At 32.8% G+C, this 140,377-nt stretch overlaps 15 protein-coding genes and 1 pseudogene across 16 annotated transcripts; 11 read left to right on the top strand and 5 right to left on the bottom strand.

Moving 5' to 3' along the window:
• The first annotated feature begins 16,140 nt into the window (after window positions 1-16,140).
• Window positions 16,141-18,760, top strand: LOC124923984 (sodium/calcium exchanger NCL2-like). Its single transcript, XM_047463998.1, has 6 exons — window positions 16,141-16,599; window positions 16,671-16,838; window positions 16,911-17,095; window positions 17,162-17,307; window positions 17,387-18,035; window positions 18,110-18,760. The coding sequence occupies exons 1-6, from the start codon at window positions 16,176-16,178 to the stop codon at window positions 18,644-18,646; spliced, it is 2,109 nt and encodes a 702-aa protein (XP_047319954.1). The 5' UTR covers window positions 16,141-16,175; the 3' UTR covers window positions 18,647-18,760.
• Window positions 18,761-20,370: 1,610 nt separating this feature from the next.
• On the top strand, window positions 20,371-21,562 carry LOC124923985 (probable protein phosphatase 2C 39). Its single transcript, XM_047463999.1, has 5 exons — window positions 20,371-20,413; window positions 20,489-20,725; window positions 20,819-21,095; window positions 21,157-21,311; window positions 21,397-21,562. The coding sequence occupies exons 1-5, from the start codon at window positions 20,396-20,398 to the stop codon at window positions 21,535-21,537; spliced, it is 828 nt and encodes a 275-aa protein (XP_047319955.1). The 5' UTR covers window positions 20,371-20,395; the 3' UTR covers window positions 21,538-21,562.
• A 116-nt stretch (window positions 21,563-21,678) lies between these two features.
• Window positions 21,679-25,102, bottom strand: LOC124923983 (phytosulfokine receptor 2). The gene has a single exon (XM_047463997.1). It carries the CDS (start codon window positions 24,853-24,855, stop codon window positions 21,751-21,753), a length of 3,105 nt encoding a protein of 1,034 aa, XP_047319953.1. The 5' UTR covers window positions 24,856-25,102; the 3' UTR covers window positions 21,679-21,750.
• Window positions 25,103-30,162: 5,060 nt separating this feature from the next.
• On the top strand, window positions 30,163-32,210 carry LOC124925546 (protein DETOXIFICATION 18-like). Its single transcript, XM_047465580.1, has 6 exons — window positions 30,163-30,477; window positions 30,582-31,126; window positions 31,207-31,293; window positions 31,358-31,653; window positions 31,718-31,836; window positions 31,921-32,210. Exons 1-6 carry the CDS (start codon window positions 30,196-30,198, stop codon window positions 32,053-32,055), a joined length of 1,464 nt encoding a protein of 487 aa, XP_047321536.1. The 5' UTR covers window positions 30,163-30,195; the 3' UTR covers window positions 32,056-32,210.
• An 8-nt stretch (window positions 32,211-32,218) lies between these two features.
• Window positions 32,219-34,438, bottom strand: LOC124925548 (putative RNA-binding protein YlmH). Its single transcript, XM_047465583.1, has 10 exons — window positions 34,135-34,438; window positions 33,888-33,994; window positions 33,680-33,811; window positions 33,513-33,586; window positions 33,318-33,423; window positions 33,078-33,146; window positions 32,944-33,008; window positions 32,755-32,853; window positions 32,537-32,636; window positions 32,219-32,464 (listed from the first exon to the last, which is right to left on the bottom strand). Exons 1-10 carry the CDS (start codon window positions 34,316-34,318, stop codon window positions 32,402-32,404), a joined length of 999 nt encoding a protein of 332 aa, XP_047321539.1. The 5' UTR covers window positions 34,319-34,438; the 3' UTR covers window positions 32,219-32,401.
• Window positions 34,439-36,023: 1,585 nt separating this feature from the next.
• On the top strand, window positions 36,024-37,704 carry LOC124925547 (beta-glucuronosyltransferase GlcAT14B-like). Its single transcript, XM_047465582.1, has 3 exons — window positions 36,024-36,684; window positions 36,789-36,864; window positions 36,940-37,704. Exons 1-3 carry the CDS (start codon window positions 36,099-36,101, stop codon window positions 37,559-37,561), a joined length of 1,284 nt encoding a protein of 427 aa, XP_047321538.1. The 5' UTR covers window positions 36,024-36,098; the 3' UTR covers window positions 37,562-37,704.
• A 3,087-nt stretch (window positions 37,705-40,791) lies between these two features.
• LOC124927005 (probable hexosyltransferase MUCI70) lies at window positions 40,792-43,869 on the top strand. The gene is made up of 10 exons (XM_047467340.1): window positions 40,792-40,901; window positions 41,086-41,415; window positions 41,508-41,732; window positions 41,808-42,021; window positions 42,114-42,223; window positions 42,370-42,569; window positions 42,762-42,865; window positions 42,956-43,143; window positions 43,218-43,417; window positions 43,503-43,869. The coding sequence occupies exons 2-10, from the start codon at window positions 41,163-41,165 to the stop codon at window positions 43,701-43,703; spliced, it is 1,695 nt and encodes a 564-aa protein (XP_047323296.1). The 5' UTR covers window positions 40,792-40,901; window positions 41,086-41,162; the 3' UTR covers window positions 43,704-43,869.
• A 3,172-nt stretch (window positions 43,870-47,041) lies between these two features.
• Window positions 47,042-48,280, top strand: LOC124928122 (thioredoxin M4, chloroplastic). Its single transcript, XM_047468651.1, has 2 exons — window positions 47,042-47,361; window positions 47,807-48,280. Exons 1-2 carry the CDS (start codon window positions 47,118-47,120, stop codon window positions 48,118-48,120), a joined length of 558 nt encoding a protein of 185 aa, XP_047324607.1. The 5' UTR covers window positions 47,042-47,117; the 3' UTR covers window positions 48,121-48,280.
• Window positions 48,281-50,152: 1,872 nt separating this feature from the next.
• LOC124925672 (choline transporter protein 1) lies at window positions 50,153-53,241 on the top strand. The gene is made up of 9 exons (XM_047465744.1): window positions 50,153-50,410; window positions 50,508-50,866; window positions 50,941-51,086; window positions 51,165-51,348; window positions 51,422-51,495; window positions 51,586-52,056; window positions 52,141-52,401; window positions 52,491-52,718; window positions 52,799-53,241. The coding sequence occupies exons 1-9, from the start codon at window positions 50,238-50,240 to the stop codon at window positions 52,988-52,990; spliced, it is 2,088 nt and encodes a 695-aa protein (XP_047321700.1). The 5' UTR covers window positions 50,153-50,237; the 3' UTR covers window positions 52,991-53,241.
• Window positions 53,242-56,262: 3,021 nt separating this feature from the next.
• LOC124924834 (ethylene-responsive transcription factor ERF107-like) lies at window positions 56,263-57,045 on the bottom strand. Its single transcript, XM_047464823.1, has one exon. The coding sequence runs from the start codon at window positions 57,043-57,045 to the stop codon at window positions 56,263-56,265; it is 783 nt and encodes a 260-aa protein (XP_047320779.1).
• Window positions 57,046-62,107: 5,062 nt separating this feature from the next.
• LOC124924833 (protein FAR1-RELATED SEQUENCE 5-like) lies at window positions 62,108-63,115 on the top strand. The gene has a single exon (XM_047464822.1). It carries the CDS (start codon window positions 62,108-62,110, stop codon window positions 63,113-63,115), a length of 1,008 nt encoding a protein of 335 aa, XP_047320778.1.
• A 3,970-nt stretch (window positions 63,116-67,085) lies between these two features.
• LOC124924832 lies at window positions 67,086-67,942 on the bottom strand (annotated as a pseudogene).
• Window positions 67,943-69,511: 1,569 nt separating this feature from the next.
• Window positions 69,512-71,821, top strand: LOC124925755 (exonuclease DPD1, chloroplastic/mitochondrial). Its single transcript, XM_047465837.1, has 4 exons — window positions 69,512-69,724; window positions 70,264-70,860; window positions 71,005-71,210; window positions 71,314-71,821. Exons 2-4 carry the CDS (start codon window positions 70,280-70,282, stop codon window positions 71,556-71,558), a joined length of 1,032 nt encoding a protein of 343 aa, XP_047321793.1. The 5' UTR covers window positions 69,512-69,724; window positions 70,264-70,279; the 3' UTR covers window positions 71,559-71,821.
• A 4,629-nt stretch (window positions 71,822-76,450) lies between these two features.
• On the top strand, window positions 76,451-79,068 carry LOC124927160 (protein DEHYDRATION-INDUCED 19 homolog 3). Its single transcript, XM_047467521.1, has 5 exons — window positions 76,451-76,756; window positions 76,883-77,022; window positions 77,360-77,437; window positions 77,570-77,829; window positions 78,705-79,068. Exons 1-5 carry the CDS (start codon window positions 76,681-76,683, stop codon window positions 78,820-78,822), a joined length of 672 nt encoding a protein of 223 aa, XP_047323477.1. The 5' UTR covers window positions 76,451-76,680; the 3' UTR covers window positions 78,823-79,068.
• Window positions 79,069-80,034: 966 nt separating this feature from the next.
• LOC124924066 lies at window positions 80,035-84,082 on the bottom strand. 2 transcript variants are annotated; one of them, XM_047464114.1, is made up of 4 exons: window positions 83,839-84,082; window positions 82,150-83,401; window positions 81,099-82,071; window positions 80,035-80,551 (listed from the first exon to the last, which is right to left on the bottom strand). In XM_047464114.1, exons 2-4 carry the CDS (start codon window positions 83,314-83,316, stop codon window positions 80,298-80,300), a joined length of 2,394 nt encoding a protein of 797 aa, XP_047320070.1. In that variant the 5' UTR covers window positions 83,317-83,401; window positions 83,839-84,082; the 3' UTR covers window positions 80,035-80,297. The 2 variants fall into 2 exon arrangements, with proteins under 2 accessions (XP_047320070.1, XP_047320071.1); XM_047464115.1 differs by having other exon boundaries at window positions 82,150-83,316.
• Window positions 84,083-116,129: 32,047 nt separating this feature from the next.
• LOC124924831 (kinesin-like protein KIN-14F) lies at window positions 116,130-122,740 on the top strand. The gene is made up of 21 exons (XM_047464820.1): window positions 116,130-116,278; window positions 116,443-116,609; window positions 116,689-116,832; window positions 116,899-117,156; window positions 117,254-117,325; window positions 117,543-117,611; window positions 117,921-118,007; window positions 118,209-118,346; window positions 118,484-118,567; window positions 118,623-118,778; window positions 118,861-118,942; window positions 119,006-119,101; window positions 119,167-119,343; window positions 119,428-119,534; window positions 119,646-119,824; window positions 119,903-120,064; window positions 120,190-120,443; window positions 120,534-120,703; window positions 120,872-121,054; window positions 122,054-122,415; window positions 122,611-122,740. The coding sequence occupies exons 1-21, from the start codon at window positions 116,170-116,172 to the stop codon at window positions 122,726-122,728; spliced, it is 3,174 nt and encodes a 1,057-aa protein (XP_047320776.1). The 5' UTR covers window positions 116,130-116,169; the 3' UTR covers window positions 122,729-122,740.
• The last annotated feature ends 17,637 nt before the right edge of the window (window positions 122,741-140,377 follow it).

Genomic DNA, 140,377 nt, shown 5'->3' with positions numbered 1-140,377 from the left:
TAACGCGCGCCTCAACGTTGTTAGCCTAGACGCAACAGAATGTCCAAACGCCAATGGAACACGGACGGAGCTTCCCACGTTCGATTTTTTGCCCAAATCGACGTCATTTCTCTTGGTTTGTCTAATTCCTTGCAACGACGAAATGATAAGAACAATTCTCATCATTAATTTATTTCTAAGATGGAACTTCGTCTTTAGTCCACTAAAACGGCTGATTCAAATGCTGAAATGATCACCCTACCACGGTGATGATTTCTCCTACGATCATAGGCTTCATCATGGCCTGATCGGGCAAGTTGGATGAAGAACGGACAAAACGTCATTGATGATTTTTTATTGAAATTTGATCCACTTGCTTAATGACCCGACCTTGGGAGGCTATACATAGTCTTCTCTAGGTAAACCAAAGGAAAAAAATCCGCTCTCAATCCCTCAATCACTCCTGAACACAACTCCATCATTAAAGCTCTTCAAGTTTTTCTGAAATTTTGAAAATTTCGTGTAATGCTGTAAGACTTTAATTCAGGCATCAAGGAAGCTTCTCTAAGAGTTAATGAGTGTTCTCTACCTCCAAAAGCTTCCAATAACATTGTAATACGAGTTACCAATTTGAATTGAAATTTTATGTTTTACTTTTTTCTGTTTTATATACAGCATGAATATCTGATTTCTTGATTGGAAAACGATCCTATGATCATTTATAAGTTTTCTGTAGAAACAAAACCGAATCAATCAACTTAAAATAGAAACCCCAAATTTGATTTAAAATTTTTTCAAAATCAGGTTTTTGTTCTTTAGTAATTATTAAATAACATTAACCCAGAAAGTTGTCTAGCATGTTTCTAAAAATGTTGGGAATATATTTGAACAAATTCCAAGTCATTCCGATCATGTTTGATAAAAAACTAAATTATTTTTATAAAAATAAAAATTCTAGTTCTTGAATTTTTTAAAACGAACCACTAGGGTTCATATTTTGGTTTCATTCAACCATATGAAGCATAAAAAAGCTTTTGGTAAATTCTTTACGCTTCATTAAAACTTAAAAATTAATAACCCTTTTCTTTCCTCACAACTATTTAGGTTGAATGGAACATCATCCCAATCGAATGACACCTCAGGATGATGCTATAAATGATCATTGTGATCATATGAAGCTTCACATGCCCATGAATTAATGAATTAAGGCCCCAGTAAAAAACATCAAACCTACAGTTTGATGTTCTTGACGACCGAGGAGGGTTAACACAATGTTAATCCGGGACTGAGAGCCCATCGCACCCAAGACCAAAAAAAGATAGCACAAGATTAACCCAAGACTGAGGGTTTTTTACACCCAAGACTGAGAAAATCTAGCCTAGAGCTAGCCTAGGATCTAAGAATTCCTTGAACCTAGGTCCTTGAACCTAGGACCGATGAATTTTTGCACCCGACCAAGGATCTTCGCACCCTGCTAAGGACTCCTGCACCAATACCAAGGATTCCCACACCCGACCGAGGACTCTCGAACCTAGAACCGATGATTCCCGCACCCGCCCGAGCACTCCTACATAAGACCAATGATTCCCGCACCCGACCGAGGACTCTCGCACTTAGAACCAATGATCCCGCACCCGCCCGAGAGTCTTCTATAGCTCGATCGAGAGTTCCTACACCTCGACCTGCCCAAGACCGAAGGAAATCACACATAGGACCGAGAGGACCAGTCTTAGGGCCTGTTTGGTTTGGATTTTAAATTTTCAAAGTTATTTTTATGATTTTGAAACCCAAACTATTTTCTAAAAATCTGGAAAAATAAAAAATAATTTTAGAATATTTTCATAAAAAATATTTTGACAAGATCCTATTTGAGATTTATTTTAATATCATAATACCCAAAACTGATATCTTCCGGCTACTTTCCTCACTAATCATTGAGACGAGCCTTATATACTAGCATTTAAATATTGTTTTTACAATTTTAAATACAATAAAAACATGTGCATGTCTAGGATATGAAGAATAATTAGTTAAATAAAACGTAATAAAACCAGTTTTTAAAAGTCAAGACTTTATAAAATAAAGACCGTTTGTAAACGGGTACGGAAAATATAGCGTGAAAACTTTTTCCTGAGTATCACCAAATATTGAACCAAAAAGAGACTCTAGTCAAAAATACGTTTGTAGACATATAATTTTATTAATTTTAAAAAATCAATTGGCGACTTTTATCAAATAAATAATCTTCTAAATTAATTATTTTTAATTAATTTAAATACATATTTTTTAATCAAATTAAAATTTAATTATTTTAAATCTAAAAAAAATATTTGAAATTTGATCAAAATTAATTATTGTCATAATTAATTTTTTAACAGAACATATTGCTATAAAATTTTTAAATATAATGTTTTATTAAAAAGATTTTGACACGTAAATTGATGTTGAAATCACTCGAACCTTAAATTTTCTTCGTGATAAGAGTTTTTCGGGTTACACTACTAAAATGTTTGAACCAACCTATTCATTTTGTTTTAATATTTTTTTTAAAATGTAATTATTATGATTAATTGATATCATGGGTTTATATCTTTATTATTTTATTAAATTATGACATACTTAATATTTTATATATTTAAAAAAATTATAATAATATTTTATAATTTTAATTAAATAAATACAGTAAAAAAATGATATTGAAATATTAATAATAATTTTGCTAAAAAGTAATAGTAATAATTTCTCTCTAATTAATTCAAATATTATCAATAAAAATGATTACATATTTTTAACCAAACATTATATTTCTATAAATTATATTTATTTTAATTCTCATATTTATCAATTATATTCCTTTCTCATTCTCATATTTATCAATTATATTCATATTCTTATTCCCTTATTTGAATAGCCCACTAGATGTATTTATATTTATAAAATTCTTTTACATTGTTTAATAAAGGTTATCGATTTACGCCGTAAAATGTTATTTTAAGTGAAATGTTTTTTAGTAACAAAATTAAGTCCATTTTTTATTAAATCGCTCTAAATTAAATGACTATTCAATCTACAGTACTACTTAAACAAACTACACGTGTTAACCAATTAATATTTTTCATCTTCGAGTTATAACTCAAATGTCTCTCTCTAACCTTATAACTAAGGTTAGAATAAATTAGCGTATGTTGTGTTTTGTTTAAATTTAAATTTAGCTCTCTAGTAAGTCAGATTTGACCATATATCAAACGGATAGATTGTATAATATATTTGATATGTTTGATAATATTTTAGATAATCCGATCAAATACTTTTAATAATTCACATTTGATACGTTTTAAAGTATTTTTAAACAATTTTTAACATCTTTTATTAAACAAAGACAAAAATATTAAATTGTATATTGTAACTTTAATTAATTTTGAGTGCAGATGAAATTAGTTTGATATATAAGCATAATATGATAGAATGACTAATCAGTATCATAATCATGAGTATAGACTATAATTATAACGCAGTGGAAGTGTACCTAAAGATGATCTCATTGTAGATCCGGATTGATCTGTTCTTGAAAGGAACGGCTAAGTCTTTCAAGACTAAGTATTATCCGTTCTCCTCTGATATTGACGGGTGAAATCAAAGGACAAGAAAACGGAGGAGAGTTGAGAGAGAGAAGGCGTGAGAGTTCTTCTTTGAATCTCTCTCTCTTGTTTCTTAAATAATATTTGTCTCAGGGACCTAACCCTAATTGAAGCCCATATATTGTTAAAACCCACAATATAAGAAGGCCCACCATATTATTAATACTTGTTTTGTCACGTCACCAAATAAACATACTAAATGGGTATCTACAATTATTCATTTCATAATCATTAAGCCCATGACTTTAATCTAATAATATGTTCTACATATATATTTAAATCCAAAATCCAACAATTTCCCACTGGATTTAATATGTATCCGAATGAATACATTATTCTTCAAGAGCTCAATTTATCAGTCAATAAAAATAAAAGGCTTATATAACAATCTGGTCCATCAATCATAGCAATATAGACTAAAGAAGCAATCGTCATATTTATGGCTAAACTAACAATGACCATTGATACTACTGCAATCAAACGACATAGATCAATTATGAAACATGTAGAGAGAAAATCACATTAATGTGACTTGAATATGTCAATTTTCTCTGGTCCAAACTTAATGAGATCGTTATCTTTGAATATAATGTATGCAAAAGTGTCAAAAATAAACTTTATTTCTGATCAGAAAAGTGCTTTAGAAAACATCGCGCAATTGACAAAAAATTAATTGTAGCATACTCTCCCACTATAATGAAGCTTCCTTAAATTGTAACACACTCATACGTGCAGTATGCCCGTAAAATACCATAAGTGTTACACCTTTAGTTAGGGGGTCTGCTAACATAGATTTTGTTCCTAAATGCTAGATGCAAAACTGACCACTTTGTACTATTTCTTTCACACGTAGGAACTTAATGTCAATATGCTTTGACTTCGACGAGCTCCTATTGTTATTGGAAAACAAAACAGCTGAATTATTGTCACAAAAAATCTTAATAGGTTTTCGACCCCCGGAATAATGCGCAGCCTTGTGACAAAATTCTTTAACCAAATTCCCTGATGTGATGCTTCAAAACATGCCACAAATTCAGTCTCCATAGTAGAGTTGGTAACAAGTGTCTGTTTGGCACTACGCCAAGAAATGGCTCCTCCAGCCAATGTATAAACGCAGCCAGATGTAGATCTCTTATTGTTTGGGCAACCCGCAAAATCGGAGTCAGAATACCCAACGATCTCTAAATGGTCTGACCTCCTATATGTGAGCATATAATTCTTTGTTTTCTTTAGGTATCTCATCACCCTTTTAGCTGCTTTCAAGTGATCCATTCCAGTATTATTGAGATATCTGCCTAACACACCAACTATGAACGCAATATCCGGACGCGTACATACTTGTGCATATATAAGACTTCCAACTGCAGAAACATATAGAATCTTTTTCATTTCCTGGATGTCTAAACTTGATTTTGGACATTGATTTAAACTGAATTTGTCTTCTTTGGCAACTAGGGTATTTCCTGGTTTGCAATTCTGCATGCCAAATCGTTCAAACACTTTATCGATATAGCTCCTTTGAGATAACCCAAGAATATACTAAGATCTTTCACGGTATATTTGGATCCCTAATACAAAAGATGCTTCACCAAGATCTTTCATTTCAAAGTTATTCGAAAAAAATTTCTTAGTTTCGTGCAATAAGCTCATATCGTTTGTGGCAAGCAGAATGTCATCCACATACAAAACCAAAAAAATAAATTTACTCCCACTAAACTTTTGATAAACACAATCATCAACTACATTCATTTCAAAACCGTATGAAAGAATTATTTGATGAAATTTGTGATATCACTAGCGAGACGCTTGTTTTAGTCCATAAATAGATTTTCTTAATTTACAAACCATTTGTTTCGGGTCATCGACCTCAAAACTTTCAGGTTGTACCATATAGATTGTTTCATCAATGTCACCATTCAGAAACGTTGTCTTTACATCCATCTGATGAAGCTCCAAATCAAAATGTGCCATTAAAGCCATGATTGTCCTAAAAGAGTCTTTCGAAGAAACTGGAGAGAAAGTCTATTTATAGTCAATTCCCTTTTTCTGAGTATAACCTTTAGCTACAAGACGTGCTTTATACCTCTCCACATTTCCATTAGCATCCTGTTTGGTTTTAAAAATCCATTTACAACCTACGGGTTTTGCACCTTCTTGCAATAGGACAAGTTCCCAAACCTTATTGTCTTGCATTGATTTATACTCATCACCCATTGCTTCGATCCATTTATCCGAATTAGGACCCTTCATAGAATGACAAAATTTGATAGGATCATCCTCAGTCATGCCACCATTGTCCTTATTTTCTTGAAGAAATGTCACATAATCATTCGGAATGGCATTTCTCCGTTCTTTAGTGGATCTACGTAATAACGTTGGCTCTTGAACAATATGTTCTTGAGTTTCTTGAGTTTGTTCTTCAGCTACAATTTGGTGTTCCCGTTCAATTTGAATGGGTTCCTCAATTGTATCTTGAAACTGTATGGGAGTCGGAATGACTAATCCTTCTTGAGGTGTCAGGTCAATCACTTTGGTGATTTCTTGATCCTCTAAAGAAAAGTCTAAAATTGTATTTCTACCCCCAAACTCAACATTATCAAAGAACGTGGCAGTACCCGTCTCAAAAATATTTTTGATGTGGGATCATAAAACTTATACCCCTTTGACCGTTCCGAGTAACCAATAAAGTGACTACTCACCACACGAGATGCTAGCTTTGGTTCATATGGCATATAACGCATTGCCTCAGCTGGACATCCCCGCACCCTAAAATGACGTAAGCTGGGTTTACGCCCAGTTCAAAGTTCATAAGGTGTTTTGATTGTCGCCTTAGTCGGTACTCGATTAAGAATGTAGACTACAGTTTTTAATGCTTCCCCCCAAAAAGATTTTGACAAAGTAGTTTGACATATCATACTTCCCCTCATAATTTGTTTATTATTTAAATATTTGTAATAATGTGAGTGTTTATATTTTTTGTTAACTTCGGGATCTGGTTCTTTGATATCTGCTAACTATCTAGTCCCTATTTTATCGGGGGACAACTTTAAGAACTGGAAAGAATCCATTTTGATTCATTTGGATTGTATGGATCTGGACTTAGCATTAAGGATAGACCAACCCGCTCCTCTTACGGATGTATTGTACTCCCTTATGTTCCCCTTCCCGAGATACCTCATAGTAATGAGTGACTTAAGAAAAGTACTCATTTCCGCCTTATCGCTTTTAGTAAAGCGTTTTTCTATCTCGATGAGAAATTCTTCAGCCTTAGTGTTATCATTAGATATCGTACCCCGAAATATTTCTAGAATGCTTTTCTTTATGATCATTAGACTTAAAAGATTAGACCTTTCCCACTTCTCAAACATCTGCCTTTGATCAGCAGTGCTTACATCCGTAAGAGGAGCGAGTTGGTCCATCCTTAATGCTAAGTCCAGATCCATACAGCCCAAATGAATCAAAATGGATTCTTTCCAGTTCTTAAAGTTGTCCCCCGATAAAATGGGGGCTGGATAGTTAGCAGATATCAAAGAACCAGATCCTAAAGTTAACAAAAAAAATATAAACACTCACATTATTACAAATATTTAAATAATAAACAAATTATGGTTAACTCCATCGCAAGATACCAAACACAGCATTAAAACCAAATCTTTTGATAATAATTTTAATTGTAAGCGGTACTCTTGTTGCAATAATAAAATCTTGATAATAAATTCTATAAAACTAATAAATTTATCTTTAGATAAAAGTATAATCCACATGAAAACTTTATAATTGTCACAGATTTATTACCACGAGTATGTTTATATTTCTGCCAAGTATTGATCAACCTTTGGGTTAATCAATTAAACGCATGAAATAAAAAAAAAATTATACAACCATCCTTAAGAATTTAAATAAAACAATTACGAAATATAGGTCACTTTGGTGACATCTGAAGATGAAATTATTTTATTTAAATGGAATAAATATTAGATTATTAATATTATTATCTAATTTAATAAAACAGATTCACATTCTAATAATTCATTCAGATTCTAATAATTCATTTCTTAGCCTTAGCCGTTAATATTATTTAATATAATATAATTTTTTTATTAATAATGATAAAAAAATAAATATTATATTATCAATTCTATCGATTCCTTTTATTTATTTTATTTTCTAGAGAATATTATTTCCTTATTTATCTTGTAATTTAATAGTAATGATAATAAAAATAAAATAATATATTTTATTTATTATTAATTAAAAAATAAATAAATAAACCAAATTCAAATACGATCATTATAAAAACTAGCATAATTTCCGTGCAATACAAACAGACAAATTTATAAAAAAAAAGTCAAAATTTCTATAGTAAAATAATTTAATCACACTGTATACTATATTAACGGTTTTCATATTGTGTGTATATATTCTTTCACATTTCCATTTTTATTAATATTTTGTGAAGTTATCTAATATCAAATTTATTATAATTTTTCTTTATAGATTTTTTTTTTAAATACAACTAAAATAAAATAATACAATTATGGTCATTTATTCAAAAATTTAGTTTTTTTGTTTTATTAATTTAATTAAAAAAAAATTTAACGTGAATTATCACACTATCTTAAATTGGCGAAAATAATATTTGAGGAAAATATGTTTGTATTTTTTTTTCTCTTTTGTACATAATTATTTCAGCTTCATTATATCTTCTCAAAAATTTAAAAAAACAGTTTATTATAAATTAAAAGTCAAAATATTAATTAAAATATATGTGAAATGTCTATTAAAAAAATAATATTAAACCATCTTTTTTATGTCAACACCATAAAACTCGCTCTTGTTTCAAAACTATATATATATATATATATAAATAAATGTTATTATATATATAATTTTATTTTGGTTAAACAATATCATTAATTATTATTTTTAAAAAAAAATAATTCAATTTTATAATATTTTGTATAAAAATATATATTTATAATAATATTATAAATTAAATTAATAAATATTTATCAATTGTTTAAAACATATCAAAATATAGAGTTAAATATATTTTGTATTATTATATATATATATATATAATATATTTATCATATTTTTGTATTATATATATATATAAATAATTAAAATATTAATATTATTCATTTACAATTTTATTTATAGTTTTTTTATAAAATATCTTATTAGGTTTTGTTATAGAAAAAAAATTAATAATAAAAAAAATCTAAATCTTTGGAGAAAGAGAATTATCGGGTTCCTCTTGATTTCAAATCATCGTCTTCTTTTGCTTCCCATTTTTTTTCAAATCAAGATCGATTTTTTTCTTCTAGGTCTCTCTTACGTCGTCGTCGCCCTCCTTTGTCGCGTCGTCGTTGCCCACCTCCACTTCTCGTGCTACTCATACCTAAAGAGAAATAAGAGTCAGTTTAAGAAATACCTAGACCTAAGAAGAAAGGAGAGACGAATTTGATGAGAAATTCATATAAAATCATCGTCTTGATTTCAAATCATCGTCTTCTTTTGCTTCCTATTTTTCTTCAAATCAAGATCGATTTTTTTCTTCTAGGTCTCTCTTACGTCGTCGTCGCCCTCCTTCGTCGCGTCGTCGTTGCCCACCTCCACTTCTCGTGCTACTTATATCTAAGGAGAAATGGGAGTCAATTTAAGAAATACCTAGACCTAAGAAGAAAGGAGAGACAAATTTGATGAGAAATTCATATAGAATGTGTACAAAAAAATTATTTTCTTTTCTAAATCTACGGAGACAGAGAATACTCGTCTTCCTCTTGATTTCGAATCTTCGTCTTCATTCGCTTCTCATTTTTTTCAAATCAAGATCGAATATTTTCCTCTATGTCTCTCTTGCGTCATCGTCGCCCTCCTCCGTTGCATCATCGTCACTCTTCTCCATCACGTCGGCGTCGCCCTCCTCCTCTTCTCATGCTACATATACCTAAAGAGAAAAGAGTGTCGATTTAAGAAAGACTTAAATCTAAGGAGAAAGGAGAGACAAATGTAACGCGAAAATTTGATAAACCGTGAGAATTTGATTAGAAAATCATATAAAATGTGTAAAAATAAAAAAATTAATTAATTTTAAATTTTTTTTAAAAAATATCAGAATCCACGGAGGTAGAGAAATCCTCGATTTCCTTTTAATTTCGAATCCTCGTATTCATTCGCTTCCCGTTTTTCTTCAAATTAAGATTAAATATTTTTCTCTAGTCTTTCTTCCGTTGTCGACACCCACCTCCTAAGGAGAAAAGAGAGATAATTGTACTGCGAGAATTTGATGAGAAATTCATATAAAATGTGTAAAATTTTGGTAAATATCACCCTAAATTTTTTGTTTTAAATATTATTATATATATTATCTTCGTTTACGTAGGGACTCAAACATGCCATCTTACCCTTACTTTTGGTCTTCCCCATCAATCACAAATTCACATACGCATTTACGTAGGGACTCACACATGCCATCTTACCCTTAATTTTGGTCTTCCCCATCAATCACAAATTCACATACGCATTTACGTAGTGACTCACACATGCCATCCACATAGACCACAAATTCACCCACTCATACCCGCATTTACGTAGGGACTCACACATGGCATCTTACCCTTACTTTTGGCCTTCCCCATCAATCACAAATTCACATACGCATTTACGTAGGGACTCACACATGCCATCCAAATAGACCACAAATTCACCCACTCATACCCACTACGTAGGGACTCACACATGCCATCCATATCGACCACAAATTCACCCACTCATACCCACATGCACAATCATTTATAAATTCGCGTTAATTGAGACTCGAACTCTGGTCTCTAATATGAAATGTGAACACTTTAACCATTAGACCACTTGTGTTTTTTGAATTTAATTTAAAATTTTATGTATGTATAAATATTTAATCCTTGTTAATTAATAATAGATAAAATATATAATGAATAAAAGAAAATTAATTAATTAGTTAATTATATAAATAATAAATATGTGAACAGTTTAACCATTACCACTTGTATTTTTTAAATTGAATTTAAAATTTTATGTATGTATAAATATTTAATTCTTGTTAATTAATAATAGATAAAATATATAATAAATAAAAGAAAATTAATTAATTAAGTATATAAATAATAAATATGCATAGAATGATAATAGGAAGAAAAACAAATATATTTATATAAAATTAATGATAAAATATACTATATATATAGATTTAGGAGAGAGAAACACTTAATATTAATTTTTTAATAAATTAAAATATTTATAATTTTTATTTTATGAAAAAAATTATAAAAATGGTGTATAAGAATATATATATATATATATATATATATAAATGAGGAAAAAAATAAAAAATAAATTAATTATTAGTGTTACAAAACGGAAATTAATTAGGAAGGTATATTATGAATATGAGAGAGAAATGAATATAAAAGTAAAATTTGTAATTTTATTTTAAGTTTAATAAATTATTTAAACGTTATTATATATTATATATAGTATTATTATGGATATTTCAAATATATATATATAATATTAAATATAAGTTTATATAAAATTAATGAAGAAAAATAATATGTATAATTAGGAAAGAAAATTAGTAAAATAAAATAAAAATTAATTAGAAAAGATAAATTAATAATTATGGTATGAGAGATAAATTAGTAATTATGAATAGGTAATTAGGAAGATATGTGGTGAGAACGTGAATATCACCCTACATTTTATTTCTTAAGCATTATTAGATATATATAGATTATCGATTCATAAATAGGATAGTTGTGATACCAACTGATAGAATGATTAATCAGTATCCTAATCATGAATATAGACTATAATTATAACGCAGCGGAAGAGTACCTGGAGATGATCTCATTGTAGATCCGGATTGATCTGTTCTTGAAAGGAACGGCTAGGTTTTCAAAGACTAAATATTATCCGTTCTCCTCTGATATTGACGAGGAAAATCAAAGGACAAGAAAACGGAGGAGAGTTGAGAGAGAAGGCGTGAGAGTTCTTCTTTAAATCTCTCTCTCTCTCGTCTCTTAAATAATATTTGTCTCAAGGACCTAACCCTAGTTGAAGGCCATATATTGTTAAAGCCCACAATATAAAAAGACCCACCATATTATTAATACTTGTTTTGTCACATCACCAAATAAACAAATACTAAATGGATATTTACAATTATTCATTTCATAATCATTAAGCCCATGACTTTAATCTAATAATATGTTCTACCTATATATTTAAATTCAAAATCCAACATAATATATCCGTTTTTACCATTAAAATTCTATATCTCAAAGATTTGATGTATTAATGTTCGGACGGATTTGGACGTTCATTATATTCCACTAAAATTTTATTGTATTATGCAATTTTTTATTAGAAACGGCCATTTTTTTTATATATATCTCAAATAAGATAAGATAGTAATAAAGAGAAAAAAAGTAATTGTTCATTTTTAAATTGGTTACACGAGATTCATGCATACTTTGCACTAAAATATTTACTAGGCAGAAACTTTATATTGAACCTATGGTTGATTTTCATTAATTATTTATTTTGTTAAAAGAACTATTTCTTTATTTCAAAATATAAAAAAAGTCCTTACAAAACCCAAACTGTCTAATTAAAGTATATTACTTTCATACACCAACTAATTGCATGAATTTGATTTACATTTAGATTAAAACGTCCTATTATTAATGATCAACAAAATGGGCTACCTCAATTAATTTCTTACTTTTTGAAAAGTTTTCTTCCCTCGAATAGTGACAATAACTCACCGGCCACTTTTTTGGAAAATAATTTAATCAATTTTCTTAAATATTCAAAAAAAAAAATTATAGTAAATTTTAAGCGCAACCAAACAAAACATAAAATTAAAAATAATTATAAAAGACAATTAAAGAAGAAAACAAAAACCGTAAATCAGATACCAAAAAATCAAAAGGACGATAAATTCTTCGAAGGGATGAACTTTTCGGAACAAAATATTAGATGTTGTCATAATAATATAATAATGACATTATGAATAATATAATCGAACCAAAATAATAGTTAAAATTAACTATTCCTATTTAGTGAGTCCACTGTAAGATAATTAATTTAATCTAATTTTTAATTAAAAAATATATAAAATTAAGACCAACTAACTAGTATTTTGAATTTTTTATATTAAATTAAGCTTCAACTTTAAATTGAAATAATTACAAGTTTAGCCATTTGAATTTCTTTGTAAAAGGACACATCCATATTCTTATTTTAGTGTAATATTTTTATTTTTTAATTAATTTATCATATTTTTAACAAAAAAAAAAGTTAACTAGGTCAAGTCTTACCTGACAAAAACTAATATTCAAACCTTGTTTTATGAAAATGATTCAAATTCAATTTTCAAATAACAATTTAACTTTAAATATTGAAAATAAAATTTGTTCTCTTAATTTTTATTCAATAAAGAAGAAAACAAACTTGTCAATAATTGTCCAACAATATATATATATTATAATATAAAAGAAGGACCAACTTTATTAGGCAAAAAGAAAAGTATATTTTGTCCTTGACATATAACTTTCCTGGTCTTCTTAAAGTCTTTATAGTCCCCCTGGGCAGCAATAATGCTACATGCATTATGTAATATATGTGATCAATTGTTTAAAATTAGTGATCAAAATATGACTTACAAAAACACCAAAGAAATTACAAGATAAAACTAAAAACAAAGGGTGTGGGGAATACAAAAATGTCAGGCTTATTTTCAGGTCTGAAAAATAAAATGAGAAACAAAAACTGATAAAATCTCAATTATAATAATACAAGTAACAGTTTTCATGAATTAATTATATAAATAGTATAAATTAATACAACTTATATATAATTTTATTTTATACAAGTAATAGTTTTTAATATATAAATATTTATAATAATGTATAAATTTTAATTAATATAAAAATAATATTTAATTATATAAGTTGAAGTACGAGGAATCATATATAAAATAATGTTAATATTATTTATTTTAAAACTATATTTATATGAAAATTATATATTATTTTTTATTAATTTTAATATAATTAATAATATAAATTATTTATAAAATAAAATAAAAATAATAATTTATATAAATATATATAAGGATAAAATAGTCTTTATATTTCTTAATTTAAAATTAATTTTAAACTATTACAAAAAATTTATAAAAAAATATAAATTATTATTTAAAAAACAAACTAAAATAGTTAGATTTGATTCAGTTATTTAAATAAATAACTTGATATATTGATTATTTTTCCAAAACGGTTATAAATATTAATATTCTATAATCGTTCTATTATCTAATTGATAATTTGTTTTTGACAATGATTTTGAGTTTTATTTTTACTTTTATGTTTTTTTATTTATATTTTCATCAAATTAGGATGAAATTCTAAATTAAAATTTTATATTTTCTTTATTTATATAGTTACTTATCACTTATTTAAAACCTAATTAATTTAATTTATCATATTTTCTTAACCTAATTTTTCTTTAACTATATAATTTTAAATTTATAAATTTGTTTTTTAAATTGAGTATTTTCATCACTTTTTAAATTTCGTATATTTATTTTATTTTAGTGAGGATATTCGTGGAATGATTCGATTAAAATGTTCACTTATTACCCGCAATAGTGTAATACTTATAATCTTTACCGCTAAGAAAAAAAATTCTTAGAATCGCCCTTACCCGGACTTTTTCAATTTCCGATATGGGTTTACTGTACATAGTTGCAGATGACAAGGGTAAAATAGTGAAATAAGTGGGAAAATGAAAAATGATTATGTACTTTGTTTAAATGCTTAAAATTAAAATATATATAGAGAGATAATTCTTAATGCAGAAGAGATATAGTTAAAAATTTAGTAAAATAAATTATACTTAGATAAATTTTGAAGCACAGTTGAAATCATGGTTATATATAGTTTCTTGGTATGGTTAATACGGTAAAGTTTGTTTTGATCTTATGAACTCTAGTGAGGCATTAATATCTTGATTCCTCTTAAACTTAGTAACTTTGTTTGGATAAATTGTGTTGTATTCAATTGTTTAATAAAAATATACCAATATGAAAATAGAATCAATCACTCATAACTCCACTCATAAAGTAGAGTACATTAATTCATGTAGTCATTGTCACACATGAACTTTACAAAAAAAAATAATCGCTCATAATTATTTTTTTCCATAAATATATATGTCTATATATTTCACCAGCTAAGATAAATCATATTTTTGTTGAGTTTAATTCTTCTAAATATTTTATTTTATATAATATACTTTTTTAAGAATTAAACTTTATATATATATAACAAAAGAACATATCTTATTTAAGATATGTTTGATAACTCTGAAATTAGCATTAGGATTGGAGGGTCGAATTCTAATTCTTAGGTTTATATACTTTTAATATTAAGAATTGGAATTAAAATTTAAATTTAAATTTCAATAAAATTAAATCTAGTATAATTTTATAATTCTCAATTCCATTCTTTTTAAGTTAAAATTTAAATTTCATTTTTTTAATGTTTTTTCAAATAAAATAACTTATTATTTTCTCAATTAAAACACACGATGTAAATTTTTAATCGATAATATTTTTCTTAAAATTTAGTATGTTAAAATATCGAATCTCTTCTTTTTTAATTTAGTAAGTTAATCTTTTGAAATATATATATATATATAAATATATATATATATTTATTTAAGAACTAATGTCGAACTAATGTTTTGTTTAATATATGAAGTTAACATGTTCAATCAATATTATTTTAATAAAAATTAAAACTTAAAAAAATTCAATAATTGAGTGGGGAGTCTAGGGGAATTGGAGCAAATGACCCTACAAATGGGGTGAATAACCAAAAGGGCGGGCCCATAATTTAAATAGCGCTGGTGACCCTCTTTTTTTTTAATGACAATTATACCCTTGCGTAACGCAACTCCAGTTGCGTGACGCAACCAAAATTTTTTTTTTAATTTTTTTTTCGTCTCGCGGTTGCGTGACGCAACTAGGGTTGCGTGAAGCAACTGGGATTGCGTGACGCAACTGGGGCATTTTCGTCCAAAAAATTTCATAATTAAAATTTTTTGAAAAATAAAAAAATAAAAAATTGCGTCACGCAACCTGAGAATGCGTGACGCAATAGGGATATTTTCGTCAGAAAAAAAAAGAGGTCACCAGCGGCGCTATTTAATTTATTCACTCTCACCAAAAGCAATTCATCCTGTTTTTAGGATCATTTGTTCAAATTTCCCGATTGATTGAGTTATAGTTCAAATTCCAATTCCACTCTCACTCCTACCATCCAAATCGTTTAAAATATTTACTTGAAATTTTAATATAATCTGAATTTTTTTTAAAGTAAACTCGTAGATAAATTTGATGTACAAATATGATTAACTTATTAAAAAGAAAAGTATGAGTAACAGGATATTCCCTTGATATAAATATGGTCTTTATAGTAGTCTATGCAGCACTAATTTTGTAGAAATATGGAAGGTAAAACAAGATGTTTAGTTCTTCTGTTCTTGGTTAGGGTGTTGACGGTTGTATCCACGGTCGAGGCGATAAGGGGAGGTTTAATTAGAGGCGGGCAGTCTTCATTTGGTGATGACGAGTTTATCTCGGATGGAGTGGTGGTGAAGGATGAACAGAAGCAGCCGTGGACGCCGGAGTTAATCCTTAGTTCTGATCTTTCTGGTCATGAATGCGTGCAGTTCTATGGCTTCCTCCCCTGCTCTTATACTCCGACAGGCCACTTATTTCTTGTTGTGGTCTATGAATATCTCTTGTTCCACGCAGAATCTTACGTTGCAAATGGTGGTAAGAGAATCTTCAAGCTTCAGGGTCCCGGTTTCTTGGGCACCAGCGCTTTCCAAGTCTTAGGATTCTTACCAGAGGCCATAATACTCCTTGGTTTGTATGATTACATTTCTTTTTACTTTTATGCAAATGAACAAATGTCTTTAGATAATATTAACGTGCAGCATCTGGGCTCCTGGAGGATAAGGAAGTTGCCAAAGAGTATGTTTTAACTGGTGTTGGTTTACTGGCTGGATCGACCACTCTTCTTCTTACTCTTCTTTGGGGAACTTGTATTCTCATTGCGGCTCAAGATTTTCCTTCTTCTACAAATCCCACAAACTTTCTCACAGGTTTAATTAATTCATGGCCTTTCTCATCTTAAACGTTAATGGTCTGATTCAATGTTGTTGTTGTTGGTCCAGGTCGTGGTATAACAACGGATTCTGAGACTAAACACATGGCTAGAATCATGGTCCTCTCATTGATACCTTTTGTTCTGTTTCAAATTCCAGAATCTATGCATTTATCTGCGTTTGGAGATCGGATAGTCATCTTAATCACTCTTATCTTATCCGTTCTGTTTCTGCTTGCCTATTTCCTTTACCAGGTGCATTCCTTGCTTGCTTAATTTCATGTCATAGTGAAATGTTTTTAATATGATTTGTTCTTCTAGTTCTTTGAACCGTGGATCCAAAAAAGGACATTGGAATTCCTAAAGCACGAGTACTTTGTAGTAGATGTTCTTCGGCATGTGCAGAGACATGTCAGCAGTAAGATCCTCACCGAAGATGGAACACCAAACACGCCGGCTATAAAAAGGCAGAGCATTTAGTCTATCATCTAATTGATCCAGTTGAATTGAGTTGAGCTTATGTGCTGTTTTTTTTTTTTTTTTCAGGATGTTTAAACAAATAGATGAAGATGAGAGCAATTCCATCTCACTCCCTGAACCTAAGGTAAAATTCGAAGATTTGAGCGAGTACTGCAATGTGTCTGAGAAAATCATGAACGAATTAGACCTTGATGGCGACAAATTGATTACAAAGGAAGAATTTGTCGACGGAGTTTCAAAATGGCTAAGCAAGGCAAAACAGGCTGGGGATAGGAAACACCACACTATTGAAGAATTCAAATGTATATACGAGATAATACAACCTCATTTGGAGAAGAAAATGAAAGAAAATAAATTGGAGAAACAATTGTTATCTGAAATTTTATTAAGCATTCATGATTCTCAAATTGAGAAGCTTTTACTTCAAGATAGAACCCCAGATGAAGAAGCTATCAAGAGGTTGTTTTTCTCGTCTGATGTTAACAAAGATGGTTGTTTATCCGAGGAGGAGGTAAAAGAAATTGTCATGAAATTCAATTGCTGCAACATGCCAATGGACGTAGACAAATTAATTGAGAAGATTATGGAGAAGCTTGACATGAATCGCGACAGAGTGATAACACTAGACGAGTTCATCCATGGAATGTCGAAACTGCTTCGTTACTCGGACAGCATCAGTGGTACAGATTCCGTATCTGAGGATGACCGCCAACAAGTAAGTTTAGAAACAGACCAGTTCATAAAATTATTCATTAAATTTAATTGTGCATGGATTGTAATTGCATGCAGAGAGAATGGGAAGTGACGGACATGTTGGTGGAAGACAGTAAGGTGGACAGGTCTTTGTGGGCGTGGGGGAAAGCGATAGCGATTTTAGCGATTGGGATAGGAATGTTAGCGATTCTAGCAGAACCGCTAATAAAAAGCGTGGAGATGTTATCACGGTCAGCTAATGTACCGTCTTTCATGGTTGCTTTCATACTAGTACCGGCAGCTATGAATGCTCGGGCAGTGATAGGGGCAATCAGGACTATAAGTAAGAAGAAGGAAAGAACAACTTCTCTAACGTTTTCGGGGATTTATGGTCAAGTGTTGATGAGCAACACTCTTGGGTTCTCGGTTCTTTTAGCGTTGGTTTACTTTCGGGGTTTGAGTTGGAACTTCACTGCTGAAATCCTGGCTGTGTTGATTGTTTGTGCTATTGTGGGAATCTCGGCTAGTTTCACCACCAAATTTCCTGTTTGGGTGTCAATTGTTGCATACTTGTTGTATCCATGTTCATTGTTCTTTGTCTATCTTCTTGATGATGTCTTCAAATGGTCTTAGTTAAGAAGATGGATATTTGTCTATCATTATCATTTTCTAAGTGTGGTGTGGACTATCTTTTGTTAAAAATAATGGATCATCAATTTTAATAAACTTGTTATTTACATTCCTTTATTAATTTTATTATTAATTTAGGAGAACTCTCCCGCTTTTCTAACAGGTGACATATATTGTAATTAATTTTAAATATTTGTTTGGTTAATCTCTTTAAAATTATAAACTTTAAATGAAATATTGTTTATTTATTTAGAGTTCTTCGAACTCTCATTTTGTAAGGACAAAGAAGATTATGAATATCTTCATCTATTGAAATGGTGTCGTAGATTTGTATTTGAGCTAGATAATCTTTGGACATCAATTATCAAAAGTAATTATGGTCAAAAATTTGAATATTTGTGTAATTGGTTCACCAAATAGACAAAATTGTCTAATCATTCAACAAATTTTTGAAAAAGAGTTTACTTTTATGTGGAAGAGCTTTCATGAAGAGTTCAAATTTATTGTGGGATGAACATTCGATCAATTTTTTTAACAATATTTGGTGTTACTATATATGGAATGTTACAGTTAATAACACGTTTCATTATCGGTCAAGTAATTTCGCTAGTAGAATCAGATAGATAATAAGATTAAATATTATAGAAAATTATTATCATAATATAGTTTTGAATTTTGATTCTCGTAAGACAGTTGCAACTGTCTGAGTTTAACAAACATTATGCATTAACAAACATTGATAGTTTTCATTTTGAGTTGATACATTTTTTTTTTTTTTGTTAAACTAGTTACATATGATTTTTTTGTTGGAAGAAGTTTTATAAATTAAAGATTCGAGATCTTATTTTTTTAATGGAACTTTATTCCCAATAAAATTCATACGAATAATATTTGCATGATAACATTTGTGTTATGACAAGTGGTATATGTACTAAGAAGGTTGAATCAATGTCTTACCTATTCTTGTATTGTCGAGGATAGTAACGGATCCAACAATTTAAGTTGAGATGAACTTAATTTTTTTTTTGAGAAAATTATGAATGAAACTGTAGTTCTACATATATGTTTTACTTGCTTTTGAAATTAAAAAAAAAATAAATAGTTAATTAAATTTAAAAAAAAAATACTGAGTTATGTAAATTTTTAGCGTAAAATTTTATTTTTATTTTTTTCAGAGTGGTCATACTTAACCTAGATTCGCCTCCGATCGGGGTGACTGAAATTAATTGAGTGATGTCCAATTCTTTGAATAATTTCTGAAAGTTTTGATTGAGACGACTCATATTGTAGACTTATATATTCGGATAACAATCTCGATTATTATTTTTTATGGACTATCTTTTTAAAATAAAAATATCGTCGAGTTTGGAACGATCATATTGTACGATTTATATCATTAATAATGTTATTATTATGATATTTTTCAACATTTGTTACGAAAAACGGGTGCAGTTTGTCGCGGAGTGAATCGCCGTTCTAACAAATTTATGAAGTTCAAACGTCTTATAAGTTTGCGATAATATATAAAAATTTAGTATATGAATAAAAATCCAAAATTGAAGATGTGATCGTTAGGATAAGCATATACATAGCAGTGAATTTCGTGACACTTGTCTTTCCCCTGTCTCCCCCACGTAAACACGTCACTCTAATATATCTATCTTCTCCACCGCGCCCATTACTATATATATAATCTCGGTCCATAACCACCACCATTTCTTCCATCACCGGTAAAGAAAATTAATCATCAACATGCAGTCCCATTCAACGGTAAGACATAGATTTTTGGCTATTTGAATCTCCAATTAATTAACTAATGAATCTGAATCTGCTTTAAAATGTAAGGTAAATGCATCCGAAACGGAGACAGGTAAAGGTAAAAGTAAGATGTCAGATCAGATCAGCCATGGCTACGCTTTGGTGAAGGGTAAAGCAAGCCACCCCATGGAAGATTACTTTGTGGCTGAATTTAAACAAGTTGACGAAAATGAACTTGGTTTATTCGCCATCTTTGATGGTCATTTAAGCCAAGAGGTTCCTGATTACCTCCGTTCTCACCTCTTCAACAACATCCTCAATGAGGTAAATCCAAAATCATGTCTGTTTTGTTTTTGTTTTTGTTTTTGTTTTTTATGTTTGTGGGTAATGATGATGATGATGGATAATGAATGACAGCCTAATTTCTGGACTGACCCAGAAAGTGCAATGAAAAGGGCTTACAGAATCACTGATAGTACAATCTTGGATAAAGCTGCTGATTTGGGTATAGGTGGATCATGTGCTGTTACTGTCATTTTGGTGAATGGTAAGAAACTGTTAGTAGCCAATCTTGGCGATTCTCGTGCTGTGATTTCCAGAAAAGGGGTCGCTAAACAACTCTCTATTGATCATGAACCGAGCACGGAAAGAGCACAGATTGAAGATCGAGGCGGTTTTGTGTTATCCTTTCCAGGTACTATATATTAACTGACAATCCATTTCATTAGCTTTCTAATTAATATGATTTTGATCAGGAGATTGTCCTCGCGTTGATGGAGAGTTGGCTGTTTCAAGAGCTTTTGGCGACAAGAGCTTGAAGGATCATCTTAGTGCTGAACCAGACATAGCTGTTGAGAATGTGGATGATGATTTGGAGTTCATTATCCTTGCTAGTGATGGCATTTGGAAGGTTGGTTGGTTGGTTTCTTTTCTTATCTTTATCAACTCATTCTCATAAATTCGCTTTAATCTTTGTTTGTAAATAATCAAATCAGGTGATGTCAAACCAAGAGGCTGTCGACTGTATTAAGGATATAAAAGATCCAAAATCTGCTGCCAAGCGACTTAACGAAGAGGCGCTTGTTCGGAAGAGTTCCGATGACATTTCCTCCATTGTCGTGAGGCTGCACAAGTGATCTTGTGTGTGTTCTTGAGGGGCTTATTTCTTTCCTTTTTTTTCAGTAATGTAATGTCTCATAAGCTCCTTGTTATGTTTGTTTGTTTATGTTCCAATTAAAAAATATATGTAAGAAACAAAGACACTATATTTTAATATATGTAAGAAACAAAGACACTATAATGTTATTATATATGTTACAGTTTTTTTTTCTCCAAATGAACTAATCTAATTAGTCTTCAATCTGCAAGCTGGAAACCTCGTCCAGCCAAGAAACCACTTGATCGATAGTAGGCCTTCGTTTCGGGTCTCGATCCAAACATTTACATGCAATCCCAAACACTTCCAGAATCTGCTTCTTATCGCGGTTCTTGGTCCATATCGAACTGTCAAACACTTCCTCCTCCCTCTTATCCAACTTCATCTGAAACGCCCATGACACCAAATCCCGACAGTTCTTCCCCTTACCAACTTCCACAGGCCGCCTCCCACTCACAAGCTCCATCACCACCACCCCGAAGCTGTAAACATCTCCTCTGAAAGTAGCCGTTGGTGCCTGACCGTATTCAGGTGGAATGTACCCTAATGTCCCTACTAAATCTGTCGTCACATGGGTGGCATAAGGGCAAACCAGTCTAGCAAGTCCAAAATCCGCCAAATGAGCTTCGAACTTGTCGTCTAGAAGGATGTTGCTCGTTTTAACGTCTCTATGGATAATGTTGTGTTCCTTATGTAAGTAAGCCAATCCTCGAGCAGAACCTTGAGCTATTTGGAGCCGAGTTTCCCAAGTTAGGAGAGAATTTTCATCAACAGCCTCGTGTAGCCAATAGTCGAGGCTTCCGTTCTCCATATACGAGTAGATCAACAGCCTGTCGTCTCCGTATTGACAATAACCCTGAAGTGAAACCAGGTTTCTATGTTGAGCTCTCGAGAGGGCTTCGACTTCGGCTTGGAATTCTCGTTCCATCTGCCCACAATCCCCCGAGAGCCTCTTGACAGCCACTTTCAATCCGTTTGGAAGATTCGCTTTGTACACGAGGCCGAATCCTCCGCACCCTATTATATTAGCCTGGCTGAAATTGTTTGTAGATTTCAACAAGTCCGGAATCGTGAGATCGCTCGTTGGGCTATTGAAAAGCACAAGCTTCGAGTTCATTGTCGATTGCCTGTCTGTTTCCTCTTCAAAATCATCACCAATCGGATCACCAGCCACATTATTCTTTCTCCTCATGCTAAACAACAAGGCAGACAGCAAAAGTGCAATCCCGATCCCCGCCCCGATTGATATTCCGAAAATACTCCCTCTTCGATTATTATTCTCCGGTTTTGGTTTAGACGGTCTCACACCTCTAAGACAAGGAAAATCCATTGTCCCACATAGTCCTGGATTACCCTCGAAGCTAGAGGATGGGAAGCTCGAGAATTGGTTCCCGGTTGGGATTTCACCACTAAGATTGTTATCCGCCACATTAAACATCGACAAGAACGTGAGCTTGCTAAACGATGCCGGTATAGAACCTTCAAGCCCGTTATTCGACAAATCCAGAACTTCAAGATTTTCCATATCTGATATAGAGCTAGGGATGGTGCCCCCGATATGGTTCCAGCTAAGATCCAACACATGGAGCTGTTTCAACCGTCCAATGACTTCAGGAATCGTCCCGTTTATTCTGTTGTTGTTCAAATAGATCGACGGAGGGAAGCTCGAGGCCTGATTGTACTGCAAAGCGCTACCAGTTTGGTTCCTTTTGACGTACAGAGGAATACCCGTGGCACTAGAAAGAGTCGATAAACTGCTGTTGGAAGAAACCAGGCTTTTGAGCTCAGTCAAACGAATTGGGATTGTTCCGGTTAGGGAGTTGTTTGAGAAGTCCAAATAGAATAAACTATCCATATCCCCGATCCAAGAAGGGATGCTACCGTTCAAACGATTCCATGAAAGGTCAAGGACCTGTAGTTTATGGCAGCTAGATAACCAAACAGGTATATGGCCATAAAGACCGCAATTCCCCATAGCTAAAACTATCAAGCTTTTGAACCCATCCATACTATTCGGGATTTCTTCACCGTGGAAGTTCCTAGTGAGAATTAGAGTGGTGAGGTTCCTACAATGTCGTAATACAGACAATGCCCCGGTTAAATTGACAAAACTATTGTTCGATAACGAAAGAAAGAACAACGATGAGAGATTTGCATAGGAATCGGGTATGGGTCCTGTTAGTTCGTTCTTGGCCAAACTCAACACCCTCAATTCGCGACAATTCGACAGGGAATCGGGCAAGGGACCTGATAAACGGTTGGAGGCAACATCAAGAGTAGAGAGATGGGTCAATTTAGAGAAATTGATATGGATTTCACCCATTAGAGAATTATTCCTAAGGTCCAAGGTTATCAACTTGGAGCAAAGGCTAAGACTGGAAGGCAAAAACCCGGAAAACATATTTGAATGAGCAGTGAGATGTTCTAATCTAGTTAAGTTTCCAAACACGTCAGGAAGAAGACCTGAAAAATGGTTTCCATGAATGGCAAATGTTTTAAGACTGGAAAGCTTACTTAGCCTCTGGTTTATCCCGCCGGAGAAGTTGTTACAGGAGATGGAGAATTGCTGTAATCGCGAAACTGAAAACAGTGAATCTGGAATAAAGCCTGATAAGACATTGGAATCCATATGCAGTTGTTCCAACGTGGAGTTACAATTCTCCAGCCCGTTTAACTCGCCGGTAAGATGATTCATCGACAAATCAAGAACACGGATTGTCTTGCCGCAGAGCAGGGGATTAAACCTTCCTGTCACCAAATTATTGCTCATATTGAACGCAATCAAATTCGGGTACCCCCCAAATCCCGACATATCATCACTGAACGAATTGCTCGAAATGTTGAAGCTTCGAATGGAGTTTAAACCGGCGAGAGACCTCCAGATGGGTCCTGTTAACGTGTTGTGGCTGAAATCAAGAATTCTCAGATGGGTCAAGTTGGAAATCTCCGGTGGCAATTCCCCTTTGAGTTGGTTCAGAGAGAGATCAAGAAACTTCAGTCGATGAAGACGACCCAAAGAGGGTGAAATCAAGCCTGTTAAGCCTTTCCCAGACAGATTCAAGATGGAAACTCTTCTAATTTTACCGAAACGCTCACATTCAACTCCTTCCCATTGACAACAAAGGGATTCATTTGACCATGATGAAATAAAAGACCCATTTGTTAGATTTGCTGCAAATCCCCGTAGAGCCTGTAAGTCATTGTGATCACAAGCTTGGGTAGAGATTCCGAGAACAAAATAAGAACAAGTAATAATGAAGATAAAGCAAGCCCATTTGGGCAAAGTCACGGCCACCATTCCTAGCTATGCTGCAGGGAAGCAGTGACACTAGTGATCATATAAGGAAGAAGCTGAAAACAAGGACGAAGAGACAAAAGAAACCCTAAAACGGGGACGTGTGGAGGAAGAAATAATGGTGGATGGGGGGGTTTTCAACGCCTTTTTCATCATCACTTGGAAACGAAGCAAGCTGTGAAGTTGAAAACAAAAAGAAGCGTGCCAGCCGCTGCTTTAAATTTCTGCAACTTGAAACCTAGACAGACGTCATTACTAAGCAAAGAAAGGAAAGCGGTAAAACAGTCGGCCACAGAATCTAGAATAGAAATGGGAAAAGAGCTGTGAGATTATTTGAAATGAAGAAAAGGGAAATGAAACTAGTGTTTAATTTATTAATAGTTTGATAGAGAAAGTAGTTGAGAGTTCATTTAACACCTCACAGAGAATAAAGACAAGAAAGAGCTGACCTTTTTTTGATTTGAGTATGACACTACATTACTCTTTACTCTTTCACCCCGGACATTACGTGATTTAGATACATGTCTTTATGTTATATACTAAATATGTATAATATATATATTTATCCGATATTTCATCTCGGATTTTTATTATCAGAATAATATTTTCAACGGTTAGTGATCATTTGTTATTCATTCCTTTTGATTGTCTTGGTGATCATTTTTAAGTCTGTGTTTTATCATTTTTAACAACAAATGAGATGAAGTTATCGTAATTTGTAGTTGTTTTTCATTTTTACAATAACGACATATTTTTCATTCAGAGGCCCTCTTATAGTTATCCTCTCATTATTTTTTGGATTTTTTATTTTTTGAACATATATGTAGAATGTCAGTAATCACTTGACAGGACATTTTTCGGTGTTATTTACCAACTATTGGTTGTTGGGTGTGAATGTGATTGGAGTTTTGCTCAGTCCTCTTGTTTATCGATTCCGTTACACCACTATCTCACACAAATGAGACAACCCTCTCACTAGCATTCAACATCACAAAAGAGCTTAAACATCTCTACCACTCACCAAGAGAGTAATATTTATTTATATTATTAGGTCAAGTCCATTAAATGAGTTACTAGAGATTGGGCCACAATGTTGGGCCAACCAATACCCAACATTGGTCAATGACAAAATTCATTGCCACTAAGTATATATTTGGTAGAGATTAATTCGACATCATTTGATTGGTTTGTTCGCTTGTTCTACCTCATTATTCATAATTACATATTTTTGGAGTCACCCTCAATAAATTAAAAAATTGTTCGATCTTTGTCATTAGATACAACAACGAAAGGGGGTTGAATGTTGTTATGTTAATCTTGAATTTCAATTCGGTTTTAATCATGTTAGGGACTTAAAACCTGTTTCTATTCTTCATAAATTATTGCAAACTCTTGAACAGTTTCAAGTGCGGAATGCTTGCTAGATTTGAAGTTTTTTTAATGCAATAAGATAAGATGCGAAAAGTAAGGAACACGAGAGTTTTATGGATGTTCGGAGATAAAACTTCTACGTCACCCCTTTTTTTGTTTTCAGAAGGATTCCACTAAAAGATTTTGGTTTATATAGAGCATATACAAACCCAGTCAGAAACTCAAGTCTTAACAAATGCCTGTTCTGAACTTCTAGCACTCTCTCGGTTAAATAGACAGCTTTTTGTTATTGAGAATCCAGGATCCGCTGTATCGGAACTACAGTGATCCGATGTTGAAAAGTAGGCAACGGTCGGTCGAATACTTGAACTCTTGGTGGTGATTATAACCAACTCTACTGGTGAGTTGTGCAGATAAATAGTTTGTTCGCGCATTTTTCGAGTTGTACCTGAAATAATAAAACTTAAATTATTATAAGTGTGCAGATAAGTAGTCTGCGCGATCTTTATTATATGAATGAACACTTAACCACTACACCACTTATGATGTTGATTTTTTTATATGTATTTATATAATTGATATAACTAACAATTATATATAATTAAACTTTGTTTTATTCATTCATTATCAAAACCATTTCATCAATCATCAAAATCAAAATCAAGAATGTTAATTATCCTAAATCAATTAAGACCTTAATCTAACCAAAATTTTATAAGTTTGTAAAAAATTTGGTAAAATTATATATTATATATAAGTTTTAAATTGATTTGATTATTAAAAGATCATTTTGTATTTAAAATTTAATAAAAATAAATAAATATTATTTTAATATTTAGTTAATGAAATTAGTGATTTAATTATTAATATAATGTTGATGCAATATAAAAGGAATTTATAAAATAAAATCAAAAAAAAAATCAAAAAAAAAATCAAAAAAAAAATATTGCATAAAAAACCCAGATCAAACAAGACATTAGTATAGAAGTAAAAGTTAGATTAAAAGTCCAATTTTAAACAAGATAAAAATGGTACATAGTTGATAAATGTTCAGTAATATTTGTCTAAATAACATCAAAATATATATATGCATGTGATTGAAAGTTAGTTTAAAAATTAATTCCAAAAGTCCAAGATTTGAGTGTGACAAACAAGCTAGGCAATTTACTCTAATTAAGAAGAAAAGAAAAGAAAAGTTTGATCCTTTATTTTTCTTTTGTGAGCCTCACTCAGTCACTAACTCAATCTTACATGATTAAAGTTACATAGAAAAAGCTAATTGTGTAGGGGAATATTGGACCATTCATCATGATCAATTGGATCCCAAAAATGTCAATATATAACAATTTCAAACATCCACTTTGGACCTCATTATAGTTTCAAATGGCTACATAGGTTTATTAATTAGACTTAGGCCCCCCTATATCTAATTGATACGATTTTGCATCATGGTGTTTGCAATGCTAACTTTATTATTAAACCGCGTCAATTGAGAATTTTGTTATTATAAGTTATATTATATATATATGTCAATATTTTTGTTCATAATTTGTCTACATTAAGAGGTTTGAAAGTCAGTCAGACTCAAGTGTTAATGTATAAATTTCACTATATAATAATTTTGTGTTATAAATTAAAAAATATTTTTCTCCAAGTTCAAACAATAGCAGCCAAACATATTTGAAAACATTTAATATATAAAAGTTTTGGATAAAAGAAAAAAGAGAGTGTCTAAATTTAATGATTAAAAAATCAAACATACATTTATAGCCTTTCTCAGTTTAATCTCAACTCCTATACATAAACCAAAAAATATATAATTCGTTTTGAGACATTTAGAATCTCAATTTAATTTTACAATTTTAGAAAAGTCTAATAAGTTTAATTTCTTTATAAAAGATAAAAATTTTACGAGTTTATACATAATTTCGATTTACGATTTTAAAAGGTTGAACATGAAAAAGAATTAAATTTAAATTTATAAATTAATGTAACTAATTTTATAAATATTATTTTTCTATTTATTATAATATTTTAATTAATTTTATACTTAATTATATATATATATATATATATATATATATATATATATATATATATATATATATATATATATATTGAACTATGCGAATTTTAAATAAATTTTTAAAAAGAAATTGATAAAAAAATAATCAATTCTCATTAAATTAAATAAAAATTATATATATGGACAATTAATTTATAAATAATAAAAAATAATATCTAAAATTCTCATTTTTTTAGGGTAACGATTTAGAGTAATTTATATATATATATATATATATATATATATATATATATATATATATATATATATATATATATATATATATATATATATATATATATATATATATATATATATATATATATATATATATATATATATATGTCAAATTACAAAACACACTTCAACTTTAAAGCCCATCATATCCATGAGTCCCACTATGTTTATTTTGTATTTCAACTATATGCATGCTCTTTGAGGGAATTTCCAGAAATTTATCTACATGAAATTCAGTAATACTCTTTTTTTTTAATTATTTATCAATAATTCAAATAAGGAGTTACAATAAAAAAAATATATTGTAAAATAACGTCAACAAAATAAAACAACTGAATAAAATATAGGTGTTAAAGAAATGAACATATTTCTCGTCAATAAAATTTTAAGAAAAGAGAAACAACAATCTTGTATATTTCGAAATCCAAAGATTGTAACAATATGTGATAAGAAAACGAAAAAACTAAATAGTTATGAAAAGGCTATCAAAATCGAGAGTTTACGTAAAATCTTTGACTATTTGTAAGCTCGTAAAATTTAGAATTTATTTGCATTGTATGGGATTAATTTTAAAAAAAAATAATAGTTATATATTATTATTATTTATATATATAATTAAATATTTTATACTTAGCCAATTTAAAAAAATTATATATTTAAATATAAAATTAATTAAAAAATAATAATAATAAAATAATATTATAAAAAAATTATAGTTACAAAATTCATTATATTAATTAATTAATTTAAATAAATTATTATTTTATTTTTAAATATAAAATTATTTTTAAAATATAAAATCGTAAAATCGAATTATCGTAAATTTAAAATTGTGAGAGTTTACCTATTTAAGACTCACTAACCTCTTTTAAAATCGTAAAATCGTAAGATTTAAAAATAACTCGAGATTTTAACTTTCTTAGTTACGAAAACTCTTTACAAAATTGTCATAAAATTGATAAGACCCACAATGTTTATTTTTTATATATTGAAAAAGCCTAGTACAACTGATATTGCCTAAACTTTTACTAGTTAAGTGGGCCTTGTGTGGTAAGGAGCCATTGCCCTGGGCCCCTGGCTCTACCATTAATATGAATGCCAACACTAATTTGATTCAAAATTTTCATTTAACCCTTTAAGATATATTTGATTTATTTAAATTGCTAATTTTTTAAAAATTGATGTATCAAGGGAAGCTATGTTTTATTATAAAGTTGAATCAAACTAGTCACAATATAAGGATCTACTTTGTAGTATTGTTTTTACGTGCACGATGCAATGATGAATATATAAGCAAACTAATTTAGACAAAAAAAAAAAAAACTTTAAAAAATTAAATAATAAATACTTACAACATTTTAAGTTAAAATAAAAATCATGGTTATATATAATATCTGTAACATTTTAAGATAATCTGTTGTTAATATATTGATAACTTTAAAAAAATAATGAAGTTGAACTGAGTCAAAAATATACAAATAAAGTCACGATTCGCATGAAAGTCGTTCCATCAATTTAATTTAAATATTAGGTAATGAGCATTTAATGTTCCAAAATTTCAAATCTTTTATATTATTTTTTTACTATTGATTGTCGACCCATAATATATGTAATCTAATTAATACACGTCTCCCCATTACAGATTACAGAGATCTAGAGAAGAAGAAGAGATGGGTGGGCTTGTTCATGATCATGCAGCTGATAATCCTCTGCTTGAGGAAGATCAAGAACCACTTCATCATGATCAGAACCAGAAATGGATCGAGAAGCTTCTAGACACAGAGGAAGCAAAGAGACAACTCTTGTTTGCCTTGCCCATGATTATCACCAATCTCTCCTACTATTTGATCCCTCTTGTCTCTGTCATGTTCGCCGGTCACCTCGGAGAACTACAACTCGCCGCCGCCAATCTCGCCAACTCTTGGGCAACCGTCACCGGCTTCGCCTTCATGGTTTCTCTCTTTCTTTCCATTTTCTCTATATAATTCAGTCTTTGTTTGATATGATATAGATATGATGAGGGTAAAAGAAAAATGGTCAATTTTGGCAATTGAAGGTTGGTTTAAGTGGAGCATTGGAGACATTATGTGGACAAGGATATGGCGCCAAGTTATACAACATGATGGGCATATATCTACAAGCCTCATTTCTCATATCCTTCTTCTTCTCCTCCCTTGTTACCATTCTCTGGTTCTATACCCAACCCATCCTAATCTTCCTTGGCCAAGACCCGAATCTCTCCAAACAGGCTGCTCTGTTCATCTCATTCTTGACGCCTGGTCTTTTCGCTTACGGATTCCTTCAAAACATTCTCAGATTTCTTCAAACTCAGAGTGTTGTCTTCCCTCTTGTTCTCTTTTCAGTCCTACCATTACTGGCCCATATTGGAATTGCCTATTTTCTTGTTCATTGTACTCCAATGGGTTTCCAGGGGGCGGCGCTGGCAGCATCCATTTCAATGTGGATAGCACTTTTCATGCTAGGTTCATACGTCCTCTGCTCGAAACGATTCGTCAAGACTTGGAATGGGTTTTCATTGCAATCGTTTGGCCATGTTGTATCTAATCTTAAGCTCGCTTTGCCCTCTGCTGCAATGGTGTGGTACGTATTAATGTATAATGTATCATGTATGTACACTACACGCCCATGTTGTATCTAATCTCTAAATGATATTTATCCAGCTTGGAATATTGGGCTTTTGAGTTGCTGGTGCTTTTGGCTGGATTGATGCGTAATTCTGAAATCACAACATCCTTGATTGGAATGTGGTTAGTTTATTAATATTTGCTTCTTTCATTCTGATCTTTAAACGATACTAACAAAGCATTTCAGTGTGAATACAGAAGCTATTGCGTACATGACAACTTACGGTTTAAGTGCTGCTGCGAGTACGAGGGTTTCGAATGAATTGGGAGCGGGTAACCCAGATGGAGCCAGGCACGCCATGGGTGTCACTCTAAAGCTTTCTTTGATTCTGGCTTTGGTTGTAAATCTTGGTTTAGGATTTGGGCATGATTTGTGGGCAGGCTTATTTAGTGACAGTTCAACAGTCATATGGAACTTTGCTACAATGATACCTTTCCTTTTAACTTCCATTTTACTTGACTCAATTCAGGGTGTTTTATCAGGTACACAGCTCTACTACTTTAACTCTGTTTCGACTTCTGATTAATGAAATATGAATATGTATAGGGGTGGCAAGAGGATGTGGGTGGCAGCATTCGGCTGTTTTGGTCAATTTGGCAACTTTTTATTTCGTTGGCATGCCAATAGCCATCCTTCTCGCTTTCAAGGCTAAACTATTCGCAAAGGTCGTGTACCTCATCCATCATCATCAATTTTGTGTATAGTATTATTGTTTTTCATGACTTTGTTTTTGGTTTTGGACAAACCAGGGGCTATGGTTGGGCTTAATATGCGGTCTAGGCTGTCAGACAGCGGCTCTACTGCTGCTTACATGCAAGGGAAAATGGAGGCGGGTGGAGCTACCAAAAAGTCGTGGACAAAATGAGAGCCCTTTTCTTGCATGATGAGTTCAAATGGAATATCCTATTGTTTACAAATGGGTTGTATTCATACACATAATTACAATGATGCAAGGAAATCATTAGCTTTGAAATAAACATCAGACTTTCCTATCAAGACTCAAAACCTTGCATTTGAGTTTTAACCCCATATTGCATGACGTTTATAGGAGTTCTAAAGATGAGATTGTCTCCTAGATATACACAATACTCTTGGGCCCGAGATGTTTTGTTACAAACTGGGATCATGTGTTTGATAACAAAAACTATGACAGTGATGAAATTAGGGTTTCTTTTGGCTTGTCAAATACAAAACAGGGGAAGGGAATGATTCAGATACATACTCAGATTGCTATAGATATCTGATCAGCTCAACTGAAAATTTCCCCTTCTTCGTAGGGTTGATTTCTCCAATCTGAAATAATAAAATATAAGATTCTACAACAAAGTCTGAACAACACTATAATATACAAAGAATCTACATCACCTTCAGCCTTCCTTCCCCACTCATTGAGATCATATCTCCACTCTTAACCAGTGTATTGCTCTTACTCACTGTTCCCCAATTTATTCGAACATCTCCATTACTAATAATATGAACAATACCGTCCCGTTATGAACAAAGCATACTAAATACGTCTATGAATATCTAAAATTCAAAAACCAACTAATTTGAAATTCATTTCAAACAAAGAGAATTATTACCTTATTAAATCGCCTAGCTTGGTGCGAGATATTTTGTATCCAGCGCTAGCTACAGCATCAACCCTCAGTGATGCTTCTATGGTTTTGAAAATTTTGGTCCTGAAGGGAGTAGATTGACGAAAGAATAATTTTTTTTGATAATATTGTAATCAGGACATGATCTAAAGAAAATAATGACAGATTCAGTACTTGGGCGGTTCATATTCCAAGGCGAGCAATGGTATCTTTTTACATGTAACTGAAACATTACCGACCTGCCGAAAGAAATAAGTGAATATGAAAGTACTAACAGAAGTAAAACCTATAAGAAGAATCATTGCTACCTTGCCTAAAGCTGTCAAGATGAACTCCACAAGTTCTGGAACAATAAGAAATTGGGCACCTTTTTCTCCCTGGAGAGCAGCAGCAAAAGAACGTCTATCATTCTTTTCAAAGTAAATTTTTTTATCGAAGTCAATACGAAATGCATTCACAAGATCTCAATGGAATGTGTATTTTCATGCTATTTGACAAGATATTGAAGCCAGATCATGGTGAAACAAGAAACAAATTTGAGATGGTACCTGCAAGAGTATATCACCCAACTTCTCCCTTGCAATCCCTGTACCAAGAATTGAACCGAGGAAGTCGCCATGAGAACATGGTTGAAACCCGAAATTTCCTGAAATACTGGTAAGTGTAATCACATAACAAAATTATTCCCCAAATCAATCCCTTTAACACTCTCTAAGAAACTATAGGTATAATGCAAAACCCACCTCACAGCTGCAACAATATCAGGCTCAGAAGTCAAAACTTCAGGATGCCCAACTGAAAGCCGACAGCGCTCTGCCTATGATGTTGAAAGCTACACGATGAATCAACGTTGGATGAATAATAAATTGTTCACTGTCCAACTGAAACATAAGAAACTGTGTAATCTAACCTGAGGGTATCCTCCTTGTGCAACTGTTTTGACGTCTACTAACTTCTCCAACATCAAAACAGAGTCTTTAAGAACAGGTGGCGTGAGAAAATCAGATGTAAGAATCTCCCTCCTAGATGAAGCCCTTCTAGCCTGAAGAAAGATAAAGAGAAATGAGGTTTCTTTTGTAAAGTTTGATCGTTCATGTGTAATAAGAAGAAATCTCAACCATTTCAAGGACGTGCTTCACTTCTTCACTGGCATTCTTCTCCCCACTCATTTTAACCAACCCACCAATATCACCCTTTAAAGCGTGCGCTAGTTGACACAAGCCAGCTGCAACACCAAATAAGTATGAACAAACGTCTCGAATACAGCTTGCTATTTTAAAAATCTGAACAGCAGTTCCATAAAAGCAATAACTTTCATCCCTCAAGAACTGCCTAGAGTAAAAATCTACAAGAAATTCGCAGTACCTGGTCGGGAAGCGGAAGGAGAAGCGAGTGGAAGAAAGCGAGTGAATTTATTGAAGCAGATGGCACGAAATGAAGAAGAAGGAGAGGGAGGAAGAAACGCCTGAAAAAGTGATCTTTGAAGGATCGATGACGACCCCAAGTAGTTGCCGGCGACGGCCATTGCAGACGTGCGTCCAGCGCACATGGTGCCGATCGATTGGTAACTGAAGAAATCAAACCTCACTCTCTGTGTGGTGGACTGAAGAACGCAATTTGGATTGGTTTACAGTTGTGTGGGTGGGTTCATCGAAACCAATTTAGGTCAGTAAAACTATTTCTTTTATAATAAATCATATTTAAAATAAAATCAAGTATATAACTCCTAATTAAGTCTTTTTTTTCCTATGTGATTTGAAATTGATATTTTATTTATGTATATTTTATTTATTTATTTCAAGATCTCAAACTTCTATTTTCATTATCTATATCTATTATTGGTTTGATTCAGTCATTTATATCAGATTTTTTTTAAAATATTTAAACAAAATTAAATTAATTAATATTAATATAATAATAATTTTAAACAAATATTTTTATATTAAACAAAAACCTACAAAGTGAATTGTATTTGTAAAATTTATTTAAATACTAACTTTCTTTATACTATAAATTTTGATTAAAATTGTTAACTGAGATTTCAGAACTATTTTTTCAAATTTAATAATTTGGCAAGTTATATGAAAGGAGGATTTTGACTATCAATTTTTTTAAATTTTGTTGTCGAAGGGCTGCAAATATGCTCACGAACCGCTTGGTTAAAGCTCGATTTAAGTTGGACTTTAACCAAGTTCGAGTCGAGCTCGAGTCGACTCGTTTAATATTTTAGTCGAACTTGAGCTCATGTAAAATACTTACTCGAAAACTTGTCTTTTAATAATATATATTTTTTAATATTAAAACATAAAATTGAAAATAAATATTTTTTCTACACAAATATTTGAAAATTAATTTTATTAAGTTTTCGAGTCGAGTCGAACTTGTAAAAAAATAGTCGAGTCGAGCTTGATCTCAAATTTATAAACTCATTCGAGCTCGAGTTAGAGTTGAACTAAAAAATACTTAATCGAGTCAAACTTAAACCGGTTTGAGCTTGATTTGACTAATTTACAATCTTATTTAATAGTTAAAGTAATGATATAAATTTTTTTATTTATTTATAAATATTATATAAATGATAAGTTATCCGAATTTAAAACTATTAACAAGATAATGATTAATGAATCTCAAGTTAGAAAAAATAGATAATTAACTCAAAATTAAGGTTGCACAAATAATAAGAATTGTAAAGTCAATTTTTACTTAAAACATCTTAAAAACTAATCTCAACCCAAAAAATCACACAAATCAATAAACGGTAATTAAGATGAAATTGAATAAAATAAAATAAAATCATATTTGGAGGTTATTAAAATGGAATAAAAATAAATAAAGAACGGTTTAAGTTTCAAATATAGAGAGAAAATATGTGAAAAGAGAGAAAAGTGGATCAAAGAGAGCAACAAATCTCTTGATTGTATGATTATGAGTTCCACAAAAACAGCAACGGCCCCAAATTCCCATGAGAGAAAGTCTCGCATAATCTGCATTTCCCATTTTTGCCAAACCTAAAAAACTTAAGTCTTTTGTTTCTCTCTTCATTTTCTATACGAGTCTCTCTGCTTTCTCACTCCTCTTTCTGCGCCCAACACTATCAACAACAACATCTTCCCCAATTCCATGGTATGGGTTTGAATTTGTCTTATCCTCTTTGTTTTATGTTTAATCCTTACATAAAAAACATCTCCCTGTTTTCGATCCTTTTGATGTTCAGTTACTCATTATTCTCTTGTTTTTGTCTCCAGCTGAATCTACCCTCTTCTTCTTGGAGAGATTGAAATGTGAAGAGAAAAAAAGGAAACATTTCTCAAGAGTATTATACAACAACAATGGGGTCATCTGTGACAGTAGAAAAGAAATGGGTATTTCCCCTTGTCATAACATCTCTAATGTGCATTTTCCTCGTTGTAACCTCATTCAACATGGGTCTTGTTTCTTCCATGAGAACCATTAATTCAATCATCTCTATTTTTCCATCTCATATTTCTGTTTTAGAAGAACAAGACAAACTCCCCCCTCTTCCTCCTCCTTCTCCTCCACCTCCACCGCCTCCTCCTGCAGCTCCTCCCCTTCCCCGTTTTGCTTACCTGGTTTCCGGTTCAAAGGGTGATTTGGAAAAGCTATGGAGAACTCTTAGAGCTCTTTATCATCCTAACAATTACTATGTCGTTCATTTGGACCTTGAATCAACTGTTGATGAAAGAATTGAACTTGAATCCAGAGTTGAGAAAGATCCGGTTTTTGCGAAAGTTGGAAACGTTTACATGAATTCAAAAGCCAACATGGTTACTTATAGAGGACCTACTATGGTTGCTAATACTCTTCATGCTTGTGCCATTCTTCTAAAGAGAAGTAAAGATTGGGATTGGTTCATCAACCTAAGTGCTTCGGATTATCCCTTAGTCACACAAGACGGCATGCCTCTGTTTCTCTCTGTTTCTTACCATCTTATGTTCTTCTTCATTTAGTCTAATTCAGTTTGTTGTTATTGTTCTTGTTTTTGTTTTTGTTGTCTTCAGATCTTATTTACACTTTCTCCAACTTAAGTCGAGACCTGAATTTCATCGAATATACAAGCGATCTTGGATGGAAAGCGTGAGTGTTGTTAGAATCCCTTCTATCTTTTTCCAAAGCATGATTGATTAATAATTTACAATGTATCTCTTGCAGGGATTACAGAGGCAAGCCATTGATAGTTGATCCGGGGCTATACGACACGAAAAAACAAGATATATTTTGGGTGAATCCTAAAAGAACATTACCAACTGCTTTCAAACTGTTTACAGGTTCGGCTTGGATGATCCTATCGCGGGCGTTTGTCGAATATTTGATATGGGGTTGGGACAATCTTCCTAGAACACTACTCATGTACTACACGAATTTTTTGTCGTCTCCTGAGGGATACTTTCAGACAGTTATATGTAACGCGCCTGAGTTTGCTCACACGGTGGTTAACCACGATATGCACTTCATTACTTGGGACAATCCTCCTACACAACATCCTCGTGTACTTTCATTGAATGACACAGACTGGATTTTATCAAGTGGGGCTGCATTTGCGCGAAAATTTAAACAGGATACTCCAATATTGGATAAGATTGATAAGGAATTGCTTAAAAGGAGAAATGGAAGTTTCACACCTGGTGCTTGGTGTGCTGGGAAACCGAAATGCTCGAGAGTGGTAGTAGGGACGAGTATAGAGGTTAAACCGGGTAAAGGAGCTTCTAAGCTTCGTCGATTGATTAATAGGTTGATTTTGTCGCCCAAATTTGCACAAAACCAATGTAGGTAGTAGTAGTTAAGTTATTTGTTGAGTTTAATTGCAATCATCCTCAATCATTTTGCCTAGGGTTTATGAGTTTAATTACTGAGAATAGACAAATTATTAACATTTTGTTTAGTGGTTCGTTTTAGTATAAACTCTTGTTATATATTGCAATTTCATTTTGACAAGTGAATTGGTTGATGAATCCTTAATATAGTTGTTGTAAGATTGTTCTTGGATAGGGATCTGAAAAAAAATAATTATTGATTGGCATGATCTCAAATGAATATTCATTTATTAAATTTTCATTACAAAATTTATATTTCCAATTGGGTTATATATAATGGTGTTTAAAATTTAAACTGACTAGAATCATTCATGTCAATAAATATTTTTTTTATTTCTCTATTTCTTAATTAAATTTGTTTCCCTTACCATATATATATATTATATACTATTTTTCATCATTAATTTTATATAAATACATTTTATCTTTTATTATTCATTTATATATATATATATAATATTTTCTTTTTAATATAAATAATTTATTAATTAATATAAAAAAAACTATTAATTAATATAAAAATTAAGTAATTGATAATAATATTAAATACAGAATATATTTACGTACACAAAATAATAAAATTATTTTAATAATCTCCAATAGTCTAACATTTAAAATATTCACATTTCATGCTTAAAATTAGGGTTTATAAAACATTCAAATTTAAATTTTTAAAAATGCATTCTTGACTATAATATATAGTTGCACAACTTTTAAATAAAGGATCTGGAAGTGTGAGGTCAAAATTACTGGTTGGTTTGGCGGGCATTTGAAAGTGTGAGGTCACGAGATGGAGATTGGGTGGTGGGTGGTTTGTCGAGTGTGAGGTCAGAATTAGTGGTTTGTTTAGAGATTATTTAAAAGTGTGAGGTCACGAGATGGAGGTCGGGTGGTGGATGGTTTGTTGGCCGAAGGGATAAAAAATCATATGAAAAGTATAAGTCTTAAGATGAGAGGGTCAATTGGGTGTCAATGAGTGGTTTGTCGAGTGTGAGGTCAGAATTAGTGGTTGGTTTGGCGAGCATTTGAAAGTGTGAGGTCACGAGAAGGAGGTCGGGTGGTGGGTGATTTGTCGGCCGATGGGATAAAGAGGCATATGAAAAAACATTTGAAAGTGTGAGGTCACGAGATGGAGGTCGGGTGGTGGGTGGTTTGTCGGTCGATGGGATAAAGAGACATATGAAAAAACATTTAAAAGTGTGAAGTCACGAGATGGAGGTCGGGTGGTGGGTGGTTTGTCAGCCGATGGGATAAAGAAGTATATGAAAAAGTATGAGTCACAAGATAATGGTCAATTGAGAGTTAGTGGATGGTTTGTCGAGTGTGGGGTCAGAATTAGTGGTTGGTTTGGCGAATATTTGAAAGTGTGAGTTCACGAGATGGAGGTCGGGTGGTGGGTGGTTTATCGACTAAGGGGATAAAGAGACATATGATTTTTTTTTAAATGTGAGGTCACGAGATGGAGGTCATGTGGTGGGTGATTTGTCGGTCGAGGGGATAAAGAAGCATATGAAAAAATATGAGTCACAAGATGGAGGTCAATTGGGGGTTAGTGGTGGTTTGTTGAGTGTGAGGTCGGATTTAGTGATTGGTTTGTCGAGCATTTGAAAGTGTGAGGTCACGAGATGGAGGTCGGGTGGTGGTTTATCGGCCAATGAGATAAAGAGGCATATAAAAAAGTATGAGTCACAAGATAATGGTCAATTGGGGGTTAATAGTTGGTTTGACGTTGGACAAGAGGTCTATGATTAATTGAGATGGCTGTTGATTTGTTGAAGTGGAAAGTAAAAAAGAGGTCGACTAAGATTAGTGAGTGGTTTATCAAGGGATAAAAAGGTATATGAAAAAATGTGAGTAACAAGATTATGACAAGTAAGTGGTTTGCTAAGGGGATAAAAAGGCATATGAGAGGATAAAGATAGATGAAAAAGTGTGAATCACAAGATGAAGGTCAGTTGGGGGTTAGTGGTTTGGTTTTGACGATGAATAAGAGATGTGTAATCAACTGAGATTGGTTGTTGATTTGTTGAAGTGAGAGCAAAAGAGAGGTCGACTATGATTACGATGAATTTTTCCTTCTCTCTTTTCATTACTTTTGACTTATTTTTTAAAATAATTAATTTTTGTGAATGTTGTACATAATGAAACATATCATTTGGAACAACAAATTTGAGCCCATTTTGAATGATAGCGTAGTTTGTGGAACAACAGATTCGGCCCCTATAACATGTTATTTAAAATAATTATTGGTGGTGATTTTGAAAAGATATAAGTTGATATGATAAATGATATAGTACTTTATAATATTAAGTATTTAGGTCTAGATTGGATTCCCAAATTATTTAGAAAAGAATGATTAGTGATGATTTTAAGAAGGTATTGATTTTTTTATACTGATTTTTTGATAAATTTTTTTTTAAATAGTATAGATATATAATTATAAAATTAAAAATAAAAATAGAGAGTATTTTAGTATTTTAGGTAATGAATTGAGTTAGGTAATAATAAAGAAAAAAATAATATAATAATTTTATATTATGATTATTTAAATAACTTATATCAAACAAATTTTTAGTATTCAGAACTTACATAATAATTAACTTTGTCACAATTGATATTTTAATACACCTTTTGTGGCCTTGTATCAATAACTTTGTTTTTTTACTAAAAGTTCAAGAGCTTTTGGGAATAAACTATGAGTTGTTGGATTCCATCAATTTTAATGTATATATTTTTAAATATATATATATATATATATATATATATATATATATATATATATATATATATATATATATTAGTTAATGATTTAAACTATGCTATTAGAAAATATATATTTTTATAATGTTTGAATAATCTTTTTCACATCATATAGAATTGGTATATGGAATCAAGTCAACAATTTACATTCATATTTCATTCTGTTTAGGAATCTTTTTAACAATCATCTTAAGGAATATTTAAAAGAAAACAATAATTATTTAAAATTATGATTTTATATATTATTATAAAAAATGAACATAAAAATCATATAAAATATAAAGACTTTTGAAACAATTTTTTGTAGAACCAATAATATATGATGAACGGTCTCCAATAAAAATGCAGAAAAAGAAGCCGTGAAAGTGACGTAAGCAGTCAATTTCCACGCGTTTAGTAGCCAACATTCCTTGTACCATTTTGGCGGCACAGATAGAGAAGAACATCCCAAATCCTAAAGCCCTAGATTTGCAAGGAAACCCATAAGATTTATCGACACTTCCCTTTTTCAAGTGAAGGGTAGCTCTTGCAGACGACCAAGTAAATCTCTCCCTTTTATCTTTCTTCGGCATTACAATTCTATTCTATTCTATTATAATCATCAGTTCATTATCTGGGTTATCTTCATTTTTCGATTATACTTGTTCATTGTTAGAGATTCTGCAGTTTTACTTACTTTATTTTGAGTTGAGTTGGGGATTTTCTGTATCTTGATTTTGAACAGAAACACATCAGCTCATCGTTGAATGGAGGGGGAATTGGATTGATTGAGGAAGGAAATATAATGATTCTGGAGATATAATGATTGGGATGTCATTGAATGGTCTACGTACAGGCCTAAGTACTTTTGGATCGTTACAACCTGCAGCAGCTGGTAATGGCGGGCTGCAGGCTAACAATGGTTACATGATCAAAAGGGTATCATCAAAAGAGAAGGAAAAGCGGCTTACCCATATTCTCCGTTTCAGAGGACGAAAGGAAAGTGGAATGTTAATATTATTTCTAATTGCTACTTATGCTTCGTTGACAGGTTTCTTTACTGTTTTCTATAGAGGTTTGTTCATTCTCCTCCCATGTAAATCCCTCATTTTGTGCTCTAATTCACTGTTTATAGTTCATAATATCAAACTATTTTAATGTCTAAAGGTGCATCAGAAAGTGGTGGTTCCTACTTTGACCTGTCAATTCACAATTTTGATTCTTCAAAGATAACAACTTCTGTTATCATGTGTGAAGAAGAAAACATTCAGTCTTCTGCCCTTGTAGTAAAGGCTGCTGATTCGCTTCCTAATCTGGAAAATCCATGTCAACATTTCGTCTTTCCTCCTCCCCCTCCTCCCGGTGATAGAAGAAGGCGAATTGGACCACGACGTAAGTTTTTTGTTTTGTTTTTCTTCCTCTCAACAATTTTATCAACTTTGTTTCTTTATCATTTATTGTTTGTAGCATGTCCGGTATGTTATGTACCTGTGGAGCAGGCTATGGCCATAATGCCTAGGTCTCCATCAGTATCACCTGTGCTAAAACACTTAACTTACTTTCACCAAGACCATTCAATTAATGAAGCACTGCATGGAAGATTGAACTTTGGTGGATATCCTTCTTTAAAGCAGAGGAATGATTCCTTCAACATAAAGGAGTCCATGACTGTGCATTGTGGGTATGAATGTCTGATTGATAACTGAAAACTCTCTTCTAACTAGCACAATATTTTATTTGAACTTGTGGCTGGTGTATATTTCTCTCTTTCAGATTTATGAAAGGATGTAGACCTGGTTCACATACTGGTTTTGATATCAATGAAAATGATATTAGAGAGTTACAGAAGTTTCATGAGGTTATTGTTGCTTCGGCCATTTTTGGTATGTTGTATTTTACATCTTCCAGACTTCATCTCAAAATACTTGTTTTTTCTTTTCATTTTTTTGTTCTGAATGTTACATTTGCCATGCTGACCCTTTTTGAGTTATGTTCTGAATATATCTCATAAAAATGCTGATCAATGCAGGAAACTATGATATAATCCAGCAACCTAAGAACATTGGTGAATATTCAAGGAAAAATACACCCTTTTACATGTTTATAGATGAGACAACAGAAGAATATATGAAAAACTCTAGTATTTTGGACAGTAAAATGAGAGTTGGTTTATGGAGAATTATAGTTGTTCATAACATTCCCTATGCCGATGCAAGGCGAAATGGAAAGGTGATGATTCCTGCGCTTCTAACTGTTTCAGGCAACTTTATCAAATTTATTGTAAACAAATGGGATGAGATTGTCCTTTTTTTCTGGCTGGATCTCTGGTGCTACTGAAGAATGCTTGATGCATATGAACTTAAGTCACCTAAGTCTATGTTTACTTAGAATGTCCTCTGATCTATTTTGGTGTTGTTGCAGGTCCCGAAATTGCTGCTACATAGACTTTTTCCTAATATAAGATATTCTGTATGGATAGATGCAAAGCTTCGGCTTATTGTGGACCCATATCAACTTTTGGAAAGGTACCTAATCTAAAAAAAACAAATTAGGACCCATATCAACTTTTTGTGTTTTGTATATTTCTTTTGCTCAAAACATTCTTGATCAATCAGGTTCTTGTGGCGTCAAAATGCTACATTTGCTATTTCAAAGCATTATAAACGATTTGATGTGTTCCAAGAAGCTGAAGCTAATAAAGCTGCAAGAAAGTATGATAATTTCTCCATAGATTACCAGGTTGAGTTTTATAAGAAGGAAGGTTTGACACCTTATTCGGAGGCTAAGCTTCCTATAATTAGTGGTGAGTTGATGATAGTAAAATCTGGATATTACAAAAAAAAAAATCCTATAAAAATACAATTTTGTGGCGTGCAGATGTTCCAGAAGGCTGCGTGATTATAAGGGAACACATTCCCATAACAAATCTGTTCACATGTCTCTGGTTCAATGAAGTAGATCGTTTTACGTCAAGGGATCAGTTGAGCTTCTCCATAGTGCGCGACAAAATGATGGCACAAGTTAATTGGAACATCAATATGTTTATGGATTGTGAAAGAAGGAATTTTGTTATACAGGTAATTAATTACTTGTTTCTGCATTAATGGCTTAGGGAATACTAAGTAATGATATTGAAAATTTAAATGAAATTTTCCAATAAAGGGTTACCATAGGGATCTTTTGGAGCAACTGTCTCCTCCATCACCGCCGCCTGCCACTTTTAGAATGCATCCACCACCAGCTTCAAACCGAAAGACCACAAAGAATCCTGTGAAGACGACTCCAGTTAGACGAGGAAGGGGCAAAAGGTCAGGTTCAAAGCATCGTAGGAAAGTTGTCACTGGAAATAGGGACTCAATTTAATGCAATGCCAATGTTTTTTTTTTCTATTTTATTGCGGATAGGAAAGATTTTTTTAATTTTTTATTTTTACAGTTAGTTAGTAGGTAGGATCATTTTTTGAGATAAGTAACACACCATGGTTAGAAAAAGACTATAGTGTTCCAATTTTAGCCAGGAATTTATATGATTATATCATCCATTTTTTGTTGTATATAGACAATTTAGTGAAATTGTTTTTTTTCAAATTATTTTTCTATCTTAAAAGTTACATTGATCTCATTAGATTATGTGCGCATTAGATTTAACATTCGCTAATTATATTGGGTGCGGATCTATCATAAATTTAAATTTGGTTCCCTATCTTAATCATATTCTAATAAAGCTTTATCTCTCATCTTGTACATATCAAAAATTGGATATGTTATAAGAAAAAAAAAATATTCTTATATCATAATTTTAATTTTTTTTTTACAAAAATGTGTGAGAATAAAAGTTTAATAAAAGAGAATTTTTAAAATTTTAATCTAATCAGAATGTGACACATCATTCCCAACACATTTTTTTCAATATTTACCCTCTTTATTATTTCTTATATATTTTATATCCGACTTTAATATTACATATTTGAGAGTTGTACAATAAAATATATCATATTGAAGAGATTATTAAACAAATTATTTTTCTAAATCTTATATATTTAATTTAGAACATAGAAAGATTAAACAAAGCTTCTAAAGAGAAAATGTAATGTAAAAATATTAAGAAATTAGACATTTCTTTTAAGGTTTTATGAAATCAATTTGTAAAACTTTTTTTTAAAGGATCATTATATATAAGTGAAATGTATATAAACTTATATATTATATATAAATATAATTTTATTAAAAAAATGTCACTCCTTAAAGTACTCCATTAAAAACAATTTATTTATATAAAAAAAATATGATTATTTTAAATTGCAAGCAAATAGTGAAAACTGTTAAGATAATTTTTATTTAATTTTATATTTATAATATAGATGTTTCTAGAAATTGCAGCCCTAAACCCTAATCCCTTCCCTTTATATATATCAGAACTCAAGAACTCAGAACCCTGCGTTTTACTCGTCGCAGCCGCTGCTACTATTACTACAACAATGGCTACATCAAACGCTACAATGAGAAGCGGTGCGTCTGCGTTTAAATTGCTGTACGGTAATTACGTTCGCCGCTTAGTAGTCTCTGGTAACATCAACTTGCGAAACTCCGAAGTCTTCCATCTATTGCCAGAAGCCTCTCCAAGCATTGATTCTATATCGGTCAAGGATCTGAAATTGATGAATTTTCCATTCAATGCTCAACAACTACTCGTCGGCAAGCCTTTCTTAGGTCAGTCTCGTGTTGAAGCTCGACGAGCTAGCTCTGATGAGGATGTAGATGTTGACGAAGATATGGATGATTTCGATGATGGTGATTTTGATGATTCTTGCGATGAGGGTGTCGACGTTACTTGTTCGGATGAAGATGACGATGAGGATAAGAGCGTTGGCCGCAAGATTAGGTGAAATTTTTGGAGTTATATAAACTGTTGTTGCAAGATTGAGTGAAATTGATTTTTATTTTATAAATTGTTGTTTCTGCTCGATTTAATCGGGATAATAATTACTCCGTTTTGATTTTTGGTGACTTTTGGAATTTGTTTGATCTTTCTTTCTGGCCTGTTCTTGTATGATTGAATGATTGTTTTTTAAGTTGAAGCTCCTATGGAGGCGGCGAAACCCTAGATCAATCAAGAAAGATGATAACCATTTTTTTATTTATAATTTTTACCCTAATATTGGCAGTTAGACTTTCATACCAATTGACTATTAGATTGTTTGTGGTTAATAATTTTATATTAATATAATTTTAAAATACGATTTCTAAGCGCCAAATGTTCAGAATCGGTGCACCTTTTGAATCACTTGGGAACCCCCTTATCAAAGACCCTATCCCCTCCTCTCCTTATGGAGAGGGCATGAAAAAAAATGATCAAAGTTCGGATTCGGTTCTTTCGAAAATTTTCGATCCTACTGAAACATAATGTGGAAGGGTTTTGAGATACTCGAGGAAGATTGAAAGTGAGTGAGTCCCCACTCAATCTAATTGCCCTATCATTCCCTCGTGGTTGAAAAAAAAATGTAAACAATTAATAAATATATATATAATGAGAATAAAAAATTAAATATAAAATTTATTAATATTTTTTCTATTTTGACTAATTATTTCTTCTTTTTCTTATTTATTTATAAATATATATTAAATTAATTGATTTATTTATATATTTTTTTAAATGAATAATAATAGGAAAAGAATAAAAATAATTAAAAAGTTTATAACTATATTAAATTAAATAGAATATAAAATTAAATATAAATTTATCAATATTTTTTATATTGACAAATTATTTCTCTTTATATATATATATATATATATATATATATATATATATATATATATATATATATATATATATATATATATTGAATTAATTGATTTATTTATATGTTTTTTAAATGAGTAATAACAAGGAAAAGAATAAAAAAATTAATAAAATTTATAAATATATAAAAATTAAATATAAAATTTATTAATTACTACCAATAATATTATCAATGGTAGTGATTTCTCCCCAAAACCAAACACTATTAATGGTAATAATAATTATAACAACATGGTTTAACCAAACACAGAAACACTATATACTTTTATCAATTATATTTATTCTTATTTCACACATCTATTTTTTATTAAAATATTATAAGGGAGGATGTACCCATTCTCCCGAAGTTACGGGGTCATTTTGTTGACTATTAATCTCATTTCTATTCTGAATCCTCACATTCTTATTTCGATTCATTTATTTGAACCAAACACCTCCTAACTATCTTAGGTTTTTATTAAATAGGCTGTCATAGTTCAAAGGCTTAGTGGGTTTATCCCAGGCAGGCCATATTGCCCCATTTGTCATCATCGACAAACGACACGTCCGTCATTGATCTAGTTCATTGGGTAGCAATTGACAGAGGTGTTCTCTTGGAAGGCCCTTTTCCTTTTTTTTGTTAAAATAAAATGGTTAGTTAAATATTTATTACAATAGAAATTTGTGTGTTTTTAAGTTGGATTTCAGATCATTGTCTTAATAATATGACTCAAAAAGAAAAATCATGTCAACGGTTTGATAAACTTAATAATAAAAGAGTTATAGTACGAAACTAAATGGGCCTTGTAATATAAATAAGACCCATTGGATAATGAAAACAAACCCATTTCCCAAGCACGTTTCTGCCACGTTGGATCTGGGAAGTATACCAGAGTGGCAGTTTACAGATAACACCAAATTAGATTCCTCATCCATCCTTCCTACCCAACCACTCATTTTCTCTCTCCTCATTTTCGACGCAAATCGACATCTCCCATGGCCGGTGCTCTCGAGACCTTCGCCATCCCTCGCGCCTCCTCTATACCAACCGCTACGTTGACTCCAATCGGAACTTCATCTCCTTCCGGCGTTCGTAGATCGGTCAAGTTACCTAACTTCAAAGGATTGAAGATCCAGTTCGATTCTATTTCTCGTAATCCACGATGCTTGGCTAGAACAACCGTTACACGAACACCTGGAACAATCGTCTGCGAAACTCCTCAAGAGACAGCTGTCATAGGTCAATCGGTTTGTCTTTCTTCCTATCAATATTGGATTATCATCTACTAGACTTGGATACACGGTTTATGTTAATTCGATTGCCACACAATATTGACGGTCGATGGATGAATGTAGTTGTATGATGCCTTTTTCATTAACAGTAATTGACATTTAGTAGTAGTAGTAGGAAAACAGCCGAAATGTTAAATGTGTTCAGTTTGATTTGAAGACGCATATATATGAGAAATTGGATCATGATTTTGTTAGGTTAAGACAATGTATTGAAAAGTATACACACTGACCAAATTGTATTGAACAATGTTTATTTGATAATAGGATAGGATGGATCTACTGATTGATTGCAATAATCAGTGTTTTGAGCTTCGATAATTATGTTTTAGGTTTTAACATGGTTGTTTTTGAATTCAATTGTTGTCTCCTGGCTTGAACTGGCCCTAGTGCAGTGCCTGGTGTGACAGATGGAGATTGGGAATCACTCGTTCTTGGATCTGATACGGCTGTTCTAGTTGAGTTTTGGGCACCATGGTGTGGACCATGCAAGTTGATCCACCCTGTGATTGATGAATTAGCTGGGCAGTATGCAGGCAAACTCAAGTGTTTCAAGGTGAACACAGACGAGAGCCCTTTGATTGCAACTCGATATGGAATCAGGAGCATTCCAACGGTTATAATATTTAAGAATGGGGAGAAGAAAGATGCCATCATTGGTGCTGTTCCGAAATCGACTTTGACATCTAGCATAGATAAGTTAGTGTGAAGTGGGAGATATGAAGCAAAATAAATAAGGTAAAAGGCAGTCTCTTCTGTTTGGTTCTTCTTACCCAGTTTTAGTGTTTTTATTTTTATATATATGATGCTTCATGCTGCAGTCTTATTAGACATAATAATAATACATTGTGGTGTTATTATTCTGTATAGTTTTGGAATATTGTACCCCTTCTTCTTTCATGTATCATTCATATGTCCTTCCTTGAATTCAAGTATTCGAGTTTCAATGTACGAAACTCGATACGTTGAGTGTTCTGTTGAAAGTCGAGACTAGTGTCCATCTTGGAAAAGACGGTAGCAATGGTTGTTAGTTTATAAGATGAAGTTGAAATCTCAAGATGATAACAATAACATTTGTTATGTAATATGATCCTAAATGGGAGCTTCATAATGTAAGAATAAATGACAGCAACATTTTATTATTGTGTTTTATAATTGTAAGAATTTAATTATTAACTAATTGTATTCAAGTATTAATAATATATTATAATGGTGTCTTAATTGTCAAAATTTGTTTTTTTTAATATTTATTTAAAATTGAGATTAATATTGCTCTAATCCTGAAATTGCATAATTTGTTAAATAAATAAATAAAATAATTTTAGAAATTTAACACTATGTTAAAGTTTTATTAGTTAAATTATAGATATCAATTTTTTATTTATTTATAAATATCAAAATAAGGGTTCTTAAACTGTGATATTATCATCCTTGTTCCGTTTTTTTTTTTCTGAAATTTTTTAATACCATTTTCGTTCTCTTCGATTTCGAGAAATTTTCGCAGGACAATGTTAATAAAATATTTTTAAAAAATTATATAAATGAATTTTTTAATATAATATATATTGTAATATATTGAAATTTTATATTATTATATAGAAATAAATTTATCTCTCTTATAAATATAATGAATAAATAAATATATTAGTGATTTAATAAATTTAATTGTGTTTATCAGAATCGGGTGAAATCAAGATGAAAACACAAATACTATCCCATTCGATTTCGGGAAAAACTCGTCCCAAACTGAAAAATTCAGTTTAATTTTCGCGGGACGAATTCAAATTATTATCCTTGTGGGTCATATTGAATCATTGGGTGACTTGGGTACAAGGAATACTTAATATTTTTTCTATTAAGATGATAAATGGTAACAAATAAATTAAATATGTATCCCCTAGGTTATGTTTATAAGAATTTTATATATTAGTTAAAAATGCAATGAACTCATTTAGTTGAAGCATTAGAACACATTTAAAATAGTTAATTAATGATTTTTTTTTTTAAATTAAAGCTTAATTGATCTCAAGTTAACTTAATAAACATGAAATAAAAAATTCAATAAAATGATTCCTTCCAAATGAAATAAAATAATTCAATAAAATAACTTTACCAAAACAATAATGATACTTAAATATAATAAAGTTGTAGGTTAATTCATACTAACAACTTAAAAACATAATATTTTTTTTACTAATGCTTAACTTATGTATGAAAAAAAAATGAAGTGAACTTAGATAGAACTTAGTGCCAGTTTTAAAATAGATTATTTAAATGCTTAAGAGTTAAAGAGTTAAGACACTCAATTTTAAATTTGTTTTTTATTAAAAATATTTTAAATTAAAACGAGATATTACGATTTAATTTTTCAAATAATATATTTGTTATTCAGATAGTGATAATTAATTAAATCATATATGATGAGATTATTGATATTGCATTATTTGAATTTATGGTGCGTAAAAAGTGGATATAGATTTACCAATCGTTGGATTTGTTGTCCGAAAATATGTGCCATTGGATGTCTGTAAAGGAAATAGAATATTTGCGATCCCAAGGCCATCTAACGGTTCATATATTTCAAATATTAAAAAACTCAAATCAGATTTATGTAATATATTTCACTTACATTAATTAATTAATAATTCCCATCTTAAGATTGAAAAAAACGACATCTTTGTCTTCTAAAATCAAAATCCCTATTATTCCCTTAAACATCAAACACACTTTTCTACTTCACTTCCACACTTGTGTCTTGACTCTCTCTCTCTTCTTTGTGTCTTCATCTTCATCCTTCATACATTTGGGGTTTTCTATTTCGGAGAGATGAGAGCAGAGCTTGGAAAGAATCCTTCGAGCGATGGAAATGGTGAAGTGGGTGGAATCATAAAGCACAACAGGAAATGCAAAGACTTGGCCTTTCTTATCTTCTTCATTTGCTTCTGGATCGGCATGATTGTTAACTCAAGTTTCGGACTAAACCAAGGAAACCCACTCAGGTAAAGATCTTAACTTCATCTTCTCTTTTGATTTGTAGTCTATAATCTCTTACAAAGATGGGTGTTGGATTCTTTTGTTGTTTTTAAAATTGATTAGGCTTAAGTATGGATTGGACTACAAAGGAAATGTTTGTGGTGATAGACATGCTTCACCTGGATTAAGGGAGCTTGAATTAAGATACTGGATGAACCCTAATCAGGTTTATCAGAGTGGTTTAAAGGGTAGTCAATTCAAACTTGATAATGCTCGTAGCATTTGCTTATTGGATTGTCCTGTTCCTTCTGAAGATTCTCTCAATTGGGTATGTGATTATCCAGAAGGAGATGTTCGTCTTTCAGTAAATGATTGGATTGATAGGAACTATGATTACTTTGCTGATCTTACTCCTGACCTAAGAAACACCTCTCTTCAATTACAAGGTCCATGTTATCCAGTCGTTTTCCCAAGTGTTAACGGTAAGTTTTTTCTTCTTTCCTTTCTTGAATGATTGAATTAATGAATGGAATTTAACTAAAATTGACCGTTTCAGTTTACTGGACATGCCAATATTATTCTCGTCCTTCAAACGTGTCATTAAAGCATTGGCAGCAGATGGGTGGTGTCAATATTGTTGAAGACTATCTTATTGATAAATCTATTCACAAAGAGATTAATTCACGTTCAGCTGTCTTAAAGGTGGAGTCTTTTTTGTTTTTTACTTGTGAATTATGATCATGTTAAATTTGAAACTTCTTTTGTTCTTTTTATGAACAGAGATACGTTGCTGACATTGGGAAATCGTGGGGTGTTCTTATTGTTTGCGGAGGAATCTTGCCTCTGTTTCTCTCATTGTTATGGCTTTTGTTGATTAGATATTTTGTTTCTGGGATGCCATGGATAACTGTCGTCCTCTTCAACTTTCTTATAATTACAGTTACAATGCTTTACTATCTAAAAGGTTTGTGTTTCATTTTTCATGTTTTTGATAGCTGAAATCATAAAGGAATTAATTTGTTTTTGTTGGGTTTTAGCTGGATGGATTGGAAATAGAGAAATCTCCCCGATAATCGGTGAGCATGATCCATACTATAACGTAGATTCGAGGGTGGGTTTTCATAGATCTAATAATCTAATAGAATTTGTCTCTTTTTTTTCTTATATGTTAAAAATTTGGAAGAGTTTTTGTATCTTGCAGGAGCTTACTCATCTTAGAGTGGTCTCTGTTATAATGACTTTCATCATGGTTGTTGCCTTCCTCTCATCGATTGCTATAGTTCGTCGTATTCTTCATGCAACCTCGGTTCTTAAGGTTGCAGCAAAGGTGATTGGAGAAGTTAAGGCTCTTATTATCTTCCCACTCATACCGTATTCTATTCTTGCAATTTTCTACATGTTTTGGTTTGCGGTTGCTTTAAACCTCTTCAGCTCTGGTCGGGTGGTTCAGAATGACTGCAGTGCCAATTGCTGCTCTTATGAGCTTGAGTTGAAACGAGTGAGTTGTGACCGTTGTTGCGGTTATAGGATCAAATATACTTCTCATATTGGGGCTGCCATCCTTTTCCATCTGTTTGGCGGTTATTGGGCTACTCAATTTTTCTTAGCATGCTCTTCAACTGTGATCGCTGGATCTGTCGCTTCTTATTATTGGGCTCGTGGAGAATCATCTGTAAGTTCTAATTCATCATGATGAATAAGCCCTTGTTCAATCGGGGTTATTTGAATTTAATTTTTTATCAAAATTTTAATGCAGGCGGATATTCCATTCCTTTCAGTTTTCTCTTCAATGAAACGGTTGATGCGATACAGTTTGGGATCTGTTGCTATAGGCTCTTTAACCGTTTCATTTGTGGAATCGATTCGGTTTATCCTTGAGGGGATTCGTCGCAAGTTTAAAGGTGTGAATACAATGCCAGAGAGCTGGATTGGAAGGATGGCATTTCATTCTGCACATCTTTGCAGACAATGTGTTGAATGGACCATTAAATCAGTAAACCGCAATGCCTATATCATGGTATATTTGTTTTGCAACCCATTATAAATATTTCTCATCTTTTTTCTTCTAATATAATTTTATATTTGAAATCTTGATTGCGTTCTTAGATTGCCATAACGGGTAAAACCTTTTTTAAAGCCTCGGAGATTGCAACCGAGTTGATCATGAGTAACATATTACGGATTGGGAAAGTGAACGTAATTGGGGATGTTATACTCTTTCTCGGGAAACTCTGTGTTAGCCTTTCGAGTGCGGTTTTCGCTTTCCTCATGTTGAACACTCACAACTTCGATGGGGCATCCAACAAAATCTCTTCGCCATTGTTTCCTGTCCTGGTAAGACACTTAATGATAGAGCTTATTACATCTCACAAATATTTCTTATTTTGCGTGATTTATGAAACATATAATTGCAGATATGTTGGGCTTTGGGTTACATTGTGGCTACACTCTTCTTCGGCGTAGTGGAGATGTCGATAGATACGATAATCCTCTCGTTTTGCCAAGACTCCGATGAACACCAAGGCACAGCACAATATGCGCCACCCCTTCTCCTTGAAACTCTCATCAATAATGACCAGAATGAGATGCAAAGACTCACTCAATAGAAGGAAGAAAGCTTTTGTTGATGAAACCAAAGACAATATAATCAATCATGTATTATTATTATTATTATTATGTTGTTTCTGTTCTGTCATATTTAAGATTCATCCATTGGATACAAGTTAAAAACAGTTTTGGATTCATGACTTATTGTATATAATAATTTTATTGCTCTGGCAACAAAACCAACAATCTTACTAAAAGCTAAGGCATTATTGGTCCATGCTATACTCCATTGAAGAGTATTGTTTCATTACATTTGTTCACCATTGCTTGCTTCTGCTTCTTTAAGAGAATCATCCAGCATTCTATCCCTATTCTGAAAGATCGACACGCTATTTTGAGATAAAAAGAGAAAATATTCCAAAATGATGTATCTACATACTGATAGCACTTCCAACAGCACAAGCCCATAGAATCCTCATGGACCATTTGTAACTGTCAATAATAGATGACAAAAGCATCATCATCATTAGTATGTGTTGAAGAATGAAAGACATGTATCATTAGTATCTATGCTTGTGTAAAAGAAGCCACATCTGGATCATTTTAGTATGATAAGGCTACAAAATGCAGAAATGACAGGGGTAGAGTCTTGAACCAAAGGGCTCATGTCTCACATTCGATTCTCACTGAAAATCAAGGTGAAACGTTATGGCAGGGGAATGTTGTGCTAGCCTCCATTTGGAAAAGAGAAACATGGTAAAGCTTGGGAAAATCTCAATTGTTCATCTTCCATGGCCCTAACACAAAGACAGGTACCATCAAAATCAATAGGACAACCCCAGAGCAAGTTCACATAATCTCTCCCAGATTTTAAGTACCCACTTTTCTAGAAGATTTACACTAACTAGAGTTCTAGGTTAACATATGGTAAACCCAAGGTTCTAGACCTTCTAATTTAGAGAGGCCTTCCTTGACATTGCCAAAATTAGTCTAGACCTCATCCTATACACCCAAAGTTATAAGTTAAGGTAATCAATGATAAATTTAATAACATAAAAAAGCATGTAAACTGACAATTATACAAGACACTGATTTACAATATCTTCCAAGCAGTCAACAAATTTTTACCAATTCCAAGTAAAATTTTGATTTCGACTTTTGTTACAGTGAATTGTGAAGTCCTTTGTATCTGAACATTGGATAGCATTGGGCCTTATTGAACTTTTATTTTATTTTCAGTATTTTTTATATAAACACTATATGATATATAATGGGAAGAATGTCAATTTTACACACAAAGTTGTAGGAATGTGTCAAATTTACTTATTAAGTATTAAAATTTTATTTATATGTATGAACTTGTCAAAAAATGTCAAATATATTTAAAATAACAGAAATATTAAACGGTTTTAAAAATTTTGCCACATGTAATATCCACATATTTTTTATTTTTTAAATTGACATTACTTTAATTATTTTTCCATTATTTTTTCATTTAAGCAAAATTTATTTTTACTTTCTCTCTCATCCCTCCACAGCTCTTCATTTTTTTTCTAACTTTTCTCTCTTTGATTAACTCAAGTTCTTTTGGATTTTTACCTTCTTCTAACCTCCAAGTGCTCCCTAACTGAACTTTAAATAGACTTTAAATAGTCATCATCGTTGGTGGAAGTTTTTATTGGCCGATTCTTAAATCATAGACGTTGTGGCCAAAATCTTCATTAGTCGAACCCTGAATCATTGTCGCCATTAGCGGACAATGCCGAATCAAGGTAAAATCTCCCTTAACCGACTTGTTTTAATTTTAGTTTTCATAATACTCACCCTGTTAAACTTTATCAGCTCCCAGACGTAACCCCCAAATCCAAGTCTTTCTTAGGTAAACCTTACACTATCATCATCATTGGTTGAAACATTCATTGATCGAATCCTAAATTGTCAATGTTGTGGTGAAGTCTTTGTTGGCCGAATCCTAAATTGCCAATGCTGTGGTGAAGTCTTAATAACTCGTTACTTTTTAGAACAATTTTTATAATTAATCAATTAAATATTATTATTAATAATAAAATTACTAATAGATGGAGAAATGAAGAAATGTTTAAAGAAAATGGTAAGTTGTGAGGGTAAAGAAAGAGAAAATAAATAAGAAATTTTTTTAATGTTTTGTTTGAATAAAAAATAATTAAAGTAATGTCAATTTAAAAAAATAAAAAATATGTGGATATTACATGTGGCAAAAATTTTAACACCGTTTAACATTTCTGTTATTTTAAATATATTTGACACTTTTTGACAAGTTCATACATATAAATGGAATTTTGATACTTAATAAGTAAATTTGACACCTTCTTACAACTTGAGGTGTAAAATTGGCATTCTTCCCGATATATAATATGTTAACATCAAAATAAAACAAAAAATTAGCTGACCTCTTATATGATTATTTCCTCCTAGATTGTCATCATTTGTAATTTTTCATGTTTGACTTAACCAAATGTGTAACTAGCTAGAACCCATAACAAACCTTAATTTATATGTTGATATTAACTTATTTTTTTGACATGAATTACTTTTGATTTTAACTTTGTATTAAAACAAGGAATTACAGAGAAAGTTTGTAATTGGTGAATATTATCTAATTTGACTTTTGTTAATTGTGAACATGCATGCACGGCAACAAAATATCTGACTTTGCTCTATTCAATTGAACACTTCAACAATAAACATAGACGTTTCACATTTTGACAAGTACTTGGAAGATATCTCATATTTAATTAGTTTAATATATTAAAAAACTTTCTGATCACAATTGTTTATAATTTTTGGTAGGACACTTTGGCACTAATACTAATGTTTTATATTATCTTTCTCATTATACTTAAACAGCTTTTTTAAAAATCAATATACAAAGTCCGATCAAGATTACACTAAGAAGTCGCAAGCATGGACTAGATTAGAAGGTTTTGTTTAAACTACGGCCGTATACCAACTAACATTGCACCAACAAACTTGTTGGATCTTCGGATTTTTAGGTTATTTTAAGCTTTTTTAACTAAAACTTAACCAACACTTTATTAATTTATTCACTTTTTTATCTATTAAAGTTACTTTTTATTTAATTATTTCAAATTAATTTATCCAAGAAATAGAAAACAAGTTAATTTAATGATATTTGGGTTAATAAACACCCAAAAATTAGTTTTTTTTTAAGAATTCTTTTCTTCAAATAGGTTTTAATTCCTCAAACAAGCTCCACACATATAAGTTAATCAATCCCAAATCAAAACAAAACTCATTAATTAATGTTAACAATAGATTCTAAAACACTTTTTCATTCCATATCCCACAAATATTGATCCAACAATAGATTATGATCATCTTGTGTTTCACCAATCCAAGCAAATTCCTCTTTATTTTCTCTCCTTTTATCAGCTTCTTCTATCAAACTCTCCTTTGCTTCATCATCTGTAACCTGATCAAGCTGACTTGGGTTTTCAGTATCTTTTCTTTGACTTGATCCCTCAATCATTTCATCAGACACACGATCTTGATCATCACGGCCAAGAAAGAGGTGGGGAAAATTGAGGTGGGCTTTCTCTCCTCTCAACTTATAAGCCTCACGATCGAACGCCATCGCGGCTTGCTCAGGGGTGTCGAAAGTCCCCAACCAGAGCCTACTACGGTTCCTAGGAAGACGAATCTCAGCTACCCATTTGCCCCAGTGCCGCTGTCTCACTCCCCTGTAAAGCTTGGTGCTTGAATTTAGGCTCTGCGATTGGCCAAAACTATCAGAGTCTTTGATTTGCGGCATGAAACAGAGCATGCTTGAAGGTGGCTTGGGCAAGAGAATAGGGAGACGAGATCGTTTGATCATAGGGAAATGGATATGATCATGATTATAGTTTGGTGGGAATAATATTGGAGTTATTAACTGTGAATCTAATTCGTCTAGTGCAAAAGGGAAGGGATGCTTTGATGAAGGGTGTGAGATGATTATGGTGCTTTTTAATCTCTGATCATGATGATGAAGATGAAGATCATGTGTATGATTATGATCCTCATGAACCCGTTTATAATTACTAGATCCCATGTCTTTAGCTGGATTCTGCTCCATGTATATTTCACTTCAGGATCTATGGTATACCTAGCTATATATATAGAGAGAGAAATAACAAATAATGGCTGATCAAGAGCCTAATTCAATGGTTGAATATCTTATAATTATTATTTTAAAGGTTCAAAATTTATTAATGTTAAAAACAAATAATATTGAGTAGAAATTTCTTCTATTAATTAAATTAAGGTCATTTGTCACGCTCAATCTTGTTCAACAAGTAAATGCATGCATCATGTCTTTGGATTTTTGTAACTTTAATGTATACATTAATTAATTTCAACTGATTATAAAAATATTTAAGCAGAGCTTGTTTGATGTTGGGTTATTTGATATTTTTATTGTGTTTATTTAGAAAAAGTATTGTTTTATGAAAAAATAAGTTATTTTAGTTTTAAATTGCATGAATTATTATATTATATTTTTATATTTAAATTTTATAAAAGCAAAATAAAGACATTTTAATATTTTATTTGATAATTTGAGTGATTAAATAGTTAAAAATAAAATAAAATATGATATGTGAGATTTTAGTATTAAAAAAAACTAATACCAAATGAGCTCCAAAAATCACCTTGTAAGAAAATATGTTGTAAACATCAATTCGAAATTCTATACTTTATAAATAAATTGATCAATAATCATATAATTTAAAACTTTGTATCAATATTCTTAAAAAAAAAAAACTCCCATAACTCAAGCAATAATTAACATAATTTTTAACATTTTAAAATAAAATCATAAATATCATGCTTAATTTCACATGCCTCAATTTACATTCCATTACTTTTCATTTGCATAGATGTTGTAAATATTATTTGGCAAAAGTAGAGAGAACTCTCATAACCCACCATGATAGTTCAAAAGTGGCAAAGATAGGAGATCGATTTCAATTATAATGTTTTAAATTGAAGTGGAAAAATGACGGTAAATAATGTTAATTTTCTATATTTAAAATAAAATAAATAAATAAAGGCTCTCACACTTATGCTAGTTAGGTGTGGTTGAACAAACAACATCTTTTTTATGTGATATTCTTAAAACAAATGAGAATTTGTTAAAATGGTGTGAAATAAAAAAAATACTAATATGTTAAATCAAAACAAGACCAATGAAAACAAGTTTTTTTAGATGTGTAAATAGCTATGAAACATTTTAATTAAATATAACTATAGTTACTTTGTTAATAAAAACTATAGGATCATTCTAAAACAAGAAGTGTTGAATGTAGATGCACAAAATATCAATCAATTATTATTATTAAAAAATTCAATCAAACATACTATAATTAACTTAAAGATCCTATTAAACATGGGAAACAATAATAAACTATAACACATACATCTCAAATGACATTGAGACATAAAAATAATATAAAAGGTAAATGATAAAAAAAAACATTTAAAAATTATTGTTTAAATGAATTTTCTTATGGTTTAAATGAATTTGATCAGATATATGGGTGCATTATTATTGATATCATTCTTTGAGAATCTTGTGCACATCATGACATCACATTGTCTCCTAATTTGAGGCCTCTAAGTACCCTAATTAATTAATTAATTAATTATTTGTGATTGAAATAACATGCATGCACATATGTACCATTACTAGAACATTTCCAAATTAAGATATTAAACTCCAAATTGATCATCATCTGTCCTATTCGAAGACATTTTGAGGTGGAGAGTTTGTTGTATTATATATTGTTATGACATCCTTTCAATACATGTAAGGTCGTATATGATCATTTGTTCTTGTAATTAACAATCAACCACCATCTTAATTTCCTATAATAGTTTACTTAATTTATTTTCAAGGGATGAACAACAAATGGCAAACATATTATTATTTAATTGTTTATAATTTAGCATTGACAATAAAAAAAATGCTTAGTCCACTTCTATAAAATGATATATATTGGTTACTTTATTGAAAAATAAAAATGTTACCTAACCCTTCATGTTTGTGAAGGGTAATATTTCAATATTTGGCCAAAGCACAGCCTTTAACAAATAAAGACATTAATCATGTAATGGTGTTGCCCTAATTGACTCCATTTCTCACACTCCTCAAATTTAACTATTTTTTATACAATACTAGTATTGATTAATTATGAAATCGTGCACACTTATATTATGTTTTTGCAAAAATATATTGATGGACTTTCGACATATGTTTATAATCATAAACATTGCACCAACATTAGTGCTTGCACCAAATTTTCGAATGAATTGATTATAATTTTTCACAATTAGCCTGTCAATATGATTTTTTTTCATGCATTTATTTACTTTATGACAAAAACAAGCATAAAAATAACTTAAAAATTGGTTTCCAAAAAAAGTGGAGGTTGAAATAGTCTCAGATAACCTTGAGGGGCGATCGATCCATCGATCGATCAACTGTTGTTGTTGTAGTAGTAGGTGGTCATGCCAACATCAACTTCTCCAAATTGTAACACTCCTAATTCTCTCCGGACTTAGAGAAGAATACAAGTAAAACAAAGATACTAAGCAATTGAAGAAAATGAAGGCTGCTCCTGCTGCAAATACACCCTTTCTCAATGTCTCACAAGAAGGAGGATCATTGATGTACAATGACCTATACTTTGTGTGATAAGCATTCCTCACTGAACCAGCCAACAAACATGATTCACCAATTGTGAAGAAAACCCTAATCATGCATTATAATAATGTACACAATTAATAATTACCCATTGAATTCAACAATCAAAGAAATAAACAATCATGTTTTACCAGCAAATGAAGAAGAGAAGGAAATCCCAAGCCCTAGAACAAGTAGTTTTCAGAGTCTTCACACAGTAGAAGCATTGGGTTGACACCATTATCACTACTTGGTTTGCTAAGAAAAACAACAAGGCACCCACACCATAACCGGTGGCTATATCTGAGTCATAGAAGCAATATCTGTTGTTCCCATCCGCATCCAGTTTGATTACGGCCTGATTTCATAGTTTATCATAGAACCATTTTTTCAGCATTATACTTAGATGATGTTCTGATTAAACTCAAAGTTTTCTCGATCGAAATTTCTTAAGAAGAGCATGGACTAGGTATTATATGAAACATTAGATGAAAACAATTGGATATATGAAAAAATCATGTAGAGACGCCGATTACTTACAGTGCTCTTCCTCTGTTCGGCAGCAATAGCCAGTCCGAAGGCTATTGCATCGAATACGATTACGAAGATTGAGATTTGCAAAAGCTTTGACGCCATTATTCGAGCTTGGTCTTCTATAGGTGTGCTGAAAATGAAGGTGTGCTGAAAATGAAGGTGTGTTGGAGAGAGAGAATGGAATTATGACGTGCCAACCCAAGCATGAAAATGGAGATTTCATCCAGACAGAACTATTTCTCTTAATTAGACACGGGAAGAAGACGATCGGGCTCACTTCTAAATTTTCTCTATTATATTATTATGTTCTAATTTATTTGATAAACTAAAATATTATTTTTACTTTTCTTTTTATTAAATTTTAAATATAAAATACATTTTCATAACTAAAATAATTACAAACTTGAATTTTTTTTTTTATCAAATAAAGTGATTTTTTTTATAATTAAACAAAAAAAACAAAAACCCATAAATAACCAAGATCAAACAAACTTTTGCATAAATAATTAATTAACTTACCTTTATAATTATTTTGTTTTTATTGACACATTTTAAGACAATTTTAGTGTCACGGCCTATTAAAGAGATGTCGAGACTCATTAAAGTTTTGGCCGGGTTCAACTCAATAATTATTCTAGTTAATGAAGCAATATTTTAATTTAAGAATGGAGATATTATAGTTTAAGAATAAATATACTAATTTAGGAAGAGATATTTTAGTTAAGAAAAGAGATATCTTAATTAAACGTGTAATTAATTTATAATTGGATAGTAAGTAAGTCTTATAAATACCTAAAAGTTATTACATTGTAATTATCAAGTATTCAATATTGTAATCATGTAATGGTGTTGCCCTAATTGACCCAAATTTCTCACGCTCCTCAAATTCCCGTACATTTGTTAAGAAGAATAACGATGAACCCGAAAATTAAATTAACTACACTTAGGCAATACTAGTATTGATTATGACATCATGCCCACTTATATTATGTTTTGAGAAATGATACAGACAGCTACTGGGAGAGCGATTCTCCCAGCGACTGTCTACGTGGCCGGCCACGTAGGTAGGCCAAAAAAAAAAAAATATTAACCCAGAAGCACCTAGAAGCCCGCCATTAATTTCACATTTACCGCTCATCTCAACGCTCACTCTCTCACTCAAGATCATCATCTAATGATTCTACAAACTCCAGCGTCTTCATCGTCTACGATTTCCGTCCAATTTCTGATCTCCGTCCGTTCTCCGTCGAATACGATTTTCGACCTCTCTCCATTCTCATCTTCGGTTGTCCGCTCTCTAGCGCCTTCATCGTCTGCAATTTCCGTCCAATTTCTGACCTCCGTCCGTTCTCCATCGACTACGATTTCCGACCTCCCTCCATTCGGTTGTCCACTCCCTATCTCCCGCTTCCAGTTTGTAACCCCTGAATGTAGAGAGGTTTGTCCAAGTATCATTATTAATTGTTCAAGAAAATATTGTAATGTCGTTATTTTAGAGAAATGAACTGTATTTAGTTTTGTTCATAAACTATATATAACTGAAATGTCATGTTCTTTTAACTACAATGTCATGTTCTTTCAACTATAATGTTATGTTTTTAACACTACAATGTCATGTCATGTTTTGCACTAAAATAAAATGTCTATTAAACTGCAGTTCATTTTAATAAAATTGAATGTCATGTTTATTATTTCAAAACATGACATTCAAGTTTAATACAACATTAAAATTGACAATTTTCATTTTTAATATTTTTTCATTTTTTGTATTTTGAATTTCGGTTACATTACACTTTCAACTGTAATGCCATGTTTTTTCAAATGCAATGTCATGTTCTTTCAACCGCAATGTTATGTTTTTAACACTGCAATGTCATGTCATGTTTTTAATACTGAAATTTCTCTCTTATTTTTCAGCTTCATGGGTGAACCATCATCATCCCCTCCCAATGTTCAAATCCCCATTGTTGGCATGACTTTTGATTCTGAAAATGAACTTCGTGAGTATTATAATGCTTACGCACAATCAAAGGGTTTTGGCATTTGTAAGTTAGGAGCAAGAAATGGGCAAGATGGAAAGCAAAAGTGGTTCTCCATTGCATGTGCTAAAAATGGTGTATTTACTTCAAAAGGGAAAAATATTTTACAACTTAGACCTTCCATCAAGACGAATTGTAAGGCTAAGATTAACGTTGCTATTAGGAATGAGTGTGAATTTGAGATTACTAGTGTCTACCTTGAGCACAACCATATATTGAGCCCGGGAAAGTCTAGACATATTAGATCTCACAAAGTTCTAGATTCAATTGCGAAGAGAAGATTGGAAGTAAACGACGTAGCTGGAATACCTTTGTCAAAAACATTTCAATCTATTGTGGTTGAAGCTGGAGGATATGAGAATTTGAACTTTGATGAGAGAAGTTGTAGAAATTTTATTTCGAAAGCTAGAAGGTTGAGGTTAGGAAATGGTGATGCCGAAGCTCTTTGTCAATATTTCAACCGAATGCAAAGTAGATGTTTAAATTTTTATTATCTTTATGATCTAGACGAGGAATCCCGGATAAAGAATGTATTTTGGGCTGATGGTAGATGTAGGGCTGCTTATGAGTATTTTTCGGATGTCATAACTTTTGACACAACATATTTGACAAACCGCTATGACATGCCTTTTGCTCCCTTTGTCGGGGTTAATCATCATGGACAATCTATTTTGCTCGGATGTGGATTACTATCTAGTGAGGATTCTGAGTCATTTATTTGGCTTTTCAAAGCCTGGTTGTCATGTATGCACGGACGTGCTCCAAAGGCAATAATCACTGACCAATGTCGATCAATGGCCATTGCTATTAAAAAAGTATTTCCAAACACCAATCATCGTTTTTGTCTTTGGCATATCATGAAGAAACTCCCTACAAAGTTGGCTGCTTAGAGGAGTTTGAATTGGAGGATAATGATTGGTTGAACTCTTTGCACGTACAACGATCTAAATGGATTCCTGTGTATGTTAAATGTCACTTCTGGGCAGGCATGTCAACATCGCAAAGAAGTGAAAGTATGAATGCATTTTTTGATGACTTTGTTCATTCGAAAACATCCTTAAAACAGTTTGTTAAACAATATGATAGGGCACTGAAGAAAAATATAGAGAAGGAAAAGAAACTGGATTTTTAGTCTTTTAATTCCACCATTCCAATTGTTAGTGGTTATTCTTTGGAAAGACAATTTCAAAGTGTATATACTAACGACATTTTTAAGTTGTTTCAGAATGAAGTGACATGATTGATGTTTTGTGACACATCCATAATTGAAGACGATGGGAGAACTACTATATTTGGAGTAGTGGAGTCAATTTTGGGTACTAATGGAGAACATTTGAGGGATGTTTCATTCAAGGTACACTACACCCCTGTGGAGAGTTTTGTAAACTGTCAATGTCTAATGTTTGAGTATAGAGGGATTTTGTGTAGGCATATTTTGGCAGTTTTGAGAAGAATGAAAGTGAATCAGATGCCGGTGAATTATATATTGGATCGTTGGCGCAAAGATTTGAAACGAGGTTATCAAAGCATCACTAACATTTATGATTCAGATGTGTGTGATAGTCAAAGAAATCGTTATAACTATCTAGCTCCAATGATTCAAGAGGTTCAACAACTTGCATCAATGTCTGAAGATAATACTTCTGTTTTGGCTGAAGTGTTGAAAGAAATGAAAGAAAAATTTATGTTAGATTCAACATCATCAACAACTACCACACCGCCAATAACTACTACGCAAACAGAAAAATTGATTCATTCTCCCGTGAGAGTAAGAGCTCGGGGTAGACCAACAACAAAACGAAAACAATCTGTCATTGAAAAGATTACGAAATCGGCTACAAGGGCTCGAAAAAAGGTTAGTTTCTGCATTTTCATTATTCATTTAACATGACATTTCAGTTGAAACAACGTGACATTGCATTAGAATAGTTTCTGCATTTTCTGGATTTTTATTGTTCTTAGGATTTTCTGCATTTTCTGCATTTTCATTATTCATTTAACATGACATTTCAGTTGAAACAACGTGACATTGCATTAGAATAATTTCTGCATTTTTTGAATTTGTATTGTTCTTAGAATTTTCTGCATTTTCTACATTTTTATTGCATTTTCTGGATTTTTTTTCATTTTTATTGTTCATTTCATTGTTTCTGCATTTTCAATGTAGGATCATGTCTCTACTCAAGAACAATTGAATGATCAAGTATCGACTCAAGAACAATGGAATGATCCAGTCTCGACTCAACTTTCATTCACATCACTTTTGTCATGTCAACTTTCCCATGTTGCCGATACATATGGGGACAACATTCAACGTAGATAGTAATTGTATAAATATTTTGATTAAGCACTGTTCGAATTTGTAACATGACATTGCAGTTCAAGTAACATGATATTGTAGTTCAAGTAACATGACATTGCAGTTCAAGTAACATGACATTACAGTTTACAGTATTAACCAATAAAAAACAGTTTACAGTTTATAAACAACATGACATTGCAACTAAAATACAATAACAGGGCAATGAAGTTAAAATAACATGACATTGTTATTCACTAACATGACAAAGTAGTTCAAGTAACATGACAAAGTAGTTCAAGTAACATGACATTTCAGTCATGAAACATGGCATTGCAGAAATGAAACATGACAATGCAGTTAAGAAAAATAACAGGACAGTTCAGTTAAATGATATTGTTATTCACCTAACAAGACATTGCAGTTCATAAAACATGACAATGCAATTAAGAAAACTAGCATTTAACCCGTGCATTTGCACGAGTATTAATATAAAAATCGTGAAAAAAATTACGGACAACATTTTTTATTTTATTTTTAACCGTTTTAAGTTTATGAGTGGGTCAACCCACAATCCGACCCAAGTATCTATTTACTCAACACCTATATAGATTAGTTAGTTAAAAAGTTGAACTTAAATTAATATTAAAACGTCCCGCGTTTATCAAATTTGGTGTTGAATTTAAAATATAAAGTCTTTGTAGTCTAGTTGGTTAAAGAGTTGTACTTGTTTTGTTAGGTTGCAAGTTCGAAACATACCTCTAGCATTTTTAATTTTATTTTTTAACCGTTTTAAATTTAAAAACGGGTCAACCCACAATCCGACCCAAGTATCCAAATTAACCACAGCTCTCCACCCGGCAATCCGGACACTTTAAAAATTAAGCATCATTATATATATATAGATTAGTTAGTTAAAAAGTTGAACTTATATTAATATTAAAACGTCCCGCGTTTATCAAATTTGGTGTTGAATTTAAAATATAAAGTCTTTGTAGCCTAGTTGGTTAAAGAGTTGTACTTGTTTTGTTAGGTTGCAAGTTCGAAACATACCTCTAGCATTTTTAATTTTATTTTTAACCGTTTTAAATTTAAAAACGAGTCAACCCACAATCCGACCCAAGTATCCAAATTAATCACAGCTCTCCACCCGGCAATCCGGACACTTTAAAAATTAAGCATCATTATATATATATATATATATAGATAACATGACAGTGCATTTAAGATAACATGACATTGTTGTTCACCTAACATGACAAAATAGTTCAAGTAACATTACATTGCAATTCGTGAAACATGACATTGCAGATCATGTAGCATGACATTACAGTTCATTGCAGTTCATAAGCATGACATTGCATAAATGAAACATAATGCATTTAACATAGTTAATAGGACAATACAATTAACAGAAATAACAGGACAAAATAATTCATATAACATTACATTACAATTAATGAAACATGACATTGCAGCTCATGTAGCATGACATTGGAGTTCATTACAGTTCATTACAGAATGCATTTAACAGAGTTAATAGGACAATACAGTTAACAGAAATAACATGACAAAATAATTCATATAACATTACATTGCAATTCATGAAACATGACATTGCAGCTCATGTAACATGACATTGGAGTTTATTATAGTTCATTACAGTTCATAAACATGAAATTGCATAAATAAAACATAATGTAGTTAACAAAATCAACTAGACAATGCAGTTAACTGTTGTTCGTTTGTTACCTTCGTTCTTTTTCCTCATTCTGTTTATTCTTCTTCTTCACTTCGTTCTTCTTCTTCACTGTTTTCATCTCAATCATTGTATTCGTCTTTTTTGTTTCGTTTTTCTTAAAAGCATCATATATAACCACTTGTTTATTTGATTCCTAAACATTATAAAAATGTCGCAAGTTAGATTATATAACCGAATGTACTAAAGTAAAGAACGCGAGCAAACGATGGATTTTCTCTGATGATTAATGTTAGAGTTTTCTCTGAAGAACGCGAGCAGACGATGAAAATTGCTAGGATTCGAAAGCAGATGAATTTGAGAAAGAGAGAGAAATATGTGAATGTCTTAGAAGATGTTGAAGATGGTTGAGTTAATCAATTGCATTTGTAAATCGCTAGAATTGTAGATGAACTTGAGAGAGAGAGAAAACCTAAAATGTTTGGGAAGATGAAAATGGCAAATGAAAGATGAAAGGGCGGGCTTTTGGGTTTTTAGATTTTTTTATTTTTATTTTTTTTTATTGGGCCTACGACAGTCCTGGGAGAATCGCTCTCAGTAGCTGTCTGTATCATTTCTTTTATGTTTTTGTAAAAATATAATTATTGACTTTTAACATTTGTTTATAATCATAAACATTTGCACCAACCTGCACCAAATTTTCAAATGAATTGATTATAATTTTTTACAATTAGCCTGTCAACTATTTTTTTCTTTCTTGTATTTATTTACTTTATGACAAAAACAATCATAAAATAACTTAAAAATTGGTTTCCATAAAAACCCAAGTTTAAAATAATCTCAGATAACCTCGATGGATCAATCAGGTGTTGTAGTAGTAGGTGGTCGTGCCTTCACTGGTGGTCATGCAAACAATAGCTTCTCCAAATTGAAACCCTAATTTCTTGGCCTTAGACAAGAAGACATAGTAAAGCATAGACACTAAACAATTGAAGAAAATGAAGGCTGCTCCTACTGCAAATACACCCTTTCTCAATGTCTCACAAAAAGGAGGTTCATCGATGTACAATGACCTATGCTTTGTGTGATAAGCATTCCTCACCGAACCAGCCATCAAGCATATTTCACCCATGCATTGTGAAGAAAACCCTAATCATGCATAATCAATTACCCATTCATGAATTGAACAAATAAAGAATGAATTAAACAATCATGTTTTAATTACCAGCAAATGATGAAGAAAATTGCAGCCCAAGTCCTAGTACCACTAGGTTTCAGAGTCTTCCAACAGCTGAAGCATTGGCTTGCCACCATTATCACTACTTGACTTGCTAAGAATAATAACAAGGCACCCAAACCATAGCCGGTGGCTATAGCTGAGTCATAGAAGCAGTAACTGTAGTTCCCATCCGCATCCAGTTTGATTACGGCCTGATTTCATAGAATCAGATTACCATATTAACCTAAATACTTACTTTCAGCATTATACTTAGATGATATTGTTCCGATTAAACTCAAAGTTTCAATCGAAATTTCATAATAAGAGCATGAACTATAGGTATTATATGAAAACATGCATGAATTGGATATATAGATGAAAAAATGTCGATTACTTACAGTGCTCCTCCTCTGTTCGGCAGCAATAGCCAATCCGAAGGCTATTACATCGAATACGAAGACTATGATTAGCAAGAACTTCGATGCCATTGATATTCGAGCTTGGTCTTCTATGGTGTAAGAAAGGAATGTTGGAGAGAGATTAGCAAAGGAATTATGACGTGCCAACTGCGCCTGAAAATGGAGATTTCATCTGCAGACTCAACCATTTCTCTTAATTACACGGGAAGAAGACGATCGGGGTAATATGTTATTACTACTAAAAAAACAGAAATGGTCATGTGGGGGACAAAAATGTGCATCCCAATGTTTGGTAAATTTTTTAAATTTATTATTATGTTTTTTAGACATGAATTTTTATTCATGTCTAATACACATGTCAATTAAATCATTTCTTATATTTAACTTATTTCATAAATTAAAATATTAAATTATTCTTACTTTATTTTAGTTAAATTTAAATTTTAAATATTAAAAAACGTTTTAATAATTAGCTAGAAACTAAAAAAAATACATTTTTTTATTAAATATTTTTTTTTAGACAAACACAATACAAAAAATCCACAATAAACAAAGATCAAAAAGTTCAATACATAATTAATTAACTTACCTTTATAATTGTTTTCTTATTGACATATTGCATTTTATTTTAAGACCATTTTTAGTGTGAATTTAAGACTCTAAATATTTAATTTACATTTAATTATCACCATTATAATTTCGTAAATTTGAGTTATTTAAAATTATGTAATTGCTTGTATGCTAAAAATAATAATTATTCTAATTTAAAAAAATTTAAGTTGAGGTGATAATGAATTCTGTTAATTTTTTAAATTTCAAACAAATAAAAATATATTATAATTATCGGTTTAAGAGATAAAATGTCACAAGATTCAATCTGAAAGCGCTGTTAATTTTTTAAATTTCAAACAAATAAAAATATATTATAATTATCGGTTTAAGAGATAAAATGTCACAAATTCGATTCAATCTGAAAGTATTTTAAGTTTAAGCGTGGTGGCTATGGGTTGTCAAAAGAACTAATCATTTTCAGGACCCATCTTCAATCCCAAATTCCTTTTTATTATTTTTCTTTCATTTCCCATAAGATTAATATCACAATCAAATTTCACATCTAAGTAATACCCGTTGGAAGATATAGATATTTATTTTGTTCAGTCGTACCTAAATAATAATAAACAGAGAAAAATGCACTTAGGATCAAATATTTCTAACCTATTTCCGTGCAAAATTCAGACTTTCTTTTTGATGCTGCGATCACATAAAAATATAAACTTTGAGGCTGAATAGCTAAATACATGACAATTGAATCATAAGCCGAGATTATAAAGAGCATACTTTAAGTAAGAGGTGGAATTAATACAATGGATTCAAAAGCATCAAACTTAACTTGTTCCGAAGAATATTGAGCAAATTTTCGATAAGTTTGAAAAAATTCTTCCTTCTTCCTTCTCCCTATACTCTTTCTCGAAACTTGAACTAGCCTTTAATTTCAAAAATAAAAATAACAAATTTATTATAATTTAAGATTTCATTGTATATTTATATGAAACACTCTTAACAATAATTCAAGAGAAAATAAATAATAAAAACAATTTATTAAGCGTCGCCGCAAAGCATGGAATAGATATTAATAGATAATGGTGGGTCGGACCTGATCCGTCCTTTTCGGGGGATATCCATTTCTCTCTCTCTCTCTCTCTCTAAAAGTCTGTACTTGGTTGCTTCACGTCTTCGCCATGTCGATTTGAGCACTCCTCCACGAAACATTTCTTCTTCCTTCCTTCCTTCCACTAATCCTAGATAAGCGCAACTTGCAGAAATTTATTGGACAAATGCATTACATTTTGAACTTGATTAAAGGTATGTTTTCCTTCCATATCTTTTCAATACTATATCTTCTGGGCATCTAGGTTGCGACCCTAATCTTCTTCTTTAACCGTGAATAACATTGTTTCGAGTTAAATCTCTATATGAAACTTTGATTTCAGAATGTTAAACATGGCATCTTGCGTTGCTTTACTGTTCATTTGAATAAAATTTATTGTCTTTTTTTCATTTGCACTGGATGAATGATTGTTATATACCCTTTTCAGTAGAGTTTAATCTTCCTCATTAATATTACGATTTCTTTGTGTCTGAGTTGAATTTCATATACACGAGCTCTAAAAAGAATTATGCCGTACTGTTAGTTGTAGATTTAAATATTGATTTATTTTTGCCATTTGTTGCACATCAAGTGTTCGACAAAATGTCAATGCTGGTTAGTCATGTTTTCATCAAATGCTCGCATTGTGAAATGATTATTAGCAAACATCATTATCCTATAATTGCTTAGCTTTGTTTGTTCTCTGTTTATGTGTAGTTGCTGAGTTGAAATGAAACTTAATCTCCTCTTATAGGTATAATAAAGCTCAGATGAGAACAGTGGCCATGTGCTTGTCAATTTTACCTAGATGCAGAATTCATAGTTTTGCTAGTTCATGTTTGGAAAATTCCCAAAGACATCATCCTGGAAACAGGATCAGTTTAAGATTTCTTAGTTCCAAAACGCTGTCTAGCCTTGAAGGAGGAGAACAAAAGAGTAAGAAATGGACCAGGAAATCCATTATGACAAACACGGAAGGGTTAAAAGGGGACGGTGCAAGCAAAAGCAAAATAAGCAATAATATCAAGTACAACTTATCAGTAGAAACAACTGATGGGTTAAATGTAGAGAAGTCGGAAACAAGAGAATTGGATATAATTCAGAATTGTGATGTACAACAGAAGATGATAGAGTCTGAAGAGTTGGCCAGGCTTGTTACTGTCATTTCTTTTGATCTTGAGACCTCTGGGTTAAACAGGTCGTGTGACTGTGTTATTGAGATGGCTATGCAGGACCTTGCAGGTGGTAAAAATAGTACTTTCCAGACGTTGGTAAATCCTGATTGTGTTATAAAAAATTCTGAATTCCATGGTATTACAACTGATATGGTTAATCAACCCCATGTTCCGAGGTACTGGATAAATCTAACTCGAATTCACATTTTTGGAAACTAGTATTTTGTTACGATATGGTTTAGGCTTAGGCAAATGTTGATTTTTTTGGTGACAAAACTACAAACCACTGTAGGCTGACGGGTGGATTGCATTGTATGCAGGATGAAAGACCTAATTCCTATATTACTTGCGTATGTGAAAAGTCGACAGAAACCTGGGGGAATTGTTCTGTTGGTTGCTCATAATGGTCGTAATTTTGATGTACCATTCCTAATTAATGAATTTAACCGTAACAACTTCGATATTCCTCATGACTGGCATTTCTTAGACACACTTCCTCTTGCCCGTGAAGTTATGAAATCAAAAGGTTCCTATATTTCTTTAATTCTTCTTCTTATTACTTATTTTGCATACCATCCGAGATAATTTGGTTGCTCAAACTTTGCTTCTTCTTCTTATTACTATTGCAGTAGCAGAATTGAAGTCTGCAAAGATTTCACTTTCACTTCAATCCATGAGGGAATACTATAATATCGCACCCATTGGATCAGCTCATAGGGCTATGTCAGACGTGAATACATTATCACAGGTTTTTCAAAGGATGACTTTTGATCTGAAGCTGCCCACTTCTGGACTCATTGAAAGATCCTTCAGACAGTCTGATTTGGTAAAAACAGCAAAGAAGACATCTCAGGCTAGGCCGAAGAAATGTTAGGACATATTATATGCTCCTATCATTGATTTAGAACATCATTTATTTATTTATACCATCTCCAAATCTTTCTCAACCTTCTTACAAAGCTTTTGAATCAATCTCAAGGGAGACAATAATATATTGTCTGGAAAGCATGAATCTTTTTTTGTTGTGCTGCTAACTTGATTTGTATACCAACTTTCCAGGAATCAAATATTAGGATGTCCATACTCCATATACTTTTATACTCCACTCTAAGCAATGATAACATTTTATTGATTCAATATTGTAATTTTTCATTCTTTTGTTTAATAGTTATTTTTTACAATATGTGCCACCATTCGTTAGGAGAATGAATTGACAGTTTTCGATTTTCCCACTTCCTGAATTGATGAGAATAAGTGATGCGGTGCGAGTCGAAGAGGCGTTTATGCGAAAGTTGCAGCATCCGAAAATATCTCGCAAGTGTCAGATTTCGACGATTGCCTAGTGTTTTTCGGGCGGAAACGTTTAGGGGCTCAAAATCGCATTTTTATTAGTTTCGGGTGTTTTTTTGCAATTTATTAAAAGTTGTTTACTTCTTTTGCAAGCTAGGGTTTGAGTATTTAAAAGAAATCTTAAAACACTTTGTGAGGGGAAGATTATTAATCAGAAAACGAGGTTTCCTCAATATCTATCAACTTTCGGTATTCGTAAGAATCAACGAATCTTGATAAAGGTTCATCCTAGCCACGCACGCTGCATCAGTTGGTATCAGTTTCCAGTCGACCCTGAGGTATGTCGCCCCGAAGACAGCCGCGCAACCCCACCCCTGGTGCTGATGATGGTGACCTTGCTGAGTTGCGACGTGAAAACGCTGAGTTTCGCCGTGATAACGACGATTTGAGGCGGCAGGTTGAATGGTTGACGCAACGGATGGATGCATCTATGCACATGCACCACCCTGAAGATGATGTTACGATGACAGATGAAAACCCTCTCGGTGGTCTTCGGAATCGATCCCCTGAACGCCCCAATCATCGCTGGGAGCAGGCTTTCAGGGTGGACATCCCTAAGTTCGATGGTAGTCTACCACCGGAAGAGTTTATTGATTGGCTTTCTCAGGTTGAAGAGATTCTGGATTTCAAGGAAGTTCCTGCAGATCGTCGTGTACCCCTTGTTACGATCCGCTTACATGGTCGTGCACAAGCATGGTGGCAGCAGTTGAAACAGACACGTGTTCGTCATGGTAAGGCAAAGCTCACGAATTGGGACAAATTCAGGAAGCATATTAGGGCTGCGTTTCTACCATATAATTACGAACGTAACCTGTACCAGCGGTTCCAGAATCTTCGTCAGGGTTCTCGTTCCGTGGATGACTATTCCACTGAGTTTTACACCTTTGTGGCTCGTGTTGACCTGTCTGAGTCCCCTCTCCAGTTGGTTTCTCGCTATATTGGTGGCCTTCGCCTCCAGTTGCAGGATATTTTGAATATGTTTGATCCCTTGACTGTTTCTGAGGCACATCAGCGTGCTTCACAGGCTGAGAAACAGCTAGCCAGGCGCGGTTCGGGTAGCTTTGGAAAACAGGTTGTCCCCACTAGTGGCATTGGTTCTTCTTCCCAGCCGGCCCATCCCACCCCAGCCCCCCTCGCAGCACTACAGCCCCCCCGCAGGGACGTCCCGGTGGCTTGCGTTGTTTCAATTGTGATGAAGTTGGCCATCGCCAAGCAGAGTGTCGCAACCCAAAGTCCACCAATCGTGGTCTTTTTACTGAGGTGGATGATCCTGACTCTGCTCTTCCTTCAGATTCAGCCCCAGTGTATGATGTTTATGATGATGAGGCAGCGGAGGAGTATGTTTCTGGTGATGTTGGCCCCCTTTTGGTGATTCGTCGATCATGTTTAACCCCTCGTGCTCCTGACAACGAGTGGTTACGCAATAATCTGTTCCATTCCACTTGTACCATCGGTGGCAAAGTTTGCACCTTCATCATTGATGCTGGGAGTTGTGAGAATGTGATTTCTGAGGTTGCAGTTTCGAAGCTGGGTCTGTCCACTGAACCTCACCCCAAGCCTTATCGCCTGTCCTGGCTGAGTCAAGGTACGGATGTTACAGTTTCCAAGCGCGTACTTGTTAATTTTTCCATTGGTTCCCATTATCGTGATGCTGTATATTGTGATGTGGTTCCTATGGATGCTTGTCACCTTTTACTTGGTCGCCCTTGGCAGTTTGATCATTCTGTTATACATGATGGGCGTGCTAATACCTACACGTTCTTATTTCATGGTACCAAGATTGTGTTGATGCCAAATCAGCCCAAGAAGGGTGTTGCCCCCACTCAACCATGGTCTGATGTCAGTATGGATTTTGTCCTTGGGCTGCCACGTACCCAGCGTGGTTCTGATTCGATTTTTGTGGTGGTTGACCGATTCTCGAAGATGGTTCATTTCATTCCCTGCAAGAAAACCTCTGATGCTGTGGCTGTTGCACAGCTTTATTTCAGGGATGTGTATCGCCTTCATGGACTTCCTGCCTCCATAGTTTCTGATCGGGACACTCGCTTTGTGAGTCACTTTTGGAGGAGTCTTTGGCGTTTGGTTAATACTCAGCTGAATTTTAGCAGTGCCTATCACCCGCAAACTGATGGCCAAACTGAAGTTGTTAATAGGTCTTTGGGGAACCTTCTGCGCAGTTTAATTGGGGATCATCCTAAGGCTTGGGATCTGAAGCTGCCTCAGGCCGAGTTTGCTCACAATCATGCTGTTAATCGCTCCACTGGTTTCAGTCCTTTCCATGTGATTTACGGGCTGTCTCCGCGTGCTCCTCTTGATTTGTTAGCGCTGCCCAGCAAGGTGCGTCCTCATTCCACTACTGCGGATTTTGTTGGTCAGTTGGCTCAGGTTCATCAGACCACTCATGACCGCTTGGTTGCTGCTACTGCCAAGTACAAGGAGAAGGCTGATTCGAGAAGGCGTGCTGTTGATTTTGAAGTTGGTGACTTTGTGTGGGCTATTCTGACTAAGGATCGTTTTCCAGCTCATGAATATAGCAAGCTTGCTGCTAAGAAGATTGATCCTGTTGAGATTGTGGAGAAGATCAACCCCAATGCTTATCGTTTACGCCTTCCCAGCCATGTGCGTACCTCTGATGTGTTCAATGTGAAGCATCTTGTTCCTTTTGTGGGTGAGTCTTCTTCTGATGAGGATGATGCGGTTCCAGATTCGAGGACAAATCTTTTCTACCCTGGGGGGAATGATGCGGTGCGAGTCGAAGAGGTGTTTATGCGAAAGTTGCAGCATCCGAAAATATCTCGCAAGTGTCAGATTTCGACGATTGCCTAGTGTTTTTCGGGCGGAAACGTTTAGGGGCTCAAAATCGCATTTTTATTAGTTTCGGGTGTTTTTTTGCAATTTATTAAAAGTTGTTTACTTCTTTTGCAAGCTAGGGTTTGAGTATTTAAAAGAATCTTAAAACACTTTGTGAGGGGAAGATTATTAATCAGAAAACGAGGTTTCCTCAATATCTATCAACTTTCGGTATTCGTAAGAATCAACGAATCTTGATAAAGGTTCATCCTAGCCACGCACGCTGCATCAATAAGTTAATAGACTACTTTGTTAGTTAGTTTTATGAGACAATCTATTTAAAAAATATTTTATTTAATTTTTTATCACATATTTGACCAATTATATAGAATATTAAGATAATTTTATATATTTTCTAAGTAGGATTGTGTTATCGATAATAATCAAAATAAGAAAAAAATACTGCTGGTATATATTTAATCGTCCAAAACAGATAGTAAAAAACAGATAGTCAAAAAAGTATCTAATAAATAAACAGGTTTAATCGTAAAAAACAGATAATTAAAAAAAAAGTATCTAATAAATAAACAGATAATAAAAAAAGTATTTAATGAATGATGAATTCAATAAATCCTGTTTAGCAGAATTTTACAAACATTTTCATATATTAATACTCCATTGGGTTGTGAGATCAACATTATATAGTAACAGAAATCAGTTTTTTTTTTTTTTTTTTTTTTTTTTTTTTTTTTTTTTTTTTGTGAATAATAGAAAACAGAATCAAATGTTATGCAATAGAAAATAGAATCCCACAATAATATCTAGTCTAAGTGTTCAATTGAACCATTGGAGGGTGCTGGATTTATTTTGGGAACCATAAACATTTATTTGAGGACCGTAACATTTATTTGGGGACCGTAACATGTTGTTTTAAATTTATTTATATAATAGATTGCGTCATTAATTTTATTTGATACATAAAAAATAACAAAAATCATTTTTCATTTCTTCTTTTCTTCTATTTCTTTTAAGTCTTAACTTCATGATTGTTTAAGATTGATCTTCGATTAAGATGAGTTTAATTTTTTGCATAAGATCTTAACAATGATATTGTATTAAACTTAAGAGTTTGTTTCTGAAATATTATTTGGGATTAATGGGTAAGCCCAGGTTTATATCAAAATTTTGAGAGGCTTGTATTGGGCGGTGTAAGAGAGTTGGTAGAAGATGTTTTTAATATCGATCATTATTTGGTGGTCTATGAACTCGTAACACTTAAATTTTGGTTTGCATTCTTGCGTTTAATTGATTCTAATAAAAATAAAAAAAAGCCCAAATTCAGAAATGTCATTAAAAAAATTATGTTTGAAGGAGTCCTTTAATTGACTTATAATTTAAAATTATGTAATAAATTGATATATTAATTTTAATAAATAAATGATTAAATATAAATAAAATTAAACAAACAACCCTGATAAAAAAAATTAACTAAAAAGGAAACGCATTAAAATAAAATAAAATAAAAGTTAGGCCTTTTAGATTGAAAAAAGGGGAGGTATATGGTAGGAAAATGGATAATATAAATAAGAGGTTCGCAGCAAAAGTCAGAATTTTTCTGTGTCCATTGGATGATTTTTGGCCTGTGTAGTTCATCTCTCTCTCTCTCTCTTTTTCGACCTTACGTCCCACTTGTCTCCCCTTCTCTCTCCTCAGGGATCAAGCTGAATCTTTTCATTAACGATTGCAGGGGTTTCTCATCTGTTTCCTGAATCAAGGATCGGAGGATTTGAACTAATCCCCTGAAAACCCTAATTACCTGCCTCTATCACCTATCTATTTCAGCAACAAACCAAGTCATGGACGCTGATTCATGGGCTGCTCGTCTCTCTTCTGCCTCCAAGCGTTATCAAGCGACTCTTCATTCGCGATCCGGTGACCAGCTCATTTCTTCTTTCTATCAACTTTTTCATCTTTCTTAATTGAGGGAGGGAGGGAGGGAGGTTACAGTAATGTATCTTTTCTATTATTCATTAAGACAAAAATCGTGTCTTTGTGTAGATTTATTCATGGGTTTTGAAGAAATCGATGAGGATGATGTAAGAGAGGAGTTCCCTTGCCCCTTTTGTTCCGACTACTTTGATATTGTTGGTTTGTGCTGTCACATAGACGATGATCATCCAATAGAGGCAAGAAATGGGGTATGATCCTGTCCTTGTTATTTACCGATCAAAGTTACTTCCTGTTTCAGGAGATACATTTGTGTGAACTTCTTCTGGCTTTGTTAATATTTGATTATGACCCTCTTTCTGATATAGTAGTACTAAGTAAATGCTTTCTCCTCAACCCAATATTCTTAGTGATGTATCTTTGAGCTTCAGTTGTATCCTTGTAGACACAGTTTCCTGAAACCAGGTTACAGTCATTAACAAATGACAAATTCTCTGTGATGAAATTTGATATATGTGCATTTTTTTTAATGTTATAAATCTCCATGATCTTCCTAATCAGTTAAGCTCATGAGATTCCTGTATGCAGGTTTGTCCAGTTTGTGCAATGAGGGTGGGAATTGACATGGTTGCCCATATAACCTTGCAGCATGGGAATATATTTAAGATATCCTTTCAACTGAAATTGACATTTGAAATCCTTAATTATTATTTTTTCTTGATAATATATATTCCTGAAATCACCTGCATGATGTTTCTTAATTATCCTATAAGCTTGAGATCCTTGACCAAAAAGTACATGCAGAGGAAGAGGAAAACACGTAAAGGTGGATCCTTCTCAACACTTTCTTTGTTAAGGAGAGAACTTCGGGAAGGAAATCTTCAGTCTCTTCTTGGAGGGTCATCCTGCATGGTAACTCCAGACAATGCAGCGCCAGATCCGTTGTTGTCATCCTTTATTTTGCCTATGGTCGATGATTTTGGTAGCACACAGTCTCAGTCATCCTCATCTGGAAAAGTGTCAACTAAGAAAGATACAAATGAAAATGTTTCAGAGAGGTAATGGGACAATTTTATTTTTAATGTGAACTTGTTGTCTTTTTGCATATAAGTATGTAGCACTTTTGGATGCTCAGTAATTAATAAAATTAGGTAATCACATTACACCAGTTACAAATCTGTGAGATAATTAATTGATTATGAGGTGCTTTTGTGTGGAGGATGATGATTGATGTCTCCAAATCACCAATGACTTGGGAATGAACTTGGCTAATGACAAGTCTCTCGGATGTTTTTTTTGGAATGTAAGAAGCTAACATGACCCCAGCCATGATTTTCACTTCAACTGAAGACGTTTTAAGTGAAAATCGAACCTGTGACCTTTGGTCTCTTAGGCAGACTCTGGCCACAAGAGCTCCCTTAATGAGTTCTCTAGAATGAGTTAATAATCTCACTAGACCAACCCTTTTAATTTGCCCCTCTTTCTCCCCCAATGTTCTTATGGGCCCATTCTCTTGCTTTGCTGCTAATATTTTCTTCTTAGGCTGCTTTATGATTCTCATAGCTTATATATATCAGGAGGGTTATCTGCTGACATATTTAGACCTTGTTTGATGTAAAAGGTTATTTGAATCACCAATTTGGTCATCTCTTAATAACCTTGTTTGATGGAGTTTATTGAAAATCATGTTATTATGGTAAAATAACATTAGGGGTATAAATTTATAAAGATTTTTTAAATTAAAAGTAACAGTGTATTTTTGTATTTAGTTAATGAGTTGAATGATAGGATTGATGAGTAGATTGTTGATTATTAGAAACTAATCTCAAATAACCCACATCAAACAAGGGCTTGATCATGTATTTAGTAGTAGTTTGTGTTTGGGGGCATACATGGCTTTTAGATCTGTTGAAACTGGTAGTTTTATTGACAGGCCTGGGCAGTCTACTGCTGCTACTCCGTTATCAGTGAAAGACCAGGAAGAGAAATCAAGGCGATCTAAGTTCGTCCAGGGGATGTTACTGTCCACCATATTCGATGACAAGTTATGAAGGACTTGACTTTGACTATGGCTGCTTTGGGTTTTATTACTTGGACTCGGAATTTGCAGCCTGAGCGGGGGACACTTGTCTCTGTTGTGTGAGTGAGCATGTCAAATTATGAGTTGGAAATAAGATTCAGCAATAACTGTAAGTGTAATGTTTTCTTTGTGGTTTTTAGTATTTAGGGAACAACCAAAACAAACCATGTAGCTCTTGTTCTTCTATTGTTATATATAAATTTTATCTTTCAGTTTCTCTCTCTCTCAATCTTTAATGTAGTTGCGTTCTCATTCATTTTAAAAACATAGGTGTATCCATGAGAAACACTGCACCTCATAACAAAATGGCATGCAAAATATCCCAACCAAATGACAATAAGAACAATCTTCAAAAAGTGAACCCTGATTGATGATCAGATATTGAAATGAACTGTGATGACTTACTGTGTAACTAGAATAGTAAAACAAACTGAATTAATTAAATTATACAATCTATGAAGAATGTCTATGGGGGCATTGATGGCTGATAAGGAACAGCAACAATAAGGTTATTGCTAAGAAACAAGTCAATTGAGAAGATTTCGACACCAAAGCAAAGAAGAAGAAAAATTCCTCAAAGCTCTTCATGGCCTAGAAACAATTCTTATATCCAACAACGATATCCAGTTTGTTGAGTCGCACAATTTTAGCAAGTGAACAATGCAGTCTTTCAAGATATTTTGTTCAATGGAGTCATGAGAGAATTCAAACTTGGAAGATTGGACTCATGGTTTCAATACAGTGTAGCCGAATTCCAATAGAGAACCGGTTTTGTAGCCACTTTGTGAACAACTCAATTGATATACATTGATTTTGCCAACCTAGAGAACTTGTTGGCACAAAATATTTTTTAAGCCTAATAAAATTTATGTGTTGAATATTGAATAAAAGGAATTATTGGCTATATCTTCCTAAGTGAAAGTCTTCTTATAATAAAGAAATTAATTCAGTATCAATATATTTTCATCAACCTGCTACAACTGTATGATGGGCCTATTTATACTAATGACTGATACTCTATTATTTAAAATTAAAACAAACAGAGATGTATTAAATATGAGACAAGTAAATAAATCATAGTGATGGGCAAATATTCAATGAAGTATTATTATAACTAACACTTGAAGAAACAAAGAAATTTTGTTAACATAACTGATATTCATTCACTTGTTAGAAGACTATATGATCAAATAATAATACCGCATCCAATTTTATCCATATGAACAATTCCAACATGAATTCCTTTCCTAAACCCTACAAATGGAAAAAGAGAAGAAGAAGAAGAAGAAAAGGAGAAGAAAAAGAAAAAGGGATGAATATTTATGTTGAGAACAAACAATTCGAAACAAAGTCAGATCAGTTGTAAAATTCTATAATTGCAAAAGAAAGGTCAGTTAGCAAATGATGGTGGAATAATATCTTCTCACTTGCATCAATTACTAAACCCTATAATAAATAGAATGGAAGGACCACCTTCTTGTTCATAATCTCCCTTACGACATCCTTCACGAATGAATCGAAACAAGATTGGCAGATGCCTTTCAGTAAGTTTTTCCAGTCATCTTCCTTTGTTTTAACATGGTTACAGGTTGATGGGGCTACCCGGACAGGACAAACCTCAATATCCAAGTGCTCAAGCCCACATACAGCTAAAATAGTGTGCGTAGAGCTCCTTGAAATGTCCTCCAACGAATCATGTCCTATACGAATTAACAATGATTCACATCAATCAATCAATACATGAACTATTTTAGACCCACATAACTAAAACAAATTAGACCATATACTTTTTTCCCATAGTGGAGGCTAATGCAACATCCCACTGCCTATCCTTCACTTCAATGAAGATGGGAATTGAACCTAAGACCACCTCTTTTTCAATAACCCACATAACTAGTATACTGTTCTATTTTCCTCTTTCAGATATAGGCATTCATGCTAATGCGTAAATATGGCTAGCAAGTCTACACAACTAATGGTACAACAGTATTGGTAAACCTTAGATTTTAATAATCTGAATAAATTTGTCTAGGCAGTCTTCTAAGAAATGACACACATGCAATACACACCAAGGGGATAATGCATATGAGATTCTAAGGTAAACTAGCACTTTTCGATGAGAAATACAAGTAAGACATAGACATGCTTAAGCACAAAGTCCCATAAGTAGTATATTTTTGGGCTATAAAGTTAACTGTTGCACGTGGTTAAAAAGAAAAAACAAATATAGCTACTTCTTTGACATACCTAACTCCAAATGTCTGGACAAGCCTTTTAAATGGCTCATAACCATCAATTGCACTTGTTCCTTTCCTAGATTATGGTTGCTCACCTCTCTTTGTCCAAACACAGATATGCCTACATCAGATCCTGCATTTAATCTGCTACTAAAAGGATTGCTTAGGCCATATTCCAACCTAGAGTTGGCATACATGTTCATCCCCTGTAATCCAGGTTGTAATATCCTATTTGTTGAATCATTAGCTGAAGTAGACGTTTGACCCTGAATTAATTGACTTGGCAAAGGAAGAAAATCCCAATTCGGCACTTGAGGCCTGTAAGCAACATGTGGTCTTCCTTGAAAGAACATATGAGGAGATGTACTTTGGAATGCAACTGCTGGTTGAAATGCTACATCACTTGAACGATCGGTTTGAACACCCAATATATTAGTGTCTGAAATCCCCAAAGTCGCAGCTGCCATTCTATTTCTATTAGGAAATGGATTTACACTGTTATTGAGAAGATGGTGGTGTATCTGAAGTTGGATCCTGCGCCTTACAGACACGGTCCGAGGCCCTGCTCTAGATACTTGTGAAGAAGCTGAACTATTCACTCCAACTTGTCTAAAAGATGATAAAAACCCATTCACATGACTCATCGAAGTTTCAGGTACATAGGCTTCATTAAGATCAAACTCCTGACGAATACTCTCCATGGAAGATGTTCCATTGGATGGGTTGACTGTTGTTCTCTGGTCTGGTGAAGGGTTTGGCAGTGGAGGAATTGAGGAACCATCAGTTGGTCTACAACCTTCACAGTACCAATTGCCATCAGGAACTTGACGCCCAAGGCCAACACAGTATGTATGTGCAGGTGAATCGCATATATCGCACAGTAACATCAAAGCATCATCACCACCTTGTTGACATTCAGTACAAAACACATTTTCATATGGGTCAATATAACTGCGAAGTTCTTCTTCAGATGGTTGATAAACCTGTGAAATGATTTTAAAAACTTCATATTAATCTAAAAAAAAGCAATGAAGTTAACTTACTATGCGCAATTAAGGTACCTGATCACGTTCTGGAATTTGCATCACAACAGCTGGTAGATCAAAGCCAACATTTGATCTGGATGGCTTACTGATGCTCTCAAACCTTTGCTTGCACAAAGGGCAGCGTGATTCCACCTTTGACCACTCAAAAATGCATGCAAAACAGAAGTAGTGACTGCAACAATTTAATGTCCCTCTTATCATCCTCTTCCCTTCTTCAGTAAAGCAGATACCACAAACCTGCTTCCCTTCTTCATTTTTCAAGTCATCCACCTTCTCCTTGCCTTTTTTCCGTGGCTGTGGCTGTGTCTGTGGCTCTTCTTTCTGATGATACACTTCCAGTTCATCTCCAACAACTTCGTGCATCATATCCTCTGTGTCCACCTTAGTTTTCCTATCAGGTTGATTTCTTTGCTTAACAATTTCCCCTTCCTCTAACAGGTTATGACCCAGATTCCTGCAAAAATCACTTGCTTCTCTTATTTGTTCCCGCTCTTCTTCAGATATTGTGTACTCGAAGTCTGATGATTTGGATTTGGAGCTCATATAATCGGAATCAGAATCTGCTATAAATCTTCTTCTCCTTTTCTTATGATTGGAATTTTTCTTCTTCCTTCCTTTTACAATTCTATTCCTCTTGGGGAGATCACTGCTATTGTTGGTCACTCTTTTTCTTGGTTTCTTCCTGATCGATTTTTTTAAAGTATTACTCCTATGTTTTTTAACAATACCCTTTTCCCACGAAGGTTGCCTAGGTACCTTTCTTTCTTCTGATATCTCATCTTCATCATCTAAATCAATCTCATCCGGCGTAAACTCCACATCTTCATCATCGTCTTCGTCTTTACAGCTCTCATCATCTTCCTCTTTGTAGGAAATCCTTCTTTTCTTGGGAACATTTCCAACCGTGCTTTTCTTCACATTGGGACAATATCGTCCTTCTGACCTTCTAACCTTTCTCTTCTTGTTGTCTTCCTCCTCATCCTCCTCAAGATCCTCTTCAAATTCAAATAAACTCTCATCAGATTCCTCTCCAGCAAAGGATGAACAATTTTCATCTGACTCATTGCATGCCTCGTCTTCTCCCACTGTATAGTCCTCATCTGAATCATCCGATCCTTTACCTTTACAGCCAATTCCACCCTTCACATCCTTCTTGCTCACAACCTTTTTTCCCCTCCCCATCTTTTTTTCCACAAAACCAAAACAAACACAAGATCAACAGCAAGCAATCCACATCGATACGTCCGCGGAGTCAAAAGAACAATATCTATATCAAAGAAATAAATTCAGCTACCATGTTTGTTGATTTCTGACCTAATTCAGCTCTTATCCAGTTCAATAACAGGAAATGAATCAAACTAACCACTATGGAAACCATATATCTCTACTGATTTTCATCATGAAATGAAAAGGCGAAAAATTGAAGCAACCCTAATCACAATATTAATGTAGCAAAGCAGATCGGTACACCCTTACTCAATCCCTAGTCAGATCAAAATAAAACACGAATATTCACCTATTATCATCAATCAATCAGAAGAGAAACATAAAATCAAGTGGGTATAACAACTCACATTAAGCAAGCTTAAACAGAAATAGGAACAGTATTCATCTTTTTCACATCATACATGCAAAAGACGACGCCGATTGTGTTGATAGATGAAATAATGAAAAGGGTATCAAAAACAGGAAGAAAGAAAGCACCTGCTTGAGGAGGAAGAACACACCGAAACGACGATTGAAATGATTTACTACAGTATATGTTAATATTGTCCGTGACGAAATGGGTTTAATCCAATTGTGTATACATATTGTATTTCTCACTCCACCCACAAAAAGTTACAATTTTGCAGACGCCCTATGAATAATGACGAGAGAGAGAGAGAAAGAAGAGAAAGAAAGCTATTTTCTTGGTTCTCTCTCTAACAGGAATCGCGAACGCAACTATGTGCGGCCTTCTCATCGTGTAAATACTGAATTTCCAGGATTACCCTCAAGCCTATGAGAGCAGTTCAACCGATACTTTGACTTCTAGGTGGAAATCATATGTAACAACTCTATTTTATGTAAAGATACAATCTCAGATCTTTTCATCTACACCGTCCATTCTTTAAATATCTGACTCTCTCCTCAATTGGGTCGTTGATTTGTTACTTTAGTAAAGTTGGTTAAACCCCTCATTTCCTTTTTCAGTATCCGTTGATTCCCTCGCATTCAAAATAACAGGTGCAGTTAAAATGTATCTAACGAGATTTCAAAATTTCCTGCATAATAATAAAAAATCAATTATTGGCATATATATAATAATAATATGTTATAACCGTTCACACCTCTATGCCATTTAATAACTATATTTATTTAACCAATAATATATTAATTAACTAATAATATCACAAAATTAATAAATAAATTGATTGTTCAAATAAAATTACTGTGAAGGAAACATTCTTAAAAGTTAAAATATAAAAGATTGTATTCACGGATTTTCGCCATAAATTTTTTTAAATTGTTGACGTCGATGGTTACGTTTTTTTTCTTCCAATTTTTATTATTTTTAGTTTTTTTTCTTCATAATAAGTTAGAGTTGTGTATTGATCATTTTATGAATTAATTAAATATTATGTCATTGTTGATTCTCGGCCACGATATGATATGTTTCTATTGTTGAAGCAAGAGATTAGGTTCGACTCAATGATGACAACATCATTGCAAAATGATGGTTTAGATAATGACACGTCTCTTAACTTTATTCTTAATATTCAAGAATTTGAGTGAATTTGTTATTCTAATGATATTGATTTCTTTCTATATCTGATTAATTACTTTGCAAGAAAGCTAGAATTTGTAATTTTCATGATCAAACAAATAAATGTATAATTATAAGTTATGCATATATGGCATCAAATGGGCATATTTAGAATATATTGTTATGTTTTATTTTTGCATTATTAACTGTTTCTATATTAAATGATTTTTATATTTGATAAACAATCCAAATATATATATTTATTTGTATTTTATGACGGTTTATATATTTCATTATATTTATAAACAGTCCACATATATAACTAAATATCTTGTGAGTTTTCTCAATTAGTTATAAGCCCTTGAAGGCTTGAACTACTGCAACTTTTATTTAAGCCTTTTAAAGTTTCATTTTAATAACATACCATTAAATGTACTTAATAAACAGAATTTCATTGTTTTTGTTGTTGTTGTTGACTTTCTGAAAATTATTATAATCTGACATTTTACACAAAATTTCATGATAAGTTAACTCATTTTATTTAAAACATGTCTTTCCTACAGTCATTGTTGTCTTTGTCTATGTTTGATCCTGGATAAGCCCATGACAACCTAGATAATTTAATCAAATTCAATCCTTATTTTATTTTATAATTATTTAAAAGACTTCTTTAATTTATAAATAAAACATTAATTTATATGAGATGAAGAAAATTTATATCAATGTAGGATATTTGTTAAGATAAAATAACAAATCAATATAGGGCAGTCAAAAAGTGAGCACCGACCCTTGAATTACACCAATATACTTGTTGAAAATTGAAGCCAAATATGAGTCACTTTAATTAACTTATTATTATTATTATTATTATTATTATTATTATTATTATTATTATTATTAGCATGACACCCACCGTCGTTACCCCGCTTCAACTCAAAACGCTTTCAGATAAAATCGAACGCGTTACTTTTTGGTATTTTAAATCGACTTTTACCACTAAACTACTTTAGTGAGTTATGAGTCACTTTAATTACTGAAATAGAATATTTTATGTTTAAATTTTTTAACTAATTTTATTAATTAAATGGAAATTATAATTTTAATAAATAAATAAAATAAAATTTAATTCAAATAAATATAATTTTACACCAAATTTAAACATGAATTTCTGGTGCCAACTAATAAGATCGAGAAAGTCAATGTATAAAATTGAATGCAAAGAGTCTAGAAATGCCAATAGTTTAAAAATGACAGCAGTATAATTAATTAATAGCAATTGAATTGATAAATGAATATATTGTGATGGTTTAATTTTCAGCTACATTTATCCCTCAAAATATTTCATATATTTTATTCATTCATTTTATTATCTCTATAAAATTCGAAAATATTTTTCTTTGTTTTCGTGAGTGTTCTTCGAGTTCTTAATTTGACGTTTTTTTTTGTTGAAATCCGATAAATAGTTCATGTATTTTGTTAAGTTCGTTGCATAGTGATTCTAGTGCTGAATCACTACTAGATTCGTTATACCTTAAGAGATAGTCATCTGCACTAAGCTTCAGCATAAGTGGGAGACGATAAAAATGTTTTAAAAAAAATGTACTACGCACATGCCCCAAATTAACTTTTATTCTCGGTGATTTCTTTCCTTGAACACTTTACTTTATTGATTTATTTGCAATATCTTTCTCTCATATAGTTTATGTTATTAAAAGATAAAATGCCTATATAGTAGCTTATGCTGTCGAAAACCTTTGTCTTTGAGGTTTCAAAAATATGAGTTATAATGTTAAAAAAAAATGATGAATGTTGTCTCAATGACGAGGTTGATTCAAAATCGTTCAAAATGAGTAGTCAACTGGTCATTAGTTATGATTCATATAAAAGGAAGATATATTGATGATACTCATTTTTATTCATAACTTATGAATGAAAATGAGTATCATCAATATATCTTCCTTTTATATACATAATGCTAAGATAATATATATAATTTTATTGAAATAGATAATAGACTAAAAAAATAAAAATAAAAATCAGTTATGCAGCATTAGTAGAGGATGCTTACTTGGTTCGACATTTTAACTATAAGACCTTGTTTGATTTATTATTACATGAGAAATCTTAATTGATTTGAGAAATAATGTGACATATGTGTCGATATTATCGAATGTAAACGTACAATCGAAAATAATTGTTTAAACGACTTCGATCAAAGATACTTAAAACATGATGATTTCTTTTATAGAGATAATGTGACATGACGAATAATTATTTAATTAAATATTCTAATTTCTTTTTATAGAAATAATATGTTGAAATGAATATTTTAATTGATTCAACATTATAATTTCTTATTTAGAGATTATATATGTGAATAATGATTTATATATTAATAAACATTTTAAACTTTTATATAGAAATTAAATGTGAAGATTGGTTTATATATGAATAAACATTCTAATCACTTATTGTTAGGATCTAGGTCGCGGCTGGGGGACCGGGGTTGGGCCGGTTAGCGCGTCTCACTCAAAGGGTGGTGATTAATCCTGTTAGAGATTAACACCAGGGTTTCAATACCACACAAACTGTCACAAACCCTTGAACTAGGTTCAAGCGCGGAAGAGGTTTGTTTCAGGTTGAAGCAGCACACTTATATGATAGGCAGAACCGGTTTTAAATAGGACAGGTTTAAAAATTGACAGGTCGGCTTTTGTAACTTGGTGATTCGGTTTAGGTAGTGTAGAGTCGGTTAGAGCGGTGTAAGTAGGTTAGTACAGGTCGGTTAGAATGTAGAACCAGCAGAAAGTAAATAACAAGACAGATTTTTATGGATGTTCGGAGATAAAACTCCTACGTCACCCTTCCTCTCGAAACCGCGAGAAGGATGATAGAAAAATTAAGTAAGTTAATTTTCTTAAAACCGGCCACACATTACAATTTTTGAATATTTATTCTAAATAATCAAAAAGGGAGAAATTGATAGAAAAATTAAGTAGATTAATTTTTGAACCGGCCAAATAAACTAAACAGAGATTAATCTTCATGTGCAGGTACTTAACAAAACCGGAACCGGTTGAGGCATCAAAAACCGGTTGCTACTACTTCAAAGAAACCAGCCTCAAGTGATCGAGTTAAAAGATCACAGGAACCGGCTTCACTTTCTCAAAGCGACCGGTTAATGAAGAACAAAAGATTACATTCCAACCGGATCATAATGCACAAGACACAGAAACCGGACAGTACAGATCAAAAGTCAGAAGATTCAAATCTCAAGAGTGACGTACCATGACGGAAGAAACGTGTCTCGAAAGAATAAAAGAAGATCAGATCCGATCAGAAGCATGCGAGGAAAGCAATGATGCTTTGTTGATCCGATGCTGACAACCGGAGGCGGATGCTCAACACGTGTTACAATCTGAAAACCGGCGATGTCATCATATGCTCAGAGTCACCTGCATGAATGCCAGGTGTTGAGGAAGTTGAAGCGTGCAAGCAACCTCTCTGCAAACAGGCGTGATGACGATCAACCAATCCGCAAGAGAGAGAAGAAAGTAGCCGTTAGCTACTTTCAGCTATAAAAGGAAGACGGATCGTCTTCATTCAATACACAAGCAGTAGCAGTTCGAAGAAGTTCAGAAATAGTTAATGAGTTGTAAAAGCATTAAATTCTAGAGAGATAAAGTCTTATATTCTAAAACCGGTTTGCCTAAAACCGGAAGCCATTTGTGTGTTATTGTGTTGAGTTGTTGTATTACATCAAAGTGTGAGTTTGGTGTAACCGGCGAGTAGCGAAGTTGGGCTCGACCGGAAGTGTAACTGTAACTCTAAAGAGTTAGTGGAGATCCTTCTCATTACCTGAGAAGAAGGGGTGACGTAGGAGGATTTGCTCCGAACATCCATAAACAAATCCCTTGTCTCGTGCTCTTTCATTCGCTTTTATTTCCTGCTTTCTTAACGTAAACCGCAAACTAATCATACTTCCAAAACCGGCCACTCACCTCCATTAAACCGACTCCTCCCTAAAACATCATCTAAAAGTCGCATTCGTTGCTTCAACCTGAAACAGACATTTCCGCCCTTGAACCCGGTTCAAGAGTCTGTGACAGGTTGTGCAGTGCTGAGAACGGTTTTAGTCTCTAACCGGACTATCACCAAAAGAAGTGTGTGTTGTGTAAGCGGCCACCCTTACCTGAAACTGGAAAAACAACCCCGGTCCTCCAAGGGCGTCCCCGATCCTAACAAGTGGTATCAGAGCGAGGTTCTTAGCACTCAAGCAACCAAAGATGGTGGGAAGCATGACCCACAGCGACAAGCCACCAATGCTAAACAGCGAAGCATTTAGCAGTTGGAAGAAACAGATGTATCTACATCTGATAACGTTAGATGATGAGATGAGCCGAGTCCTGAAAGAAGGACCGATCAAGATCAATAAGGAGGAAAGCCAGTGGACGAGTGAAGATCGGAGAAGAAGCAACCTGGACAACCATTGCATGAGGCATATCTATAAAGCTATAGATAACAACACTTTGAACAAAATATCAGAGTGCGAAAATGCAAAGGAAGCCTGGGAAACGATTATCCAGATCCACGAGGGAAACGAAAGAACCAAGGAGAATAAAATCTTGGTGGCTACGCAGAAGTATGAAAACATAAGAATGAAACCGGGAGAAAATATGAAGGAATTTAGCAACCGGTTCACCAGCGTAGTAAGCGAGCTTCAGACACTCGGAAAGAAGTATGACAACCGAGAAGTGATCATCAAAGCCTTAAGATCACTGCCAAGCACGTGGGATATCAAGACCATGGTGATGAGGGAGTCTAGCACCCTTGGGCAGATGAAGTTGCATGATGTGTTTGAGGATTTGAAAGCCTACGAATTCGAGATCAAGTCTCGGATCGAAGATGAAGCATCTACATCAACCGCAACAAGAGCCTTGGTCACATCGGTGGAACCGGCGGCTCCAGTATCAACCGCACCGGCTCCAGTCAAAAACACTGATCAAATAACCGACGATGTGATGACGATGCTAGCCCAGAAATTCGGGAAATTCATGAAGAAGAGCCAACCACCATCTAATAATGATTTTAATTATAACTATGTAGATAAATCAAACAAAAGATGCTATAACTGTGATGGTTTTGGACATTTCAGGTCAGAGTGTAGAAAACCAAGAAGAGACGATAGAAAACCGGAAGGAAACTATCAAGGAAATAACTATCAAGGGAATAATTATCAAGGCAACCGGTATCAGGGAAATAATTATCAAGGAAACAATTATCGGGGAAACAACAACAACCAACGAAACGACTACCGAAGAAATGATGATCAACATGCTGATGAAGGAAAGGAGATCCAAAAAGCTCTCATTGCATCCGACGGTGGAAGCGAGTGGGCATATTCCGACAATGAAGATGGTGAAGAGAAAGTAACATGCTTCATGGCAAACGACGAAGAGGTATTTGATTTCTCTTCTGACGAGTTTACTAAAGAAGATCTAGTATCTGCACTCAACCAAATGGTTGCTGAGTTCAGAAATATATCTGCGTATATGCCAACACCTGTAGAACCTAAAACCGAACAAATAAATGATGAAAACGATAAAACATGTGAGATCAAAACACATGAACCGGATGAACTATTCTCGGATAATGAGGAGACAGTTCAACCGGTAATGGAAACCGATGAACGAGCAATGTACGTTACGGCTGCGTGGGAGAGATCACGTCAAGCAGTGAAACAAATGTGTAACTATAAACGACATCCGAAGTGTAGATATGGTATCGGTTATGATCCAAGTAAACAAAATGAAACAAAACAATCTAACGGGATGAAACTAACGAAAAACAATCTTCCATTTATAAAATTTGTCAAAAGTTCACAAACCGAAAATGACCTAAAACCGGAAGAAATGCTTAAGTATGTAGGTCCTAACGAATCTGAAAAATGGCTTCATCCTGAGAGAAGGAAAGCCAACCGGAAACCAAATAAAAATAATAAAAACCGACATCAAAGAAGCCCATCACCACATAAGGCATTCTTGAGCAACGGCCAAGAAGTTAAGCCAAATATTATCAAAACAATAACCGAGAAAGTGATCCGACTAATTCAAGTCTGGATCCCAAAGGGACTAATCAACCATGGACCCAACTAAATGTGGGTACCAAAAAGTTGTAAATAATTGTTTGCTGCAGGTTAGGAGGAGCAATCGGTTAAAGAATTCTGAATGGTACTTGGATAGTGGATGCTCAAGGCACATGACCGGAAACAAGGAGCTACTAACCGACATCAAGTACAAAACCGGAGCATTCATCACATTCGGGGATAACTCAAAAGGTAAAACCGTGGGCAAGGGTAAGATTGTCCATGGTGAATTATCCATAAATAATGTGCTATTAGTAGAAAAACTAAGCTTTAATTTACTAAGCATAAGCCAAATGTGTGATGTGGGCTACAAAGTTGAATTTCATAAAAACTCATGTTTAGTCAAAAATCAAAATGATGACACTTTGTTAACCGGTAACCGGATAGGAAACATTTACAAAGTGAACTGGAAAACTGATTTCGAAAAACCTGTGTGTATGATAGCCGGAAATGATCCAAATTGGCTTTGGCATAAACGGTTAAATCACTTGAATTTCAAAACGATTAACTTTATTTGTTCCAAGGAACTGGTTCACGGTTTTCCAAATGTTAAATTTTCAAAAGATAAAGTATGTGCTGCATGTCAAATGGGAAAACAAGTGAAATCATCCTTTAAGAGTAAAGGAAATTATCAATCTGAAAGATGTTTAGAACTGTTGCATATGGACTTGTTCGGTCCGGTTAAAGTAACTAGTTTAGGAGGCATGCATTATACTATGGTAGTTGTTGATGATTACTCCAAATTTACTTGGGTTACTTTCCTAGCTTCTAAAAATCAAGCAACTTCAAACTTGATTAAACTGATTTTGAGAATACAAAACGAAAAATCTATTCGAGTAAACAAAATTAGAAGTGATAGAGGAACTGAGTTTATTAACAGTAATTTAACTACTTTTCTTGATGATTCCGGTATTAGGCACGAGTTGTCTAGTGCCAGAACTCCTCAACAAAACGGCCTGGCTGAGAGAAGAAACCGAACTCTCAAGGAAGCCGCAAGGTCAATGATAGCCGATTCTGGTATCGCTCAAAAGTTTTGGGCTGAAGCTATCAACACCGCTTGCTATACACAAAATCGATCTCTAGTGACTAAACGGTTTTCGAAAACTCCTTTTGAAATTTATTTTGATAAAATTCCAAGTGTACGGTATTTTCGAATTTTTGGTAGTAAATGCTTTGTTCACAATAACGGCAAGAAGTACTTGACCGCTTTTGATGCTAAATCCGATGAGGGAATAATGTTGGGATATTCAGCTGTGAGTAAAGCCTACAGAGTATACAATACTAGGACTTTAACAGTTGAAGAAACCGCACACGTTGTTTTCGATGAATCGGTTGAGCGAAACACTGCATTACCCTTCGACCTTCACAACAGAATGAAAAATTTCAATATCTATTCTGATGATGAAGACGAGGTTCCGGTTTTTAGACGCTTTGTCAAGGACCAAGCGGTTGATGTTGAAATTCAGCCTGATCAAGCTGCCTTACCGCAGAAAGTTGACGCTTAAGTTTCTACTAAAGAAATCGGTCGGTCTGACTCTGTTCAACCTACCGATCAGTCTAACCTTGATCAGCCAGCCGAAAGCTTGGTAGACACGTCTCGGATTAACCTCAGAAGGAACAAAAATCATCCTCTTGAACTAGTAATAGGTAACATATCCTCACCTATCCGAACTAGGCAACAAAATTTGGATCACTATGGAAACTCTGCTTTCATATCACAAATTGAGCCGAAAAAGGTGGATGAAGCACTGTCAGATCCAGATTGGATCTTGGCAATGCAAGAGGAATTAAACGAGTTTGAGAGAAATAAAGTATGGTACCTAGTTCCTAGACCGAAAAACAAACCGGTTATAAGCACACGATGGGTATTCAGAAATAAACTCAATGAAGACGGTTTAGTTACGAGGAACAAAGCCCGGTTAGTGGCTCAAGGCTATAAGCAGGAAGAAGGCATTGATTTTGAAGAATCATTCGCTCCTGTAGCCAGACTTGAGGCCATTAGAATATTTTTAGCATATGCAGCTTTCAAAAAGTTCAAAGTTTATCAAATGGATGTAAAAAGCGCTTTTCTAAATGGTAAAGTAAATGAAGAGGTGTATGTTAATCAACCTCCAGGTTTTAAAAATTCAGAACATGAAAATCACGTTTACCGGCTGAATAAGGCCCTTTACGGTTTGAAACAAGCTCCAAGAGCTTGGTATGACACTTTGACTCAATTCTTATTTGATCACAAATTTACAATCGGTTCGGTAGACAAAACCCTCTTTAAATTTGAAAGAAATGAGCAAATTTTACTTGTTCAAATTTATGTTGATGACATCATATTCGGGTCAACCGACCCAAAGTTATGTGACAAATTTTCGAAAATGATGACTGATAGATTTCAAATGAGTATGATGGGGGAAATGAGCTTCTTTCTAGGACTTCAGGTTAAGCAGATGGAAGCCGGAATCTTTATAAGCCAACCGAAGTATACAGCCGAACTGCTGAAGAGATTTGGGATGGATACATGTGCTGAAGCGGCTACGCCAATGAGTCCTTCCGTGAAGCTGGACAAAGATGATGATGGTCAAGCCGTTGACATCACAGCATATCGAGGAATGATCGGATCGCTGTTGTATCTCACGGCAAGCCGACCTGATATTCTGTTTGCGGTTGGAGTATGCGGAAGGTTCCAAGCAAATCCAAAGCAATCTCATTACACGGCGGCTAAAAGAATCTTGAAATATCTGAAGGGAACTCAAGAAGTGGGACTCTGGTATCCAAAAGACTCGAGCTTCAATCTAATAAGCTACTCAGATGCCGATTACGCGGGTTGCAAAATCGACAGAAAGAGTACAAGTGGAACCTGTCAGTTTCTGGGTGACCGGCTAGTCACTTGGAGCAGCAAGAAACAAACGTCCGTTGCAACGTCAATCGCAGAGGCGGAGTACTTAGCGGCTGGAAGCTGCTGTGCACAACTCCTCTGGATTCAACAGCATCTCAGGGACTTCAGAATAGAAGCAAAGGAGTCTCCAATCTTCTGTGACAACACCAGCACCATAGCGATCACATACAATCCGGTGTTGCACTCAAGAACAAAGCATATCGACATCCGACACCATTTCATCTGGGAGCATGTTCAGGAGAAACACATCCGGCTGGAATATGTGTCGACCGAGCAACAAGTAGCAGACATCTTCACGAAACCGCTACAGGAAGCTAAGTTTTCACATTTTCGAAATATCTTGGGTCTTACTAATCTTAATCAATTGATATAATCATGATGAATGCTGGTATACAAAACCGGGATATGTGTTCAGGGAGAAGCTAAAGCTTCTCAAACCAGATTCACATAGGCCATTAATAAATCAAATATGCTAACCGGGAGGAAGTCTCCGATTATGCCCGATTATCTCATTATTTTCAAATCAAATGTATGTTTACTAAACGGTTGAAATAACCAGGTTGAAGTGGATAAAACAAGTCCAAAGTTGAACAATTGTTGATATCAATCAACTATTTTTCATAAACGGAAATATCCTACTAAAACCGGTCATGGAAAACCGCTCAGTACATATGCACTTTGGTCTGATGAAATGAACTTTTCCGGTTAACCTGAGATGACCGACCGAGTTTTCGTGCATGTTTTGAAACATGAAGCCTGTGATTAATTAAAAACGAGTCTACCACAATCGAGATGACGACATGTGTCCATCATCAAGAGAGGGAGACTTACATCTTGTCAATAGATATTTTTTCATCATTGCTATCTTAGTAATTATTAGATTTACCTTGGAAATAACCATTAGTTACTTCAACAAGTTAAGTCTATTAAATAGCTGATGACATCATCAGACATGCTTAACTTCATTAAAGACCAAGCCGAATCCCCGGGCTATATAAACCATCCTTAATCCTTTTCAAAAAAAAATCACAAGCTCACTATTCACAAGAATCATTCCTGAGATAAAATCCTCTCTCTCTCAAAAACATGAATACCAACCCTCTAGCCAAGAAGATCCTATTGGCAGATTTTGAATCAATCTACCAATATGAGGATCATGAAGTAAAGGAAATGTTCTTAGCCATAGAAAGGAGTGGGCTAAGAAGTTTTCTTGAGAACAGGTTCATCATCGACTACCTTGTAGTCGAAAAACTGTTTGAAACCGTGAAAGAGGTGCATCGAGATATACTCGTCGCACAGGTCTACGGTCAAAAATTCCTATTCAGCGAGACGGATTTCGCTGTATATTGCGGCTTACCCAATGAAGGGGTAACCGACCTAACCTATTCCCCGGTGACAATGGAAGAGATGTGTCGCCGGTTCTCTGGATCTGACATCCCGGTTAAACCCTGGGGTGCTAAGAGTCAACTTTCTCACAAGTACCAGATTCTCTGCGAGATTCTGGGAAAATCTGTCTTGTGCAGAGAGAAAAGTTACTATTACACTCAAAGGGTCTTCGAGATGATGATCGCCGTAACGGTTGGGACACCGGTCAACTGGTCCTGGATCATCTTCAGTAACCTGAAGAAGATGATTCTCTCCAACAAAACCGGCTACGCTCCTCAGCTGAGCGGTTTCTGTGCAAGTCTGGAGATCCACTCCGGAGCCTTCGTCACTCTTCACCCAAGGCACGTGCTCACCAAAGAACGAGTACAAGAGATGATCGACCGGTGGGAAGCGGTTAAAGCCAGAAGAATTCAAGCGGCTGAGGCTTCAAACGCTCAAGCGGCTGAGTCATCAAATGTCTAAACCTGTCTTTCCTCTTTTCTTTTATCCTTTCTTTACAAAACCGGTACTTTTGCTGTACTACCGGTTTCGTACTTCAATTAATGAATCGGATTTCTTTCATTTCCAAGTCAAAATCTACAATATTCAATGCGTCGTATCAAAAATGAATCATTTCATTCTTGGAAACATAAATTCTCATTATCAAAAAGCATGCCTGACTTGATTTGACAAGACTTGCCTTTATTCTCTTGGAAAATCACAAAAACATTAATGACTAAGCATAAACGGCTAGATTTTTCAAATCCTCTCATTAAATGCTCTCATTCACTCTAGGCTATAAAAGGGGGTTCAACTTCTATTTTTCAAAACACGCCTTCAAGCCTTCCACTCTCTAAAAACTCAAAAGCTCAAGAACTCTCTTAAATCTTCTTCATTCCTCATCACCATGTCTGCCGAGCTAAGAAACACTCTTATCATCGATTTTGAGGACATCAAGCATAGCTACGACTATGAATGCATTTATCAGCATGTCATAGAGTCTGGCCTGAAAGGCTTTCTCAAGGGTTCGGACCTCATACTCGTGAAGGAGGTGTGCGAATTCTACAACAACGGTCATGTCTTGGATGATGGCAGCATTCGCACCATCATCGACGGTCAGTTCCTCCAGTTTTCTGAGGAGGAATTTGCCACTTTCTTTCAACTTCCAACGGAAGGTTTCTCTGATTTTCCAACGCCGTATTTACCGGCTAAGGAAACCTTTTTCAAGATCTTCTCCTCTTCATACACTCCTGTCAAGGACTTTGGGAAGAAAGAAGATCTCGCTCCTCACTACCAAGTCTTTCACGATTTGGTCCAAAGGTCTATCATAGGCCGAATGCCCAATCAGAACTACAGCCGGGAGGCATTCGATATTATGATAGCCATCATCCGTGAAACCGCCATCAACTGGGCGTCTTATCTCTTCAATAAGCTGAAGCAGCTTATGACCGGTAAAAGAAGAAGAATCAGCTACGCTCCTCAGATCACCCGGTTTCTCATGTCTAAGCGTCGCAACCTTGGAAAAGGTGTTCCGGTTGGATCCTTCAACACCATCACTATAAATATGATCTATAAATGTGTGTTAAGAATTCAGGAACGGTCTCCTCAAAACACCATGGAGAAGTGGTATGAAAGGAGGTTGGAAGGAGGATGGTTTACTGAATAAATTCTCTTTCTTTTCGCTTTATTTCCGGTTTCTGGTCATTTTGCTGTACGACCAGAACCGCTCCTATGTTAATCATTTCTTTTCCCGTATTAATGAAATATTTCAACTCTTAAAGAGTCTCCGGCTTTTCATTTTCATTATTCCTTTCCGGTTTTTTAAACTTATACAAAAACTTAAAGTTAACTTAACTATCTCCGGTTAACAAGACTTCAAGAGAAACCGGAACTTCGAGCAAAGATAAAAATTTGAAAAATCTTAACCGCCCATGGTTTTACCTCTCAAAATTTACCGCCCATCGAATTTCCGCTTTTACCGCCGAAAGTTACGGCAGTAACTTTTTGGAGGGAAAATTGGCGCCAAAACATTAGATTGACGGTTCATCTTCAAAACCGCTTGGAACCGCCATCTATATAAACTCAAATCAGCCCATTCAACACACGTGCTTTCTCTCTCTAAAATTTCCAAAACTTCAAAGATCTCCTCTCTCCGATCATCATCACTCTTCATCTTCTTCTCTCAAATACTATCATGGATCTAGGCAAAGCTCCATTTCAATGGATGTTGCAGGTAGATTTCGCAGATATTGACGAGCATGCTGACGACAAGAACAAGGCTGTTCTTCAACTTCTACGAGAATCTGGTTTGGAGAAGTTCCTCTCTGGTCCGTTCATCATTCATCCGGCGGCGGTGACGGAGTTCTTAGCGACGGCGACACTGTTGAAGAGAAAGATCTCGGCTACTGTCAACGGGAAGGCCGTCCTCATTACTGAAGAAATCTTTGCGGAAGCCCTTGGTCTGCCCAACACAGGTTCAGACCTAAAGTTCGACTTAACCGAAGCAGAATCAAATGCTGCCCGGTTGGTTGTATCTTTCTCAGGTCAGGATCTGGTGATCCACAACAGCCGGAAGATCAAGCTAAAACCGGAATACAGATGGTTAGTGACCGTCATCGCCAAATCGCTCCAAGGAAAGGGAGGTAACTTCGATAACCTCACAAAGTTTAAGCTCAGAATGTTGTTAGCCATTGTTCGCGGCGACAAGGTGGACTAGGGGTACGTCATCTACGAAGAGTTCTGTCAGATGGTGATTAAGAAAGATGGCCGGGTGCAGGCCTATGCTATGCAAATCGTCAAAATTCTTGAGTTCCTTAATGTGGAACTAGGTGAAGGCATACCGCTTCCGATCTCCAACATTCTTGACTCTGAGTCAATGGCAGAAAAACCGGAGAAGACGATCAAGCCTAAATCCTCAAAGACTAAATCATCTAAGAGAGCTAGCTCATCGGTTCCAGTTAAAGAAGAAACAAGACAGAAGAAACCGTCAAGAAAAGCGGTTGAGGCAGAAGCTCCACCAGAACCGAAGAGGAGGAAGAAGGTAGCTGCGAAGAAGAGTTCAAAGAAACCGACGGACTCCGAGAAAACGCTTTTCTCGGACAATCCACCGGAAAGAACCGCAGATGTATTTCAGCCCATCCCAATCAACACCGTTATCCCAACTCCCATCCCATCCAATTCTCCAAGGCAAACCGAATCTTCGGGGAGCAAGGAGAACAAGTCAAACTCAAAGGAGGAGGCAGAGGGAAATATTCACTCTGCAACCTCCAAGTCACCCAGTAAGCAAGCCGAAGAGGTATTAGCCGATGTGGGCTTGAATGCCTCAGAAGCAATTCAGAATGTGGTCTAGGAGATCACAAGAGAAACCGAAGAGGACGATGTCTCAAGTCGTCGGAAGCCAGACAATCAGGTTGAAATACCTGATCAAACAGAAGTTCAACCGGTCGATGAGACGACCAAATCAACAGAAACTGCACCTCCGGCTCAGGAGGGAAATATTGAAGAACAGGAACCTTCCGGTTCCGCAGGAGGCAAGACAGCTCCAGAAGGTCCCACCCAGGTAGACAAAGGCAAAGGCATTCTTCTTGAAGAAACAACGGAAACCGGAACGGGCACGTTGCAAATCGACCCTCAAACTGAAGCCATAACCGGAGACGAGTTTCCATACACCATAGAGCAAGAAAATGAGCTATTTGAGGAATTTATTCAAGACATGAACAAAGGTGCAAGTGATGCGCTAGCTCCATACATCCGGTGGGTGAAGCTCCGATGCGAAACCAAATTATCCGACATGCTTCCAGGTTTTAGTGGAAACAGACAGTGGGACAAACTCGTCAAGCTAGAAGAAATGACACTCGAGCTAGCTAACACCAATCTAATCCAACCGGCGTTTAACAAAGCTCCGGTAATCCTTGAAAACGTTCGGTTACAGGCAGTTGAGAATGCCTTTCAAGAAATCCAAGGAAAGACACTAGAACCGATTGAAATGAAGATGGCCGAACGATTTCTTGGGGTACGAGAACAGCTTGTGCGAAATTTCGATCGTCTTGACAAGCAATGGTGGAATAGTTGCCAACGTCAATTCAACAATCCTGAGTTATATCAAAGTAAGCCTTTCTTTATAAGTGGTGAAACATCCGGCACCTCTGAAAACCTGGAACAAGAAGCCTCTCAACCGGTCAAAGCTCTGGACATAGATCAAATCAAGCAAGCAGTGGTGGAAACAGCTGATTCATGCCTCGGGAATTTTAAAGCAGTAACCGACGAAAGAATTTCAGTGGCTGAAGATAAAATGGTAAATTCTCTACAAACCATGATGGACACGACCATGCAAACAACAGTTAAAGCCATGATTTCCGAGTCCGTCAAAGCCGCAACCGCTCCACTTTTGGACATGTTGCAAGCAATGGCAATTCAAATCGGGGAAATGTCCAAGGTTCAAGTCAGCTCAACCCAAACACAAATCGAAAAGGATGCTGAAACCGCACGGAAATTGCAAGAAGAAGAGATTGAAAGAGAACGGCTACAAAAGGAACTTGAAGATAAAGACCATGAGCTTGCCCAACAATGCAATGAAGAGGAGCAGGCTAACGTCCAGGAACCGATACTGGGTCAATCGTCCCACTCCATGAGTACAAGGAACAAGAACAAGAAGAAACGAAGTGCCGTTAAAAACGTGATGAAGCGGGTAGAACAGAAAACAGCCGCACCGGTTGCGATAAATGCGGAACCGCTTGATGAGGAAGAAGAAGAAGATCCGGAGGAACTTAACAGACGGAAGAGAAGGACAACCGGAGAACCCACAGCAACTCCAAGCTTCAGACCCTTGACTGTTCCACCTCCTCCACCGCCAAAGCCAGTTTGCGCCAACTTCAACCTTAAGAAAAAGGTCACCGGTCATTCAAGTGTATGGGCCGGTGTGCTGATCGATGCCGACAGACGTGCTAGAGAACACAGAGCAAGGCAAGAAGAAGAAAGAAGACGGTTGGAAAAAGAGCTGGAAAAAGAGCAACACAAGGGGGGACCATCCAAGCCCTAAACTCTATTTCTATAATTATTTTTGAACAATTATGTTTTGCTGTGTTTCAGAACTTGGTTACTTTGCTATCTATTATGGTTTTCAAACATATTTTTTATGTTTTTCAAACATATTTTTCTTAAAAATCTTACTTATTTTTCTTCAAAACATACACTTATCAAAAATCAAACTCATGTTTTTCAAACACGTTTCTCTCAAAGCAATTGAACTCATACTGTTAACCGGCCACACATTACAAGTTTTGAATATTTATTCTAAATAATCAAAAAGGGAGAAATTGATAGAAAAATTAAGTAAGTTAATTTTCTTAAAACCGGCCACACATTACAAGTTTTGAATATTTATTCTAAATAATCAAAAAGGGAGAAATTGATAGAAAAATTAAGTAAGTTAATTTTCTTAAAACCGGCCACACATTACAATTTTTGAATATTTATTCTAAATAATCAAAAAGGGAGAAATTGATAGAAAAATTAAGTAGATTAATTTTTGAACCGGCCAAATAAACTAAACAGAGATTAATCTTCATGTGCAGGTACTTAACAAAACCGGAACCGGTTGAGGCATCAAAAACCGGTTGCTACTACTTAAAAGAAACCAGCCTCAAGTGATCGAGTTAAAAGATCACAGGAACCGGCTTCACTTTCTCAAAGCGACCGGTTAATGAAGAACAAAAGATTACATTCCAACCGGATCATAATGCACAAGACACAGAAACCGGACAGTACAGATCAAAAGTCAGAAGATTCAAATCTCAAGAGTGACGTACCATGACGGAAGAAACGTGTCTCGAAAGAATAAAAGAAGATCGGATCCGATCAGAAGCATGCGAGGAAAGCAATGATGCTTTGTTGATCCGATGCTGACAACCGGAGGCAGATGCTCAACACGTGTTACAATCTGAAAACCGGCGATGTCATCATATGCTCAGAGTCACCTGCATGAATACCAGGTGTTGAGGAAGTTGAAGCGTGCAAGCAACCTCTCTGCAAACAGGCGTGATGACGATCAACCAATCCGCAAGAGAGAGAAGAAAGTAGCCGTTAGCTACTTTCAGCTATAAAAGGAAGACGGATCGTCTTCATTCAATACATAAGCAACAGCAGTTCGAAGAAGTTCAGAAATAGTTAATGAGTTGTAAAAGCATTAAATTCTAGAGAGATAAAGTCTTATATTCTAAAACCGGTTTGCCTAAAACCGGAACCCATTTGTGTGTTATTGTGTTGAGTTGTTGTATTACATCAAAGTGTGAGTTTGGTGTAACCGGCGAGTAGCGAAGTTGGGCTCGATCGGAAGTGTAACTGTAACTCTAAAGAGTTAGTGGAGATCCTTCTCATTACCTGAGAAGAAGGGGTGACGTAGGAGGGTTTGCTCCGAACATCCATAAACAAATCCCTTGTCTCGTGCTCTTTCATTCGCTTTTATTTCCTGCTTTCTTAACGTAAACCGCAAACTAATCATACTTCCAAAACCGGTCACTCACCTCCATTAAACCGACTCCTCCCTAAAACATCATCTAAAAGTCGCATTCGTTGCTTTAACCTGAAACAGACATTTCCGCCCTTGAACCCGGTTCAAGAGTCTGTGACAGGTTGTGCAGTGCTGAGAACGATTTTAGTCTCTAACCGGACTATCACCAAAAGAAGTGTGTGTTGTGTAAGCGGCCACCCTTACCTGAAACCGGAAAAACAACCCCGGTCCTCCAAGGGCGTCCCCGATCCTAACAAAGGATATTCACTAAGGAATACAAATACAATCCGATCGAGACTTATTTCCTGCTCGATAACACCCGTACAATTTACACCGAAATTGTAAATACACACTTCAACTTTAGCACTTAAGCTTTTCTAGCGATAGAACACACTCTTATTAATTGCTCACTGTGTCTTTCTTGAACTCTCTTGTGTTCCTCGTATCTCACTTGTCTCTTTTTGTCCCAATGTATGCCACATTTACTCTTCTTCAGCTGCTCCTTTTATAGGTGAAATATACCAACGGTCATATTTCACTTCCTTGAATTTGATTGGCTGAGCAGAGGTTCATTGATACAGACCTGACGGTCAACTGTTCAGACATGGCGGTCAACTTTACAGACTTGGCAGTCTGCTCTTCCAGTGTGTAAGGTAAACCTGCTAGGTTTGTCTTTTACTCGATGTGGTAATTGTCGGTTAGACAGTTGTCTGTACTTGGAAGATTGCCTCTGATTTATCCTGAAGTGGAAAGATCTTGTAGGACTGTCTTCTGCAGCCTGCAGACTTTCCTCAGACTTGTATGAATATGGAAGTGTTCAGTCTGTTCCTTTAGTATCATTCTCAACAGATACCCGAAGTATCTTCTTGTGCTGGTCAGTCATTTGACTTTTCACCGGATGGCTTCCGGTGTGATTGGTTTTAACCGGACAACTTCCGGTTATTCCTTTGCCTTCTAGCTGATCGGCTGTCTAGTATTTCCGGTTTTTAGTTTTGGCCGATCCTTTCTTTGTGCGGTCATGTTCCGAATGTTCCTGGTCAGTTTAATAACTTGACCGGTTAATCTTCTTAACCGGTTCATTTGTTTGACCGGTTCGGTTCCTTGTTCCTGCATGGAAGGTTTATTTTTGTTAAGTTCTGTGAACCGGTCTAATTTTATCTAACACTTATTTATAAAAATTTATTTAATAAATATTCACAATAAATGATAAGCGTAACAAAAAAATTGTGTAACAATCTTTTAAATTAAAAGTTTTGGATTTAATTCACATAGATGTGTGATTTAAAAGGGTATCAACACAAATGTGTGAGCAAATATTTTTATTAATAATAACACAAAATTATTTTGAATATTATGATAAATACATTTTTTTTATTATTAGAGAAATATGTTCTCTATAAAAGATAAAGTTGCACAATTTAATAAAGAGAAATAAAATAATAAGAAAATGTCTAGTTTATATTTGATTATTTGATGCTCAAATCGATCTTTCAAATTTGAGGTTTTGAAATCAAGATTTAATAATATTTTCATACAAATCTAAAAAATTTAACATATTCACAATAGATTTTATAAAATATATTAATAAGAATTGGTTTATAAAATTTTTGTAAGACTTATAACAAAATTTATAATAATGACATGAAAAATTGATCCTGCTATAATTTTAAGGATTTAAGTAAATGGATTTTAAGTGGTATATTATTAAGACAATGAGCGGCAAGGAAGGAGGCATAAACCATAATAAAGTAAAGAGGCATTCGGGAAGCGACTAGTCCCTAATGGCGAAGCTTAATGAAGGCCAACCACTATACATAGAGAGATCCATATACCAGTCATGAGCAATAGCCCATGCTAATGTGCCTTGGATGATCCACATCTCAGGGTCAGGCGCTGATGAGCACATTGAACTATCCATGTGGCTGAGAGCCCTCACAGCCCAGGCACAACGACACAATTATCAGGGACGCGCTCTACCGCTGAGCTAATAGCCCGTCGTAAAGCGCTCATGGTATCATTATGAATATACAAACCAAAGCTGTGAAAGCCTAGAAATATACATGCCCAGTTGAGATGTGATATGATTGCATCACGATGTCTAAGGACACGATCTAATAGATCGTTGTATCGAGTAGTTGGATCATAGTATTGTTATTTCATTACATTTTTTTTGCACGACATTTTTATCGTTGAAAAAATTATGATAAAAATGATTAAGTCCACTAAGGAAATGAATTGCACTACACAAAATATCATGTTGTTATGAAATGATGTAACGCGTTTACAAATGAATATGTTTGCTCTCGAAGTGCAATAAATGTGTGAAAATCTTTTATGTTTGTCAACCCTGAAATTAAAATTGGAATTAAAATTGCAATTGGGATGTCTAATTCCAATTTTTAGGTTTGATACACCATTTAAGATTAAAAATTTGAATTTCAATGGAATTCAAAACAATTTAATTTTATATTTCTCAATTTCAGTAATTTTAGCTCGAAATCGTAATTCCATGTTTAGTTTTTCTATATATTCTTCAAAGAAAATATCTTAGTATTTAATAATTAATAAAATTATAAACATATCCAATCGATATTTTTTTTTAATTTTAAAATGCTAAACTGATATAATTTTAGTAAGTTAATTTTTTTATTATAGTAAGTTAACATTTTAAATTAATATTTTTTTAACTTAAGAAGTTGAAATTTGGATAATATATATATATATATATATATATATATATTTTTTTTTTTTTTAGAAAGTTAACATTTCAAATCGATTTTTTTTATTTTCTTAATGAGAATTGAAATTTTAGACAAAACTTTTGATATTTGTACATAATAAATTGTGTCAAACTAATATTTTAATAATATAGATAATATATATTCAAATTATATTTATTATATATTTTTTCAAACATAAGAATTAGAATTGAATTAGAATTGATAAATTTTCCAAATATAGGAATTAAATTGTAATTCAATTTCAATTCTTGTAGACTTGGAATTTGAATTTCAATACCAATTCCAATTCCAATTCCAGTCACCCAAACGGACCCTAAGGAATTATGATTAATAGATTAAACGATATAATTTAAAGTTTGACTCGTGTCAAAATATGTTTTGTGAAAAAATATATAATCGTTTATACGAGGGCATGATAGTTCAAAGACATCTCGTTTACTAGTTAACCAAGTAAAATAATACTTTTTCACAAAAAAATGTTTAAATAATAAACATGTACGAATATCTATGTTTGTTATTAGAAGATATTTCAAATGTACCAACGAAAATTTCTAATTATTGTGATAGTAATTTAAAATTGGTCAAGTTTAGAGTCAATGACAAGTCTTGACATACACGTCTTAGACATAATATCACGAGACTATACTCTCTAATAAAATTATCTTATTTGACTATGTTAGTCAAAAATAAAATTGTGGATCCACTAACCAAATTATTGAATAGAGAGTTAGTTGAAAGTCTTTTAAGACATGAACCTACTATAAGTTGGTAGGAAGGAAAACCCACCCTATGTAGGCTAGAGATCCTAAAACTAGGTTCAATGGGACAACTTGTAATAACTTGGAAAATTATTGTTGAGGATTAATTATATAATGAAATAATATATATTTGACGATGATAAAGAAGCTCTTAATAATTCTTTGTGAGAAAAGAGATCACCTATGTGAAAGTGGGCCGTTTCGAAGGAATTGCATGACTCAATTCTAGACTCTCTCACATAATTAAGTGCGTTGTTTCATAGCCAAAACGGACACAATCATGAGAGCTTGACATTTATCAGGAAAAATTCTATGTGAAAATGTGTAATCATTTATCGAGTCTATTAATTAGCTAATAAAGTTATATATTTTCATAAGGGATACTTGGGTCAAAGGGTTACACTCACCTATCATATTTAAGATTCAACTGTTAAATATTTCACCGGGTTAATCATTCAATTTACATTAATGTGGGGATTGTTAAAATTTTAAACTAATTCAATTAATTAAATAGAATATGAATTTGGATAAATAAATTAAATGAAATTTAATCCAAATGAATATAAATTCACACCAAATTCAAACGTGAATTTCTGGTGTCAATTGATAAAATCGAATTCTAATGAATAAGATTGAATGCCAAGAGTCTAGAAATGCCAAAAGTATATGAATATAAGTCGTTGGATGAATACTATCCGTTGGATTGATAAATAAATTTATTGTGATAGTTTAATTTCCAACTATATATATCTCATGTTGGAATTCTTTAAATATCTCATATCTATTTTTAATTCATTTAATTATCTCTCTAAAATTTGAAAAGTCTTTTCTTTATTTTTGTGAGTGTTCTTTGAGTTCTTGACTCGACATTTTTCAACTAACCGCTGATTATTTCATGTACTTTCTTAAGTTTGTTGTATAGTAATTTTAATGTTGAATCACTACTAGATTCGTTATACCTCGAGATACAGTTATCTCCGATAAGCTTCAACACAAGTGAGAAAGTATGTAACTACTTTAAAATAAATGTGCTACGTACATGCCTCAAATCAACCTCTACTATCAGTGATTTTGTTCCTTGTACATTTTACTTTATTTATTACTTACTAAAATTTTGTTCGAACTCTAACGAAATTTCTAAACAACATTTGTTCTTTTCAACTCCGCACCCGATAAGCATGCCATGTTTTTTTGGATGAATCTCTCTATATATATAACGATGCTTAATTTTGAAAGTGTCTGGATTGTCGGGTCGAGAGCTGTGGTTAATTTGGATATATATGTGAGAGTAAATGGATACTTAGGTCGGATTCGGGTTGATCCGCCCATAAACATAAAACGGTTAAAAATAAAATTAAAAATTCTATAGGTATGTTTTGAACTCGCAACCTAACAAAAACAAGTACAATTTTTTAACCAACTAGGCTAATAACACTTTATATTTTAAATTCAACACCAAATTTGATGAACACGGGACGTTGTAACAATATAAGTTCAACTTTTTAACTACATAAACTATATATATATATATAATGATCCTTAATTTTGAAAGTGATTGGATTGCCGGGTCGAGAGCTGTGGTTAATTTGGATATATATGTGAGATTAATGGATATTTGGGTCGGATTCTGGGTTGACCCGCCCATAAACATAAAACGGTTAAAAATAAAATTAAAAATGTTATAGGTATGTGTCGAACTCGCAACCTAACAAAAACAAGTACAACTCTTTAACCAAATAGGCTAATAACACTTTATATTTTAAATTCAACACCAAATTTGATGAACGCGAGACGTTGTAAAAATATTTTTTTATCCGTGTGCATCGCACAAGAATCTTCTTAGTTTTAATTAATAAACTCTGTCAAAGATTAAGCCTGATTACGTCTTCCCAACCCCTTTCTTGGGTTCTCCAACAATATGACCTTTTAACGGAACATTATAATGACTAACAAGATGTTTTTTTATCTTCTTTTTAGAGAATAATGCATCATAAACATCATTAGTTTTGACAATATCATAGTTAAATAAAATAGTATCACAAAATGTGATATACGATGGGGGCAACGAACACAGAAAAATCAAAGTTAAATCTTCATCATCATACTTGAATTCCAATACCTCCAAATCAACAACAACTAATTTAAATGCCGATAAATGCTTATGATAAAAATATAATTGTTGCTTCAAATGCAAATTACTAGTAAGTAAGGATGATAATTTGAAACATGTTGGGTCAAATTATTTTGACTAAAATAAACTAAAGAATAAGTTAATTCTATGCCGACTTTATTTTGATGATCTGTGATTAAAACTTAGTTGTGAATAAAGCTAAGCTGTTTATTTGTTTATGCAGGTGCACATATATATGACTATGCTACTTTAGATATGGTCTAAAATATACTATCTTAGACGTTAGACGTGATAGTCTAACTCCTTTAGACGAAGAAACATAGTTAGACGTGGTATTCTAACTCCTTTAGATGAAGTTTAAAGGGAAACATAGTTAGAAGAGCTAATCTAACTCCTTTAGATGAAGTCTAAAGGGAAACATAGTTAGACGAGCTAGTCTAACTCCTTTAGACGAAGTCTAAAGGGAAACGTAGTTAGATGTGATAGTCTAACTCCTTTAGACGAAGTCTAAAGGGATACGTAGTTAGACGTGCTAGTCTAACTCCTTTAGACGAAGTCTAAAGGGATACGTAGTTAGACGAGGTCGTCTAACTCCTTTAGACTAGGTCTAAAGGATGCATAGTTAGACGAGGTCGTTTAACTCCTTTAGACGAGATCAAAAGGGATGCATAGTTAGACGATGACGTCTAACTCCCTTAGACGAGGTCTAACGGAGCACTTATAATGTTTTTCTTTATCAGCCGTCTAAAGAAAGCATACGTCTAATCACGATCAACTAGCTGTATGCTACTCTTGCTCCATTCAATTCTATGTAGTCTGCTAAACCAACTAATTGTATCAAATGAATGAATGTTACACACGCAAATATCCTTCTAACTGTCTATCTAGTACAAAACAATATTAGAGGATATTCGGTGCACTACCAGTTCAGTACGGCCACAATCCATTTGCTCATAGTATTTTGTATTCTGGTACTATGGGCGGCCTTCCAACGGACACTTGCCACGTGTCCACAAAGAAGATTCAACCGTTGGTGTCCTTCTACTAAAAATAGATGCTCAAGGACAACGGACGAATCACTCATCTCCCAGCTACAAAATTCATAAGTTTACTCTTGCTCTTACTGATTTCTATCATCATTCAAGCTCAAGAGAGATAATCAATTACTGTCTAGCTGTGAGAATATTGTAAGTTGAACAGAGGTTGTTTTGTTCAACAGAGAGTTTGCTAGTTCAGTAAGTTGTATTCGATTCAAAGTATTTAGTGGATATCCTTCCGGTTGTGGAAGAAGGGGTGACGTAAGAGTTTTATCTCCAAACATCCATAAAACTCCCTGTGTTCTTTACTTTCCGCCAGTTAGCATTTAGTCGTTCAAAGCTTCAAATCCGACGAACACTTCCGCACTTGAATCTGTTTTAAAAGTTCGAAGAATTTGTGAAGAATAGAAACAAATACTAATCCCTCACAAGATTACTATCGAATCGTTTATCATAAGCTGCTACCAATAGCCAAACCCTAGTCTCTATTGGTAGCATCGATCCTAAGAAAATCGTTCCGCGATAACTGAACCAAATTTCCCTATTTGAAGTAATTTTTTTTTCCAATTAACCTGTAGTTGACTAGGGATGGGGCAAAGATGCTATTTGTGTCACCCGCCCCGATATCATCCCAATTTTGCCAAAACACTATAAACACAATTAAATATATAAAATTATCCATACATTTATTTATTCATTATATTTTATAAGAGTTTTAACTATATATTTTTTATAATAATATAAAATTTTACAATATATATTATATTAAAAATTTTATTTATATAATTTTATTAGGTATATTTTTTAGGGAAAATTAACTGGGCGATCCTCGAAGTACCACGATCGCTCACTTTTAACCCTCAAATTAACTTTGAAACAAATCGCCCTTTCAACTTTTAGAAACGTCACCAATGATCCTTCCGTCAACTTAAAATATTTTTTTATATGTTATCTTTAATCTTATATTTTATATTTATATATATAATTATTAAATCACTTATCTATAATAGTATATATATATCTTTTATTATTAATTTTTATATTTTTATAATTATTAAATTTCTTATATATATATATATATATATATAACAAAGTTTAAAAATAAATTATATATATTATCTATAATCATTAATTATATATAAATTTATATAATTTATAGAATATAAATTTTAAAAAATAATTTGAAAGGTTAAAAGTAATGGTAACCTTCCAACTACTCAATTACTTTTAACATTCAAATTATTTTTTAAAATATATATTATATAAATTAATTAAAAAATAATATATATAAATTATATATATATATTTATTATATAAATTATTTTAAACTTTATTTTATATAGATATAGATAAAAATAAATAATATATATATATATATTATCTATATATTATATAAAAGATTTAATAATTATATAAATATAAAATTTAATAATATATATATATATATAAAAAAGAGATTTAATAATTATATATATAAATATAAAATATAAGATTCAAGATAATATATATAAAAATAATATTTTAAGTTTGAGCAGTTATGGTTAACTAAAAAGTTGACGGAAAGGTCATTGCTAACCTTTATAAAAGTTGAAGAGACAATTTATTTTAAAAATTAATTTGAGGCCAAAAGTGAGCGATCAGAGTAATTAAAGGACTCCAAGGTAATTTGCCCTATTTTTTATATTGTTTAGAGAATATGGTATAAACGGTGACCCGCAAAGATTTTTCGGCGAACAGGCGGAGATGGTACTAAGAAAAATTCTCAAAGTAAAACGGGGCGGGGATGGTAAATGCATTTCCCGTCCTGAACCGCCTCATTATCATCCCTATTTAGTAAGACTTTTCGTCATAACCCAACAACACTCGTTTCTTTCAAAATATTCTATAAAATATTATTCGAAAGATGAAGATATATGTGAGACATAACCTTGTGATCCTTCCTCTTTTCCACTTCTGCTATCCACGAATCGGACATATTATCAAATTATAATAAAGTTTTTCTAAATTTATCTGAGCGAACAAATTTTGCATCTTTATCAACCATAAAAATAATTTAGTGTTGCGATCCAACAACGGAATATCGTAGTTACTACTTCACGTCTCCAAAAAAATAGATATAATCTTAGAATTAAAAAATACTCAAGGCTCTAATACCGAATAATATATATATATATATATTTATATCACATAAGTAAGCTTAGTAGGTCCAAATAACAAACAGTTGAATTTCTTTTATCGTACGACTTTGGCCCAATCAAAATTTATCTGAATCATCATAACTCTAACATGTTCAATTCTCACTTAAAACGTTTTAAATGGATATGTAAGTAATACCTGTAGGCTGTAGGGTGTGTAGGGTCATGTTTAAAAAAAATTGAATTTCATTTCAAAACTATTTTCTGAAAATGATTTTAGACAAGATTTTTGTATGCAAACTTCATTTGTTTTCAATTCTTAGATCATCTTAATCCAAAATAGATTAGGCATAATACTGCATTTTAGATCATCATCATTACAACAATATTCAAGATGTAAATTGACTTTTTCCAAAAAAAGAAAGAAAGATATAAATTGACTTTAAATCATCAAAACTACAAAAGTTCTAAAATTCTTGTTTATAAAAACAGTTTAAAAACAATATATTTCCTTTCATTCTTTTATAACAGTAGATCAAGGAATTTATATACATAAACCTATATAATTCTATCATTTTAAATGGGGTATTATGTGAGACTTGAGTTGGAGTTATTTCTATGAAGTTCCAACTTTCAATTGTGTGTTACATGAATTTGATCTATGACAATTATGGCCATCTCCTAAATGGACGAAATCTTGTTTTGATATGAAATTTTTTAAAACTAATTTCTCAACATCCATAAATACAAAATATTTAGATTTAAACAAATAAATTTGTTTATTCACTTCACGACTTTCTCTTTCCCCGACCTATACATTCGTGATTTCGACCCCTTATATATATATATTGTTGTGACCGACAATTTTATATATATCTTCAATTATGAACGATTCCGTTCAACCTCCCTAAATGATATGCTCGAAGTTATGAGAGTAAAAGAAATAGATTTGACCGTTCGGAGTTGAAGATGAAATTGTTGATCTCTACCGTGTCGGTAGGGATCAAAATCGCGAATAAAAGTGTGTAAGAAGTAGCAAACTAAATAAACTATTTTATTTGATATGTTATATAAGAATAAAAAAGTAATTTTAAATTTTAATTAAAATGAAGGTATGAATTTTGATTTTTTTTTATATTACTAATATTTAATTATATCATTATTGTTTTAATTTAAGTTTTTTTTTACTGGGAGTTTGAAGCATAAATTTTTACGACTTTATATTCTAACATTGGATTATGAGTCTCTATTTTTTTTTTATTTAACTTATTTTCCTCAAAAGCTAATTTTATTATAATTTTTTTATGTGAATTATATTTAAGTTAATTATATAAAATAAAACAAAAATTATAATATATATAAATTAATATAATATTTTTGATTTAATTGGAAAAACTGATAATAATAACATATAAAATATCCTTATTTTTATAAGTATAATTTTTTAATAATTAAATTATTTTATTATATTACATATATAATAATATTAAAATAAATCATTAATATTATATAATAACAATATTTATAATTGGGTATAATTGGAATAACTTTTACTATGAGATTTATAAAACAAAAAATATGACATTGTTTGACTAACAAAAAAAAGTTATTTCAAAATTTTCTAAATAAAGTTTGGGATAAAATTTGATAAGTGATGTTATAATTATTTTCTGAACAATCATATAATCATCTAATTTGTGTGGTAAACATCAAATAAAAACAAATAAACAAATGAATAATATTATTTGTTAATTAATTAACCCCTAAAAGATTAAAGATTATGTGTTTGATTCTCTCTTTTAAAACTTTAATTTAAAGTGGATTAATAATCTATTATGTTAACTTCTAAAATTAAAATTGAAAAGAGAGTTATAAATAATTGTTGTCTAAACAAAACAGAGAATGAATTCAATGTACAAAAATTCATTCATTTTTTATTATTATTAATTTTCTTTCTTTCTTTCATTCTTCTAATTCTTTTGTTTATTTTTTTTTTCTTACTTTCTTAATGTTTGCTTAATCTACTAAATTAGTAAAATGAAATGATTATGTTCAAAACTAGTTCTTATTTTATTTACTTCCACTTTTAACAACGTACTAAATAAGAATCAAACCCCGTAACTTTTATCTTTTATATTATTTTAATTAGTTTATCACAAGTGATGTCATTCTTTAATAATATCTTTGATTTATTCATAATAGATATGATATATATTTTTTGTTTTAGTTATTCATAAAATCACAAGCTATCACCAAATTCAAAAAATCTTGCAGAATATGAAAATTGGATATAGATTAGGAGCCTTCCTTATAACTTTCTTATTTAACTTCATTATAACTGTGGAACTTAAAAAAGCCACAAGTTTATCATAATCCAAGTCATTTGAGTTTAAGATGAAAATTAAAACAAAATAAAACTCGGGAGATAGATTTTTCTATTTTTGTTGTTGTTTTTGTAAATGATTCAAATTTGACTCAAACATAACCTTGAGAAGATGAATTTGTGTGTTCTACCACTAAAATAAGAGATAGATAAGCATTAAATTTCCTTAGAGTTATTTCCCAAATCATATGGACTAAATGAAAAAGATGTGTGATAGTCTATATATATAGCTAGGCTAGCTAATTAATGAAAACAATGTCCCAAAAAGAAGGACACCCCCATACATTCAAAGCTTTAGGATCAAGATCAACCTCCCATTTTTTTAGTTTAGGGTTTTTTTTATATATCTACTTTATCTCTTCATCCTTGACCCTCAGCACATGATCATGATAAAAAAGTGAGGATGGGCATAATAATTTGACTATAGCTAATTTGGTTTGGTGTGATAAGAAAGTGTTTAAAAGAATTGTATATTAGATACATGGTTTTATTAATGTTAGCTAGCTTTCCCAATGGGACCTTTCATTATCCATGGTCCCTCCCTCGCAAACATGGTCAATCTAACACTAATCGGATTCTTCACACATAACAAGTCATGGTTTTATTTATTTATTTATTTTTATATAATTTCCTTATATTGAAAAGAACAAGCATATTGAACTTAATTACCTATGTGCATATGTTATGGAATTTGAATATATAACTTTACATAATTAGTCTGTTTCGGTGCAAATCCAAACATGTATAACAAATAAACTTACATAACTAAAAAAAATATAGAATAATGAGACCCAAAAAAAAAAGAACAAATAAAATAAATTACATAAAAACAAATAAGCCCTCACCCCCAATTTGCCGTTAAAATGTTGCACCTAAATTAAAACCAACAAATGAAGTCCCTTATATTGAAATAACAAAGAATTACAATGTTGTTAAGATTGTAAAAACTGTCGCTAAATGTCTAACAAGTTAAAAAACACAATATAAATATGTCTTACAGTAATAATATACTCATAATTCAGTTGTATAATTTAAGTTACCCACCAAAATAGTCCAGTGGTAAGAGTTGAAATAAGAGATCTAAATGTCATGAGTTCGATTAATTTCATCTAAAAATGTTTTGAATGGAGACGGTGTCATGCTAGTTATTATTCAAAATAATTTTATTTGATATAGACTATAAAAAAATAAGGTAATTGGGTAATATATATATATATATATATATATATATAAATATATATATATAAATGTTATTTTTTAAATGCGCTAAATTAAAATTGAATCAAAATCTATGAAACATATACTCTTAACATCTTATGTCTTGTTCGGATTGGGGTTTTTGAAAAAACCTAGAGAGGGAAAAAAAGTAATGATTGGTGATAATTTTGAGGAGGTGATGATTATTTTTGGTAAAAAGACTTAAAATGTATTGATATATATGAATAAAATAAAAAAATAATAATTTAAAATAGAGGGTATTTTAGTATTTTAAATAATGAAATGAATGATGTGATTGTTGAGAAGTGATTGGTTGAAAAATTGATTTTGGACAGGTTTTTTAAAAACGCAAGGAGAACGCCTTAGTTACTCTACAAAATGAATATAAACTTATCATAATGTTAATATATATATATATATATATTTAAATAAATGAGGGTATATAATCTTGGTTGGTGGGATTAATCCCTTATAATATCAGTTCTAGAGGAGTGCATTCATTCCACTAATTACTATTTTTTAACTTGGTTATTTTTGGGAAGGTTGTGATTTTTTTTTCAACTATATATATATATATTATTATTATTGTGTTTACATTTTGTATTTAACACGTAAGTAAACGAATAATTTTATTAATAATAGAGTATGTTTTAATTAATGAATTTTGTTTAAAAATTGTTTAAAAAATTTAAAATTATATATAATTTTGTTTATTGTACCAAAGTGTCACAAAATGCGGAATATTTAATAAAAAAATAAGTGATTGCATGAGTTAATCAAATGGAAAATTCAGAAAGAACTAAAATTTAAAGACATGTACCTGCTCAATTATATAGATTAAGGTACAAAATAATTGAGATCGACATTAATATGGAAATCCTTACCTCGTTCAACGACTCATGATCAATTGACAAGGGCTCACATAGATATAGAAAATATGTTTTTTTATAATTGACACAACTAAAGGTTTGTGAGCTTCCCTCTCGGCCCTAAATTTTGACAAATTTTCCCGATTAACATGTAGATCTCCTAAGACAGTGGGGCCAACAATTGTTTCAAACCTAACCGTCTTTTTAGCAACTCTTTATCAATTGTAAGAATAATTGTTTATATGGTTGGATTCGTCAATAATCTTTACACGTGACCATTTTCTCAAGGCAACAATATCCAATCTAGATGATGATGTTTGTCAATATAACATTTGAGATAAATAGTTGTAGTTAAGAGTATGATTAAGGCTTGTTATACATATTATATGTTCTTTCTCCCAAAAGTTATCAAATAAATACCTTATTTCCCTCAAAAAGTTGGAGTTTGTTATGACTTAGTTCATGACATATCATGTGCTTCATGTCTTAGTGGGGAGAGGTATGAAGATAAGAGTGGTTTTCTTTTGGGGACATATTACATTTTTTTAATATTCGTATATCATATACTTCAATTTCTTAATATTATGCTTCATTCTCATCTAAATTAAGTAACATACACTTTGTAAAATTATTTATTCAATTCTATCTTGAAATGCTTAAAATATAGCATTTAAATGGATAAAATAAAAATAAGCAAAATTAGAACGTTTGGACAGAAGAAATCCAACAATAGAAAATGAAGGGTAAAGAAATTAGGAAATGAAGCAAACCAATAGAATCCCGAGCCGAGAGGTCCGGAAGTAGCTTCGGCGTTATGTTGTCGTGGAGCGCGGGAAGGGTCTAGTGAGAGAAAGAAAGTTGAGAGAGAAAAAGAGCGGGGAAGAAAAAGAATGAAGCATGGCGGAGGAGAGATTGTGAAAGAGAGGAAATAAATATTATTTATCTCTCCTCTTTTCGTGATCTTCAACTCTCATTGCTTCCTCATAATCGTGCATTGTTGAAAATTTCTTCAACAATTAGAGAATTTGAATTTGAATTTGAATTTGAATGAACGAATGAACGAATTAGTTAGTGATAGCGGTGAAGAAATTAGTTACGTTCAGAATTCTGTAATGGAGACCGAAGAGATTCCGCCATCCGAGGCTTCTGTTGTTGTGGCGGAGGAAATCGTCCAACCGCTTGTAAAACAGGATTCGATATCAAAGAAGACGGAGGAATTTTGTATGATCTCTCTCTGTGAATCTTTCGTTATATTTAAAATCTTCTACCGGAATGGATGAATTCATGTTTATTTTGATTTTCCTTTGAATAATGTGAGCGTTCATGCATTTATTAGTAGGTTTCAATGATTTTATCTTAGCATAGACTAAATGTTGTATTTCCAGCTGAAAGAAGATATGAAGCAGCTAGATGGCTAAGAAAAACTGTAGGAGTTGTTGGTGGTAAAGATTTGCCAGCAGAACCTTCAGAGGAAGGGTTTCGGATTGGGTTACGTCGTGGCACAATCCTTTGCAATGTCCTCAACAAGGTTACACATGGCGCAATACCAAAAGTATGTTATGATGTAAATGATTGATTTGGAATTGGAATTGGAATTGGATTTGGAATGATTTATTCTTCTTCTTGCATAGGTTGTTGATACACCGTTAGATAGTGCCACTGTTCCAGATGGAGCAACTCTGTCTTCATTCCAGTACTATGAAAACATAAAGAACTTTATCATAAATGTGGAGGAAATGGGGCTTCCAGCGTTTGAAGTTTCTGATTTGGAACAGGTATATAGATTGATATATTAATGAGATTTTCATAATGGTTGACAATTTCCCTTTACCAAATTTCAGGGTGGAAAGATTTCGAGGGTTGTCAACTGTGTGTTAGCTTTAAAAGCTTATAGTGATCGAAAACAGATAGTTGGAAGTAGATCCATGAAAGTTGGAGGAAACACTTACCAAATGAGTTCTGCAAAACAACTTTTACGTAAAGGTTCAGAACCATTCATGAGTACAATCTCAAGAAACTGGTCGAGTGAAAAGTTTCTGGACAGTTTGAACAGTGAACAATCTTCATATGGTGATCTTGATTTTGATCTCAATGAAATGGTTAGCCAGATTTCCTTTCATTAATCAATAGTGTTTTTTCTTTTATGTTGTTTTCATTTAAAGTGAGCCAGTCACTTTCACATTATATAAGTTGCAGGGTAACTCTCATTCATTGCACACTTTTGTCTCTGACCTACTTTCGGATAAGAAGCCCGAGGAGATTCCTCTTGTAAGTTCCTGGATGTTTGTTAGATTTGCTTATGTCTATCAGTCTCAAGATAGGTATAGTTAACTGTTTCAGTTTTCTGTATTGATCATGGTTATATTTAACCTTAGAGAAATATCACATTGTGAATGGTTACTTGAAGAGAGCATCTAAATTACATTTACATTTTTGACTGTTTAATCTTATATAAGATCTTTTGTATCATTTTTTTGTGTGACAGATTGTGGAGAACATGCTTGGGAAAGTCATGGAAGAATATGAAATTCGGTTGGCTAGTCAAAAGGAATGGGTATGCAGATGCATCTGCTTCTTCATTTGTTTCTACAAAATGTGGCATCATAATTTTGCTCATCATTCATCAGTTATTTTATTTAACGTAATTCAATTAGATCACTCACAACAATCACAAACCATCCACATTTTTATACCAAAAAAAATGTATTGGTTTCTTTAAATAAATTGGCAGTTTTAGCGAGACCTAGTATCAACCAAAAAATTGTTTAAAACATCATTTTCAGATAGACTCATAAGTTCCTCCACAGTTTGATTTTTTACTTGGCTGCAATCTCACTAGTATTCCTTTGTTGGTGATTGGCAGACAAAACAGTCTATTCCCAGAGAAATTGGTCAATCGAACTCCAATTCCAGCCAGCCTATGTTGCACTCTTTTTCTGAAGAAACCACGGTAACCTACTTAGCTGCAATTTAATCTCTTCTGTGTTATCTTTCAGTCTGATTTTATCTGTACTATTGATTGTTATTAATTTTCCTGCTGCAAATCTCCATTGGCATGATAAAAATTGGATTTGCTTGGGAATGAATCTGTACTATTCCTTGTTTCATTTAAAAAAAACATAATATTATTCTTGTGCTGGGGATTTGACAGGTGAAACCATCTATTCCTCAAGAAAGAAGGGTCTCTGATTCCATTCCCAGACGGCTTATCTTGAACTCTTCTGAAGAAACAGGAGTCTCTGATTCCATCCCCAGCCTGCCTATCTTGAACTCCTCTGAAGAAATTTCGGTATCCTACTTGATTACAATTTCATTACTACTGAATAACTAAGGAGGAAGATATAAAGTAGTTATCAGAAAAGTTTGAAACTGGATCTCTTGGCCAAGAATAATAGCATAATAGCATTCCTCTTGGTGACTTGACAGGTGAGATCGCCTATTTCTGGAGAAACAAATGCCTCTGATTCACAACCGAACCATCTTATGACCTATTCTTCTCAAGAAAATGCGGTAACCTACTTGGCCAAAATTTAATCACTTCTGAAATAACATTACCTACTGAAAATACTCTTTTGACATGATAATTAAGAAGGAAAACAAAGCAGTTGACATAAGCTTAAACTTGGATTACTTGGCCAAGAAAAATAACTGCCTTCAAATATCAAGAGACTTAGTTCTGAAGCAACAATTGATGGTAGAACAGCAACAGAGAGATGTAAAGGTACATATCAGATGTTTGATTAATGTGCAAGTTTTTCGTTCCTGATTGGCTACACATAGAAATGAATGTTATAATTCTGCAGAAAATAAAATTTGCTCTTCAAACAACAAAAGTTGATATGCAGTCTTTGCAAACGAAATACCAAGAGGAGATGAACAATCTTGGTATGTTAAATTTTAATATTTTGTACAGAGACATGGAGAAATTAATCTAAACATTTTCAACAGGTAAACATATGAAACGTTTAGCTCATGCTGCTTCAGCATACCAAAAGGTTCTCGAGGAAAATCGCAAGTTATATAACCAAATCCAAGACCTTAAAGGTAAATGCTTCTAGTCTATAAAGATCAATGTGCACTATACTAATCCATCCTCTTTGTATTGATAGGAAATATTAGAGTTTATTGTCGAGTTCGGCCATTCTTGCCTGGCCAAGCAAATGGCGTGACAACTGTGGATAGCATAGATGAAGGAAGCATCACTATTGGTGGTCCTTCAAAAATTGCTAAAGCAGGGCGTAAATCATTTACCTTTAACAGAGTGTTTGGTCCAGGTGCCACCCAAGGTAAGCCATGGAATTTTTTTCATTCTCATTGATGTGTTATTAAAAAATTTAGTTCAGAGCATCACTTCCTATGTCTTCTTTCAGCGGAGGTATTCTCAGATACTCAGCCTCTTATAAGGTCTGTTCTTGATGGTTACAATGTTTGCATTTTTGCATATGGACAGACTGGATCAGGTAAAACACATACAATGGTAAGTCGCAATTCACTACAATTTTATTAGTACATACTTTAATATTTTATTTTCAAGATCTAATGTGAATAGCTGAAATTCTCAACTAACAAAACTAACACCCATGTGCAGACTGGACCGAAGGAGCTTACTGAGGAGGGCCTTGGAGTAAACTATCGGGCATTGAGTGATTTGTTTAATATCTCTGAACAGAGAAAAAATACAATCGCGTACGAAGTTTCTGTTCAGATGATTGAAATCTATAATGAGCAAGTCCGAGATCTCCTAGTAACAGATGGTTCCAACAAAAAATATCCTTTAATCTTCTTAGTTTCATGTTCTTTTCGCGCTTTTTTTATGCAAGTTTTGTTCACTTGACCATTGAGCACGATAGAGATTCGTAACACTGGTCAAAAAGGTAACAATATTCCCGATGCAACTCGTATGCATGTCTCTTCCACGGATGATGTTCTCAATTTTATGACCCTTGGCCACAAGAATCGAACAGTGAGTGCCACAGCCATGAATGACCGCAGTAGTCGTTCTCATAGGTAGACTACTCATTTCTTTTCGGCTTTTAGCATAATATATATTGAAGTCGAGACTATATTATTTACTAGATCAAGGTCATGTGATTGTATTCATATCTAATTCATACATGACATATGTTTCCCAGTTGCCTAACAGTTCATGTTCAAGGAAAAGATCAGACGTCTGGAACACTGAGTTATGGTTGCATGCATCTTGTTGATCTGGCGGGAAGTGAAAGAGTTGATAAATCTGAGGTGGTAGGAGCTGCGTTAAAGGAGGCACAACACATCAACAAATCTCTTGCTGCATTAGGTGATGTAATATCGTCTCTTGCCCAGAAAAATTCTCATGTTCCCTACAGAAACAGTAAGCTAACACAATTGCTCCAAGATTCACTAGGTAAATGTGGCACAACCTTCTTGCTGTAATGTTTTAACAGTAAGACTTACATCTAACATTTATGAACCTATTATGTTATACACTAATCAGGAGGGCAAGCAAAGACTCTCATGTTTGTTCACATCAGTCCAGAGCCAGATGCTACTAGCGAAACTCTAAGCACACTCAAATTTGCAGAAAGAGTTTCAACCATTGAGCTTGGTGCTGCTCGTTCTAACAAAGAGGGTTCAGATGTCAAAGAGTTAAAGGAACAGGTCCTTGTACTGTTTATCCCCTTGTTTAGTAGCAAAATCGATCTTCCTCATTTACAACAGCTGAATACTAACCAATTTTGACTTTAGTAGAAAAAGTTGCATGTAGAATCAATAGCTATCTTCCTACATATAAATATTCATGACTTAAATTATTTATTTATTGATAAACACCAGATTGCTAGTCTGAAAGCAGCATTGGCAAGGGGCGATGGAGAAGCAGGATACCTTCAGCAGCCTGGATCTGGTAGCTCAGAGAGATCTAAGTTGAAGCCAAATGCTTCTCCCTCACTCTCTCGTTCCTCAAGTAGTATGTCAGCTGGCCAGAGACAACTGATGGATGACGCTGGTCACATAGAGGTGCTCTTGACTCTCTATGCCTTCTTAAATCTATTATTCTTTCAGAAACTTAATCCCTGAAATTTTCAGATTAAAGAAGAGAAAAGGTACAACATAAATGATTGAGATAAACCTAAAATCCAAATACCAAAAATAAACTTCACTATTTTGTCATTCCTCAATAATTCCTTAGCCTTCATAACAAATACTTTGCTCAAGTATTTCTTTAGCCTGTTGATTCTGAAAATCTTTTGAACAATAGTTAACATGTCATTCATATATAGCAATAAAATACTGTGATCCATCATTAGAGAATTTATGTACAAACACAGGGATCTAAAGTAGTCTTCTGTAGCCTTTCTCCTTATAACTGATCAAAGTTATACTATTATCTAGACGAACCTTAAGAAGGTTTATTTCAACTTACAAACATAGTCTTGTTTTATCTCTTTCTCTTTGTCCAGATCACCATGAAGGAAACCAGTTATTACTTTCATCTGATCATTTTTCCAAATTGATACTTGCTGCTAACCCCAGGCATTATTCTAAGGGATGCTATTTTCATTATCGGTGAAAATATCTCATCCAAGTCAATCCTTTTTCTTTGGTTGAATCAGTGGACCACTAATCTGGATCTGAATCTCGGTTGAGGATTGTGTCCTTCATGCTTTATCCTAGACACCCACTTATTCTTTAAGCCTTCCTACCACCTTTGGATAACTTTACCCGTTACAAATAATTTATTTTCATACAACCATCTCATTTCATCTTGCATGGCTTCAGTCCTCTTCTTTTTATGTTCATCATCCATTAGTTTTCTGGTTCTTCTCCGTCAGTCAATAACTCACATATTGATCTACATGATTATCTAAGTAGAGTGTTGTCAAACTCTAATATATCTTCTTTGTTAAAGAAAATATCACAGTTTTGTTAAAGATATTTAAAGCCTAATGGTCAGAAACAAGAGGAAGAAAATCATAGAAAATAGATGAAATTTGATGTAATGTTTGGTGCATGCAGGTTAGAAACCAATTGGGTTTAAAGGAGCATGAGAAGGATGGGGGTGGTGGTTTTGGTGATTGGGTTGATAAGGCGATGGTGAACAAGCAAGGAGGTTGCTTAGATAATAACTGGGAAGACGACAATGGAAAACATGGTGAAGATGGTATGTCAAATAGTAGTAGGGTGGGTAGTAGTAGGTCTGAGACAGCCATGAATGACGACTCAGAAGACTTTGATGCTGCAACAAGTGATTCTTCTGAGACGGATTCTTTTGCTCAACTCATAGCTCCTAAAGCTTCTAGTTCCACACTAAATGGAACAGGAACCAAAGCTAAGAAACCGAATCCAAAGCAGCTAGCTAGTAGTAAGAGCCAAGACAGGTACTAATAACTACCCAGAAATCAATCAATTATTTATGTTTGGGTTGGTTAGCAGCAAGCCAGCAAGTCTCAATTTAATTAGAGATTCTGATTTACATGAGGAAATTAGAATATATTAGTATAACTTATTATGAGAATAATAACATGAATGATCTTCATTAAAAATATGACATTAATATGGGTTGTTGTTGTTAGGAGTCAAATTCCAGCACCACCAACACGAAAGCCATCAAGCGGACAAGCTTCCCCGTTGCACAAGTCAGCAGCGAAGCCGCATGCAGTTTCTTCGAAGAAGCCTGGGGGTGGGAAGTGAGAAAAGGAGCTAGTTTGTTGTATATGAAGGAGGGATCACTAAAAAAGAGTATATATTTATTATTGTTTTTGTTTTGTATTTTGTGTTCCCTTTTGTCCTGTGAATTATTATTTGTAGTTTATAAACATAGGCTGGGGGAGTGGGTGTGTGTGTTTTCATTTAATTAATTTGTTGTTTTTTGTTATGGCACAAATTGAGTGGTGTCATCACATATGGTTGCTGACATTTGCTCTGGACGACCATATAGCAGCAGCCAACATGTTTGGAGGATGAGCCTGGATTTCTTTTCAAGGGTTCATCAAATCAAAGTTAAAGAGAGCAAAGAGGTGAAATATGTTTTCTTTATATATAATTATTAGTTTTGTCATCACAATCTTTACTTGTAACAACTGTTTGTAAATTTTCTATTTCCATTCAAAGTAATATATTATTTTTTGAATCTGAAACTACCAAAAAGAAGATTAATGATCCATGGTGTAAGATGATTAGTATTGTTAAACTTTTAGGATTCTTTTCCTACCCAAAAAATAAATAAAATATGTGAGTATAAGAAATAGTTTGTGCTCACTCACAATATAGAAAATAGTTCAAACTTTGCAACGAGAAATCTATTATATTATTCATAAGCAATGTTTAGTCTGTTTATATAGACTTGCTAAAACAATTAATGAACTAATTTAGGGAAAATAAAAGTAGTGCCAATAATCTAAGAAATAATTAAAAATACTAAAAGATTAAATCAATCCATAACTAATCCCTAAATTTCTGATAAATAAGATTATTAATGCTGCATTCCCTTAAAAAATGATATTTAAAAAAATGATATTTCACCTGTGTTTTTTTGGAATTAAAAGAGAACTAGACACCATATATTTATGACCCACCGCTTAAATTCAAAACGTTTTTAGATAGAATATGACATTTTGGTCTCTTAAACAGACTCTTACCACTTGACTACTTAGTGGGGTTGTATTAGTTCTTTCATGAAGCACGGGATTCCTTAATAATTTTATAGCGAAATATTGTCACAGAACATTACGCTTGTATCTGCTTGAATTTAATTCTTCAAGAATGTTTTTTAACAATATAGTTTGACAAACACATGATATTGCTCGATAGAGTCAATATAGGTTGATTTATGGATGATCAAGATATGATTCATGTTTCAAACATAAAAACAACACGATATACTTTTTCTGTCATCTTGATCTCTCCAACATAATCGCTATTAATGAAAGCAATTAAATAGACCTTACATATAGAGTCTTGTGGCTTTAAGATACATCAAACTCCCTATCATTTGTTTGTGCATAGTCTCATCAATCAACTTTCCAGTAGATCTTTATGTAGTTTTTCCCCAACCTCTAGAGGAGTGTTTGCTTTATACACCCTTCCATTATGAATCTTTCTAAGATCTCTTCAACATACTTACACCCATCCATTAGGAATCATTTTAGGATCTCTTCAGCATACTGATACAAGGGAAAATAATATTAAGGTTAAATATAGTGGCGGAAATGAAGTGACAGTTATAATTTAGTAGTATAAATAGAACAGTTAGTTGTTAAGAATGGTTATGAAATGATTTAGTTGAAAATTTTTGTTAGAGTTTCTCTCCCATCCTCGTTTGATTCTCCTATAGGATTCTTTCTCCCTTCATCAATTCTTAATTCTTCATCTCAATATAAATTTTCTATTCTTTTATATCAAGATTTATACATAATTCCACTATAAGGTATAACAGTGGTATCAGAGCTCGTTCTTGGCAAAATAGTGTGTACTATGAGGTTATAGCTGAAACATATTTGGATTTGAGTTAGTTTCTTTATTCGTTGATTAGAAATAGTTCACAAGGAAATTGACAAGAGTTAAAGCAGAGAGTTGCAAATCGAAACTGGATTATTACTGAAGAAAGATTGAAGTTCCTTACAAGGAAGGAAATCTAGTCAGACGTGTGGAGTTGCCGATATTGTCGGAGAAAAAGAAGGAGTTCGCAGAAGGATTTGGAACTCGATTTAACAACGTTCGGTGATTTAAGAACAATTTCAGCGATTTCTAATTTTGCGACTAAGTGTGATTTTGTTAATTGAAGTCGAAGACAGGAAAATCAATCCTACATTTAGGTATTGCATTATTGCATCAAGTAAATAAAGCCGTAAGATTCAGGTTAATTGGACAAGTATATCTCAGGAGAGAGAAAGTTATCTTGTTTGACTTGTAAGAAGACCATGCTGGTTTCTATTTGAACCGACTATAATATATTTACTGCTCCTTATATTTATGTTGAATTAAATTGTGAGTCTTAATAGAAAAATCCTGTCAATTTGAAAATGAATTTTTCCAAATTCTTTGGAGAAGATGTCGAAAAGGTCGAAAACTGGATATGCAAAACATAAAGATTTTTCCGGGTTAATAATACGCTTGAAGAAGACAAGGTACATCTTGCGACAACTCACTTGGGAAAAAGGCACTACAATGGCTTAGGGAATATGTGGTCATGAAACTCTCAACAAAGGATTGACGTGGAGAGAGCTGAAACAACTATTGCGATGTGAGTTTGGGTCATGTGCAAAGGACGATCCCCGACGTATACAAAAGAAAGTGCAGCTAGAACCGTGAGAGTTAATCGCGGAACCGTTTCAATAAATAACTGACTTGTTAAAATCATGGAGGATCGTTGACGAAATAAAAATGCAGAAACAAAAAGCTGATGAAGAAATAATAAGGCAAAAGTGGAAAAATGATCGTCAAAAATTGATCTTCGAATCCGATGAGTTATTGGAAGATTATGATCAACATGTAGATGATGTGGGGGCAATCGATGCCTTCCTTATTAATACAGTTAGCTCCAAACAAAGATGAAACCCCTTTTGATGACAATTGTTCTAAAGTGAAAGACGTGCCTCCTCTCGACGACTTTGTTATGGAAAAGAAATGGAGACTCCGCGTACTAATGATACAAAACACGACAATCTCAATCTTGATGAAGAAATTTATGTTAATTAATGTTTTTCGTTTATTCATTTGCAAGTCTCCCTAGTGTACGATGACCGAGAGAAGACGAACGCAACCTACGTTGAAAAGGATGATCATTATCGGGGTGACTTAGAAGAAGCTGAAATTGAAGGACTGTTTGAAGATGTTTTGGGTCTTGAAGATAGGATGTTGACTTTTGATCCCATTTCTCAAACATACTTAATGCCAAGTTCTAATAGCGTCCAGTTTTTGTGGTTCAAGAAACCACAAAAAGTTGGGTCTTGCTATCAGAAAATTTTATGGCATAAAACATGGATGAGATGCAAGTACTTATTATGGTTTGAAGAACTACCTGATGCAGAATTTTGTAATTGTTCTTATGTGCTACAATCGATAAATCTTGTGGGACAGTTTGTATGGTTTGAATAACCACCCGATAGTCTATGAAAACAATTTGGGCAATTTATATGGTTCGAAGAGCCGCCAAATGCTTGAGAGTTTCAGCAGAACTTTCATCTATTGTCATTCGCGGACGAACGGATTGAAGGAGAGGGTAATGATACAAGGGAAAAGGATATTAGGGTTAAATATAGTGGCAGAAATAAAGTGACAGTTATAATGTAGTAGTATAAATAAAACAGTTAGTTGTTAAGAATGGTTATGAAATGATTTAGTTGAAAATTTTTGTTAGAGTTTCTCTCTTCCATCCTCGTTGTATTCTCCTATAGGATTTTTTCTCCCTTCATCAATTCTTCACTCCTCATCTAAATATAATTCTTCTATTCTTTTATGTTCAAGATTTATACCTAATTCTACTACAAGATATAACACTTACTTTAATGAATAAAAATTCCATCTTCAAATTGTTCTATCTCAAAACTAAGAAAATAGTGCATCATTCTCTAATTAGACATTTCAAACTCATCCATCATTGACTGATTAAACTCCGTAAACATCACTTCACAATTTCCATTGAAAATCAAGTCATCAACATACAAGTAAATAACAATAATTTTATTTTTCTCTCCTATTTTAACAAACATTGTATGTTCATAAGGGCACTTTACATAACTAGTCTTAGGAAAATATTCTTGGAAACTACTATATCATGCTTGAGGGGTTTGTTTTAACCCTTAGATTGTTTTCTTCTGCTTGTACACTTTTTGTTCATGTCACGTCTTCAAATTTTTAATTGGTTGCTCAATGAACAGAAACACATTTAAGTAACAACAAAAAAATGCTGACTTGACATCTAGTTGATATATTGGTCAGAAACTTTGAGCAACTAGTGCTAACACTAATCTGACTGTGTCATATCTTGCTATTGGAGAGAATACTTTAGTATAATTAATACCATAATATTATTTGTAGCCTTTAACAACTAATTACGCTTTATATTTGTCCACTTTATAACTTTTATTTAACTTGGTCTTGAACACCCATTTTACCCATGGGACCTTTTGTTGAACATAAAGATTAAACAACTCCCATGTGTCATTTTTTTCTATTGCGCCAATCTCTTTATCCATAGATTTCTGTCATCTTGTCTCTTTGATATAGTTTCAAATGTTGTTAGGATCACAATTTGAAAAGAAGGCAAATTGAGTAACAACATTTTCAAAAGAGTAATTCGGAAATCATTAATAATATATGAAAGCCACTTAATCTCACAAACTGTCACAGCTAAGCTGCGATACACGAGATACAATGGGTTGTTTTTTTGTTTTCCAAAAGATAACCGAATTTCCAAACATGATACAATAACCTGATAATGATTTTTTTTGTTTCTAGATAAGAGCCTCAATCAGAATCAGAAAATGCCTCAATATGTAGTGAATTGTCAAATGGAAAAAACATTCTCATAGAGATTGAACCCTTCAAATATTTAACCAAATGTAAAACTGTTTCCCAATGACAATTCATTGGTTGATTAACAAATTGAGACAATTGTTGTACAACAAATGTAATGTTTGATCTAGTATAATTAAGATATAATAATCTGCCAATAAGCCTCCTATATTTAGAAGGATCTGTTATTATATTATAATGATCATTGGAGAATTTAATGCCTTTGATCATGGGTATTTTAGTTGGTTTACAACCCATAAGACCAACATCACCAATAAGACCGAGAATGTATTTCCTTTGGTTAACACAAAAACCATTTTTAGTTTGTGCAATTTCAAGACTGAGAAAGAACTTGGCTTTTCCAAGGTCTTTTATGGTAAATTTAGAATCAATAAAATTCTTCACCAAAGAAATTTTAGTCAAATCATTTCCAGATGTAAATGTGATGTAAATGTCACGTTTAGAGGCAACAAGTGTAATTAAAAAACGAACTATAAATATTTTAGCAACAGATGCAAAACATTGATGGAAATTAATTCCATCTTTTTGATTAAAACCTTTAGCCACTAAACGTGCCTTACATTTGTTTAAACTGCCATCAAAATTTAACCTTGTTTCGAAAATCTAGCGACAACCAATAGCCTTTTTTTCTTTTGGTAAAGTTGTAATTTCCCAAGTATGATTATGTTTTAGAGCTTAAAGCTCATGTGTCATGGCTTGAATCCAATCAGGATTTTGTGAAGCCTCTAAAAATGACCGTGGTGTGAAAGTATGATCAACATTAGAAAGAAATTAATATATTCACAGTCTAATAGAGAATTTATGAAAGGATAAGTGTTAGGGGTGTATCTACTGGAATTTGTGGATTCAATCTCAACATGATTTATTTCAAAAAACTTCAACTAGGAAGGTAAATTTTTTTCCCTAGTAGTTCTTCTATTTTGATTAACATGATTACAATCAATTGAATTAGGTAAAGTAACACTATGATCAGTTGATAAAATAGGTTGGTTATCAGATAATTGTAACTCAGATTGAGATGAATGTTCAAGCAAATCAAATGGACTGTCAGAAATAACTTCATGTATTTTATCATTATCAAAATGTATTTCATTATCAAAAATAATAGATGATTCACAACTATTTGGAGCAGATATTGTATCACGTGAATTGTCAGTTATATTTTGATATGGAAATATATCTTCATAAAAGACAACATCTCTAAAAATAGTAACAACACCGTTATTAATTTCATAAACCAAATAGCCTTTTTGATCAGATGGATAACCAATAAAAATACATTTAATGCCACGATCTTCAAATTTGGTTTTATGCGGAAAAACATTTGCAATGTAACATAAACATCCAAAAACTTTAAGATGATTATATGAATAGTTATCTTGATGTAGCATAAAATATGGTGTTTTAAAATCCAAAATTGAAGATGACATTCTATTAATTAAATAAGTTGCAGTAAGAAGAGAAATTCCAGAATTTAATATGAAATTAGATTGATTCATCAATAACCTTGCCACATTAATCATGTGTCTATATTTTCTCTTTACAACACCATTTTGTTGTGGAGAATAGTCGCAAGTTTTTTGATGAATGATACCTAAAGAATTAAAAAATAAATTAAATTTTAAATTTATAAATTCAGTACCATTATCACTTCTTACTATTTTAACTGAAGATTCATATTGATTTTTCACCAAAGTAATAAATTTTTTTCATGTTTTCAAATACACATGTTTTTTTTTTGTGAAGAAAAATTCAAGTGCATCTACTATAATCATCTACTATGGTTAACATATAAGAAATTTGAATTATTGAAGGTTCCTTATAAGGTCCTCAAAGATCAACATGAATAAATTCAAAACATTTTTTTGAAACAGAACAACTATTAGGAAAAGACAATTTTGACATTTTTAAAATGGAACAAACTTCACAATGGTGTATCTTATTGCCCAAACCAGGATAGACATTATACATGACTTTAGGATATGGATGACCAAGTCTATTATGCATTCTAATAGAATCAATAATAATAAGATATGAAAATTCAGTAGAACTACTATTAGAAATGTCTTTAGAATAATAACGAAGAGAAGAAAAAAACAAATTTCTAATTTTCTTCCCAAGCTGAAATTTGTTGACCGATTTACGATCCTGCAAATTATATTCATCTTCATCAAATATGCACATCATTCAAATATGCACATCATGTTCTCATCTTTAATCAAATTTTCTACTGATATTAGATTGTATTTGAAGTCTTTTGCTATCATGACATCTTTTAACACCAATATTTCCTTTAGTTTCATATCTCCTAATTCAATTATTTTTTTAATTGATCCATCCGTTAAATATAGGATCCTTACTTTCTCAAGTTTTCTAATATTAATGAGCAGTTTTCTAGTATTGCAAACATGACTGCTTGCCCCTGAATCTATCAACCACATTATGTCATTGTTATCATCATGATATGTGCTCATGCTGTGTTCAAATGTAAATGCATAACAAGAATCATAACATGCTGGAATTTTAGTGTACTTACCTGCACTATACTCTGAAGGTTATGATGTTACTTTCCCTTTTCCTTTTGTATTTGCCTTGCACCATTATTTGAACTGTATATATTATGTTTCAGTAACCTCTACATGTTCTTCAATGTCATCCAATGGAGAAATTGCCACATTTGTTGTGTTGAAAGTAACCTATTTTTTCTTGATTGTTTGAACCACTCAGGATATTCAAACAATTTGAAACAACCTTCTTTTATGTGACATTTTAATCCATAGTGAGTGCAGATAGATTTCTTGTAAGGATTGAATTTTTCAGCAGGTAATTTTGAACTCCTCTCAATTTTCTGATTCTTGTTGTTGAATTATGTCTTCTCCTTCACAATCATTGCAGTGTATTCTCCCTTAGATATGCTAATATTTCTCTTAGTTTCAACATTAACTAGACTAGTAAATAACTTATGAACTAAAGTTCATAGATCTTATGATAACATATTATCTACGACATGTTCATAAGAGTCATTTACTCCCATCAGAAACTGAAGCAACTTTGTTTCTTCAACATCTTGCGCTACATCATTTACAACCTTACATCCATAACAATTGACAACATCCGATCTATCGCAGTTGCACTTTCGCAACTTTTGCTAGCTTCAAATGTGAAGTTTTATCCCAAATCAATTTAACTTTAAAATAATGCTCAACAATATCAGAAGTACATTGTTGAATAGTGGACATATCTTTCCCTAACTGAAACGTCTTGGTCCGTTGTTGCCTTCATATGTACTTCGAATATCTTTCCATAGTTGTTGAGCAATTACAGAATACTGGAAATGAATTTTCAGGCTTTGATCCTTAGTGTTCATTATCCAGTTTCTCACCATAGCATCCACTAGATTCTATTGCATTACTCCATCTACATCCAGTGGGATCTTACAAGATCCATCGATGAATCTGATCGAGCTTCATTTTTTCCTCCAATGCTAGTCTAATACTTGTACACCACTCATAGTAATGAGATCTTGTTAGTATATAATTAGTAATTATTGCACCTGTGATATCTCCATTTTGAAGAAGAAGTGAATCGGTGTTGTATTTCCTCTTGATCGTCATTCTCCTTTTCAATCGAGCCTCTGTTTCTTGATCTGAGTTTGAAAACGGCGATCCTTCACTGATAGTCAAATTAGGGTTTGAAATCTTCACTTCTTGATTCTTATCTGTTGAATCGCTCTCATCTGAGTTTGAAGAAGAATATGAACCACGCTCTGATATCATGAATAAATCTAGTAAGATCACTGTGACTTTGCTAGACTAATCAAGAAAGAAAATTGTAGAGAGAAGGCAGAGAAACTTATCCACATCTTTGATCATTCGGTTATAAAAGTTACAAAGTATCAATAGGCTAACACCTCTAAATTAGTTTTAACTAAACTAACAAATAGCCCTTACATTTTACATGTATTACAATTTCAGTCAACTTAAAACATTCTATTAAAAATAGTAACCTAAACTTATTAATTTGTATTACCGCTACAAAACTACAAATCTTCTTGATTCCGTTATCTTGATAACATCAATCATGTGACCTTTAATAATATCTTCTTAATTAGTGAATAGTTTACATTTAACTGAAAATAGATAAAATAAAAATCAACCAAGCCACTAACTCTAACTAATATTGACTAATTAATAAACTAATAAAACTCCTAAAAATAAGCAACAATTAATAATAATAATAATAATAATAGAACTGTTTTGCACTAAATCTAAAAATCTTATCCATATTTTATTATAACATTCATTCATTAAATTGAAATTTCCTAAGTTTCAGTTTATCTTGTAAGCATCAAGAACATCCATTATATCTATTAACTTGTCAAAAAAATTTCAAACGTTTAAAACTTTTGTCATAATACCTGTCACTTGATTCTATGTTAAACAATGAACTAGCTCATTTATCCTTCTTTTATCAAGTCTATTATAAAATATATCTCACATAGGTGTCCTTACTTCTACGCATCATTTGACACATTGTCAGAAATAAAAAGTAACATATTCCTTGTCTGGATAGTTAATAGTTTTCATTATCTTTTTTATCCATATCACTTTACACATACAAGCATCTATTGCAACAAATTCAGCATCGATGGTAGATATGCTGTTTTTTAAAGACCAATAAATAACTGCATTACCCAATAGAAAGACATAACCTAATCTACTTTTCCTGTCTTCTACATCCAGCATATTGCAATCTACACATATTCCAAGAATTCCTCATTTTCACCGCCTTTCTTATACAATATGTCATAGCTCATAGATCATTTAATATATCTCAACACTCTTTTTACAGAGTTAAGATGGAGTCGGTAGGAGTCTCCATGTATCTAATGTAGGGGTGAGCAAACGGGTAAACCCAACTCGTATTACCCAACCCATATTCAACCCAAATTAAATTTACCCAACCCATAATTCAACCCATATTATTTACTAATATGGGTTGAGTATGGGTTGGGTTGAGTATTGAGTTGGGTTGAGTATGGGTTGGGTAACCCAAATTATTTTATTTTTATTTTTTCATTTAACATGTATTTGACTCATTTAACACATTTTTAATCGATTAACACGTTTTTGACATTTTTAACATATTTTCCACATTTTTGACGTTTTTGACACATTTTAAAATGTTTAACATGTTTTTCACGTTTTTGACATGTTTAATACGTTGTTTCACACGTTTTTGACATGTTTAACACGTTTTGGCACGTTTAACACATTTTGACAAATTGAACACGTTTTTCATATTTTTGGCATGTTTAACACGTTTTTCACACATTTAACACGTTTGACATTGTTTTCACGATTACGACACACTTAACACATTTTGACACGTTTTTGGCACGTTTAACACGTTTAACGTTTTAAACATTTTTGACACGTTTAACACGTTTTCACACGTTTTCACGTTTTTGGCACGTTTAACACGTTTTTGACACGTTTTCATGTTTTTGACACGTTTTTCACACGTTTAACACATTTTTGACACGGTTAACATATTTTTGGCACGTTTAACACATTTTGACACGTCGAACACTGTTTTCATTTTTGACATGTTTAACACGTTTTTGACATGTTTGACACGTTTTACACAATTATGACAAATTTAACACATTTTGACACGTTTTTCACATTTTTGGCACGTTTTGACACGTTTAACATATTTTCACATTTTTCACATTCTTAACACGTTTAATACGTTTTTAACATATTTTAACACGTTTTCACATGTTTTTTACGTTTTTGGCACGTTTAACACGTTTTGACACGTTTTCCATGTTTTCCATGTTTTCCACGTTTAACACGTTTTTGACACGTTTAACATATTTCTCACATTTTTAACATGTTTAATACGTTTTTCACATGTTTGACGTGCCAAAACGTGTTAAAACTTATCAAAACGTGTTAACGTGCAAAAAAACATGTTAAACATGTCAAAAATATGTTAAATGTGCAAAAACATGTTAAACGTGTTTAAATGTCAAAAACGTGTTAAACGTGCCAAAAACGTAAAAATGTGCCCAAAATATGAAAAACGTGTTAAACGTAACAAATCGTGTTAAATGAGCCAAAAACGTGTTAAACGTGTTCAACATGTCAAAAACGTGTTAAACGTAACAAATCGTGTTAAATGAGCCAAAAACGTGTTAAACGTGTTCAACATATCAAAAACGTGTTAAACGTGCCAAAAAATATGAAAAACGTGTTAACATGTGAAAACGTGTCAAATATGTCAAAAACGTGTTAAACATGCCAAAAACGTGAAAAATATGTTAGAAGTGTGAAAAATGTGTTAAACATGTGAAAAACGTGTTAAATATATCAAAAACGTGTTACAATGTCAAAATCATGTTAAACGTGCCAAAAACGTGAAAATCGTATTAAACTTGTCAAAAACGTGTTAACATGTTATATATGTTAAAAACATATTAAACGTGCCAAAAACGTAAAAAAAACGTGCCAAAAACGTGTTAAACTTGTTAAAAACACATTAAACGTATTAAAAATGTCAAAAACGTGTTAAACATGAAAAACGTGTTATTGGTGTAAAAACATGTTAAATATGTAAAAAACTTGTTAAACGTGCTAAAAACATGAAAACGTATTAAACGTGTGAAAAACATGTTATAATGTGAAAACATGTTAAAAATATTAAAAACGTGTTAAACATGTGAAAAAACCTGTGAAACATGTCAAAAACGTGTTCGACTTAAAGTTGGAAGATAATTAGTTTATATTAGATTAATAATAGAGAATTAAATTAAATTTATATAATTTGGGTAATTTGGGTAACCCTAACCCAACCCAAATTAAATCCAACCCATACTCAACCCAACCCATATTAACCAACCCAAATTAATATTTTGGGTTTGGGTTAGGGTCGGGTTTGGGTAAACCCAAATTATGCTCACTCCTAATCTAATGACAATGACAAGGCCAACTACAAACATCAAATCTGGCCTTGAAACAATTAGATATCTCCAACTACCTATAATCTGTTTGTAGGTAGTAGAATTGACTCTCATACCTCCATCATCTTTAATGATCTTAGTTCCTGCCACAATAAGATTCATTGCAGAGTTACATATTCATTTTAGCAGATAAAATACCTTTGTTATTTTGTAGTATTTAAACTCTAAAAAAATATCAGTCATTTCAAATGTCTTCATCATAGAGTTTTTAAAAGAAATACTTTGAAACTCATTATTGTCCGTAAGTAACAGATTGTCAACATAAAATCTGACTATTAAAATATTACTATACAAATATTACTTTTCAAATAAGATTTAATGAAAAGTCGAGTGGCTCAAAATGACACATTTCAAATCCTTAAACCAGGCCCTTGGACTTGTTTCAGGTCATATAAAGCCTTTTTTTACCTCGAAGACTTGAGGCTGCTCCACATACATACCTTCCAAGAGCTCACCATTAAAGAAATTATTTTTTGACATCAAGCTAAGATATATTAAAGGAACTATGAGCTATGATATACTATATAAGAAATGCGGTGAAAATCAGGAATATTTGAAATACACAGATAACGACTATGATGGGATGTAGAAGACAGGAAAAACACATAACATTATGTATTTCTATTGAGAATTTGCTCAAACGTCGTCTGATCGATCACACTATATAGGTACTTTCTTTACCTTAACGTCATTCTTCTTCAATTCTTCAATCTGGCCAATTTGGGCTAGATTGAGATTTCTTTAATTTAGCAACTCAGAAATTCTAGTTTCTACTAAGTTCCATAACTCTTTAGATCTCAATAGGTTTTTCATCAAGTCACAACAATGGTCATAATGAACACCATCGAAGTGAGGATTCCTTGATTCTCTTAAATCACTATTATCTCCCATTTCTCCCGTATTTATCTCACAAATTTTCCACAATTTACTCGTGTATTATTCTAGAAGACCTTTTCACTCTATACCAAATGAAGTAAAACAGTTCACAACAAAAGCCACACATTTTTATTAATGTGAAATAAGCTTTTAAATAACTTTTACATCTAACTTAAACAAGATAAAATATGATTTTTTTTGTTAAAGTTGTATATATATTTCATAGAGCTTACAAATACAACTTAGTGGTAACGTGGACCAACATATGAGAAATTAAATCGACTTAAATTTTAAGTCATAGTTAAAAGTTTTAAAAACTACTTTAAGCATGTATTTTGGATCGTTCATTGATGACTTCTTCTCGGTGAGCCATCTCTCACTTCATTTGCTATTGTTCTACTTTCTGCACCGTTTGTCGACTGTTATCTGTGTTCAGACTTAGATCTGAGTAAAAGTTTAAATATATCAGACTTAGATCTGAGTAAAAGTTTAAATATATCAAGATCTTGTTCGGTCCACTCTTCTGACAAATTTTTCTTTTTGTTTATTTTTGCAACCCAATATGCAGTGAGATTTTTAGTTATAGGAATTCATTCGATTATCTATTCCTAATTTTGTTGAAGAGATTGATGTATGTCATGACGGATCGATTTGGTATGCCAATATGAGAAATTATTCATAGGATTTATATCATTAACAACTTCTTGACAATCTGAAAGAATTTGAACGTTATTGAGTCCAAGGCCTTTGGAGGTGATGATCGCAAGTTTGATTGCTTCCATTTCAGTGATGATAACTTTCTTTCATTAATTATTTTATCTTTCTAGAAAACAATTCCCTTTTTTTTTGTGTAATATGACTTGTGTTTGCATCGTTGTTAATAGATATATCGTTATGTGCACTGAATTTGTTATTTCTGACCTGAATTCTAAGTTATGTTTGAGGTTTTGCTGTTGTAGATAGTTCAGAGATACTTGTATTTTTAAAGGCATTGTTCTCTTGTATAGCTAGGTTCAAAATTCTATCCATGTAAGTTGTCTATCCTCTGAAAATCAAGTTATTCCTTGTTTTTCAAATGTTTCAACAAAGATGAGCAATATGTTTATTCCGCTTGTCTCTTTTCTTAAAGTTGTGACTAATCTATTCCTAAAAATTAAAATTACTTATGTTAGGATTTGTGATTTGAAAATTTATTTATTTTTGACAAATTTTATTAACAAACGTGCATTCGATTAAAGCATGTCTAGTTGTTTCATTTTAGAATGACAATTTGTACATAGTAAGCCATTTTGAAAATTTATTCTAGCAAGATTCCTTCGTTACAATTGCTTCTTTCACAACTCTCCACATAATTTAATTTTTTATTTTTGGTGCACATTTTAAATCTCATATATATTTTTAAATTTGATTTTGACTAAGTTGGATGGAAGGATTTGAGGTTTCTACTAAATAACATGTTTTCACATTATATGTTCCTTTTGTGGTGTGTCCAAACCAGAATGTCTGTCGTGTCTTCCTCACTCAATAAAATTGATAAAATTACATTGACAATATCAATGTGAAAAATATTATTTGATAGTTCCTTATCCCGTGTCTTAGTCCTTGAATGAAAAGATCTTTGATAAATTGTTGTGGATAATTTATTACCTGGATTTTGAAGAGTGTTATCTAAAGGAAGCCACTAATGTTCTTAAATTTTGATATTTTTACATGAAATGATTTGTCATTTTGTATTTCTTGTAAGTGTCTTGCCTCACATCAAACTTTTCCATGTCCACGATGATAAAGTTTTGTTTGAGAAATAAAAAGCTTTAAATGTTTTGGCCCAAAGTGATTCAGGTTTGTTTGTCAATTTCCAAGATGGCCTTATTCATACTTTGGATATTCTTAAAACTCGTTCCCCATTACATTTTTCTTTAATCATATTTTCCAATTTAACCCAATGAATACCCTTAATATCACTTTTAGTTTTTCACCAAAATTGATTAATCAATGTTGTAACTCTTTTAGTAATCGAAACTGGAAATTTGAATACTTTTGATTAAAACTTTAGTAATACTCTTTTAGTTTTGATTTGAATACTTTTGATATTCGTTAGATAATTTAGTAAACTTTAAGTAATACTTTTGATTAAAACTTCTTTTCCTGCTTGAGATAAAATTATGTTTCCATCCCCTCTCACACCCTTCAATTTTTTTAAATATATTATTAAACATCTCTTTCTTGGATCTTTCCCATTTAGTGGAATTCCAAGATAAATCCCAACATATATATACATGTTAATAAGTCTACTAAATTTTGTTGGATTTCAATGGGTATATTAGTTCTAAATAATATAATACATGATTTAATCAAATTAAGGAGCTGACATGATACGTGACAATATTTGCTATGAATAACCATGAATTTTTGAATTTCCATCCTGTTTCATTGTCCAAAGATTAATGCCTCCAAAAAGAAGTGATATTTTTGGTCAGTTTCTTCCCACTTTGAATCCTGTAATTTTACAATATTGAATAGAGTTAGAAATAAGTTTAATAAGACTTTCCAGGACTAAAAACAATTAAATGGGGAAAAAGGTCTTCCTGTCTATTCCTCTTGTAGGTTTGAAAGAAAACAATATTTTCCTATTAAGTATGATATTGTATAAACGGTTGTTATACTAACTTGATATAATGGTTTTGAGAACCCCATTTTTTTATTATATTTTTGATAAATTCTCATTCTAGTCTGTCACTGGCTTTTTTTCATGTCTAATTTCATTGCAAATTCGTATATTTTCCATTTTCTTTTCTTTTTCCGAAGTTATGCATGACTTCTTAAGCTATGAATATATTGTCTTGGATCTGTCTTTCTTCAAAGAATCAACTTTGTTGTTCAAAAACTAATTTATGCATAAGTGGTGGAAGTCTGTTGGCTTGTAACAAAGTTACAAAGGCTGATTAGTCTCATTTGTAATACTATGCTTAGAGTTTTAACTTTGGGAATAAAACATATGTTGGTGGAGTTAATCTTATCTAGCATGATCACTGATTCAATGAAAAAGATTCTCCTTGGACAATGTCACTTTCCATACTTTCCCAAAAATGGTGATAATTAACTATTGTGAGTTCATCTAGTCCTGGGGCTTTATTTGGTTCCATATGAAATACTGCTCTTTGATTTCTTCTTTCTAAAGGGTTTTGGTTAACATCATGTTCCACTCTTCTGAAACTTTTATTCAATACAATCCATGACAAGATCTATGTTTTTATTCTTTCAGAAATGAATATTTCCTTGTAAAACTTGGTCATTTGGTCTTTAATCTCTAATTGTGAATAATACCAAATATCACCAATTTTAAGGTATTGGATTTAGCTTTGTCTTTTTAATACTTTTCTTTGTTGTTCCATAATTTTTCTAGTTGATTTTTCATTTCTTTACTTCTTGCAGATAAAGTTCAGTTGGTGATGAGTTCTAGAGTTTGATGATACCGGTTTGTAAATGTTTGATCACTTTTTTATTTTTTCTAGTGTTACTTCTTTTCCAGTCTTTAAACATTCTCACATGTGCTGCACTTTTTTTCTAACAAAGAGAGACTAGAGATAGAACTATAAGAAAAATAATGATTGTTTACAGAAGAAATACATTATTCATTATCAAGCCAAAATGATTCAAATTTAAATGAGTATAGTTGATTATAGTTAATAGCATTGAGTTGAATAGGTGTCTCTCCATTCTATATTGTGAAAAAATCTATCAAGAAATTTCCTCTCATTTTGGTTTCTTTTTTTGTCGTTAAACAATGTATACAAACTAGGGGTGAGCAAACGGGTAAACCCAACCCGTATTACCCAACCCATATTCAACCCAAATTAAATTTACCCAACCCATAATTCAACCCATATTATTTACTAATATGGGTTGGGTATGGGTTGGGTTGAGTATGGGTTGGGTAACCCAAATTATTTTATTTTTTTATTTAACATTTATTTGACTAATTTAACACATTTTTATTCGTTTAACACGTTTTTCACGTTTTTGACATTTTTAATACGTTTTTCACACGTTTAACAGTTTTTGACACGTTTAACACGTTTTTGGCACGTTTAACACATTTTGACACGTTGAACACGTTTTTGGCACGTTTAACACATTTTTAACACGTTGAACACGTTTTTCATGTTTTTGGCATGTTTAACACGTTTTTAACACGTTTTGACACGTTTTTCACGTTTTCGACACGTTTAACACATTTTGACACATTTTTGGCCCGTTTGACACATTTTAACACGTTCAACACGTTTTGACACGTTTAACATATTTTTCACATTTTTGACACGTTTCACACGTTTTTCACGTTTTTGGCACATTTTGACACGTTTAACACGTTTTCCACGTTTTTGACACGTTTTGACACGTTTAACACGTTTTCGACACGTTTCACCCGTTTTTCACATTTTTGGCACGTTTAACACGTTTGACACGTTTTGACACGTTTAACACGTTTTGAGACGTTTAACACGTTTTTCACGTTTTCGACACGTTTAATACGTTTTTCACACATTCAACACGTTTAACACATTTGACATGTTGGACACTATTTTCATGTTTTGACATGTTTAACACGTTTTTAATACGTTTGACACATTTTCACGATTACGACACATCTAACACATTTTGACACATTTTTCACGTTTTTGGCACGTTTAACACGTTTTGACATGTTTAACATGTTTTTCACATTTTTCACATTATTAACACGTTTGTAACATGTTTAACATATTTTAGCATGTTTTCACGTTTTTGGCACGTTTAACACGTTTTGACACATATTCCACGTTTTGGCACGTTTAACACGTTTTCCTCATTTTTGGCATATTTTGATACGTTTAACACGTTTTTGACACGTTTAACATGTT

The sequence above is a fragment of the Impatiens glandulifera genome, chromosome 2, assembly GCF_907164915.1.
Source record: "Impatiens glandulifera chromosome 2, dImpGla2.1, whole genome shotgun sequence".
NCBI classification, from domain to species: domain Eukaryota; kingdom Viridiplantae; phylum Streptophyta; class Magnoliopsida; order Ericales; family Balsaminaceae; genus Impatiens; species Impatiens glandulifera.
The sequence above is the reverse complement of the archived record's forward strand: the minus strand, read 5'-3'. Positions and strand labels throughout refer to the sequence as shown.

Coding starts and splice junctions, on each gene's coding strand:
- LOC124923984 (XM_047463998.1), top strand. CDS start 16,176: ATGGAAGGTAAAACAAGATGTTTAGTTCTTCTGTTCTTGGTTAGGGTG. Junction 17,096..17,161: donor TTGCCTATTTCCTTTACCAG/GTGCATTCCTTG, acceptor TTGTTCTTCTAG/TTCTTTGAACCGTGGATCCA. Junction 17,308..17,386: donor AACACGCCGGCTATAAAAAG/GCAGAGCATTTA, acceptor TTTTTTTTTCAG/GATGTTTAAACAAATAGATG.
- LOC124924833 (XM_047464822.1), top strand. CDS start 62,108: ATGGGTGAACCATCATCATCCCCTCCCAATGTTCAAATCCCCATTGTT.
- LOC124924834 (XM_047464823.1), bottom strand. CDS start 57,045: ATGGAGCAGAATCCAGCTAAAGACATGGGATCTAGTAATTATAAACGG.
- LOC124923985 (XM_047463999.1), top strand. Junction 20,726..20,818: donor TCAACAACATCCTCAATGAG/GTAAATCCAAAA, acceptor AATGAATGACAG/CCTAATTTCTGGACTGACCC. Junction 21,096..21,156: donor TTTTGTGTTATCCTTTCCAG/GTACTATATATT, acceptor GATTTTGATCAG/GAGATTGTCCTCGCGTTGAT.
- LOC124924066 (XM_047464114.1), bottom strand. CDS start 83,316: ATGGGGAGGGGAAAAAAGGTTGTGAGCAAGAAGGATGTGAAGGGTGGA. Junction 82,072..82,149: donor AAATTCCAGAACGTGATCAG/GTACCTTAATTG, acceptor ATCATTTCACAG/GTTTATCAACCATCTGAAGA. Junction 80,552..81,098: donor GTCCAGACATTTGGAGTTAG/GTATGTCAAAGA, acceptor TAATTCGTATAG/GACATGATTCGTTGGAGGAC.
- LOC124923983 (XM_047463997.1), bottom strand. CDS start 24,855: ATGGTGGCCGTGACTTTGCCCAAATGGGCTTGCTTTATCTTCATTATT.
- LOC124925546 (XM_047465580.1), top strand. CDS start 30,196: ATGGGTGGGCTTGTTCATGATCATGCAGCTGATAATCCTCTGCTTGAG. Junction 30,478..30,581: donor TCACCGGCTTCGCCTTCATG/GTTTCTCTCTTT, acceptor TGGCAATTGAAG/GTTGGTTTAAGTGGAGCATT. Junction 31,654..31,717: donor AATTCAGGGTGTTTTATCAG/GTACACAGCTCT, acceptor GAATATGTATAG/GGGTGGCAAGAGGATGTGGG.
- LOC124925672 (XM_047465744.1), top strand. CDS start 50,238: ATGAGAGCAGAGCTTGGAAAGAATCCTTCGAGCGATGGAAATGGTGAA. Junction 51,496..51,585: donor ACTATAACGTAGATTCGAGG/GTGGGTTTTCAT, acceptor TGTATCTTGCAG/GAGCTTACTCATCTTAGAGT. Junction 52,719..52,798: donor CGCCATTGTTTCCTGTCCTG/GTAAGACACTTA, acceptor ATATAATTGCAG/ATATGTTGGGCTTTGGGTTA.
- LOC124925547 (XM_047465582.1), top strand. CDS start 36,099: ATGGGGTCATCTGTGACAGTAGAAAAGAAATGGGTATTTCCCCTTGTC. Junction 36,685..36,788: donor TCCCTTAGTCACACAAGACG/GCATGCCTCTGT, acceptor TGTTGTCTTCAG/ATCTTATTTACACTTTCTCC. Junction 36,865..36,939: donor AGCGATCTTGGATGGAAAGC/GTGAGTGTTGTT, acceptor TATCTCTTGCAG/GGATTACAGAGGCAAGCCAT.
- LOC124928122 (XM_047468651.1), top strand. CDS start 47,118: ATGGCCGGTGCTCTCGAGACCTTCGCCATCCCTCGCGCCTCCTCTATA. Junction 47,362..47,806: donor TCAAGAGACAGCTGTCATAG/GTCAATCGGTTT, acceptor GCCCTAGTGCAG/TGCCTGGTGTGACAGATGGA.
- LOC124927160 (XM_047467521.1), top strand. CDS start 76,681: ATGGACGCTGATTCATGGGCTGCTCGTCTCTCTTCTGCCTCCAAGCGT. Junction 76,757..76,882: donor GACTCTTCATTCGCGATCCG/GTGACCAGCTCA, acceptor GTCTTTGTGTAG/ATTTATTCATGGGTTTTGAA. Junction 77,438..77,569: donor AGCATGGGAATATATTTAAG/ATATCCTTTCAA, acceptor ACCAAAAAGTAC/ATGCAGAGGAAGAGGAAAAC.
- LOC124925548 (XM_047465583.1), bottom strand. CDS start 34,318: ATGTGCGCTGGACGCACGTCTGCAATGGCCGTCGCCGGCAACTACTTG. Junction 33,147..33,317: donor TGGGTGATATACTCTTGCAG/GTACCATCTCAA, acceptor GCTGCTCTCCAG/GGAGAAAAAGGTGCCCAATT. Junction 32,465..32,536: donor GTGGGGAAGGAAGGCTGAAG/GTGATGTAGATT, acceptor TTATTATTTCAG/ATTGGAGAAATCAACCCTAC.
- LOC124925755 (XM_047465837.1), top strand. CDS start 70,280: ATGAGAACAGTGGCCATGTGCTTGTCAATTTTACCTAGATGCAGAATT. Junction 70,861..71,004: donor AATCAACCCCATGTTCCGAG/GTACTGGATAAA, acceptor CATTGTATGCAG/GATGAAAGACCTAATTCCTA. Junction 71,211..71,313: donor TGAAGTTATGAAATCAAAAG/GTTCCTATATTT, acceptor TTACTATTGCAG/TAGCAGAATTGAAGTCTGCA.
- LOC124924831 (XM_047464820.1), top strand. CDS start 116,170: ATGGAGACCGAAGAGATTCCGCCATCCGAGGCTTCTGTTGTTGTGGCG. Junction 116,610..116,688: donor CACATGGCGCAATACCAAAA/GTATGTTATGAT, acceptor CTTCTTGCATAG/GTTGTTGATACACCGTTAGA. Junction 121,055..122,053: donor ATGACGCTGGTCACATAGAG/GTGCTCTTGACT, acceptor TGGTGCATGCAG/GTTAGAAACCAATTGGGTTT.
- LOC124927005 (XM_047467340.1), top strand. CDS start 41,163: ATGATTGGGATGTCATTGAATGGTCTACGTACAGGCCTAAGTACTTTT. Junction 41,416..41,507: donor CTTTACTGTTTTCTATAGAG/GTTTGTTCATTC, acceptor TAATGTCTAAAG/GTGCATCAGAAAGTGGTGGT. Junction 42,570..42,761: donor ATGCAAGGCGAAATGGAAAG/GTGATGATTCCT, acceptor GTGTTGTTGCAG/GTCCCGAAATTGCTGCTACA.